This window comes from Parus major, chromosome 2 (genome assembly GCF_001522545.3).
Source record: "Parus major isolate Abel chromosome 2, Parus_major1.1, whole genome shotgun sequence".
In the NCBI taxonomy this organism is placed as follows: Eukaryota; Metazoa; Chordata; class Aves; order Passeriformes; family Paridae; genus Parus; species Parus major.
The window spans coordinates 91538118-91657840 of NC_031769.1; the positions used below are offsets into that span (position 1 = coordinate 91538118).

General features: G+C 42.1%; 2 protein-coding genes and 1 long non-coding RNA gene across 4 annotated transcripts; 1 reads left to right on the plus strand and 2 right to left on the minus strand.

Moving 5' to 3' along the window:
* Nucleotides 1-10595: 10595 nt before the first annotated feature.
* On the minus strand, nucleotides 10596-17684 carry BLOC1S4 (biogenesis of lysosomal organelles complex 1 subunit 4). The gene is made up of 5 exons (XM_015617103.3): nucleotides 17430-17684; nucleotides 17038-17109; nucleotides 15699-15800; nucleotides 14894-15028; nucleotides 10596-11565 (listed from the first exon to the last, which is right to left on the minus strand). The coding sequence occupies exons 1-5, from the start codon at nucleotides 17640-17642 to the stop codon at nucleotides 11467-11469; spliced, it is 621 nt and encodes a 206-aa protein (XP_015472589.1). The 5' UTR covers nucleotides 17643-17684; the 3' UTR covers nucleotides 10596-11466.
* A 271-nt stretch (nucleotides 17685-17955) lies between these two features.
* LOC107199712 lies at nucleotides 17956-28860 on the plus strand. 2 transcript variants are annotated; one of them, XR_001519282.2, is made up of 3 exons: nucleotides 17956-18256; nucleotides 27257-27330; nucleotides 28479-28860. It is a non-coding gene; the product is annotated as an uncharacterized LOC107199712 (long non-coding RNA). The 2 variants fall into 2 exon arrangements; XR_004496037.1 differs by lacking the exon at nucleotides 28479-28860 and adding an exon at nucleotides 27794-28059.
* PARD6G (par-6 family cell polarity regulator gamma) lies at nucleotides 18839-84201 on the minus strand. The gene is made up of 3 exons (XM_015617095.2): nucleotides 84059-84201; nucleotides 70938-71160; nucleotides 18839-21613 (listed from the first exon to the last, which is right to left on the minus strand). The coding sequence occupies exons 1-3, from the start codon at nucleotides 84128-84130 to the stop codon at nucleotides 20754-20756; spliced, it is 1155 nt and encodes a 384-aa protein (XP_015472581.1). The 5' UTR covers nucleotides 84131-84201; the 3' UTR covers nucleotides 18839-20753.
* Nucleotides 84202-119723: the final 35522 nt, after the last annotated feature.

Here is a 119723-nt window from a genome sequence, read left to right on the forward strand (position 1 = left end):
GGGTCCCTCCAGAAAGCAATTCAAGCAGCCCCTTCCCCAACTGGTTTGGGAAAAGATTTCCTTGGAGAAAAGTGGAAAAAACTGTTTATTTAACAAGCAAAGTATTCACAAGCATAAAAAATGAATAATATTAAACAATAAAACCTCTTTCTGTTTAAAGAGGTGGCAAATCCAGAAAAGTCTTTGCCATGGGGTGTAGCTCAACTCACTCAGTCCCTTATCAGTCCCTCCAGTGCTGGAAAGTGCCGAGGCCCAGGCCCTGGTGGGCCACAGGCGTGAGCTCCTCGTGTTTGCTGGGTTTTCAGTCCAGAGTAGGTTTGAACAGATCCAAGAAAAAAGAAAAAAACACGGTCTAGGAACTTGTCTGCCTCAGCTAGCTAAAAACTAACAAAGCAAAGGAGAGCTCTGTGCACAGTCTGGAGCAGCATGTGGGGCAGTGAGTGCCATTTCTGAAAACAAACTGTGTGCTTCTTCTTCCTCCCCTGCTTCACTCTCTGAACCAGTCTTAGAGATGTAGAACTTAACATCCAGCATAAACAGAACAGACAACTGGGGATACAATCATCATAAAGTCACCCCAGGACAATGTTTTCGATCTTTATAATGTTCAGTTGAATTATAGAGCAATATTCCTCCCAGACCTGGACCACTAGTAGGAAACAGCACCGAGCACTTTCAAAAGTGACCAGATACACCTGCATGCCATTGACATAACATCCTATGAAATCAAAGCTTGGAAGAGAGGGTTTCTCTGATCTGACAAAAATCCAGTGATACCTACAGGTAAGAAGAACTGTGCTTTTTCTGATCAGAAAACAAGGAAACAAAAATCAATGCTCTGGTCTGAAATACAGAAGTATCAGTACAAAGTAAGTGCAATGACTCATCAAAGACAGGAAAGCACTGTAAGCTGAGACATACAAAAGCAAAGAGGAAAGAGGGAGCTGGGCTTTTTTATTATTTTAACATCACCTGCTGGAAGTTGCACACTGAAGAATATTATCAGATGGAAATTTAGAGGAGGTATGTACACTAATAATTAAGAATGCAAACAATAATATTGAAAATAATAAGAGAATTAAATAAAAGCCACTACTAGTGATAATTTTCAAGCTGTAAGCCATTAATATCCTTTACCAGTTTCAGGCAGTATCAAACAAATGTGAATGGTAATAAACAAGATTTTCCATTTGCTTTATGATGTGTCAAAGCACCTCCAAAAGCATGATTCCTTTACACAGAGATGTCGTGGTTTTAAGCACTAGCTAAAAATCATCAGAATGTGGATGACATTGGTATTATCTAATAGTGGACACTAGAAACTAAATTACAGCTACAGAAATGCCTTGTGCAGTCAGAGGAGTTCAGTATTCTGCCTCCTATGGCCACACTGACTAAATGCTTCTGGATAAGGAGCAAAAAAATAGGTACAATGTGGACTGACTAATTTTTAATTGTTTCATCTTCCTGTGGAAAGCAGAACAAAAACAGCTGGCTAAGAAAAGTAACTTACCTAGTAAAAGCTGGTGTAATAAATATTCTTTCTGGAAATGGGTTATAAAGCTCATGAGAAGGAAAAATGGAATTTGAAAGGAAGTGCATGAATCATTACAATCAGGGAATTAGTGATAACTCATCTGCAGTAGAGCTCTTTCATCTGCATCCTGAAAATCTGTGGGTAAAATTTTAGTGTCAAACTGACTGGGTCATTCAGATGACAAAACATACCTCCTTCTATCCTAACAAAGCAAATTCATTTCACCTGCCCACATCAGCCACTTCTCTTTACTTTGATGTTACTGTCCCTAATGCATGCAGCCTCATAAACTCCTCTGGTGCCACCAGCCGCTTCCCTTCTTTGCGTTCCTGTCTCTTCTGGAAGCTTCCTGCACCTCTCTTTCTTTCTCCAGTGCCCCAGCCTACCCCTTGTGACCTGCTGCTTGCATTGTGACCAGGCCTGGGTAGCCACAGGCACTCCTGCAGCGTCTCACAGGTTGCCTCAGGGCTGTGGCCCTGGCAAGGCCAGTGGTGGAAGGGGCAGCGTGGATTTCTGAGCTCAGCTGGGATGCTGCTGCTGCTGCCTACTGTCTCATCCAGCTTGGTCTTCACAGCCACATGCCAACAGCCTTCCATATTACTCCAGGACCCTCCACCAGCCAGACATATATGGCTGAATCTACAGAAACTCAGGACTAAACAGATCTCTTTTTGATAGAGCAAGGAGCCCCAGGCAGATCCCAGGTTGCCTGTTGTCTTCCCAGAGGTCTGCCTGCACACAGCTAAATACCCTCTTCCATTTGGCAAGGGCACCCCCTAAGCAGGGCTCCCCAGCAGCCGTGTGCCTGTTGTGAGAGCCCTGGTAGCATCATGGATTTCAGCCTGCACATTTCTGTTTCAGCAGCAATGCAAGTAAGGAAGTACAGTCAGCCAGCTGCTGCCTGTGCAGATCCCCAGCTGCTGGGGAGGCAGGTTCAGACACATTTAAGAAAGCCTAAGATGAACCTTTTCATATGTGCTTGCTCTGATGGGTCCAGTTGATGCAAATGCCTGTCACCATTAATGTTTTGAGTCATTAATTAATTCCCTCAGTTGGCATCTATCAGGTGCAATTAGGTGTCTACACAGACTGGGACTGACATAAGACAACACTGGCAGGTGCAGGCCCTGCCAGGGAGGTCTAGATGCATCCCATCCTTCTTTTAAATACAACACTGAGCAGTTTCTCCACAATGCAGATGAAAAGTTTGTGAGCAATTCTAAATGTAACAAATCTGTTTTCTTCAGACACCCTTAACAAGCAACACTAAGGACCAACAGTACTTATATGACTATAAAAACATCACAAAGGAATAGTATCATGTGTAGTTACAAGAACAATGAGTCAATTGTAAAATTATGCACAAAGCTGTATCAGGCAACAAGAAAACTGCTTATTTTTAAAAATGTTAAAGGAGAATGGGGCAAAAAATCATGGTAGAATATTTGAGAATATCCCTCCTTTTACAGTTTTGCCAGGCTTTGCTTCTGGGCTCTATATTGGTATTGCACTTTCACCTGTGAATTAAGCCAGGTTGTGTAGCAGATCACAAAAAGTCAACTTGAACACAGCTGGAGATGTTAATTTTCCTTGCAATACAAGATCCTGCTTTTTAATTTGACCATAATGCTCAGTTGCTGAAGAAAATGAAAAGAACTGAGCTGAAAAGAGGAAGAGTGCAAAAGCATGGGTATACCTCTTTTCTCAGCACTGTGCTATCAGATGTGTTATCAGATGGCCACATCCACAAAACCCTCACAAAGAAAACAGCACACTGTGATTGCAGAATAGTCATTGACTTCAACTTCTTCCTACACACTGCAAGATAAAAGTAGCGCGTGATTAATCATCATCATAGAATTACAGAATGCTCTGGGTTGGAAGGGACCTTAAAGATTGTCTAGTTCCAATCCCCTGTCATGGTGGGGGTTGGAACCATCAAGAGTTTCAAGGACTGGGTTCCAAGCAAAGGTTTGGGAACAAAATGTGTGCATATTGTTGTCCAAAGGAGTGTAGCACAAGCACTGCCGTTCTCTCGAGAGGCCCAGCTGACAATTCCTCAGGATCATCTGAATGTCTGAGAGTAACAGTACACTAACCTCACCAGAGCAGGGCAGCGAAATGCCAGCTTCAGACTTGGGATGTTCCTTAATATGGCTCAAACTATGGGTCTCTCACTTCACAAAAGAATCAGAGTAAAACTCTCAGCACAATTTCTCTTAACTAGCTCAGTGCAGGAGCCTCCATGGGAAATGCCACTTCCCATCTGTCCAGATGCTCAGAGTGCTTCCCCTCAACCCTATCAAGGAGAACAGGAGCTCCATAAGATGCAGCTTGGTCTCAGGATACAGAGGAGTTAAGGGAAAGAGGGGGAGAAGAAGAAACCCTGGACAGATGTGTGACACAAAGAAGGATTTGGGAATACTGAAAAGAGAGTTTCTTTCATTTCCTCAAGGTGTTACCTGTCTCCTCCAAGGCTGCAGTGGGTTGAACAGTATGTGGAGCACATTTCCTGGGCTCTCTGCTTCAGCACAGTACCTCAGGACCTTTTTTCCAGGACCACTGCTCTGTAGCTATGATAAGAAAAGGTAAATGACAGCCCAGGTGAGCACAAATACACACAAAGAGGTCTGACAACTAGGCCAGTTGCTAACCTCCCGTAGTGGTGTATCCACACAAACACTGACAAATGCAGCGCTCGTGTATTGCCTTCTTCTGCATTGCCTCACAATCTACTACTTTTTATATCTGATCCACATAAGCTCTGTTTTAGCAAAACTTCATCCTACTGATTGGAAGTAGCTCCTGCTTAACAGCCACAGATTTAGCTACTACATTAAAATTTCTTTGTACATGAACCACATTATGAGTCAGAAAGTAAATTTGAGCAGTTACTCATAAATGAGATCACACAACTCTGATAGGTCCTGGAAACCATCAGTTTAAACATTCAGAACAAGACAAGAAAGCACATCTGATATAGGGAAATAACCAGAGAAGAAACAAGAAAAAGGCAGGTTGTGGTACTGTTTAAACCTCTGTCTTGCTTCTGTCTTAAATTACATAGGTAGTCCCAGTTTTCTGATCTCAAATAGGATACAGCAGAAGTGGGAAAGGATCAGAGAAAGGCAGTAAGGACATGGAAGCTTCATACACAAAATAACAGGGCTTTAAGCAAACTGTTCTAGAGGAAAGTATCCCTGACCATGGTGAGGGGTGGAACCAGATGATCTTTAAGGTCTCTTCAAGCCCAGGCCATTCTATGACACTTCAGCCAACGGAAGAGATCATGGAAAAGGAAATAACAGATGTTACTACAAGAGGATGAGCAACACAGATGGCTCATGACTGTTGATTGTGTCCTCCAATACAAGAATTAGAGGATATTAAAAGAATCTTGTGGGAAGAGGGTTCAAAAATATGAATGTGGGATGCAACAGAGAAGGTGCTTTGGCAAGGTTTTACTTTTGTACACACTGCCTCTTGTCCTACCAGCGGGCACTGCTGAGAAGTGCTTGTCACCCTCTCCTCCACTCCCTTCCTTCAGGTATTTATACAGATTGATAAAATCACCCCTGTGTCTTCTTCAGGATGAACCATCCCAGTTCTCTCAGACACTCCTCACAGGAGATGTTCCAGTCCCTTAATTGTCTTTGTGGACCTGAACTGAACGTACTCCAGTTAGAAGATCTATATCTATCCCTCCATCATCTCCTCTCCAGCAGCAGCTTCCCTACCTGACATTTATCAGGCTTTTCACAATTCCTGCAGTGTCCATATTCAAGCACCATCACATCTGTATTCATCACAGAGATCTGGTTCAATCTTTTTACCCCAGCAGAGTGATGCTTGCCACCCTGGGGCTATGACTGTCCTAGCAAGTACTTCAGCACAGTAGCTCAGGCAGATTTGTAGCTTAAGTTTTATCTTGGCCTGAAACTAGTGTGTGGCCAGCAGCATGGAATGAATACCCAAAAGCAGTTGCAGCAAGTCAGCTAAACTCCTGAGCAAGTCTCTGGCTGTATTCAATCCCAAAAGAATCCATTTTACACTCAGAGGCAGTCCCATAGTGCAAACTAATGAGACAGGATGCTATTCAAGATGGGCACTGGTATCTCATATAATCCTGCTTTCACTGACCTCTTTCTATTATTGACTCTGTGTCCTCATAATTTCATTCAAATCACTTAGCAGATCCTTGACTTATCTCACTGGTACATATAATGAGTTTGCACTGCTCATCTACCTTGTTAGCTAACAATATCATGCTTGATTTTCTTTAGGCAAGATTCCTCTGGCATTACTGCTTCATGTTGTCCTTCAACTACAGAAACACAACAAAATTCAGGAGAAGTCAAGCTAATAAATCCAGAGAGAAAACACTACTTTCGTTCCGTTATATTGTTTAGTATTTTTCCTCCCAAATATTTTTTTGCTTAAAAATACACTGGATTTTAGATACAACAGGCATACTTCCAAAAAAGTTCCCGGCAACTTCTGACACCAAGAATAATGGTATTACTTATCACTAGCAGATGAACCATTACATTTTAGTTGATAAAATATTGCTGGAAGCAAGCATCTGAGCAGGACACACAGACATCTCTGTAACAACAACAAGGTTATTCCCACTACCTGATTTCTTTCCTGTTCTTTCCCTCTGTGTTTCCAATCAAATTGCAAAGCCATCCCTGTAGAGAAAAGGCCTAATCAAAGAAACACGAAGGAAACAGATGTTAATTCCATAGCAGGCATCTCCCCAGCTGTACATGGGGAGACACTGTCAGGGTAGTGCTTTACCTTCTCAGGGGGATGGCTGGGAGTAGAGGAGTGTCACCCCTCACCCTTGTGTGAAGACATCAGAGCTGGGGCTGGACTTTTTGGCTTGGCAGGACTGATTTTTAGCCAGAACAGTCCAATGACCTGGCTAGCTACCTGTAAGTCCTACTGCTTTTGATAAAGAGCCAGTAACCAGAGGCAGTAACAGCAGCCTGGTGCAGACACACACTAGAACAGTTCTAGTACAGTTATAGCCCCTCCTAAAACTATGTACTTGGGAATAGTGCACACTGGAGGTAAAAAAAAGCCCAAAAAGCTCCTAAATTGTGAAAAAAATAACAACACATATATATGTCATGTCTATTGTGGATATCCATTCATACCTCCCACTTCAGGGACCTTGTCCTTGTCTGTTGATGGTGCTCACAGCTTTGCCACCACAAGTTCACACCTTGGAACCTGCCTTGGCTTATCTCCTGACTATGCTGTTTCCTGCCCTTCCATTCCTGCATAAGGCTCTTACCATTCCTTTTTTCTTTTTTATAAATCAATCAGAACCAGCTTTATTGCCAGTCTGCAGTTCTCAGGTGCTTCTGTTGTATTTAGTGCCAGCCCTTGGTTTTAATGTCTTGGGATTGTGGAAATTTCTGCTTTTGTTTTTTCTTAAAGGTTGCTTTCTAGACCTCTTGCTTGTAAAGAAACCCCTGGCAGTGGCACCTGTAAGGAACAGATGGCAATTAATTTATTTTTAAATAATGTAGGCATTGAGCTATTCTCATGAAACCTACAGCTTCTGAAACAGTGGGAGATGAAAAATTGGATACTTACCCTTCTTTTCTCAGTGAGTGCACTTCCCAGACAGGGAATTCTGTCCCTTTGTCTTTTCACTCAGAATCCTCTGATTAAATCCTTGCTAACATTCAGTTAATTTTCTTAGGTTGGCCAGCACATTTATATATCTGTATTTTCAAAATACTTTTAAAATATACTGTTAAGATCCCATATAGATAGCACATTTGAATGATTATTAGTGCAATTTTAATGTATTTTTTATTATTCGAATAGTCCACCAAAGAACATAAAGCCAATATTAAAGTTGACAAAAAAATATATAATTTTGAGTCTTCCATGTGGATTTTAGACAGGATATTTTGGTTTCCCTGCCATATCCTTTAGTCTGACACAAATCCAAAGGCATTATTTCAATTTTTCCTTTTCACACTCTGTCTGTAGGTGCATTCTGTCTCCCTGGCATTGTACTGTGCTGCCCACAAGCAACACCTTCTGTCCCCTTTTTTTCTCTTTTGCTTCTTCCTTAGCACTTTTAAGACATCATGCACCATTCACATACCCTCCTTGCAGCTTTTCAAAATCATAAAAAATTACCAGCATTGAAAGAGTTAGTGAGTAGATAACATCAAGCAAGAAAGTCAAGAAAACTCCCAAAACCTCAGATCAGCTGGAGTCTGTACTACCATCTTTAGGTTGTACTACCACCCATCGGCTTGAAGTAGAATCAACAAAAGCAGCTGAGTGGACAAAGCCTGTGCTCTGCCACAGCAGCTCAGCTCCTACAGGGATGTGAATCCCAGCAGCTGGAAACTCCTCATCCCTGATGGATTTAGCTGCAGTGGCTAGAAAGATACCAATGCCTGTTACAGTCCTCCTTGACCACAGGTAATATCTGACAGGGATTTTGGCTTTTCAAGGATTTTCTTGCTGGCTGGTCCAAGACTAGATTTCTTTTTTTTACAAAATATAAGGGAGTTTAAATAAGTAATTGGTTAAAAAACATTTTTAAACATTTTCTTTTTTTTTTTTTTTTCTTCTTTTTCTTCCCCCCCCCATTATTTTTTTTTTAATGGGAACATTATTTACCAATTTCAAATATAAAGTTCTTTTCACAGATGAAGATGCAAGCTATCTGCTCTTCTTTCTCATTCTGGGCGGGCTTTCACTCAGGATCATTCTTTACAGCTTAAGCTTGCTACTTAATTCTTAGTATTGTAAGGTAAAACTACTTAACCTTGAAGGTTATTATCAGCAAAAATAATGAAATGCCACAGGTTTTGATGCCAATGTAATCCAGTGCATCTTTAAGTACTTTATCTTATTTGATCAGGTAAACCATCAAACCTGATTCTTTTCATTTCAGTCATCTGCATCCTTCTGTAATTTCTCTAGGCTTTACTGCAGTTGCAGCAGAACTGCTTGACTGGAACAAAATCTGCTGGTCCAAAAATAATTAAATACAATCAATCTTTATGTGCCAATTCAGGCATAGTTTATCATATAACTAAATATCTATGTAAGACAGATCATGCTGATTTTTGTCCAGGAGCTATGAAAAGTGTAAACCTCTAACATTCAGTCCAACCCAACTGTTATATAACCTCACTGTGAATATATTGTGAATGCAGCTTCTGTGACATTGGCACACATTGTACAGCGAACAGGTAATTTTTAGAAAGCTGAAATTTCAATTAGCACTAGGCTGATGCTAATTAACATTAGCCTAAAATGTACATAACTGTAAGAATATAAAAACTTTTAGTATTACTTTTGCTCTGATTGCTTTAAAATGTTTGCTTAATGACATAGAATAAAAGATTGGTATGTAGATTCCTTTGTTGATATTAATATTAGCTCATTTTATGAACCTTTAGCAGCTCAGCACAGTAACAACATCTTACTTTACACCAGTTCTAGATGAAGAGTTCCTCATGCTAAAAACAGGTGATGTAGCCCTAGTTCCTGGTTTGTATCTTGGAACTCAGGCAAAAGGACAAACACTGCATAGGGAAAATGCAAGTACAGCCTTCTGGGACTGTCAATATTGGTTTCAGTGGATTTTGAGATTCAGATTTTGTTTACAGCTGGCAAACCCAGTAAATACTGAACCTAATTAATAATCTAGTTATTACTGGTTTTACACAAATACAAGGTAACAGCAGACAGAATAAAGGAATATTCTGAGTCTTTCTTCACTGAGTGTGAACACTTGGGATGTTTTTTATGCTATTCCTGCATGGTGAGACTGCCCATGAATAAGGAGACAGCCAAGGTGCAAACAAACCAACAGCAGACTGCATTCTGTCAGTACTATGAGAATGCCTTAATTTCATAACCATGAGCTTAATTTCTTAACAGATCAACTGTGACCTTGGTATTTCATACCATGTATTTTTAAAAGCCATAATTTATGTATTGTCTGCAATTTTATAGAATTTCCTTAAAAAAAATCCATATATTGTCCATTATTTTCACTAATAACAATAGTTTGGAAAATTTCCAACATAGATCAATACTAATTAAAGGAACTGACTGATTTTTGTTTGTGGTATGCCTTGAAGATACAGCTTTTTTTTTTTCCATACAACAGTTCAACAAAAATGGTCACTTCAGGATATATGAATTTTAACTCTTATTAATATAAACAATATTGTGTAAAAAATACTCAGCTGTATAAACTTGCTGAAATCTTTATTAATATTTCAAATATCTGTTTAAAAGAAACTGCATTTTAGCTCCCCATAGAAGAGAGCAAAGTTATTTGAGAAGGTGATTCATTTAATTAGAAAGTTGTTCTAAAGATAACTTTTATTTTTTCATATCAGTGTTAGTATGTTTAAGAGTATTTGACTGTAGCCTTATTTTGCTACACTAAGTATTCAATTTTATTAGATATCACTAAGGAGGGATAAACCTTCAAGCATTATTTATGTATATACTGAAAGGCACCACACCTTGCAGAAATGCAACTGTTGCTCCAGTGGAACATCTGAATAAGGAATTCTTTATGAAAACAAGGAGAATGGGAGGTCAGCCCTCCTTCAAAGTCATGTCTGTTTCTTTCTGCATGTTTATATGTGATTATTTTTCTAGAGTCTTGATGTTAAAATTCAGGTAAGTTTTACCTCAGAACTCCTTTGGAGACTACTAACTTTGACTTGAAAATCTTTAATTATTAATAAATGTTCTTCAGATACTGAAGGTGTTTAGAACCCAATCCCTGCTGGTCTTTGGAGATAGGATCCAGTATCTCCAATAATCTCTGCTCTGCAAGTCCCATACCTGTTTTGTGCGTGCAACATGAAATCTAAAGAAACATTGTTTCTCTAAAGCATTCCTCCCAGACTTGAATTTTGAGTATTTCTAAGAAGTTACATTGGCAATAGAGCAGCAGAGGTAAAACTTGTTTAGAGGAATACATCAATTTCTGATTAACATCTGCTAGGTGGGTCAATACTGTCCAGTGAAATGCAAGACCACAACAGGGGTTAGTCAGCTATTAGTTTATTGATAATATAAATTGCAATCAGCATGGGAAGCCTCAGTAACCACAGAGAGTTGTGCAATCTGCTCAGGTACCTGATTGAGGTTCAGTCTAAGGTCATCCCTCCCAACTTAGATACCTGTTCTTTTTGACAGCAGGTTTTATATATCTATATCTCTCTCTCTATACATACATCTATTTCATGACCCCCTGGTTACACATCAAACAATACAATGATGCAATAATTAGAATCCTAGGTCACTGTGACCTGAGGACCATCAGTGGGGGCAGGATGTCTGCTTTATGAACTGGGACTACATCACATGCATTGAACCATGTCCTTGATTCCTTGATGATCTTCCAGGTCCTGCCCCTGCAACAAGTATATCCCAATGTGCCACATTTTTCTGTACAAACTGCAGGGACCAGGCTTAAAACCTTGAAACAGATGATTTTATGCACAGTTTTTCTTTCACCTCAATCAGCACATTATGAAAAAAAGACAAACCTCCATCCTTGTGGTATAGCTATTTACACTTGCAGCAGCACAAATATTTACGTGTTAAAAAACTTATATACAATAGTATGTTTCCTATTATTTCCGTATTAAAAAAAATGTAATGCAAAAATATTCTTAAATTCCTTCCCCAAAAGAATCTGAAAACTTACATGGTGTTTTAGGATGGCTTTTAAAATAATGTGCACAAAGAAAGATTACCTGAAAATATTGCCTGAAGGAAGACAACGAGAATCAGAATGGCAATATGCCATCAATAGTGCTTAGAAAAGGCAGCCTTTCTGAGGTTGGTATTCCTTTTGTTCACTTAGCTCTCTCTATTCTGGCTGATTCATATCAATCCCAAAGCAAAAATCATCAATAAGGTGCTTCATTAAGACATGGAAAATAGTCTTCAGTCTTGAAGAGGACTGGAGGTTCATAGAGGGTCTGCTGTTGTCGTGAGGAAGACGATTTCTGCAAATTAGATAAGTTTATTTTTCACCTTTTTCATAAAGCATTTTAAAACAAAGCCTGCAGAGTTAAAATGTAAAACAAGATAAGTTTCTAAACTGTATCTCCTTAGTTGAATAAATTCTTAATCATAGCTCAGATGAGTCTGGCATATTCCTGATGTTAGTGAAGAAATGCAGCCTTTGACCCTTGCCATTCCAGCACCTGAACAGACCCAGTCCTAGAACACGTACAAAATGCCAGCATTGCAGGAGCCAAACTGTAGCATCCAGATGATGGCAGAGTCATTGTAACCTTCATCCTTTCCAAGCCATACATCTTTACCTTTTCTGCTCCAGCCTTAAATTTTCCTCAGCCACTTGTTTTTAGTCAACTCTGGGCCTGGGCTCTCATTTAGTTACTCAAAAAGTCTTCCTATGGAAACACACCTAGCAAATGATTCTTTCAAGAAAGTTGCTGCTGCTGAGCTTCTTCATATGGCACACTGTTAAAAATAATCTGGTAGTGGACTGGAAAAGAGCTGTTACACTGTTTTTCAGGAAAGTTTCTATTTATATAAGTATATATAAGTATATGTTTCTATTAACTATTACCTGTACATTGTTTTGCTATATCAAATGGCTCACTGAAAGAGACAACATCAAGGACCACTAGTGACTACTGTGTCAGCCTTGCTGCCTGTAAATAATACTGCAACTCAACACAGACACAGGGTATGTTTTCAATGCCTGACATTAAACAGAATGCTTGAAATCAAGATTTCATTCATTAAAAGGTCCTCTCAACTAATAAAAAGATTTTGATAAACTATTTAGTAGAGCTCTGTCAGTTTGAAATGAGGAAATTAGCCCGCACCTAACGAAGTTAAAAGTACACCAAATATCATTGGTAACTTGGAGTTTAGGTTTTACAGCACCAAAATGAAGATGTAAAATAACCACACCTATGAAACAAAGTGGAAGTTTCTCAATATTCAGTTGAGCTGTATACTTGTGCTCCATATGAAGTAAGTACATATTTTCGTGCTATATAGAAAATTGTGCCTTTAACTTTACAATACCATTAATTTCTCGAAGTTTGTTTTGCCATCCAAGTTGCAATGAAATTAAAAAATATAAGCAAATGTCTGATCTATAAACAATGTATACTATCAGTGTTCTTTGTATGACAAATTTTGCCAAATGTAAGAGCAACCTTCAAAATCCAAGTTCTGATTTTTAAAATCATTTCCTACCCTGTCCTATCAGAGAAACCGATGATGGGAAACTCGGGTCACAGGTTTTCTGCAGCTCCTGGCATGGATTTAAGAGGTGCTGTATTTGCCTCTGAGAAAAAAGGGGGTCATTTCAATCCAGTGAGGAAGATTTATAGGCAGGCACAGAACCCACAACTGCCTAAGCACACATTTATGATCAGTTATTTTTGCAGCTGCTTAGCAGACATTTTTACCTTTTGATAGTCTACATTCTTAGCAATATTAGAAGTCTTACAGTAGTGTTCTTTACACTGCCTGATATTCACAAGGGAAGAACTTTGGGCAAGATCTGAAAGGGAGATTTTAAATACACAGCTTGAGAAACAGAAAAAACAGCCTTTGTGAAAAGAAACAGATACATTTAAATGGAAAGAAAATGAGGGAACCTGAGTAATTTAAAACTAGCAGTAAAATGTGAACTACACCTACAGTGAAAATCATGATATCAGAATAACCTTCTTTTCCAAACCATGTGCTTCACCATTGATGTACTGAGCTACTTAAATATCAGGCATGTAGAGAAATCTCTATAGGCATTTTCATTCACATATGGTTGTGTTTACTACTGAAAGTAGTTATTTTACTATGCAATACCCAGAACCACCATGGAACAATAACCTGCCTTTTAGTAAATCAAGTAATGCCAGTAAGTTTTGGGTGTTATTTTATTGCTACCCATAATCATACTAAGAAACCACTGGAGATGCCAGGTTCACCTTCCTGACACTTTCAAAGATTTTCTACCTCTTAAATTGTGGAAAAAGTGCTAATTTCGAAAAGTGTTCCCATACAACATTAAAATAAACTACTTTCTTAAAACTATCAAACTTTTCAAGTGAAGATTGCAATTCCTTGGTTGATAACTGTTTCTAGAAAAAAATGGAAAATACTGTTGAATATTCTTCAAGGCAACTTGTGCTGTTTTTTGGTTTTGTAACTGGCCCAAAAAAGAACAGCTTTGTGTTGCTGTTTTTAGGGTTTTTTTAAAGAAAAAATGACAGAACTCTAAACTAAAACACCAAGGAAAATGAAGGAATGAGATGAGAAAATAACTAACCTATAGGCTTCACAGTAAACAGCAGAGAAGAACAAGTTCCTTGAACCAAGCCTTAACAAGACAACACATGTTCTTTTTATATGTATTTTTCTCTGTTGCCATATGTGATTGGAAGATGTAGGAACAAAAATGCTTCAAAGAGCCACAACCTTCTTCCTGTCCCCCTCCATAAAGCTATGTTTTTCATCACTCTTACCAGGAGACAGAAAAGATGAAAAGATGAAACAATCTTATGAAAAGATAAAACAATTTGTGAGCTGACAAGATGCAAAAGAGTAGAATTTACAAATGCTGTAGTTCACAGGTGATGTCAAGAAGCATCAGGTATTCAGATGATTTTGGGGTTTTTTTGTAACCAAAAGGTTATTTTAAACCCGAGGCAAAATGACAGTTCAGTGCTAGGTAAGGCATCTCTGAATATACCAGAGAGAGCACTTCAAGTCTTTTGTAAAGGAGCAGTCCACAAGGAAAGACAGAGAAAACTGCATCCTTAGAAAGTTTACCAAGGTGGTAACATGATTATCAAACTGTGTGGATTGAATATAAACATGACCATTATTTTAAAAATACTGTGCAGATTAGCTTTCATTTTCTTTTTTGGTAACATTTGTGCAGTGATGTTATCAATGCAGAAGAATCCTTTAGCAGTTGCTTGTAATGGGCTTTTCCTACTTGCTTTGTATACCAACAGAGATCAAGGGTGCTTTAGTATTGAGGCTTGTGCATTATGGGCTTGTTTGTGTCCTTCACATTAATTTCTCTGTGTGCTCAGCCAGTTTTGCAACATTACACAAATCCCTGTAAGAAATTAAATTTTTCTAAATTTTTAAGTTTGGTTGTTTCCTTTTATTTTTTTTTTCTTAAAGACACCTGAGAACTCTGTAAAAATCCTAATAAAGTATATAAAACAAGTACAGCTACATTCAGATACACTTGTAACAAACATATTATTATTTAAATCATCTGCTCTAGTAAGCAGAGCAACTGAGCTAGTCACATGGCAGCAGAACTTCACTTACATTAAGGAAGGATGGCATGCTGATTGTGTGCAAGATTTTCTTGAATGTGCTTGGAAAAGCTCCAAGGTCTGTTTCTGCCTTTATGACGCGTTCTTCCAGTCCAGCGACGCTATTCCCAATCATTTTCACAAAAGCCTAGTGTGGGAAAAAAGCCAAACAAACAAGAAAATAAATATGACATTTTCACTAACAAAATAAAACAGGATTATGCATTGCAAAACGATGATGAAAGATCCATTGCTTAAATGAGGAGTCAAAAACTTCATGCTCTATTTCCCTTCTGCCTACAAGTTCATTTTAATGCTGAAAATTACTTGAGATACTTATAAGACTGAAAACCAGGTTAAATCTAATAAAACCATCTTCCTTTTCCAATTTTCCTTTTAAATAACTACATTGGATATTTCAGAATCTAGACTTCTACCTGTCTTTGTACTACTGAAAGAAAAACCAAGGATCTGAACAATGGTTTTGAAGCTTTATTAGGGATCAAGTGAGCTCTCATTCTATTTGTTTCTGAAAATTTGAAAGCTAACACAAAAGACTGCCTTGCTTCAAACAGTCAATGAACAATTTTTATTTTTTTTTTAAAATATATGTCTGGAATTCCCACAGTCCCCAGAAATTCTTCATAAATGTAGTCCTCTTTATCAACCCTGAAGTACTGAACCCAGCATGGACATGGAGAGAACAACTCACCTGAGCTCACTCCACATGCCTGTACACACACACACACAAATATGCAGACGTTGATTTTTCCCTCCATCAGGAAACAAAATATATCTAGAAGACAGCAAATACATACCTCTAGTTTGTCAATCTTCCTATATATCTGCCTCATTTCTGTAGCTTTTGTGTAAATTTGAGGTATACTTTCATTGACAACTTGAGAGGAATCACTTCGAATCTAAAGACAATGCAAAGAAATAATACAAAAATCAATGAATGAAACAAAATTTTAGTAGATTTTACTCTGGAGCCTAGAACCGTGCTCCAATGAGCAGATAAAATTCAGAGTTTAAAAATACTGGAATAAATTAGTATAAAAACACTAAATTAAAATCAATACACTATAGCTTTTTAGTATAGTTTCCAAGTAACTTTGAAGAAAATGTATTTTGCAGAGACTAATATTCACCTTTATACTTATATTAAAAATAGGCTACATATATAATATACATTGTATATATACCATCTCTTCTGAACTGGATTGGAGCATTTTCTAAGACATACTAAGGAACTAAATATATTAAGCTAAAATTTTGTCTTAAGTTTTACTACCTGTACTTTTCCTCAGGTTTGTTAAAAAAGTCAGGCCACAAAAATCTTAGTTTACTGGTGTTAAAAAAACCCCTCCAAACCTACAGCAGAGTTTTGCAGGAGAACCATATGTGCTACACTTCAAAAGATAGCCTATCTACCAATGTCAGCTTACAGGAAGTTTCCATTCAGTCTCCCCATCTAACCCTATGAGAAAAGTGGAAACAAAGCTGCCTTTCTGAAAAGAGGGTCCCCTAAAGACAAATCTGGCCTTGGTGGCTTGGCAACTGATTAGGTATTTTCATTATAAAACCAACAAAGGATGTCTTTATGTATTTTAAAGGATAAGCAGAATATCATACTGTTCTTTTAAAACTGTCACTGCACTGTTCAAAATGGGATTCTGTACATATACACAGACAAGAATACAAATGCAACTACACAAATATGCAGTTAGGAAAAATTTCTTCACTGAAAGGGTTGTCAAGCGTTGAAGCAGGTTGCCCAGGGAAGTGGTATAGTCATCATCCCTGGAGGTATTTAGAAGATGTAGCACTTTGGGACACGGTTTAGGGGTAAATATGGCACTGCTGGGTTAATGGCTGGATTTGATGATCTTAGAGGTCTTTTCCTACCTAAGAAGTTCCATCTGATTCTATGATTCTATAGCTGGATAGACACATTTTGCTCTGATATGAAAGCTTGGTAGTTTTCATCCATGAGTTACCTGATTCCAAAATAACTCATCTAATTATTAAATATGTTTTCATACTGGAAGTTACCTAGACTAAAGGCTTCTTTCTCTCCGAGTCTTACTTACAAACACCGATTAAACTGTGTTTAATCTGACTTTGAAAACACAACCACATGCAAGTTATACGAACCATGTCCAACATTCCCACGAATTCATCCACTCTGGTCAATAAGTCTTCTAGACTCTTGTCTAAGCTTTCTATCTGCAAAACAGAGGTCACTTGAAGTGCTGAAAACACACACACACGCCCACCCACACTCTCACAATTCACAAAACCCCGGCCAGCCTCACAAACCGGACCACCGAGTATAGACACCGGTGAGACTACAGCCAGTCCCACGGGAATCCCACGGCTTCTCCTCTCTCGGCTTCGTTCAGCGCAAGGGACGCGACCCCCGGCACGTCCTGTGCTGCACAGCCCCAGCCCGGGAGCGTGTCCATCTCCAGAGGGCTGCGCTCCCATGACACCCCTTCCCTGTGCCCGGGAGCTGTCCGGGAGCCCCGGCCCGGCCCCTCGCCCACCTGCTCGCTGAAGAGGCTGCGGTCAGCGAGCAGGTACGCGGAGTAGGCGGCGGCGGTGGCGCTGAGCGACGCCTCCGAGGCGTCCTCATCCTCCGCTTCCCCGAGGCCGGAGGCTCTGCTTTGGCTCTGGGACACGTTCCCGCTGTCCGCGCCGGGACAGGCGTCCGGCAGCTCAGCTCCAGCCCGTTCGCCCGCACCGGCAGCCGCCGCCATCCCACGGCCCGCTCCCGCCGGGAGGCACCGCCCCTCACATGACCGGGCGGACCGGCGCAGCCGCGCTCCCGGCAGGCGGGGCGGGAGGGGCCCGGCCCAGGGAGCGGGTGAGCGGGACTGGCCCGGCCCAGGGAGCGGGACTGGCCCGGCCTAGGGAGCGGGCGGATCGGGAGCGGCCCGGCCCAGAGAGCGGGCGGGACGGGAGCGGGACTGGCCCGGCCCCGGGAGCGGGCGGGACGGAAGCGGCCCGGCCCAGGGAGCGGGCGGAGCGGGACTGGCCCGGCCCCGGGAGCGGGCGGAGCGGGAGCGGCCCGGCCCCGGGAGCGGGCGGAACGGGAGCGGCCCGGCCCTGGCTGAGGAAACAGCCTCCTCCGCCTCCGAGCAGCCCTTGACGAGCGCTGGGACAGGAACATGGCTCCGTCTGCGGGAGCGTTTGTGGAGGATGGCATTTAGCGAGGGCTGGCGTGCCGCTGCTCCCTCAGCCACCCTCAGAGCCCCCTTCGGCATTTAATCCCACATGGGAAGGGGCCCCGGCCTGTGAAACCCGAGCGGCTCAGCCGCGTTTCCACGCAGATTCCTCCCATCTCGGCCTGAGCTGGCAAGGGAAGCTCACTGTGAGTGGACAATTTACAACAAAGCTTCACTTACGGCTGTGGGGCACTCAAAATAGAAGCTGGGTTGTGTGTATTTTCCCCACGATGATGCCGCACAAAATGTTTGCAAGTCTTAAAAGTTATTTCATAAAGTGTTGGATCCAAGGCCACATCGACAGCTGGCTGTTCTCAGTTTGTAGTTTGTACATATGTGTGAAACAACTTATGCTTCCTCCCTCCTGTGATGAATGGGGTGGAAAAGTTGGGATAGATTGTACTAGAAGGCTTTCTATGGGCAGTGACAGCCAGCAGGCGCCGGGCAAAGGGGTGCAGTGCGGCCCTCAGAGCTATCCTGGCCTTTTTCCAAGGAGCCAGAATTACCCATCAAAGCCCGCAGGTCTGCAGCAGGAGGAGGGTAGGAAGCTACTTGGTGCCCATGGAAATTAGAATAACAGGAACCTTTAGTAAAAGCAGAAATGAGAAAAAACACTGCACTAAAATGCTTGCATAGTTGAAGAGCCACCCAAACTGGCTACTTTGTTTTCATAGGGAGGGAAGATGCTTCCACATAAATTGCTTGAGGCACTGAGAAAAAATACAGAGTAGAAGACAGACAGTGAACATTTTATTGCAGACAAGGTCACATTTTCATCAGTTAACTAAGGTAAAATGAGTAACTTCAGCCAGACAAATCCACTTATTCATAAAAGTAGTCTTATTTAAGGTGTAACAATTTTTTCTGGATAAGATGATCTGATTGACTGAAGCATATCCAGCTAATTCATTTTTTTTACTGCACCAATAATCTGATGATTTTTTTTTTTTAAATGAAAACCTTTGGTAAAGTACAAACACAGTTTTAAGATGAACAGGATCAATGTTCTATTCTTACTGTGCTGTGAAAAATACGTACAGCTCTATAGCTGCTTTGATACCTAGAAAAGTTTTAATTAGAGTAAGTGAAAGACTTTTAAAATAATCTCTTAAAGCAAATCTAAAAGAAATAAACTAAGTTCAATGTCCCAAAGATATTTAACCATGAGCAGAAGACTGGTTGTTCCACAGGTATTCTAAATTAGCAACAATGAATTAGTCCACACATCCTTTTTCCAGCCATTACAGATTCCAAAACGGAATGTAATTTTTCCAAACCAAGACTCCTGAATTTTCGTGTTCATAAAATATTTAAGAAATGTCTATTCCACCATATAAAAAAAGCTTTAATGTACTACAAAGTTAAAAACAAAGAGCAAATGACACAAGCTAAAAGTAGAAAAATACATTTAAAAACATTTATATTTTGTTCCTTACACTGATCAAGATATAACAAAATATTTTAGATTAGACCACTTTGATAAAACTCATGGTGTTTCCAGAAGCAGACAGGTACTGACTCAACAGTCACTGGTCACTCACTAGCCACCTGGCCACCCAGCAAAGGTGTCTGACCTTCCCAAATATCCAGTATATTTTAACTTTCCAGAAGTCCTGTGCAGACATAAAGCTTTATTACTGTAGGAGTCCAAAGGTAACAGAACTATTCTAAGTTAGGCCTGAGAGTCAGTCAGCATCCCTCCTCTCCACAGGGAAATCTCTTGTCAAGGAAAGACTTTGTGGATTGCCCCAAAGGTACAGCAAGGACCTGTGTCAGCTCTGAGGCTTGCATGCCTAAAAACTCACACGAACCATGATTCTGAACAAACAGAGATGATGCGGGGAGGGGTGAAAAAAACAAAAAAAGAAACAAACAAAAAAACCAAACAAACAAAACAAGGAGGTATTAACTAATAAATACGGTGAGAGAATACAGGGCGGCCGCGGCGCTGCCCCCGCCGGCCGGCAGGTGGGGCCCATGGCCCGGCAGCCGCGGCCACGGCGGGGAACACGCGGGTTTATACGGATAGAGATTTCTATCGTTTCCTTTGGAAAATGTGTCTGCAGCGTCTCCCGAGCGCTGTTACCGCCGGAATAGGAAACGGCTGCTTTTACAGAGCTCGTCTGGATTAGACATAACGCTGAGAAGACGGTGTAAACAAGTCGGCGGAAGGGCTGTATGGAACAGAAGACAACGGGATGGCTATTAAGAAGCACTCTGTCCTTAGCTGGTGTTAGAAGAAAACCATGTTCCACTTCAAATAGACATGTCTGTTACTATTTAAATCTAATTCATATACATGCATGTATAAATACATCTACCCATGCATTCAAACCCGAGTATATAACACTGCCATGGGTAGCCTGTAAGACTGCTTACGTTTATACCAACTAAAACAAATTTGTGTTCTCACTTCAGGGCCGGGACATAAACCAGGTTTTGCACTCTGGCTTTCTCCTGACAAATTTTGCAGTGCATAACAGTTTTATGTCTAACTCCAGATGCCACGTTTCCTAGAAAGCAACAATTTTCTGCACCCGTGAGGTCTGTGAGAATATCGGCTCCCTGTTTTGTGCACGTGTTGCACGAGTCGATTGTCCCAATTGGCACTTAAGACTGTAAGGAGAATTGCAGAAATTGCTACTAAAGTGTAATGACTGTTCCGTCCTCCTCAATACCTCCTCTGGGGATAACCAGACTGTGTCGGGGATCAGTTTTTAAGGAACTGAGTAATTTGTGGATGTTGCCATTGCTTTCTCGGCCAGAGTTGTTGTTGAGCACCAGGTCCCTTTGAAGTCTGTGGCTAAGGCTGCTGCCATTGATTCGAGAGAGGCTACTGGAAGTAAGGCTGTGCAGTTTAGGAATGTGTTGTGGCTCCAGACCACCCTCGATGACAATGTCAGCCTCTTCATCACTCTCCATTTCATCAGGGTGGAAGTTCTGCAGAACATGGGATGTAGGCAAGCTATGGTGACTCGCAGTGCTGTCTGTAGACTGACCAGAGCTACCAGACATCCTACTGCTCCGAATAATATTGTTCCTCTGGTTTGCTGGCTTGACTGTGATAATGAGATTATGGCTGTTGGCAATCATCATGTCTGTGACTTGGTCAAGAGTCTTTCCTGCTACTTCAATGCCATTGACTTCCAGGACTTCGTCATTCACAGCCAGCAAGCCTGTGCTCTCTGCCAAGCCACCAGGAACCATACGGGAGATGAAGATGCCGGGTACTTTTTCCAGTCCATGAGGAGTCACCCTTACACTGGTGCCATCACGAATGTAAAATCCCAAGGGTTTCTCACACCCGTGTCGATACAGCCTCACTCTCCTGTGTGTTTCGGGGAGAATGTCCACATCGATTATGGAAGACACTGGTCTAAAATCATGAGGCATGCTTATGTTGATGTGAGGACGCCGGCGGAGGTTGTCATTGCGCAGTGTCACCAGAGCCTTCTTCTTCCTCGACAGTGTATTGGTCCCAAAGTTGCTGTAGTCCACTTCATCTGAAAGAGAGACAGTACCAATGTATCAAACAGAATAATTCAAGCTGCAGGGCATTTTTCTCCCCCAATTGGTTCAGTGAAGGCACTAATCATATTATGGAAATAATAATAATATTTTAAAAAAATAATACTAATATGGGAAAAATGAAATTAATTCTTTCATTTACTCTAATCTTTGTTTCACTTTATGTCCACCAGCACAACACTCAGAATGAATTTATTGTTTACTATGACTCCCCATATTTCTTCCATGTTTTGGAGAAAAGAGACTTCTGATTCTCAACACTTGTTGTCAGCTGTGCAGAAGGCAATTCTTGCTGCAAGCCTGATACAACATCTTGGATGTGAGACTGTATTTTCAGAGCTAGATTGTATTTTACACAATTTTACTCTAGTGGGCAAGGAGCATATATGCATTTCTAACCTAAAAATCTAAACTGGGGAGTATTTCAATACCCAATACACTGCCTTAACCTTAGGTACAAAGATGTGCCTAAGATGAAAGCAAGAGTGCAGGAGAGTAGTTAGGTATGTTTTCAGCCTAGGCTTTTCTACTAAAGGAGCATTGTTAATGTGCACCTCTTGGTACATCACTTTTCACTCTGGAGTATTTTACTTCAGATCAGCTGAACTTGACAGCAATAAAAAGTGCCCGATAAAAAAAAGCTACTGTGTAAGCAAGCAGCCTGGCAGAAAGAGAAGCAGGTAGGAGGAAACTCCCCTGCTTAGTCTGTATGCTAGGGATCACGGAATGGACATGGATTCACACACATTCCGCCTTTGAGAGCAAGATTCACAGGAAAATGCCTTTCTGCAGTCTGCAGTTTAAGGAATTGTTTAAATATTTCAGTCTCTGTAGCAGTTATCTCAAGGGCATGGGGAAAGGGATCACCTTTAATTCATCCAAGTAAACCAAGTTATTCCATATAAGAAGTTCATGTTATGCTTTGCATAAAAAAAAACCCTTAAATCATTAAGTTGTTAGTGTACAAAATTGCGTCACTGCATCTCACAATAAAAATACTGTGCGTATTTTAAACATGAAACATGCACTAGGTGGAAAGTTATTTCACCAGGAGTTTAAGCATACTTTTCAGATAAATTAACAGACTTTCAGTTTATTCTCCTGTTGAAGAGGAGCAGTACCATACAAAGTGCAATTACAGAACTGCCACTAAGAAAATTGCTTCTCTGACAAATTAACCTTGCATAGCAATGTTTAAAAGAGTAAGACAATACCTCTACCTGATAAAAGTTGGAAGGGGAAAAAGGGTGTTAGTAAAAACAAGCTTATAATTGCAACTTTGTTTTGCAAGGTTTCATTTTCAAGCCCACTTTCAAGACGTGTTATTGACTGACTTAAATTAAGTGACATTAAGTTACTCTAATTAAAGGACACTAAAAAAAAGTGGTCAGTAGCAACCTGATCTAACTGAACCTCAGAGCAGGTTGTTAGATTAGCTGGACTCCAGAGGTGGTCCCTTCCAGTCTAAGTTATACAGTGATCCTACATAGCCCTTTGGGCTGGAAAAAAAATAATTAAAAAACTTCTGATTATTTCTGCATTCTCCTATAACTTATTTACACTGGCTATAGTAACCCTAAGGACATCACAAGGCAGCTGGAAGGTCATCCTAAAGAAAAAGTTTCTGTGAAATGAAGATATTCTTTGCACAAATCTGTTGTGTTTAACCTGACATTCACCTCTTCTCTCTCCTCCCAGGATGTTCAGAGCTGTACTAGCTGCACAGGCCCTGTTGTGTTATTTTAGACCGGTGAGGCACAGGATTGGAAGTCCTTAAAATCACCCAAACACAACAAGCTCCCAGGTGGTTTCTGGAGGGGTATTCACAGCCAAAACAGTGACTGTGATAGCACCTTCTTAACTCCACCTGGTGAAAAGTCAGTGCAGTGACTACTCTTTTGAGTACAGTAGCCAATTACTGCAGCCAAAGCCAGGTATGATTTGTCTTCTTACCAGGATCACCATCTACATTCAGCTACTTCGGATGGATTATTCCAAAGGTTCAGAACAAGTATTTTTCCTTGTAAAGTATGGGGGCACAAGAGAGATCATTCATCACCACAGTTTCCAACACTGTGCCCAGCTCACCCCTACAATTCACTGATAAATTTCTGTGACAGTTCTATGAAAACAACTTGGCACTTCAGATCTAGAATTCAAATTCTTCCTTACTTGAAATACAGTGCTGTAGAATAGTACTGCTGTGCCTTAAGGTCCAAGAGAACCTTTATCAGAAATTTTCAGTTTAAGATGCCACTTAAAATTACACATGGGTTTATGCATTTAAGACTGTCTCTAGGAGTACTGACAAAAAAAGCTTGAAACAAAACCTATGTTCCTTAAAGGCTCAGAAAATTAGCGGGTCAGTGCAGTTCATTGCAGTGTAGGTAAAATGAAACACGTCATGGCTAGCCATTAATCCCCTGGAAGTATACAGGTAGCTGTTACCTCCTTCTCTCTCTGCTAGTATATTAATACTTAATTACTTTAGGGCAAACTTGCAAAAGCTTTACCAAATAATTAATCTCTGAGTATTTGTTGACAAAACTGTTTTCTTTCCCTTAAATTAACAACCTAGAGAGTTAATTCTCACAAGATGCAGGTTTGTGATGATAAAGTAGCACAGTCACAGAAGTATGATGGCCCTCTTAACAGACATAAATAATTTCTGAAGCACCTCCCTTGAGCTGAACCAACAGCAGAGCACTGGCACAAAAGAAGTGGTTGTTTTGTGCCTGTGACCTCCTCACCCATGCTCAGCCCACTAACCAGTCTCCCCAGATGACTGCCAGCATTCCTAACCTCTGAACAGCTTCAAAACAACCACCTCCTTTAATAACAAAAAGCCCATCTCACCACAAAAATGCTAACTTTTTCCTCCAAACACAAACCAGGCGTGAGCAGGGATCGCATTACAAGTGATGCAGGTTACCTTCAGTGTGGGACCACTGACTGTTCTAGGGTTTAGTATTACAGGGCTGGACCATGTTAAAAAATTAAGTCCATGTCCTGCCGATGACTGGAGATTTTGCTTTAAAACAGTGCCAAGCAGTTTCCAACTCTAACTATAAATGGGATTCTGTACAAGAAAGATGAAATCTAATTGTAACAGGTAAAAACTTAAAAGCTATTACAGGTTGGAGAAATGAGAGCTAATTTGAAGAGTTTTTAAGAAAAAATACTAACTTTATTTTCTAGAAAAAATTTAAAGTTCAGAATACATGCTCTTTGACCATACAGGCATTATTACATTACTTGAATTCAAGGTAACCTGCTCTCTAGTGGTTACCTTCACTTGAGACATCACCTTAAAATAAAAAAAAGTAAAACAAAACAAAACCATCTTTTACAACGTAACAGCTACACTCACAATGTTATTTAGAACTACTACTCTTGCAGGAATCTCAACTGAAAGTATCTCAACTGAAGTTTAATATCAATTGTTGCTGTGGCAGCAGAAAGTCATCAATCCCCACACCAGAATGAAAATAAAATCTCCTTCTTCACAAGGGAACTGGGAGAAGTTAGCCACTCCTGAACATCATTCAATTTTATCAACTATGGTGTGGTCACACAATGGTGCACTACCCATTCCCAGTACTAAACTGCTCAGGTGGTATGTGTCAGACTGAAATGGAAACTGTATCAGTACATAATTTATGATGACACAATTTTAATGAAGGTCAGCAACTTGTTAGGTTTTGAGTTTCTCACCATACATGATTTCAAGCAGGAAGGCCATTTCAGCTGAAGAAATGGACTGTATTTGATGCCAGGTCTCAGGCAAGACCAGAATGTACCATATGGAACCAGACAGAGCTCATTTTTCATTTGTTGCAATATCAAATTCCCCTTTTGCAGAACAAAAGGGGTCTACAGAACTCTGCATGTATAGCATGAAGAGTGTCACCAAACAGCACATCTGAACAATGCTTAAAACACTGAATGTTACAGGGTGTCATATTTTCTTATGTCTCAAAGGAGGCCATGTTACGTACATACAGGTGACAGAGGGAGAATTAGTCTTTTAGGTCTTGACTATGTCTGTCATTTCTCAGAATATGCCAGATCGTATGGATCATTTTAATCTACAAGATGCAGTGTTTTCAGATAAAATGCACTATGAACTGGATGGATAATCTTGAATAACCACTAAACTTTAGAAGACTTGGACTGAATTTTACCTGTGCCCATAATTTGCTTCTGACTGAAAGTACTGTTCCTGTAAGAAGAGATGAAGAACATAATTTGCCACAGTTGGAGAAGAACTCCTGACCTTTTCAATTCTCTCTTCCTTGAATCTGCACCCCAAAACTACACAAAAAATACCTCAGACTCTTCTGTAGGCACTCAATATCCACTCTTTTCTCCAAAAGCTTCAGCTTTCAGTACATTTGAAGAAACATTTTCTCTATTATTGAGTTACACAAAATCTGAAATATTTTGGCTGAGTCTTTTCTATTATTATGTGTTTGGTTACTGGGGTGCTTTGGGGGTTTTTTTAATAGTATTGTGACTACCTGCTTACCCCTTTCTGTTAGACATCTCTTCATGCAGAGATGGAGACTCTGCTCAGTTTCTTGACAATGGTGATGGTGGTGGTTAAAAACATACCTGTAAAACTGATAACTTTGAGGTGTTCTTCTAACAGTTCTGTAGCTAGCCTACAGAACATTAATGTTCTGTAATGTGGCATTACAGAAAACCTTACACCTTCCTAGTGGGCATCACAAATCCTTATCATTAAGTCACACAGGACATATCAGCTGAGAATACTAAAAGGCTATTTATAAGGCTAAAAAAACTGCTTAGAGCCTTTGGTTGTAGCCAAGAGAGTATTGTATTTCTGTAATTTACATGAAACAAGAAATTATAGACCTTCTGAAAAAACCACCAGGAGCACCACTCCCACTGCTTGGACAGCTGCTTTTCATAGGAACTGCCTGCCAGATAAAATACCAAAGCTTCGCCAGATAAGATTGTATAAACAAGCTGAATTCCACAGAGAAGCAGACTGCCAGGCTCCTATAGGAACAGTTCATTTCAGACTCTACATTTTCAGTGTACATGCACTCATGGCTTATTATTTCCTCTGGGAACTGTGGAACATTAGTTGACAGCTCTGGAAAGTACTTCAAAGACAAAATTACTTCCACTAGGGAGAGCGGCACTTCAGGCAGCTTGGGAAGGAGGCCAATGAGTCATTAATAGTGAAGGGTAACCCCTCCATCCAACAGATCTCTATTACTGAGCATTCAAATTAGCAGCAGTCATAAAGCCACTTCAAGGGAACTTGTCATGTTTAACCCTTCTACCTTTCTGTGTCCCGGCTACGAAACACTGTCCATTTTTGACAGAAACTGAAATCACTTTCTATTTTCTCAGAAAGATCAACACCAGAAGCATTTGTGAAAGCAATCAGACAGCAAATAAGCTGGCAGTCTCTCATTTATGACCTGTAAGGCTGACTGCATGCAAAGGGACTTAAAGAGGAAACAGATACAAAATGAACTATGACCTGGGGGGAGGACCAGTGCCAATACTGCTCATCAAGGAGTATTTAATGGCGGGAAAAAGAAGATTATCTGAATGCTAACATTGCATTGTATGTGTTTTAGGAATATTTAAGAAAAAATTCAGCCATACTGCTGCCAGCAACCTCTGGGTGAACCAAACCAAAAAAAACCACACTGTAAGTAAAGTAGTTGTAGCTGTTATTCTGTCAAAAATCAAGTAATGTATCCCACATATGAATACTCACTCATCTCTCTCCCTTCATATCACTGTATCAGAAGAAACTGGACACAATCTCATCAACATTTAGAAGACCACCTAAATGTTATAGTTTATCATTAACATTCAACAGGACTTTTGAAGCAGGAACTATGTCAAATAAACTGCAGTTTTGCAAAAGACAACCTTCTTTCTCCAGTGATTTAGTCAGTACTAGAGAGATAAATTTGCCTTCCTACTTAAGAAGTGTTCATCAATAGGTTTAGGATTAAAATCTAACACAATCTATAATACATATATATTATATATATATCATATATATATAACATGTTGTTTCAAGACGGTAAATATTATTTTGTTCTTCAGTTTAGCATGTCACAGCAGCCAAAACTAGAACTGCATTAATCTCCGTTTCTTTACAGTGTTGGACATGAATAAAAAACATTTTTAAGCTGGCTGCCTTGAGGATGGAGACAATCAATTCCTTGGGACTTTAGCCTGAGCTGCTGGCAGGGCCTCCTGCACTTCTCACTGCTTGTCATCAGAGGCCACTGTTCCCTTGCTGAATCTCTTCCTTTCTCAGTTGGAGGCCCTCGTTTTTGACTCCCAGCCCCGCTCAATGGAGCAGAGGCACGACCTGAAAGTTCATCCCATGAAAGAAGTGAGGGCTTTGGAAGAGACAGGTGCACCCAGGCATGTATTCCCAAAGTTACCCTTGTCCTCAGAAACATCAAAACCCAGCTCTCCAAACTGTCCCATAAGGCAACTATTGGACTCCCAAATATTACAGTGGATGTGCAGATAGTGATTACTAGGATTGTCAGGGTTTTCTTCCTCTAAGTTTGATATGTAACTTCTCTTCTATCCTAAAACATGCCAGAAACACCAGCCTTTCCCCCCTTGCTGCTTTCCACAAACCACATTATGCCAAGATTACGTAATTGCAGCAGCAGAAAATTGTGGGCTTTAAGCTTTGGCTTCATTGCTGAGTTTTTTTAAAGTATTAGTTAATCTTTCCCACTTCCTGCAGGAGATCAGTCGGAAGTTGGGAGGAGTAATGTTTCTGCTGCACTTCTCAGATATTAATCATTATTATGTTCATCCCAGGTGACAGGTGCTGCCCAGGAGGTTTTGATGGTGAGATGGCTTCCCAGGACAGCCAGCAGCGAGGACACCCAGCAGCAATACCGGGTGCAGAGAGGAATAGCATCACCTGTAAACAGCTCTCCTGCTGGCCTGGCAAAAGAAGCCTATCACCATGTATCCAACAACTCCCAGCAACCATCAACAAGTGTATTCACTCAGCTGATGGTATCAAAATGGGAGGGCTACCAATCCTATTCAAAGATGTTTGGGGGGGACCAAAAAAAAAATAAATTCATCCTCAAAACCACCCTCTCCAACCGATAATTTCATACAATCTGTTCAGCAATTTATAACCTCTTATAAACTTTAAGATTTAAAGTTATTAAAAAGCTACCTTCAATTATTCTATTTCAACTACTCAATTTTTCACCTGCAAACAACATCCTATTCATTCGTGTCAGGCAATTGAGAGGAGCACCATTTGCTCCCTCAAACAGGCACTAAAGGAGTCACTTTTTCCCACAGAAAACGTGTGTTATGCAAAACAAAATGAGAGACAAAACTACCATAAGTCTGCCAGCACAGATACAATAAAAAGCTCATTAATGACACAAAAAGTGGTAAATTTTATCAAGTGAATATTGAATATAACAGTTTCCCAATTGGTAGTAGAAAAATATTACTTCTTACACAAGTCTAAAGTGTAGTATGCACAAAATGTTTACAGACTGAGCAAAAGAGCAAATTCAGGAGAATACAATTCTATTTTTCATTGCTGCAATATTTGGAAAAACCAAAAGTAATACAAAAAAATCACCTCAGGATCACATGAATTCAGAATATGAATTTTATACCTCTGAAAAGAAACAATTTTTTTATTTCATACTAGTCTCAGGAGAAGCTTCAAATGTAGCTTGGAAAGGCAGCGCAACATCAGGCAGCAGAAAATAAAGGTGGCATATTTTCATGATGAGATTATTTACACAGTCATAGGTGAAAGAAAATTATTTTTAAGGGCTGCAATACTGAACCTGATCAGAACCATCATCCTACAGATGAAAATAATAAAACACAGCCTTTTCCACTGTTCAGAGGTAACTTGATCAGCATCAAAGATCATTTCAACAGCCAACAGAGGTGAGCCATGCCAGGAAGGCAGGACCTCCATTATCAGCTAACACAGCTTGTGGCTCACCCGAGGGAACCCAAATCCAGTGTGGTACCTCACACTCCCTTCTGCTACTGTTTGCCACTTATGCACTCCTTCTCTGCCAGGTGCTCTCCTCCTCTCCAGTCTAGGGTGATCCTCTCTCCATAGCCAAAAGCAAAACTGATAAGGATCAAGATTCTTTTATTACCCCCTGCTCAGCTAACTGCTAATCATATTTCTGTAGCATGCAAGCAGTTTTTCTTCTTGGAAGGAAAAGATGTCTCAGAAGTGGGAGCACTTATTCAAAGGCAGCAATAGAGACATTCAACTGCAGAAAATGTTAAATCTGTGACATACTACTAAAGGAACTAAAAAGACTGTTTTCTGTTCTGAAGTAATTCTTTCTCACGCATTCTTTTGCTGAGTAACACCTTATTCATCCCAAGCTAGTTCAGACAGGCAAGCTAGGAAATGCCTTTTCACATATTCTTTTAAATTCCCAGTAAAAATAATTTAAAAAAATAAATCATCCAACTGTGGAGAAGTTCATATTTAATGAAAATATAAGTCTCAAAGAAATAAAGGCAATTTCTTCCACACTCTCTTTATCCTGGAGTGTTCTGAAGTTGCTACCAGATTTTCTCAGAGAAAGATGTGGGTTTATGCAGTTAAATTTTTTTCTAAGTTTGTGCTTTCTCTCTTCAAAAAGAAGGACACAATAATGTTTTCATAGCTTCACTGTTGTGGTGTGATAATACCACATGCATCCTGCAAAGGTGGGGGATGGAGAGAAAAACATTTGCAGTGCTTCACAAAGCACTTTTCTGGTTCCTGCCTCCAACCCAGCGGATTGTAAATGAAGTCCAGATTCTGCCTCTTATCATGGAATTAAAAAGGCTTCAAAACAAGCGTGGCATAAGAAATTAATTACAACACTTGTCTTTCAAGTCACGACCTCTGGGAGCCTCCCAAACTTTGCTGGCTGGAGTCAGGTTAGTCACAAGATAAACAGCGGTCGTGGCCAGCCCCGACAGCTGCACCCTCCTCTCATCAGCCCCACACAGCCGCTGCCCCGGATGCCCCGGGCCCTACGGCGCTGGCAGGCTCCTGCCTCCACCTGTGGCCTCCCGGATGCACCGGGATGCCCTCCTGGCCGGTGGGACTGTGGGAATCCCAGACAGCTTATCTCCTGCCTTCTGGTGGGGCAGGAACAGGCGGCACTGCCCCTGCAGAGACATGTTTTCCAGCCCCCTGTTCCCCAGGCTGGAGCAGGCCGCGGCAGGCAGGACCAAGCCCGCGGGCAGGAGGGGAAGGAGCGGCACGGAGCCCTGGCAGAAGCAGGTCTGAGCCAGTCACCATCCACGCTGAGGAGCCCGGCCAGCGCAACCCACGCGTCCCACACGGAGATGACGGCACTGAAAAGGAGCATCAGCAAGTGAAGCAAAATCGTGGGCTCCTCAGGTGGTGGGGGACAAGGGAGGAGCAGCTTCAAAGTGCTGCTGGTGCAAAGCAGAAAAGTTGCAAACACCTACCATATAAATATATTTAATGTTCGGTTTTCTAATGCAGAGGAGAAGCAAGGTCAAGAGCCCAGTCTACTACAATTCAAACTGCACCTGTAACACTTCCCCAAGTTGCTGGCACTCTTCCCCCTTCAGAGGACGTGGCTGCTCGTCTCACAAATGGAAATCATCATCTTCCCGGTTATGAACAAAGCAAAAGCCAGGAAGCCTTTTTTCCTTGAGGACAGGTTGCAAAGCAGTAAAGGCTGCCTGCAGAGCACAAAGTTAGAATTTTCCTGAATGACCATGAAGGCAGAAGCAAAGGAGACTTTTCTCTAGAGCTCAGTTGCTCCTGCAGAGGCCCAGCCATGTGCCAGGCAGTGCAGAGCCAATGTGCTTAACAGAGAGAGGCTGGGAAGAACTCCCCGCTTGGGAAACAAAATGTCAACCCCATCCCCACATGCTTCTCCCCGGCTGAACACTGCCACTGGTGTACCCCGAGCCCCTGCCCACAAGCTAAGGAAGGGATGAAGAAAAATCAGTCCAAGGAGGGCTGCCTGACTTTGCCTCATGTACAGCCTCCCTACAGAGCCAAGGACATGCTGCTCATCTTGGTAGAGGAAGAGGCCCCACAATACATATTTTCTTCTTTTTTTTTCCCTCCCATTACAACAGTAGATTTTTAAAGGAAAAAATAATAATCCATCTCACAGGTTCTCAGTGTGATATTTATCATAATCCCTGTGGTCTTCACACTGGTTTGCATATACGACACATTACTCTGTGGATCCCATAACCCCTGCTGCAATGGTGGCCCTTACCTGGGCTACAGTAGCACATCCCCCTCCTTTCCTTTGTTGCCTGAACACCATGAAGAAAGAGGGCTACAGCAATGTCCCCATCCCTCTTCTTCAAAACAGAAATTAAGCCTTGCCTAACTTACAAGAACCGTGGCTTCCACTGCTTAAAACAAAATCAGCTTGTTACTTTTAATGTTAGATTAGGAATAACCTTTCCTGGACATCATCAGAAAGTGAGAGGCCCTTAACTCACATCCCCAATTCTGTCAGTAAAAACTGCATGTTTTACTTAGAAGCTTACTTAAATCCTTACTTAAAGGATCATGGTGATTCAGGCAGAAGGATCAGCTGTGTCGAGTTACTGGTTAAGTGATTTCTGTAACATTTCTATAATGCTATATTCTTTTCTCCATCACTGGCTACGGCTCGATACCCAATTATGTACACAAAGTAATTAAAGGCTGCAGCTTGGACAAACTTTGCACCTGAGGAGAGTCCCCAAGACCTGCTGACACTCACAGCACCTGCATACTTGAGAGGCTTATGTCACAGATGACCACTAACTGGACCGTGAAGTTTCTCTTTTCCTAAAACATTAAGCACTGATCTGCAACACTGAAAAATAAAACAGGAGGGAAAAAAATCCCAACTACACTACCTATGTTTACACTGCTTAAAACCTGGCTTCTTTCTTCCAACTTTTGTGATGCTCCATCATTATGTGAGTGTGGTAAGCTTGTGGCTGGTGCACTTTTTCCTTTAGAGAAGTGCTTCTTCCTATGAGCACATGATACAAACAAGGGAGTGGCAGACAGGAAGCGATTATTCAGAAATTAAAGAATTAGATCGGGTTCCATATCAGAACAAAACATGACACGTGGCAAGTGAAGGTGACATTTACTGGCTCAAATGTAAGAAAACTTTATTTACTAAGTATAATTCAGACCTCACGCAAGCATTTTGCCTTCTTAACAAGTATCAGTGCTGGAAGCTGTGAGAATCACCGTATCTCCTGCTAGTACCACTTACTCCATGTATTTCACTAGAAAAGTTACACCAAACACAGAAATACAGACCTATAGCTTCTACTCAAACAAGTTTTTTTGAATGAAAGCATAACTCTGCCAGCAGCAGCAAGTGATGGCACTTCTGCTCACGGTTTGACTGGCATGGCTGTCCAGAGATGAGATCCTGAACACAGACACTGCTCAAGTTCAGCCCTCATCATCTCCTACCACAATGAACGGAGGTTCCCAATGCCACGGGTACACCCAGTATTCATGCCACTGGGAATTCCCTTAATGATCTCAGTTTTCCTGTTACACAAGAGATAACAACACTGAGTCATGACCACATTTGCCTGTTAATTGTTGGGGGGGTAGGGGCAGACAGAACATACAGCCTTCACAGCCTGATCCCTGCTCTAAGTGCACAAACTATGTAAGGACACGAATTTTACTGTAACTGGAAAATGAAGCTGTGGCCAGATTACTGCTGTGCATCTCCTTAGTGTGGAATTGCTCCTCCTGATTTACTACTATTTCAAGTTCCAGAAAAGACACCTTAAAGAAAAGCATCCCACATAAGAGAACTAATTACATAAAGTCCTTTTCATCTGCAAATCCTGAAGTGCTAAAAATAAAAGTTTACTGTTCACGGGAGACTAAGCTCCCATTAAAATGGTTAAACTAAAAACCTGGAGAATACATCAGAGGTTACGCAAAGCCCAGAAGCTTTAAAGGAAAGAGGAGGGATTTGCAGGGTTCAAAGGCAGGAAAGAACAGATGAGGTATGTTAGGGCTTATTTTCATTAAACTGCGTAGTTTGTTTCCAAGAATGCTTTCAACAGAAGCATCCTTTCCATACAAAAGGCAAGCGCTTGTTAAGCTGACAAGCTTTGACACAAGCTGTGTCCCAGCCCAGAGACAGTGAACTGCTAGCAGCAACCTTGGCTTACCACTTCTTGTGTCTGCTTCTGAGACCTTTCTCCACCTCCAGTCCCTCGGGGGACTACTGTGAGCAGCCAGATCACATCTTCACCTCTCGTATGAAACAATAATGAACTAAAAACACCTTCAGCTTTCTTTAGACAAAAGTCCAGTGTCCCTTTTCTGTCTTTCCCCACCTCACTTAAATCGCTAGACAGCATCAGGAACTGGCAAGATCTTTAATAATAAGATCAGGCAGTATTACTAAATCCATACTAAATTCCCACAATAGGAGCCAAATGGTGACCAAGACAAGAATTTTTATTCAATGATGTGTTACATCTTCAGAAGAAAAACGTTCCAAGGACATGAAAAGTGAAGACAAATAGCTATATAAAACAAAACAATGGCTCAGAGGTTAATGTGATTAAAATGCCTTCTTGCTAAGATGCTCTTGGGGGGGTGGGGATACAAACATTCAGCACTAACTTGTTCTGCATTTTAACATGTGCTCATTAACACACTACCTAATTGGAACATCTTATTTACAGTCTACCAGCTTGACAACGTTTTGTGGCTGCAGCATAGAGATCAACATTAAGAACCAACAACTCACTCTCAGGATTAAGGAAGATTTCTTTCTTCTGTGCTTATATTAAGTGTTATGGACATGCTTAAAGGTGGCCAAGTGACCAAAGTGCAGCACCTGTGCATCGTCAGTGCAGAGCACCTCCTGCAGAAACTGGGAAGATCCCAGAGCTTCCTCCCATGCTGAAGGACAGATACAGAACATCAAAAAGACAGGTTAAACAAGTTCCAAAGTTAACACCTGTCCTTAGCTTAGCAGCTAACACCACGTTAATTGAGGGAGCTGCAGTGAGAAAAAAATAAAATAAAGCAGAGAAGTAGGATTTTAATTTTTTTCCTGGGCTTCTTTTCCTTACCCAGGCAGATTATATTTATCTGCTCAGCCCCAGTTTTTCCTTCTGCATGGATGCAATTTAACAACCACATCACACTGAAACTCTACACAAGACAGCTCATCTTGCTGTTGTCTGTATCAGCTCATTTCACACAAGTCAGGCCTTCGACCACGGAAAATCAAATGATATGTTAGTTGAAAGGAATCCACTTGAACTCTTAGTCTCCACTTTTTAATACACAGATACAGTACTGAAAGTTTAAGAAAGAAAATTGGGGAAAGGGCTTGTCTGCAGAAAATAAAAATCTGGAAAATCCTGATACTAAGTCTATCTGAAGTATAGTGAGAGTGGCAAGGCATTCAAGACCAGTTAGGAATCACAGACATCAAAAAGCCAGTCAATAGAAGGGAGAATCTCATTTGTAACACATATTTCTCCTGGGAAAGCACCACTGTCCTGTTTGGTTTTATGCCTCTCATGTCAGATCAGTCAAAGGCCAGTGTAAAGTTAACATGCCAGATTTCACATCATCTGCTTGCCCAAACAGCTGGGAAAACTGTTTTAGCTGAGCTCTGCTCTTTTACTCGCTTCAGATTGTTGTGCTAATTAAAAAGTCTTGCTCTTGTATTACACACAAGCCCACAGGAAGTGAGGAGGAGATTCCTAACTTCATAATCACGTTAGCCAATAGCTCCCAGTGCTCTCCTCGCTGCTCCGCAGAGCACCAGCGCTGTGCTCTCAGGCTGGCAGGCTGTGGGAGGATGCTGCGTAGGAGACTTCTCACGTTATGCAGTGTCAGCCTGAGCTCCTTCACAATGGGAGCTTTCTGCCAAAGAGCAACATAAAATCCTCCCTAAAACTACAAGCCTGTCTGAGCAAATTTCCCAAACAGAAAGCCAGCCTCACAAAAATCCACCTGGTAAGCAAAAGGCAGTCGCTAGCTGGGGAGTTACTGGATATGGATGTGTCCCCTTTGGGCTCACCCCTAGCCTAACAAGTGAAAAATATTACTATTGTCACCTCCAAGCTTAGACTTTAGAATTTCCATCTTGGAAGCACTACAAGGAGTGAGTCACTCTATATACCTTGGCAGTGATTTGCAGGCCAACAGGGATTATCCAGAAGGAAATAATGTCACCAGTTGGTGAGGCAGCAGCTATGTTTACCAGCCTAAACAAGCTCGGTGTCTCGGTACTTTTAGTTAAGTGTGGCTAACAGCAAATCTCCAATTCACAGGTCATAAAACTTCCAGTTCAGAAGTAATTTACAGTTTAATATGTGTGAAAATTAGGGATCTTCAAAAGTTATCCCTATCTCTGAAGAAGAATACTAGATACTAGAATCACACCAGGTGATGAATTCTTTTAAATACCGTATTGTCCTTGATCTCTGCAAGGCCTTTAGCAGAGCAGGAGGTTTGGACACTGGAAATGCAGAAGGTCAGAGCAGCTGCCACCTTGTCCTATCTCTGGGAAGCAGGAGGAAGCCTTCACAAACAGGAGGCAGGCATGATAGCACAGGGCACCCACAGGACAACAGCACAGCAGCTCAGCACAGACAGGAGTGAGGTAGGGAGATGTCAACCTGATTGATTTTGACAGCCTGAGGAAGGGTTTAGGCATTTCAGCAGCTACAGTTGACCATCATCAAGAATTTGCAAGGTGTAACCAAGCTGGTTAGGACAAAACAAACACCACCCAAGCTATTTTGTACTGGTCAAACTGAGTTTTGAGGCAGATATCAAAAAACAAGGCACTGAATAACTAAGAGGACTGCTTATCTGTCAAATTAGATGGTTAATACTGTACAAGGTGGCACTTATTTAGTAGCTAAGGCTAAGAATAAACTGAGGAATTAAGGGCTCTCAACACATCTCAACACATAAGCTCTAGCAATTTAAAATCATGCTACCTGATGAGCAGTGCTAAAGACACTCAGCAGTGCACTTAAGGAAGTCTTTCATACTTCATGGAAAATACACTCTGCACATGACTTCTTCACATCCTGAGCTAAAGGTTTACTTTTAAAAAGGGCTAAAGGAGATGCATTGACTGCACCTTTGAAGCAGACAGTGAGGGAGAAGCACAGAGTCAAGTTTATGGCATGATAGGTAGGATGAATGTCACGCCACAGGCTGGCTAGGAAGCTGTGAGAATACCACTAAGCAGCCACTTGAGAGAAAATGTAGTAAAGAAGCAAGACCCTTAAGCTGGGTTTTGTCTACTTTTAAAAGATCTATTACCTTCAGAGGATTTCTTCTTTCCAAAGCATGCAAACTGCCTTCATTACAATAAACACTTTATAGAAAGCTGGACACTTGTATACACAAATATCACATGCAACAATTGCATGTTTTCAAAGTGGTCTGCAAAAAATGAGGATACAAACCCCTTCCACTACATTGATTCAGAAATCAGGAGATGTATCTTGTCACCTTTACCCCTCCCCAAGAAGTTTTAAAACTGTCTGACAATGGACTACATACACATCCTTTCAAGCCTTTGTATTTGTGTGTATTATTGAAAGTCTCTACAATGCTTTCCTTAAGGCCACAAATGGAAGACAGTGACCATGAGTACAAACTCTTCCCTATTCCTCTCTGGAATTTATAGATACCTTAAGGAAGACTTAAAGTAAGGCACAACAGTTTGACCAAAAAGCTTTGCAGGTTTTATCTCCTTCACTGTGTACACTCCATGACCCATCAGCTGCCAACAGGCAGAAACAAAGGCTTGTGATAAGCTTGTAACACTGTAACCCCAAACCCACAAAATAAAGCCTTGCAAAAGCCTCATTTTCTTTTAACAAAATACTAAATTTCAGCTGCCCACTTGTGAGGGCGCTTCAAGCGTTCTTACTTTCTAAGCCAACAGAAACTGTGTCTTAGCAAACTCAGGGAAGGCAGCCTTACAAGACACGTGATCATTTCTTCTTATGAGGAAAAAGTTTTCTGAAATTCACTTTCAGATTTCCATTTTTGAGGTATCAGCACATGGGGCAGCAACACACACAAAGTGTCCCTAACTGGCGTTTGCAGTTATTGCAGGTTGAATTAATTGTTCATGCAGACATTAATTATCAGCACACACTTATCACCAATCAAAATTATTTGCAGACTCTTCAAGCAAAAGCCTGCCTTTCTGTAATAGTGTTCTCACTACATCTATTTCAAGAAATTACTCACATTACAAAGGAGGTAAACAAATCAAAGTGACCATTTTGATAAAGCATTTACAATTGGAGTAACTTGTAAAGTTTGAGAACTTGGTTTAGGCAGAATGTTTGCACAGCAAGTTTTCTTTAGATGACTAAGCTGTCACTGAAACTGGCTGAAACTCTGAACCACAATTCCTCTCACAGGGGGCTTTGCCAGCTCTGCTGCCTACTGCCAGTTTTCATCAGCTTAGCAGCAGCCGGCACCACCACCTGACAAAACTGCTTCCAAGTTCAACTTCTGTATCAAGCCTTGCACTCTAGGGCCAAGGTAAGGCAGCCAAGGATGGCAAGAAAATTCAGACTTTCTTACATTGTGGAGCTTGACTCAGAATGAGGGAGAAGTTCTTTTTTGTTTCTAGGAATTTACACAAGATCATTTCTGATAAATTTCTCTCTATTGCTCTAGCAGGGAAAGTCACGTGAAAAAAAGACAGACTACTGTATCAGACTTCTTCCCTCCTCCAGCATTTTTAATTCCCCCTTCACATGTCAACAGCATGAAAGCTGTTGCTCTGTCCCCTCTGCTGTCTCTCTCTGCCAGCAATACAGCCAAGAGATTCTAGCTCTAAAATTTAAAGACTGTGTTATAACCAATCGGCACCTCTAATATTAAAAACATATGCCAGATCACATCCTTCAAACAATTTTCATCAGAAGGCATGCTGTCAGTGGGGTGCAGAAAGTGGAGGAATTCCTGTTTACTGTTAGACTTGAAAATTTGCTGGGGAAAGGACTTCCAATTACAAGCTAATACCTGAAACACCCACCAATTTGTGTGTCATTAGAACAGAAGTTTATCTGGAAGACCAACCTAAAGTTTGCGGATGAAGAATCATTGCAGAAGGGTGACCAGCGACTAACATGAGAGGAATGGGACATGCAGAAAAACATTGCTCAATGCCTGTTAGAGTAGGAACTGACAGCAGAGGAGAGACACGGCCCTGTCCTCTCAGAGGACAACTGTGCAAAATAAGGTGTACTCTGTGTCATGCTATTGTACTCCCAAATGTCATTGTCAGGGCTTAGACTGCTATATGGACTCTGACACTGAGCTGCCAGGCATGCACAGACTCCAGCTTCCAAAAGCTATGATCTGTCATTTCATTTTAGAACAGGCTTGACTGTGTGATGTTTTATGTTTTAGATGCTGTATTGCTTTTACAGGTCCCTTAAAAGTTAAGCCACGAGCTATTAGCTGGAGTTAGCTCGCTAAAAGGTACCTTAGACTTGAAACCCAAACCTTACCACAAAACGCTGGCAGAGTCACTAGCATCCAAGCATGAGAGTCAAATAAAGCTGGCAAAGCTGGGACTGCCACTGCAAGGAGAACATACCTAACATCTGCAGCATGCACAAGTGGATGCCACGTGCTCCAGCCAGGCCTGAGCACAGCTCTGTCCTACTCTTACTCAATTAATCGCTGAAAAATGGGGAGAGGGTAAGTAGACACACTGTGGGTCTTCTCATGAAAGCTCCCAACCCAAATAAAAGCCAGTGTTGGGAAAGAACACACCTGCTCAGGGTATCACCACATGTCTCCTGAGTAAGGGCAGCGAGGCCCTCGGAACAGGAGCTGGCTGATTACTGAGCTATAACACACAGCTAGATCTCATTTCTGCCTACTCACAGGTGGCTGATTCGAACCAACAGTGCAGCTCTGCCAAACCCACCCAACAGGCCCAGTCTGAAACCTCCAATGATGCCGGTTTCCCATGGACAAACTTGATCTTTGCTAACTAAACTCCACCCTCAGCTCTTTCATCCTGACAAGAGACTAGAAGAATCCAGGATGCTCCTGACTGATAAGCAAACTCCTTTTGATTACTGCTGGTTGTACTAATACAGGCAACACTCTAGCAGCTGGCTCTACACAACAGAAAGCTTGAGGAGACAAAAACCCAATCACCACATCAGAAAAAAACAGGGCCACTGACAGATGAACCACTTGGAGAAGCAAATAATTAAGTCAGCCATTGCCTGCTTCACTCTGCTCATACAGCAACTGTCTAGTCTCTCCTGGCAGACTTCTTTCAGGGCAGGGACTGGATCCACATTTTTGGTACACTGAGTCTTCGAATTCTAAATGGAATACAGAGATCACTGAAGCTTGTGGAAGAGAAAATGCAAGCAGAGAAAGCACTGGTTTGTAAACAATCTTCAGAATTTTCCTGTAAAAACAATGCAACATCTTTCATATGTATATATATATATATGAAAATTACGTTCATACATGCATATGAACAAGCATTTCACAATTTTCATTCACACATTTTCATTTGCTTTGGTCCACTGCTGTCTGGAAGACAGCTACACTGTATTGAACATTCCACAGTTTCCAAGTTTAGACAGAATAGGCCTGAAGATAATCTGGATTCAACCCAAAAAGCCTTTGCCTTTGCCTCAACTGAACTTTATTGGCAGTTCTGCTTGTGAAGAGGCAACCTAAGAGAAGAGAAGGCTCATGTCAGTGTTACATTCCATTTCAGTCACAGAGAGACTTTCAGTGTGAATGTTTTTCTCTGTTTACACCATGAAAAGTGAAAAAGCAATATGGAAAACACATTTAAGAGGCAGGAGGAAAGAAGTATCAATACTGTTAGGTTCTGAAGAATGGCTGTGAACAGACATGTCAGTAATGAGGACCACATCCAGCATGTTGGTAGCTTTGCAGAAAGGATGGATTCAATCCATTAGAAATTCCAGCATGCCTCCATGGTTCAATGCTACAAGCTTAGTTCTTAGACTGAGAATTTTAAATACCCACTGTACTCAAGCTTGAGTTTGGGTTGACTTCTTGCCTACACTTCCACCTAGCTTTTGTGGCTAATCCAATTTGTCCCTGCCTCTATCTTCTCAGGCTGCTATAAGCCGTGCCTTGGTATGACAGTAGCCTGATCTCAGGATTGCTACAGCTAAACCCACTGCTGTATCTTTCTCCACTTTCCCAGGACAGCGGATTTTGTGGCCAGGTAAGAGCGCTTCCTCCCTGACAGCCTCCGAGCCATCAGGAGGAAGTCACTGCTAGTTCCTGCAGATAACCAACTACGGCTTTTAGTCTCTCCCCATGGGAAACTAGAAGTTTGGGATTTATCAGGTTAAAGGAGTAGCAGTAATGCTGCCAGCAGTTTCACAGAGCAGTATTAACAGGATGATTTTTACTTTAACCTTTTCTTGACTGCGGGATATCTAGTGCATTAACTGTTTCTTCTGAGTCCTCCTAGCTAAACAATGAGACATTTCCAGGCCAAGTCAATTCACCCAGCTCTCTCCCAAAATTTCTGCCATAATGAAAAAGTTTTCACTTCATTGTCCTCTTGCTCCTTTCCTAAGAAGTTCCCAGGATGACCAAAAAAAAAAAAAGTTGCATACGTTTTCTGATTTTCTGGAAGTCAAAAATTTTTTAATGCAGCTACATGGTAGCTGCACTACAGCTTATGTGTAAATTTGTAGTAGAAGACTACCAATCCAGGATCAGTAAGTTATATCACACCTTGAAAACATCAGTCCTTAGAGATAAATGTTTCCTATATTGTCTTAGCTCAAAAGCCTAAACCTTGCCCGTTCCAAGTTTGATTTGCAGGCTTTGCTTTGGAAAGGATTCTTTTCAAGTCAAGAGAGGCCTGTTAAATAAACTCAAATACATGTGATAGCCCTGTATCAGCTATTTCTGGATGCCTTTATAGCAGTAATCAGCAATCTTATGCATATTATCACCTGACTATATAGACACCACCTCTGAAGCAGCTACTGAGGAAAGCAGGGAGGAAGTAAAGTCACGACTTCTGCTTTGGAGATAAGAGAAACACTTGAAGGACTATTAATAAAAAACACAAAGATAGCAAGCTAGTAACTGGCTGTTCATCTGTCCTGGCTTCACAATAAATCCTTGAAATTTGTCTACCAATCCTCAAGCAGCCAGGATCAAAAGAACAGTGAAGAACCTCTGCTCCTTCTGGAACAAAGATGTACACGCACACATACGCAGGAGCACAGATGATGATAAGCTTTGCAGAGCACTCCCTGAAGCTAGGCCATGTGGCCAACATCAGACGGGTAATAAACTCTGTGTGAATATATCTGCATAGAAAAGGCCTCTAAAGTCAGATTACTGACTGCAGGATGTGCTGCTCCTACTGCTACCCGCCAACAACTCGCTCCAAAAGGATGACTGCTGTCTGTATGGCTGCTCACTGCCTTGCAGTGCAAAATAGAAGCTGATCTGTGGATTTACCACTCAATGAATGTAACCCCAAGTTCCCAGCCACAGCGCTATAACCCAGATTCTGTTCTAAATGTCAGGCATCCTTCCAGTCCAATCTGCATTGAACTGACAACAAGTTACTTCAGTATGAGCAGAGGAATCTGGGGAAGGGAGAGTGCTATGGCTCACTTTGACAATCTGGTTAAATTCTGAAGGAATGTCTAAAGAAAGAAAATGTTTGCATCTGATGTTGAGCGAGATTTGGAGTAAGAGCAGATAAAAACCAGGGTTGTTTGTCCTAGGAGGTTCTGACAAGATCTTAAAGCAAAACTTAGGGTCTGGTCAGCATCACTAACAAAGGCCAGCAGAGCTATAGTGATATGCCAGCAGATGGAAAGCAGTGTTAAGTGCTACTGTGAAAGGAACAAAAAGCATCTGACCATCTGCTGAGCTCACTGAAACCGTGGCTACTTAAGTAAAAAAAAATTAACTTCCAGAAAAACAAAAGCAAGCACAACCTGTTCTTCAGACAGTCAACTTTATAGATATTCACTCTAAGAATCCAGATTTTACAGCAGATATACAAGGCAGTAGCCCAGTGTGCACACAGAGAGCCAAAGGCTGTCATGGACACTTAGTTACAGAGATATTTAGAGGAGCACAATGGAGGAAGAGAAATAATAAAAATTAACAGGAACAGAGGAGAGAGGAAGAAAAGGAGAGGGTGTGGAAGGGGTCAGTGCTGAGCCAATGCCCATTACAAGGAGCACGTATCATGGAAAAGAAGCACTGAGAGCATTTAGAAGAGTCAAAGTCTGTATAGTCCTAAAAGGCTGGCCACATGGAAAGAAGATAAGAAAACTAGAGGGTAAGGCCTCAGCTCATGAAATAGAACGAGCACTGTGGCCAGCACTGAGAAAAAATGAGATTCCTTATTTGGGAGAATATGGAACCACAACCAGTGCTAAAGACTGAAAGGATTTCTGTTAATAGACCTACATGCATTTCTTCAAACACCTCACTTCAGTCTGAGATATGCTCTTCTTAATGCAGATCTCAGGAGATACATCAAGAAAAAGTTTACAATCCAACCCACCTAGATACAAAGTGCTGATTTCTTTGTATCCTCTTTTCTTTCCACTGAAGACAGTATACAGGCAGAAAACATTGCTCCAAACTTACATCAAAATCTTTCATTTTCACCCCTAGAAAAGCTGTAGCTTTTATTGTCAAATGATATGTTAAGAACTCTACATTGTAAGGCCTCTGTGTGCTGTGACTAGATTTACAGGACTGCATCATCAGCTGTCATGTATCACTGTCATTCCACTGAAGTCAGTAGAGCTGCAGCTGGATCTCCTTTGTGAACTTCATTGTTTCAACATCAGCCTGATGTGCTGTCAAGTTGCAGGAAAAAAAAAAAAATACTATCTATCTTTCAGAAATTTATATCTTTTCTACCAAGACAGTGAATACTGACTTCTGTGTTTGGTCAAGTCTTCAAGGTCTGGGCCTAGTCTTCTGGAGGCCATCAAAGCAAGCGCCTGCCTCAGCTGTTCAGAACTTGGTACCAACATTTGCAGCCTAAGTGTTGAGATGTCCTCTGAAGACTTAGTCCTGGCAACATGCAGATAGGTGGATTGCACTATCCAATGTATACACAGATGTTCAATGAATAGTGTTTTCTAAGCTCTTTAGCTTCCAGTGATAGATCTATCACACCATCTCTTGGTGACTTCTCCATGAAGGCTAAGGTTAACTTGCAAGTGGGCAGGAGCCACACCATTCCACTTCAGTACTGCTGAAAGACAAGAGGATTGCCTAAAACCAGGAAAAGAACTATGGCATTTCCAACCCAGCAACACATCATGCAAAATAAATTTTGACGCTAGTCTTAAGTCATTTCATGCCTATTCCCCATGTTTTGCCTCTCAGATGCTGAAGCAATCGAGTTATATAGCTCCACTCCTACAGCAGAGCACAAAAACAGAACTAAGGGCAGAGGAGACATGAGTTTGAGGCAGCTGCTGCACTGCATTGAGCAGAGAATTCTTGTTCTCTCAATTGATGGGGCCACAGAGAAAAATCTCTCTCTCCCCCGACTCTGTTCTCTCGAGTAATGAATGCTAGAGGTGTTGGGAGGAGGGATAAGGGTGGTGGAGGTGGTGGTAAAAGATGATCTCACACATCTATCAAGAAAAACAGGAGAGAGGGAGAGGAAAGAAAGCACACCTGACAGACATGTTAAGAGATGTCTGAACAAGAACAGGGCTGGCCCAAAACCACACCAGTCTCTTGGGAGTTGTGGAAGTAAAAGCAGTTCTGCAACTTAAAGGTTTATCAATCACTTATGTGTGTATGCTCTACAGAACTCCTGAGGAATAAAAAATGGGAATTGAAGGATGACTCCAACAGGCTCTCAACAGGAATGGAAGAGCAGATATGGGAAAGGGGAGAGCATAGGAAGCAGCACAAACATTATGTTTGGGAAAAGCCAAGACATACAAAATGCCCCTGTGCCATATGCCTGGAACAATTCTTATCTCACATTTGAATAACCAGTATCAGATTGCTGACTTCCTTCATACTCCCACTTACATCAGACTCTCCCAAAACATCATTTCTTTTTCAGGAGTGGTGACTGCTATGCTGCAACCTATGAGACAAACAGCTGCTGAAGGAAGGATGCAGTGAGTTTTCGGTTGACTTACTAGTCATACAACTCTGTCAAAAGAGAATACTAATTCACAGAACCATTCTGTGGAACAGGATGATGGGAATTAGATACTGAACTGTCACCATTCATTTATTAGCACGCTTGTCCACAACTTTAGCAATCCAGAAGAGGTGGTCAGCTTGCTTCCTAGGGAAAAAAAATAAAGCAATCTGGATAACACCAGGTTAAAAGTCTTAATCCCACAAAACATGACACCGCCTTGCGAAAACATATTCCAGCCTAAGCTTGTTTAGGTAATTAAGACAAAAGATCTTCCACCCTACCTTTGCTATAATGTATTCCAGTACAATTGTACCTGACACTTAGCCTGAAAACATGCCCATTCAAGTTTGGATACTGGATTCAACCCACTTAAAAATTCTTCTGCATAACTTGAAAAACTGAGCATATACTTCCTTAACAGCTGGATGATTAGCGTTAATCAGCCATTTCACTCCTCTCTCACTGTCACTGTAGCCAAAAGCTGAAAGGATTCACTATAAAGGCCACTCAATTTATAAAGCTGTGTCACGTGATAAATATGAGCATAAATATGACTTAAGATTATCATCAAGCTGTTCCTGAGTAAGCACCACCAGACTGACCCATCTCCTGCAGTGAGTGTTTGCACAGTGCAGCCACATTACTCCAGGAGTACACACTCAACTTTTATTTCTGGCAAAATTGCTCCATCAGAGCAGGTTTTAATATGGATTTTAAGTTCAATGCATTGCAGGTATAGCTGTATGTCAGTATTCAGTGCTGCTGGAATACTGCATTGATTTGGTGTTTGTTATAGTTCGTTCCTGTTTGAATATGTAGTTTTGTAAGAACTCTCCAGACTAGCACAGCACACTCAGTAGCAGCACAAGCCTCCCTCATAATACAGCTCCTCCTCAACTCAGAAACAAGAGCTGAGTAAGGTAATAGTAAGCTTTCAGGTTTGGAGGAATTTCACAGAGCACATTTGTCCAATCCCTCACTACCACACTCAGTTTCACAGAGTGGTCTACTGAAGCCAGTTAGATGTTTTTTTTCATTTTGTGGCACGGGAAGGCTCTCTGAAATCACATGCTCCATTTGAGACCACTTTTTTTTTATTCTGATGCCAAAACAAGCCTTCAGCTTCTTCACCTCCTTTCCCTTTCCCAGTCTCACCCATCAGTGCTTAATATATTGATATCTGCAGAACAACTCCTTACGTGATTCTCTGGCCTGGAATAGTGACCTTTTGGTATAGCCAGGTCTTTGCCATCTAATGAGCTCACAGCTTCTATATTTCTATCTCTGAATGATCTGAGGGCATCTGCCTGCAAGGGCCTGGACTACAAGCAGAAGCATTTCAGAGCTGTTGCTCCATTATTTCACCTATGACAAACTCAGGAGTTTACAAGAACAGAATAGGAACAGGCATGTTATTTTTGACAAGCTGGGGCTTGAAAATAGGACAAGAGGGCATGTCAAGTAGGAAAAAAAAAAAAAAAGCACAATTCTTAGAGTTTTATAAGAAACTTATCGAGAAAACATTCATGGGTTTTGCCTATATTTAAATGTCACTCTTCACTGTCACTAGAGTTAACAGAAGATAATTAAGTCCTCTGTTTATTGCATTTGCTTATGTTACCCTTTTTTATTTTGGAGGAGAGGGGGTGGTGCGGAGGGGGTGGTGTATGATCCAGACTTCGGCATCTGTTTCTCTCCCCTTGGCTCCCCTGTATCACACTAGACCTGCTCATGAAAGACTCCAACAAACTGCTTGAGTATTTTCAAGTACGTCAAATCAGCATTACCACTCCTCATTCAATCTGCCCTCCCGCACGCCATGTAAGGCTACTCATTGTATAAGCACCACCTGCTGAAAGAGCAGACATCACACAACTGACATGTTTTCATAAAGTAGTGAGACACCTCCAGCCACCCATTTCCTGTGGATTCCCAGCAAGGATGGTCTGCCAAGGAAGAAGGATGGTCTGCTCCAGTAATGAAAGGAAAAACCAAACAAAAACAAAATAACCAAGTCACAGTTTCACGTCAGCAAAACACAGCGCTTCTTCTGCAGCAAGTAGTGTGGAGAAGACATTACCTGCTACTCGCCTCCTCCAGATTCCAAAAATTCAAATTTTTCCAGTCAGCAAAAGTCTGTTTATTCACAGGAGCAAGGGGATAGAAGTCAGCTGTGCCATACAGCCATGGTGCTGTGAGACTGCTGTGACAGTCAGCTTGAATCTTGCCAGCACAGACATATTTGTGAAGAAATTAAAGCAGCTTTAGCAACACAGTGCACGGCCACCTACGCATCTTGTGAAGTCACAGCTTGGCTCCATGTGCTGAGGAGACCTGTGGAATGCTGGCAAGCAGAAACAGTTGCCAAAAGCAGCAAACCAAAGTGGCATCAGCATCGGAGGGAAACTAGTGGTTAACACCTGCTGCTCTAAGTCAGACCTGCAAGCAAGCAAGTTCCCAGAGAAGAGTTTTTCAAAATCATATACGAGATTTAACCAACTCCTGCAGCACGGATAGAAAACCATTCATCTTGGATGTTTCAAGCACATAAACATGTTCATTTCTTCTCCCCGATCAGAAAGCAAAGGCATTTTCAGTGAAGCCAGAAATAGGATAAAACCAAAATATGAATTCTCCCTTCATACATACCAGGACAGGGGGAAAAGGGCATTTCTCATTCAGCAGAGACAGCTGCTGAAGGAAGGCAGAGGACAGAAGTAGCAGTATTGCCAAAATCAGCAAGACAAACATCAAAACAGCTTCATCATCTCATCCCCTGACTGCTGGCAAAGCAGATGCCCTTCTGCCTAGGCACAGGGGAAGGTCAGCCATCGTAGAAGTAATTGAAACAGAGATGAACACTGGGGATAGATTTCCTCGAAGAGTCTCATTAGCAGATCAACTAGAGCCTGATCTCCTCCCTCTTTACTATAAAAACATCAAAACATATTCTTTATTAAACTCCACTTGCAAGTGACTTCAGAGAGACTAAGAGAAGGGCACATTTAATAACAAAACATGACTGGAAGGGCTAGACCTGATTTAAAAAGTCAATAAAGCGTGTGTTTTCATTTAAGAAACAAAACTTAACTGTGGTTTTAATAAAAATCCAACCCTTATTTGTTTTGGAGGAGGAGAAGGGAGATCGGGGCTCCTCTTGCCTCCTCAATTCTGAATCCATCTCTATGCCCATGGCAACAACAAACAAAATTCAGCTCATGCCTACGAGAGGTCTGCTCCTAAATCAAGTGGAAAACTCAGGCATATGCTGGGGTGGATAGAGGAAAACCACTTGGAGAGTCTTGCTTTGCTTCAAAGATTGATCTAACATTTTAATTTTAGACCAGAAGCAGCATGGCAAGATAGGGATTTTGTTTTTAAAAGGCAATTAGAGCTTCCTCTTCCATTTGTTCTTTCTTTAGAAGAAATATCTCTATTGTCTTGACATTTTGGAAAGGAAAAGCCCCACTGTGATTGTTTCACAGCAGTTATGAAATGCAGCAGCCACACAATATGCAGCCCTAGGTTTGTGTTTTTGGCTCTCATTTAGGTGCCCAGTCAGGGTGGTGCAGGCATGAAATCATCTGCCTGACAGCTCAGCTACTGGTCACTTATCTAAGGAGAAAATCACTGATGACTGTAAACCAAGATAAACACCCAGTGTGCACAATGGAAGAACTCTGAAAAACAATATACTCTTTCAAAGAGAGATCACAAATTAATGACCCATTGCTTTTCCACATTAGCTACTACCTCTACCAGAATCATATCTTAGTGATCAGACTATTCAAACTGAGATATTAAAATATTTGGTTTACAGAGCACATACAGACTTAGGAACAACTTACCCTGAAAGACATCCTGCCCAATTTATAGTCTAAAAACATCAGGACAAACAACCATCTATTGAAATGGCATCTGAAGAGCCATCTTGAAAGTGCTTTAATCTCTTATCTCACGAAGACTGGCAGTACCAAATGAATCACAGTCATGTTGCCTGCTAGCTAAGGTCAAGAGTTCTGCAACACTGTGCTATACGATTGTATCAGGCATGAGAAATGCAGAGTTCCTCACATGTGCCAGCAGCCACCCCACAACACTTGGAGTGAGTGAATTTTCTCACTGTAAGCAGTTCCCTGGGGACATCTCAGATTCCTCAAAATTTTGCTGTTTCTGAGGTGCTTGCTTTTCACCCTTCAAGACTGCAACTTGGTTTCAAAGTCTGAAGGAGGAAATTTAGGGAAGCTTTCGTCAAGACACAGCAGGACAGAAACCCACCGCATAAAGGCCAGGTCCTTATTTATCCCATACAGCAGTCATCAAAAACAAAACCAAGAATTCCCAGGATTTTTGCCTCAGTTTAGGGCTGGAGGAGGTGGGGGGAAGTGTCTGATATTTGATTCCAGATTTCCCACAGTGATTAACGTATTTTAAAAAAAGATTCCCCAGTAAGACACAAGAGCTGTAGTGATCCAATCGATTTCACGCCATGACACTGGCAGTGAGACGCCTTCCTGCCAACAGCTGGCTCTTACTAATCCTCCCATTCAACCTGCTGGAACATGATTTTGCACCCAAGGCCACATGCAAAAGCTTCTGGCTCAGGAGCAGAAAAAGAGATGCTGTTAAGCAGGAGGAGTTCCACACCTTTCCTTTTTCTATCCCCACCATGAACACAAACAATGTTTGATGCCAGATCCCACAGGACCTGAGATGGAGGCTGCAGCCAGGAAATGCTTCTTTAGAAATGGGGGCAGAAGCATATGCTATATAAAATAGGTAGAGCCCAATGCAGATGGCCACAAGGTTGTAATGTAATGCAAACTTAATTATAGATTGAATTAATTCTGAGTCCAGAGGTTCACAGTACATCACTGAAGTCTTGCCTACTTACTAAATAGAAGAGACCAAGTAGTCAAGAGTCTGCTGTGAACTCCTTTCATCTTACAAATGCCAACTTATATAGGAAGATCAAGGAGGTGAACAGCAGCTTCCAACACATGTGAATTCCAGCAGAGACCATTTTGACAGAAACAGGGTTGGACAGTAAAAAGCCTAAACCTAAGCAGGTTCAAGGCACTCCAGCCCTTTCCTGCTATAACATGCCATGTTTAAATGGAATCAAGTTTTTATGCCTTGATCCAGGGAGGATTTCCTTTTCTTGGACAGAGAAGCATACCATTTCCTTCTCTCATATAAAAGCAACAAAACTAAGTCTTCTGAACTTAACTTGATTCAGCAATGCTAACTGATCAAACAACAAGGGAGAAATTATTTTAAAAAATATTAACATACTAGTTCACTCAGAAACTGCCTTTGCACTAAGACTCAGGAAATGGATGGCAGAAGTTTTAATATAACTAGAGGGGGAACATTTTTCTTTAATAACCTCCACAACTGAAGTTACTCAGGTGTGTCTCCAGCAGACCTAGTCTGAGACACATTGCATAGTCAAAAGATGAAGTCATCGTCAGGGTAAAAACCAGTCTAGCCACCAAAGAGAGAGGCTTTTCTCACAGTCAGCTACTTACAGCAAACATCTGGTGCACCTGAACATGCAGAGCATGGCCAAAAGTCACAGCAAGCAGCAAGCTCCTCAAGAAGAGGTAAGACATGGAGCACAAACTACAAATTCAATAATGGAGAGCCCTGTGAAAGGACAAGTTGCTAAGCTCTGGAACTGCTCTGTGTTACTAATGAGGGTCTAAGAACACTGACATATACCTGCCTTGGAGCTTCAAAACAAGACAACTGGAGAGCCTTTAATGCATCTCTCTCTCCTGTGTCAGGAGCATGTCCCAGCCATCCAGTCACAGGGCAATTAATGGTGGTTAATGTTAAGAATTGCTTCCTGAGCTGGCCAAATTTAAACATACAGCATAATGAGCTTATGCAAGGTGTGTGCCATTTAGGACACAGCATCCTTCATTCAGATTAGATTTCATTTATTTACTGTTTATGTCAGTCAATAATGTACCCTCCTCTTCCATCTTATGTATTTTCAAATGTTGGGGAGGAGAAGGAGAGGGAAAGAAGGAAGAGGAAGCAAAATCATAAAATCATAGAATGGCCTGGGTTGGAAGGGACTTCTATAGATTATCCAGTTCCAACACCCATGACATGGGCAGGGACACTTTCCACTAGACCAAGTTGCTCAGACCTCCATGCAACTTGGCCTGAAATACTTCCAGGGATGGGGTATCCCCATCTTCTCTGGTGATCTGTTCCTGTGTTTCACATGAGGAAAGATAGCACTTCACTTCTAGTGGTATCAATCTTTCTTATGTTACCTTTTACAAACTTTTTCTGGGGAAAAGCATGGCTTTACTACCGCCACTTTATGTTTGATTTTTGTCTTATTCACTCTCCTAACCTTCATTTTAATCTGGGTAAAATATGCTAAGACTGCAACAACATCGTATGCTTTTGGTGAAAGGCACACAGCGATCCCTAAATATCTCTGCAGGAGCACACAGCAGCCAAGGAAAACTCCTACCACATACCACCTGTTTGGTATGCAGGGACTGAGAAAGCTCCTCAAAGACCATTTACTGCAATTCTCTACAGCAAGACAAAAATCAGTTCTTTCCCTGTAAAAGAAAATAGCAAGATGACGAAAAAAGAAGCTTCTGACAACTTTTAAAAACAGCACGAAAAGCAGCTATAAAAAACAAAACCAAAATAACACAAAACAAAAAAAACAAACAAAAAAAAAAAACCCCACCCATCCAAAAATGTAAAACCATTGAAAGGGAGCACAAAAGTGTGCCACGCATTTCCTGGAACAAGGGGATCTGCAGCCACAGCAAGTCAACGTTCACTGTTTCCAGCCTCCCCTCTGGGCAGTCTGTCCTTATCACCACACCAGAGCTGCTTTTGCAGCTCCAAATTGCATGAAGCAATCTACAGAACAATGTTAGAAGGTCTCAACAGCCTGATTATTAAAGGTCTACAAGACTTAATTCAGACCAGGTCTCTTGCCACTGATCAAACACCTAGCACATCAGGCGAGCCAGGTGGGCTTTGAGAATGCAGCCTCTGGTTTTGTTTTAGGTAGAAGGAATCCAGCTTGTGTCTCCTGATGCCACTCAGCAATGCTAGCCAGCACACAGGGCAACACGGGGGGGGAAGTCAAGAGGTTCACTTCAGAAGTGCCTTCCTCATCCAAATCAAAATATAAAAGGCAGGCATAATACCAAACTCCCAATGCCTTCAACCCCATACCAGTGTTCTCTCACCATACACTTGTTCTCCCCACTCAGTTCATGTCTTCACTTTGGGAAACAAAGAGAAGGAAAAAAGTTTCCTACGCCTCTTTGCCTTCTTGCTGCATACCCTCTGGACCCTTCTTTCATAAGAAGAAGGGTTAATAGTAGAAAAGGGTGCAGCACATTAAATAGAGACTCCCCCTGAGCCAAATTGCTTCTCAGATGCCAGTGTGCTGATTGCATTTATCAATAAAACCTTTGCAGCATGTTTTTATGTCCCATTCCCTAGTCTGCCATTGACAATGCTGGATGAAACCACTGACTTAAAGAACAACTTTTACAACTGTTTTTGAAGAGCTCCCCCACCATTTGGAGCATTGCTTACAAAATGGCTCAAGGCTGGAAGCAGTGAGGGAGGAAGAAGACACTGCACTGACAAGTCCATTGCATGGGCCAGGCACTGGGCTGCTGCTGGAGCAGGGAGGGATGGGAAACAGCAGTCAGGACAAGGATCCTGATCCAGGTGAAAGCACCTACTGGGGGAGTGGGAGGGATATCAGCAGCCACTCTGTGAACTTGAAAGCTCCTCAGCTGAGGAACCTTCCCCAGAAAATGGGCATTACCACCAGTTGCACCAGGCTTATGGGCAATGCCGTGCATGGCCATGGGCCAAGAAAAGATGGATGCTTTCCTAGACTGCAGAGTCTGAAAGCATAACTTGGTCCTATGTAATAATCTCGCTTTTAAAGAGAGACTGTCACTTGGGGGAAGCTTTTGCAGACAAAGTAAATTACACACAAACACACACATCCTTACATGCCTTGAAGAGCTTCAAGCAAAACTCAAAACACTCCCAAGACTTCCAAGTTGCTGTCTCAGGTTTACTGCTCAACACAAGACCATACACTTTTCCCCCTTCTGACATGCATGTCTTCCCCAGGTTTCCAGAGATCCAGCATTGCCCACATGAAGACAGACAGGGGTTACAATTCAGGAAGCTAAAGGAACAAAGCTGCATGATCTACACAGCAGATCTGCAGCAACTTCTCACAGCACAAAGGAGTGCTTGAGATAGGGAAGAGGAAAGCACAAGGGGAGCAGTGTGCTTTTCTCCAGCTAGGAGATACCAAGTGGGAGTGTTTTTGTTTATTTCCAAGGGAAAAAAACCCAATAAATTCTTATTAGTATGCATAATATAATTCAAAGTCTTATGAGCTTCTGTGCAACAGCAATCTGAAAGACACTGCCAGGCCCAGAACTGCTGTATGGCAGAAAATTGAGTATGAGTGGAAAAACTGCATCAAGTAAGTTTTCCTCCTGTTCCAAAGAAGTTTTACATCAACACACTGGCATTTCATTTCCTCCCTCCATCACCGCAGTCACTGATGCTCTCAAGGCTGACAACACGTGTCTGCATCACTCTCCCCAGCTGGTTCAGAAAGCAACAACCAGGGTAACTCGGTGCATGCAAAGGGGGATTCAAATCAAGCTAGGAAACTGTGAGTAGCAAAGCCAGACCCCTATGCTTTCAAGAGGGTCTGCTTCTCTGCCCTCAAACAGCAGTCTCCTTCAGTCCCCCTCCTCTCTGAGGCCACCTTTCCTTCTAATCCTCATTGCTGTGAGTCACCATCAAAGGACTGAGGTTAGCCTCTGGAAACCACCAATTTTCCTCTTTCCTGGAATGCATGGTGACAGAGACCATACAAACTTTTCAGGAAAAATCTGCCCCCTGAGGGCTTGCATTTGTTCATTGTCACCCAGTGACCCTTTTGGCTCCACAGGTGCTTATTTTAATGCTGGTAAATAACTGTTCATACTACATATGCTACAAAAATTGAGGTGCAATAGAGAAAATATCTCTTTATAGTATAGTGAATAACTGGTGTGAGCCACACATTGTAAATGCCCCTCCTCCACTTCCTCACCCAAAAAGAGGGCACAGCAAAGTGCAAGTAAAACAAATATACATAATTCTGTTAATTCACCCACAAAGGACCAAGGCCAAGGGCATTGCCCTCCTGTCCACAGAGGATGGCTGCTCTCCCAGCCCACTCCAGACACCAGGCACAGGAGTATGAGCTTGGCACCACACTAACCCAGCTATGTGGCTTCTGGAGCAAAACCAGGTCATGTTCAGCCAAGAAAGGAGAGCAGCCAAAATGCAGCTGCCTGTGCCACTATGCCCTTAGATTCTCATACTGCTTGTGTTTTCAGGTCAAATTCTTTTTACCTTGGTAACGATGCAAAATAGCTTTCGGAAGTGTCTCAGAAGTTGACTCTAGAATGCAAAGGCTTCGCAAATAAAAACACCCTGCCCTGTCAGAACTAAATAAAGCAGCTGAAGTTTACCTAGCTAAGAGCACATTAATTGTAACATACTTTCTCAGAAGTCACCGTTTCATTCTTTGAAACTACAAGCAACAGCATGTGCTGCAGTGCTGCCTCCCTCCCCAGCCTGCACGGAGAATATACTCTGCTACTTCAATTTTCTACTCCTTGAATTTTTCCTTGGAAGTCTCCACCCCCTACACCACATTCCCATCTAGCCACCCCCAAGCACTTGGACTAAATTAAGCCAAAAAAAATCAAAGTCAGCTGATTATTTATTAAACAAACAGGACACATTTTGCTTTGGTAGAATGGGGCACTCCTGGTTAGCTGATGACTTTAAACTTGCTGTTGGGGGGGCAAACAGAAAGGAAGGAAGCAGTGCTTTAGGAGAGCACACCGAGAACTCATTATTTGACTTAAAAGCCATCTGCCTACAAAATGAAACTGCTCACATACCTAAGACTTAACAAGCTGTAAGCAAGCATCAATAGCAATCATTTCAGTGATAATAGCCAGCTTTGATCACATTTCTTTAGGATAACTCTCCCCTTCAAATAATTTTCAATTCTCTCAAGTCCTGTCAAGCCCATCTCCCACATTTGTTAATTAAAGGAAGAAGCATAAATTGGGGGGTGCATGGAGCAAGCCAGTGTGCTTTGTTTGTGTGTCAAAAACTTTACCAGCATGCAGAGGTCCCTGACAAACTGGGGCCAGCAGCATGTGCAAATGAAAAAAAGCCAGTTATCCAGTTATGTTCACGGAAAGGCATTCCTAAATTTTTCCAGACAAATTCTGAATACTTTGTTTCCTGTGAGAAAATAAGCAGTTGACAAGAGATCTCCTAATCAGGAAACAGACATGTCAGGTATTTCTAGAATGCTAATGAATGTACAGAACAGTGCAAGGATTATCTGCTGCCTGCCTCAGCTGACACCAGGGACTCCCAGTATCTGAACTCCCTCCTGTTTTTATTCAAGCCACAGTTTGCAGAAAGATCTTTTGCATGAAAAGAAAAACAATATGTGAAGTCAGTTCCCAAACGGATACACAGAGCTACATGTGGAGCTACAGGAAGACAGAGCTTAGAAGCCACTTGCATCAGGGATTGTTTTCTTCTTCTAGTTAGGGAAAGAAGAGAAAACATATCCAAGACAAGAATGTGCAATAAAATCAGATTAAGGAATGTTAGTCACTCCTGGCTTCCCCTCAAAACAGAAGTCAAAAAGTTTCCTCCATTTATTCACAAGATGTCTAAACAGTGAGTCTTGCTGAAAGACCAGGAAAAGAAAGAAAAACAAAAAAAGAAAAGTGAAAGGAAAGAAAGAAGGTTGCTCTTCTCAACCTGCTAATAAGGTCCTGAAGTATTCTTCCTTCATCCATGTACTAAAAGCCAAAGCAATCCCTGCAGAACTAGCAGGCACGGGGGTCAGTGCTGGGTCCCAGCCAGCCAAGAGTGCAAATACAGTATTAAATGTATTCAAACTTTCCCACTGAGACAAAGCCTGAATAGCCTAACAACTGCTCCATCCTCTGTGCTCCTTCTTCCCAGCTAAGCTCCTGATATTGCTCCTAAATACAGATGTCCCTGACTGTTTCCATCTATGTTTACACAAGGAAGAGGCTGAGGGTCACCGGGTGGAACAGCTGAGAAGAGCAGGCACATTGCTGCAAACGTGTCCACTCCTCTTCAGATTTGGCTCTGGTACTCAATGGCTTTGCTGTTGCTGTTTAACATCCATTTACACAAACATCAGTGTGGTTCTTGGAGAAAGGAGGATTGTAATTGAAACCACCAGAAATAACCATTGGCATACAACACTGGTTATTTAGCACAGACCCCCTTCAGCAGTTTTCATGATCATGATTCAGCAGACACAGTGGCAGCACTCCAAATTAAGGTCTCTTTCCCCTTTTTCTGCAAAAGAACCATGGAGCTGCACAAGCAGCCCAGGACCTCATGCCCCAAGCTTAACCAATTTACCACCACATTGCATTCTAGCCACAAGAGAAAACACAGACTAAATGCAGTTGCAGGCAGAGAACTGTGCTAAGCCTTCACAAAGCCTCTCCCGTGGAGCCCTGTTTCCCCACGAGCAAAATGGACCTGGGCTATTCCCAGTAGCTGATGAGTCAAATAACTTCATTATGAATCGCTTGCTTAAGACCAGAGCTGTTATTTAAGGAGCCAGTATCTCACCTGCCTCTCAGAGATAATACAGGCACAGGAGACAACACGCCTACAGCACAGCTCCTCCCTCTACCTACAGAGGTGATGTGCTCTGAAGCAGCTTTTGACTGCTTTAAATGTGTCACGCCAGCACAGGAGTTGTTTACCCAGCTTCTGCAGAGATAATAAAACTGGACATGTAACACCTCCCAGCAGTTGCAGAAGGCAGTCAAAGTACAAAATAAAAAACCAACCACTGCTAGGTTTGTTTGGTTTTTTAAAAAAAAATTGTGATTCTTCATTTCAAAGAGGGCCTGGCAGAAAAAGTTACTGAATGGATGCATGAAGCGATGTTTTTCCTCCAATTTTTGCCACACAAAGAGCACAGGGAGTAATACATGCCCAAGACTTCTTGTAAATATATTTCCATATGAAAAAGATTCTACCACACAGTTTCAAAACAGTTGAAATAAAACTCCCTTCCTTCTTTTAAATCTGTACTTAAACTACAGGCATAACATACCATATTTAGCATTTCCAGAGGAATGCACACACAGATGACCATGAGGAAAAGGACTGTGGTTGTAGACTTCCCTTTAAACTCCATCTTTTGCTCTGAAAACAAACATGCCACGTCTGAAGAGAAAAAGCTGTTTAACAGCTCCCAATTTACACATCTGCTGGGCGAGAGAGTTCCCACAGACATAAGAGTTTTTGTCTTGCATTGGTCACATCAGATCCTCCGAGCTGTCAGACACAACCATCTTCATACATGAGGAGTCAGAATCTTCTAACCCAATCTGGAAGAACAATTCTTCTCCTTGGTGTCTTTATGGGGCTTTAATTGAAGCTGGCCCATCAGCTTTGAACCTCACCATCCTCCAAAGGTCCTGGGCTGCAGCCTATTCAGATTTTTACTGGTCATTGCCCCCTTGGGAGGGCTGGGAACCAGAGCACAAATAAAGAGCAGCAGAGTGCAGCAGTGGTGTCATGCTGGTGTTTGGAGAGACATAGAGAAAATGACGGACAGGAAACAACTTTTTTTTAAATTGTGGAATGGTGCATTTGACAGGTTTTTCAATCAAAGTAAACCACTCAGAAATGTATGTGTGTTGTAAGCAGATTACTCGTCATAACCATTTTTAAACTATTAGCTGGCAATTATTTCCCAGCTGATGTGGATTCCCAGTTGAGGATGCACTAGACTACAGACCTAAACTCCTTCGTTTTTTTTCCCCTGCCATTAAAAACAACTAAGTGGCATGGGATCTAAGAGTCTTAAAGACACCTGATGATTGTTGTCCTCAATAAAATCTTATCAGACCAGTGGAAAAGCTCTTCACTCAGCTCCTACTGGGATGATAAAGATGTATACAACTTGCACATCACAAGAGGAAAAAAAGAAGCGTACCCTCCTCTGGCTGTTGAGAAAACAGGATTCTGCAAATTGCAAAAGCTCATGTGCTTTATCATGGAAATGATTACATTATTCAGGAGTGGCTGATGGTAGTGACTGTGCCACCACCCTGGCAGATGCACCACTTGTGTGAACTGGCAGCTTGGCAATCATCAGTCACCCACCCTCTGTTTCCAAAAGAAGCACCACTCTGAAGAGCAAAAAGAAAAGCCCTCTACAGAAGCTCTACACTGCAAGCAACTTCAGGGGCTGTGTTTCAGCAGCTCTACTCTTCCACCCCTTACAAAAGAACTTTATTTTACTGACATCCAAGCTGCCAAAGATTGAGTTGAGATTTAGATAAAAACAACAAGTGTTGACCAATATCACAACCACTCTGTTCCTTCCAAATGCCAATATTTTCAGTGCCATTGACATTGAAAAATGTTTGAACTGTATACTGTACTTTACTATCCAAATTCAACATCCAGTCTCCTTGTGATATCCTCCCTGATAGGGTTTCTCCAAAACCATTCTAGCCAGGTTGTGGGATATCAAGCTACCCAAGCCTCTCAAACTGCTGTTCAGAACAGCTATTGTTTCTGCACTTGTATTTTCAAGCCAATTGGTTGAGAATGCTAAGTGCTATACAGTTAAGCAGATTATTTGTTTTAAAATTATTCATGTTTTAACTACATCAAAAAAAAAAAAAAGTCTTTAGGCAAAAGATCTAGGAAACAAGGTTTTGCAGTTAAAATATGTGAATTTGGAACTGAAGTCTTTCTTTTTAAAACCAGTGAGGTTTTTTGCCTTTTTTTTCCCCCTCCAGTTTTTTCCCCCCCATCTTTCCTACAGATATTTCCTGTGCATTCTCTTCCCCTGCACTTTGAATTTTAAGGACTTTATGTTTGTGGGAGAGAGATTCTGGAGGAAAGCTCAGAGATATGAAGACAGCAATCTCAGAACCATCAGACCACCTGCAAGCTAATGAAGCGGCCAAATGCACAGTTAGGTGCCATGTGAGCCCAAAGAGACCCAGACTGCACCTGATTAGGGGCAAGATTTCCCCTTTGATCCTGAACTCTGCCCTGATGCTCTGCACCAAAGTGCACCAACCTCTGGAACAGCTCACAGAGCTCACCCACGTGTGCTGTAGCCAAACACTGTGTTCAACAGGACAGGGTTCACTGCATGCAATAACAAGCATTCTTGATTTATTTTAGGCTGCATGAAAGCTAATAACATAAGCAAATCTTATGTTTGCCTTGAAACAGTACAAACACTACAAGTCAGGGAACAATGTCTCAGCAAGACAGCAGGAACCAAATGTGAGTAATCACAAAAGAGTTTGGGTTGGAAGGTAGCTTTAAAGGTCCTAGTCTAGTCCAACCCCCCTGCAGTGAGCAGGGACAGAGGCCCCATAACTGCATGGCACAGAGCTGGCACAGCCCTACCATGCAGGAGGGATGCAAGGCCATGCCAGAGCCTCTGTGCGCCTTACAGACACAGGACAGTAGCAAGCCACCTTTTCAGACCTTTGGGTCTCAGCACAACCCCTGAAATACCTCCAGCAGCAATCCCTCCACAGTGATCCCTCCTGAGCAGGATGCAACTTCTGCTTGTTACTTCCACATGCAACCAGCTCTCCAGCAATTTATGTTATTGGCAGTGGTGTGCATGGTAGTGCCAGAGGGTCTTTAAGGCAGGGAGAGCTGGTTTGTTGGAATTGTTCAGTTCACACCAGTTGTGAGAGCCACTGTGGAAAGGTACATTCAGATGCTGGCAAGCAGCCTAGCTAACCTAGGTTATACTAGCAGGTTCTCTCATGGCTGCTGCTGATGCATATACATGAGCATCTTTGTCACACTTGACCTCTTTCAGCACGCTTGGGACATCAACATGGAACTGGTCTGAAACAGAGGCAATAACATTTCTGAAGACAGATGGTGCTAGGAAATCCGATTTTCTGAGATAAGCACACACCCATAAACCAGACCAACAAGACTCAGGAGAGTGCTACCCACACACTGTATGACACCCATCATGGTAGAAAGGCACCTGGACCACACTCTGCAGCTCCAGTATTTCCTCATGATGCAATACAGCTCAGGGATCTCAGGATGCAACTGGTGAGAGGAAGGGTGTGGGACATTGCCACCACTTACCAGCTGAACTGGGATCGAATGAGGTACAGTGCTAAAAAAATCCACCCAGGGAAATTATTATTCCAGGCAGGACAAACTAGCTGCAGGGATGCTCTGCACATGGTCTGGTGATCAACACTGGTGAATTCCACTGTAAGACAGGGCTTGGCACACACCTCCAACAATATCCTTTCTCTTACTCACCACCACTGTGCACTTGCCAGAGTTGATGCAGATGACACGTACCCTTGCTGAGGGGTCATCTGAGCAAAGGAAGATGAGTTTGTTGCAGCAAGCTGTTTCCTGTGATCTGCACCCCATGAGCTGGCTCCTGTGGCCAGCTGCTTCTGGGAATGTTTCAGAGACAGGAGATGGGTTCTGAGGTACTGCCAAGCCACTCTGCCCACAGCAGAACATGTTAAATCACAACATATATCCAGTCTGCAGCTTCTCCCAGAGCTCCCCCTCTCCTCTCCAGCCCTTCTAATGCCATGGCATGCCTGTGAGATGAGGTTAAAAACCTCCCTGCACCCCAGAGTGCCCAGCAGTGCCTGTACAACAGTGTATAGCAAAGAACAACCTCTAACACAGACCCTCTGTTACACACACAGGTACCACACCCCTTTGTTACTCAGCATGTCCCCTGCCAGGTGACTGGAAACTACATGTGGCAGGAGGAGGTATGCTATGGTATGGTAGCCAAGTACATCATGGACAGAGAAATTAAATCCCACTTTAAGCAAAATACAGCACAGGGAACTACTGTTCTTCTAGGGAACAGGCTGGGACCCTCAGGACAGCCTGTAGATAGCTATTCAATTCCTCTCTTTCAGGGCAAGAAATGTTAACTCTACACATGGGGGACAAAACTGACAGGTAATGCTGTCACATTGCCTTTGAAGGCAGCCAAAAAAACACAGGGAAGGGAAAATTCCACAATACTATCAACAGCACATTTGCATCCACAAGCAAAAGGCAAGAGACCTGAACAGAAGACTAAGTTAAATAAGTTTCCTGTTTTTCAGAGTCACAGCCCATTACAAGCACGGATACCTTGATGAGGTCAGAAAGGCACCAGCCACACAACTACTGAAATCAACTAAAAAAAAAAGTAATCTTATGTGCCTCTGAGCTTAGTCCATTTACACAAGAAGTGTTAGCCAGATCTAGCGAATATCATGACCAGTATTAGCATTTTCAGTCACCCATGCACATGTTAAGCTCACTAGCAGATCCTTGTCAGCACTGTTTGCCCTCAATGATTGTCTGTGCAGGGCAAATATTTGGGATGCTTTTGGGTACAAGCTGATAAATGGAGACATCATGTGGTTACCCATACAGAAAAGTAATTCCCTCATTAAGGAACCTCATGGATGAAGAAGCAACTTTTGAACCATAGCACTGTAAGACCCAAGTTCAGTTTAACACAGGAAATAAGGATCTCACATTTCGTAGCAGTACAGATAAATCCCGTACCAAGATTTGATGCACAAATGTTGACTCCCTCTCTAACATGCAGGGATTTTAAAATGCAATGAGTACATTGCACCAGTGTTCAGTTCTCTTTTAAGTGACTGAAGAATAATGCAGACAAACACTCTTGCTATTGATATTCTTTGTCTCAGCTAGAAATCATTCTGAAGCAAAATTTTTAGCATTTCTTGTTGCATACTGTACTCCAAATGTCTTATAATTTCCTCACTGCCAAAGGATAAGGCATGTTAGAATCACGCTGCTTCAATGAATGCAAGCTTGGAAACTCCATTTTTAATTTTTATTAGCCACAAAGGCACTACCCTAGGAGTTATTTATGGGCTCTATTATAAAGCATTCATTTATTCATTCAGAGTCAGAAAAAATTTCTTCCAAATGGCAAGAAACCTCATGGTTTTCTGATTAATACAATGTGTTTTGTTAATGCAACAGGTTTTCCTCCCCTTTACTCACATCCACTCACTCAATCCATCACTGCATTTCAAACTAGACCTTAGTAAGCACACAAAAGCAAAAATGTAGAGATTACATTATTTTGTGTACAAAATCACTGCATCATACTACTAAAACTACTAAATTGCTAGGCAGAATGAAAACAAAGTCATAATAAACCGGATTAATAAAGTGAACAAATGGGCTGCCACCAGTGTCCATCCTGAGGCCATAACTAACAGACCTCCTCTTAGGACACCTTCATGGCATCCAGGGATGAGGGAAATAGCTTTAGCCTTTTTCAAATCCCAGCTGGTAACTCGGCTTTTAAAAGAAGCAGTTTTGTTCACCTATAGCAGCTGAAGAGGCAGAAAGTTTGGCTCAGAGCTCGCCACTATCAGCAGCTGGGTAGCCTTGCAGTGCCCTTGCAGACAGAGCTTTTCCCCAGCTCCACTGAATTCCAGCCAATTTCAAAAGACACCAGACAGTACAGAATGTCTTATGTATATCTGAATTCCAGTTAAATAACCATTTGTCTTCAAAATTTACAGCTTAATTTTTTTTTTAGTTCTCAAGTAAATCTATGATTTCTGATGCAAAGGGACAATCAGAGAAGAAAACTAACTGGCCCAAGACTCACAGCAAAAGGCCAACTCTCCTCACCAAGTGTCACTTCCACACCTGCTCTGTCACTGCCGTCCAAGTCTTTTTCTAGTGCTGGGAGTAAAGCAACACCAGCCCTTGTGTGCTTTCACCTAACACATTCTCCTCCCAGGGAGCAATAGCACTGCAGAGCAATTAAAAAGCTGAGGCAAGGAGTAGAAAGCTGACAGCTGAGAGGAAGAAAAAGCATAACATGGGTGAAAAAGCAGAAGAGAAAAACTACAGGAAAATTGGGGGTGGCAGGGGAGATAAGTGGTGCGCAAGTTATTCATGTGGAGTTTTTAGAGGTTACTTAGTATCAGCATATGGCAGGGGCCTGAAGAGCAAGAATAACAGTGAAGTTTTCTAGGTTAATAGTTTCCTTAATATTCCCATTGGATTCTTTACTACTCTAAACATAGCTCAGAGGAAAAAATAAGATCCATGGAGATCATCATCAGGGGCAGGTTCAAGAAAGGGTTCTTTCCACCTCCCCCAAATTGCTTTTTCTCTTGGAGCTGAAAAATACCCAGAGTCCTTATGCAGCAGTAATACTGACCCATTTATGGAACACGCAATCCCAACAACACGGGCAGACTGAAGACAAGAGAGAAAGCTTCATTCATTTAAAAATATAGTTTGTGTGGAGTTATATTTGTTGAACTATATTTGCACTTAATTTTTCAATGCCTACTAGAAACACCTAGCAGAAATATCCTTCACTGCATGCTTGTTTTCAGTGCAAGAGCCTACCAATTAAGTTGTCCTAAGACCTTTAATGTACTTAAGGGTTTAGAATGCTTTAAAACTTCAGCAGAAAACCTATTCCTGAAGGCCTGAATCTTGAGTTAATGTTGGTATTTGCACTGTGCCATCTACCTTCATGTGCTATGTGAAAACTACTTCGAGGTAGTAGTTTTGTGAGACTTGTGAGGTCTTGTCAGGTAAAATCCAGCGTAAAATAAAGAGACTGTCCATTCTCATTATCTGCACATCATAATTGTTTCCATCACTCACAGAAGGGAAATGACAGCTCGGCCCAACAGGAAAAAACCTGAGCCATGAGCAGGAAACAGAATCTCTTGTTTTGACTACTAAGGTAAGAAAAGGTAAATAGTGGAAAATTCCCCTCATACAGGGACCATAACAGAGGTGGATCATTTGACAAGCCTTCCTCACCAAGCCCCTTGTCAGGCTATCTCCACTGTCTTAAAGAAAAAGGCATCAAACCAAGGAAAAAAACAAGAAATAACATTACTTGAGACTAATCTCTGAGTATATATAATTGGGAGGTTCTTGTATTTTGGTTTTTTAAAGTACTTTTAGGGAAGAAATCCACAACTATAAGACAACAAACAGAAGTTTGGAGGGACAGAAGAGTGTTTATTTGCTCGTTCTTACGTGGGTTAGGAACTGAAGCTAGGCATGGAGTTGAGGAGAGGCTCCTATTAAAGGCTGCACGAGTTCCCACTGTAAACAAGTTTCTTTAGCCTAAATTCAGCACAGTGTGTGGTGCTGGTACGAGCTTGATGCAATTTTTAAGACTGTGAAAGTCTATTTTTAATCTTAATATAGCTGGTTATGTGTATTTATTACTAAGTTATTAAACTTTGAAACTGAAAACAAATCCCATGTAGCTTTAACATGGAAGTGCAACAACTGTTTGCTGTTTTTGCCAAGCTTCTGTTCTGTGATTACTGTACACTGCAACTACAAATATTTATGCAGCACATATTTCTGCAACAGTTCCCATATCAGCTATCGACTGACCCCACAAAGCCTAGCTGTAGGCTATGCTACTTCCATCCCTCTTTTACTGAAATTCTTCCTTAGCAGCTGTTCCCATTGCAATTAAAAGTAACTGGTGATGAAAATCAAATATCCTCATACTTCAGAAATGGGAGTTTTCAAAGAGAAGGAAAGAAGAAGCCTCACACTGGCTCTGCTCAGCCACCAGGTATCACTAACCATGCAAGCAACAAAATCCAAGCCTGTTTTTTGTTTATGTCTGACAAGCCAGATTAAAAACTTTATGTTTTTAAAGTTGCTTAATAAACCAGTAGAAAGATAATGATTACCCAGTCTCATCATTTGCACATGAAAGGTGGAACAGAGAAGTTACAGTAATTTGTTGCCAGACTTCACTGGAACAAACAGCTGCATTTTTCTTATCTTCAAATATCAAAGGACTTGAGTGGGACAAAGATTACTTGGCTTGACAAGCTTTCAAAGACCCCTCCAGCTCAAAACCAGAAATGTTTCTGAAGAGTCATGAAAGGATTTAATATAAGCCTAGCAGCAATTCCTATATACTAGCATGAAATTTACCACCATCCTCTAATCTTGTCAAAGCTAAGACAAGATGCTTTGCTTCCTTTCCAAATCCAGTGGAATCGCACACTTCCAAAGGCTAGCAGACAAGTTCTTCCTCCCAGGAAGCACAGGCTCCATGGCAGTGTTAAGCTGCTTTAAATCTGCCTGACCCACGCTAGCTCCTCACTCAAGCAAGTTGTTTTCTGCCAAAGAGCTGGCTCGGAGCTCAGCCACTGGCTCACACTGGTGCCAGGGCAGAGGAGACAGGGAAGCAGCCTTGGGACACTGGCCAACAGCAGAGCCACATCCTCCAGTGCACCCATGAGCTACACCAAGTGTCAGCAGAGTTTCTTCTACACCCTCCCACCCTCCTTTGGAGCAGATAAACTGAGATCTCAAATCACCTCTGCACTTTAATAAAATTTATTTTTTTCCACCAGACTCCTAGAAGATCATTGTGAAAATCTGCTCAGCTCAAGCAAAAGGAGTTCAGTATTTTCTCTAAATATGTGCTGCAACCTTCTGTATTATTTAATACATCAAATACCTTTGACAAGAACAGTAAGATCACATTGCTCTTGTTTAGAAATACATTTTGAGAAAACAAAGTCAATGGCTGTGCTGCTAAACAAACAGGAGGGTTAATGAAGAACCAAAAAGAAGATGTGAAAGAATTTACCTCAAACTTTTGTAACTGCACCCACTCTAGAAGGCTGAGCAGAGAGTTAAGTTTTAGGTAGCTGGAAATAGCTGCTGCCTCAAAGCCAGTTTTTGTGTTTAACACATGTGGTTAGACAGCCAACAACCATTCCTGGGGATTATCTGCTCAGAGTATGAAAGACAATAAAACAACCCACCACTGGTTTTTCAGGCAGACCTGGGCATGATTCCCATTAGCACATTTTTATTTTAAAACTGAGTGTGATCGCTCTGATTTTATAATACAAGAAAGCTAAGCACAGATGTTGGTACTTAGAGCTGCACAAAACTTTGCCAGGTAAATAACAAATTGCACTGTTATGAATGGCTTCTGAACATGCACAAATATGTTGCATGGCACAGCAGTTTAACTATGTTAGTCACTGTATGCAGTTGAAGAAAAACATCATCTTCCCATCTTTACATTAAAACAAGCCAAGTCCAAAACCCAACCAGGTAAATGCACATTCTTTCCCTGTTGATTTTGGATCAAGCTTTAAGTAAGAACTGATGGTAGACAGCAGTTCTAACCACTCAAGGAGGAAAGTAATGACTGGTGTTCAGTACTAGTTTACTGTAACAATAATGGACTATTAAAAATATAACTATAAAAGAAAAGACACTAATACCAAGTTTCTGAAGGTGGTACTTCATAGCTTTTTACACACTATCAGTTCTCCAGACTGCAAAACACAGACACAGACATCAGAAGTCATCAGCCTTTTCTAATTTCCATCCATGTCAATTAACATCTGCAGTTAATTTGTGGTATTTACTAATTTATAAGGACCTGCTCCATTTTGCTGTGGAGTGTGGTTTAGCATGCAGCAGCAGAATGCTTCTTCTGCTTGTTCAGGTTTTTTTTGCCTTTCATGTTCCTGCAAGAAGTGTAATACTTGACAAAGTTAACCTGAAATAAATTTGTCACCTGACACTTCAGTGCTTCATCTGTCTCCTGCTTGCAGGACATTTATAATGAAACTATTTAAACCTTTAGAAAGCTTTAAAATTAACTTTACTCATGGAAAGGTTATGAATTTGATCTAGAGTTTGCTAAAGGATTGACAAAGTGCCCCCACATTCATTAATTTATTGTTATTCTTACAGAATCAGAACATACCTCTGTTGTGGACAAAACAGAAAGGCTTCTCAGGCGACTTCATCTGACCTCAGTCTGGCATCAGGATGAGACCAGACAGGCTGTGCACCACCTCTCCCACCTCCTTTGCAACTTGAGCTACAGCAGATTTTCTGTTAGTGCCTGTGCAAACATTACAGACCCTGCCCAGCCAGGTAGGAAGCCAAGGTCTGGCCATCATCAGCCTTCATGGGTTCTCCCAGTATCTCAGAATCATTAATCTGGATTTACAGTGGTGTGCTCAGTTAACCACACGCTGCCCACTTCGCTTGCTATACCTGGCCCTAGACGTACCACCTGGAAAAAAGAAATCTTGGAATAAAAGCACTGCACGGAGTACTTACAGGGTGATCAGCTTGTTCATTTTGCCACACTTCCTTGAGATCCTGAACTTTCTAGGTTGAACACACACCAGTAGGTAACAAGCAAAAGAGGAGAAATTCTCAAAACTCTTTTACTTGCTAGATCTCCACCTACCTCTCCTTATACCTTATACCCCTCCTGCAAAGTTCCAAGTGTCCTTTGAGGCAGGTTTACAATGAAGAACTCATTATAATTCTGCTATTTATTCCATTCTATTTAAGATGCTCCAATACAGATCAGTTTGAACACATGCTGTGCCTCTGTGATACAGGCATTAAAGCAAGATTTTACAATAATTTCATTCCATTTAATCATACAAGAAATAATGTACTGCGTTCACAGTACATAGTACTAACTCCTTTCAGTTTTTCTGATTTTTGCTTGAATTCATAGCTTACACTTAAATATTTTTGCAGTATACAAGAAATTGTTTCAAGTGCCATAGTTTAAGTCAGAGACAGACCAAACAGTCTTGAAAAACATGATCAGCATCATCAGATAAGCTCTTCCTTGATGCAGGTCTTGGCTAAAATGCAAAAGTTATTCAGGAGCAAGTCAAACACACCCTCAGGTTCCTGCATTGTTCTAAGGTCTTTGAGACATCTACCCCTTCCACAGCAGCAGGCACGTTCCATAGGGAGTTCTGTGTATGTCTGGTATCAGTTAGAGCTGAGTGAATAAATCCTCATGCTCAAAGAATCAGTTGATGAAAATCACTACTGTACTAACAATGCCAGAAGAGCCACATCAGTTTACAACACAGGACATGACCCATACTTGCAGCTTGGGAAAGCAAGTCAAAGGAAAACTGCTTTTCCTTTTCATAGCCTGGTTCTCTAATTAGGATTTGTGTCCACACTGTAATTTGGTACTGGAGAAGAAAGAGTACCATATACTTTAAGCAGACAAATCACAATGAGATACAAAAACTTGCTATAGCTGAATTTACTCAAACATAACTTGCAAATGTCCCAGATTCATCAAGACCCAAAAACTATGAACAGCAATTGTTGCAAGCACACTGGGAACACCAATTCTAGTCCTTATTAGAATGGCTGGCTAAGCAGTACTAACATCCCCTGTGTGGAACTACTGTGATCTTGAAAAATTTGGGGCTCAAGAGATTTGAACCCAAAAAAAAAAAAAAAAAAGAGAGAAAGGGGAATAAAACAGCCTTCCCATACCTGGACACACAAACCTGGCACAGAAGAGTCCAAGCAATGAGCACAATATTGGCCCCTGGGGACAAGTGAGAGAAAGGCTTTTGAACTGAAAAAGTGCAAGACTAAGCTCAGATGAAAAACACCTAGGCAAACAAAAACATCAAACTAGGAAATTGGTGTTTGATTATCGTGCAAAGACTAAATTGCCTATTTTGCCACTCTGAGAATGTTTTAAGTGTTTTAACATGACTGTGAAATTGACCTGACAAGAGAAAGGGTAAACTGGGAATACAGACAGGGTGACTAATCATGCAGTTGATAAACAGTTTGCTTTGCTAGAAAAAGAGACCTGACCTTCAACTATTCAGTCCTTCCATGCCTGCATACTTGTGCCCTGTTCCCTGAAACTCTCCCTGCTCCGCAACATCTTCTGGCAGCCAGCTCCCAGGACTACTCCCACTGAAAAGCAGTGATCCCTGATCCAACAGCCTAGAGAGCCCATGCTCCGCAGTCTCCTTCAAAGCCCCACGACAGCACTGCTCACATATTTTACTTGCATCCCTGTCACACTGATTTCCTGACTCTGAAGTCAGAATTTAGGGTGCAGGCACACCACTCTCCCCTGAATGATACAATGATTTCTTGGTGCTAGTCACCTTGTTCTCTTGTGTGGATCTCCAACAGAAGGACCAGCACTGCTCTATCACCCCAGCAGAGCAAAGGAAAACGAGATGAAGACTGCATCTTCATTCTTGAAGACAAACATTTCCAAAAGACTTTGTCCAAGCAAAGGAAATGAGCATGACTGTTAGGGACCATCCACATGTACAAATCTCAAATGTTAACCTCAGGAGTCCCTTATGAACATTGGCACTAAGCAAAGGGATGGGCCAGAATTTACTGTTCCCTTCAGCTTTATAGAAGGAGAAGGTGTGTTGGGAAAGATTTCAGGCTTTGCCACACGCAAGGAAGAACTGGCCTGTCTTCCTTCACTTGTCAGCATGATTCTTCTCACTGAGCAACAGGTAAAATGAAAGCTTTTTAAAAAGGAAACATTGCCCTTTCCCATTAAGGTTAAAAGTTAGAAACCTTAATAGCCAGCACACTTCCCCTAGAAGAAGAGGGAGATTTTTTCCTATACATAGACCACAGTTCTCTGATTTGCCTACTTTTGTGATCAGCATCTCAGTGGCAAACCCCTCCCAGTGCAGGGTTAAGTCACTGGCTTCAGTAGTCTGTCCAGAGCATGGGCAACTGTGTTCTGAATAGGACTGATCCAGAGATATGAATAAACTTAAAACTCAAGTAGGCATGACAAAGACTTGACCCACCATGAACATTCACAAGCCCCAACAGGTTTGCAAGAAGACCTAATCAGACTTGCAATCCACGTTTGCACTTTTTGCACAAGAAGTAGGAGCAAGTTTTCTCCCATAGACATTTCCATTCACCTAATAGACAGACCAACTAAACAAACTGCTCCAAACCCTCTTCTCAATTGGCTCCTTGAGCATCTAAAAATCACATCTAAAAGGTGGCAGACAATATGCTCTGAACAGACAGGAGCCACACAGCCCTGGATGTATTTGATGACACCAAATCAAACCACACACTACACCAGCTCACACCAATGAGCAGGTTGAAGCCTCTTGCTAAATCCTTATCAGTACACAGCAAGAGTCCAGGCCAAAAAAAGCTACATGACTGCTCCAAGTCTCAAGTCAAGTCTTGTTTCTGAATCTGTTGCTGACAAGATTTTAATTCCAAAAGCCTCTGCTATAAATCACTACATGGGTAAAAAAAAAACCTGTGGAGGAAGTGTTAACATAGAGTTAGGTTTCCCTGGGAATTAAGGAGCTCTGTGAGAAGACACCTTGTTATAAAAGCCAATCCTCTTCTGAAGTGACTGCCAAACACAGTTCTTGAAGAGAACAGCAGACAGGCCACTTTATCCTGATGTCATCTTGACATTCAGGCAATTCTACCCAAGGTTTGCTTGATGATTCAAAATGGGAAGAATCAGCATTCCTTAGTGTAAGGTCAGAGGGGGGAAAAACAAAAAATCATAATTTGCCCGTTTGCCAGGTTAGCATAGTCAAATTAGATGCCATTTGTGATTATTTTTCTTTCCCTTTGAACTACACATCTGTGTGCTTTCACACACAGGCATGAATAACTTGGGTATGACACAGACTATCAAGATGGATAGGTAAGATTTCTAAACATGAAGTAGTAGCACTAAGTTCCCCTCGGCATGCTCAGGTGATGACACAGTACCAGCAGCACAGGGTACATTCACCTCAGACAACAAAGGGGCTCATGATGATTTTCAGCACGGTATCCTTCAAACATCTTACAGGCAGCAATGCAGTCCCTCTACCTGCCATGAAGCCATGCCATTCCTCCCAACTGCAATGAAGTGCCTGTGAGGAAGAGCAAGATGGTCCCTAGATGCCTGTTACATAATTTCAGCCTTTAAATGGGTACCATAAATCCACTCTTCCCCTTGCCACAGCACACTTTGAGGCACTGAAATGAAACTGCATCTTACCTTGTCTTTGGATAAAAACCCTGAGCAGTGGATGAGCACTTGAAACGGCCTTGAAGAAGTTGTCATCATTATTAATAGGGAGAAGGTCTCCATGCACATCAGCATATCCGATCATCACTTCCAGGTTGGCTATGTGATGAATGTGAAGAATTAGTTTGTAGAAGTCTTCAAACTTTCCTGGCTTGTAGCGATCCAGAGAGAACCTTCTGAACTCTGCTCCAAACTGCAAGAGAAAGCAAACAGAGCGTCAGCAGATGTGTTACCACAGGCCAATGCTCCAGTCTGGCACCTGAATGTTGTAAACACCACCTCTCTTTTCATAGATTTAGAGAGCCACAGGATCAATCAGGTTGGAAAAGACTTCTGATATTATTGAGACAAGCTTCTACTATTCAAATCTATTCCTGGTGAATACAGTCACAAGTTGGTGCTTTCAAGTCTACTAACGGGTCCTCCCATCAGAACATAACCATGGCTACCAAGACACCACAGGTACACTCAAATGTTCCATCTTAAAAGAATTCACATTTTTTAAATATTAAGCTTTCATTAAATCCTCTAGAGGATAACTGCATTTGTAGGACTTAACTTTGAAGGTCCATCATTCATTATCATCATCTCAAGCATCCACAGAACCATTCTTGTCCAAAGCAGAAATATTCACTCTACAGCTTTCAAAAGAAGTTCCTCAGCTATTCAAACAACCTTTTAAAAATTCTCTGCACATTTCCCATCAATCCCACTGGGATCCCAACCACAAGACCTTTAAAGAAGCATGGTATGTGAGCACATGGCTTGTTATTAGAAAATACACTCGCTCTACATGACCCCTAAATTTCCTGGCAATCCATGCAGCAGAAGGAAAGTTAGTTTTCATGGCTTTAATTTTTCTGTCACTCCACTGGTTTTTATTTTAAAAGCTTTATAGCCCATTAAGTGATTGTCCAAAAAAAAAAATAAATAGCACAAGTAGGGGAGTGTGATTTGGCAGAAGACAATAGAAAATGTTATAAATCCATGAAGCTGTTTTAAGTAAGTCAAAGTGACTGAGAAGAAGATTACAATGGTCCTTATTTCTGATATTATGAACAAAATATGCTGTTAAGAACAGAAGAGAAAAATCTGATCCCCTATTTAAGGAAATTAAAATAATGAAAACAGGCATCTAGTTAGATGAAACAGCTTAAATCACCTTTCTGGTACATTTAATTTAATATTTCAGATTGTATAGTATGAGTAAACTACCGCTCATCAACCAAACTTCTAAAGTTACCTTAACTCTTGAGCACATGGAACCACAGCCACAAATCCAAGAACAAGCAAGACTAACTAGGACCTCATGGAAGTTCTTATCTGCAAAGTCAGCCAATACCAGGGCTAGAAACCAAAGACACAGAATGAACAAGCACACAAAAGAAATAAAAAGGGGGAGAATCTCCTCTAGACAAATTCTTCCTCAAAATGGAGAATGACTTGCTTAGAGGTTCTCAGCTGTTAAATCAAATATACATGCAAGCCACTCTTCTGCTGAGACTAACAGAAGTATGAATCATCACCGTAATCATCTTCAAGCAAAAAGGAAAAAAAGAAGCCAACATAACCCTACTGGCTTTGGGCACAAGCATGTTCTCAAATTACTTCCGCAGTTATGAAAATCCCACTCCTGAGCATCAAAGCCTAGTTGTGATCATCTGAAAGCTTGTTTAGTCAAATTATGTTGCTTGTTTGTAACATTAACTGCTAGTTCCAGTTTGGATTTCAGAGTGCCCATCCAAATGCACAAAAGGCGAGCAAACCACAGCTGGTTCCAATGGAGGAAAAAACAGTCCTCCTTTGTCCTCTACCCCCTGCTCCTCCCCAGAAAAATCCGAGTGCCAACTTACTTCTGTGGGCACATTTCGAACCAAAAAGAAAAAGCTAAAGTCTTTTTATTTAAAAAGTATCCAAAAGTTTTCTTTTTCTTAGATTCAAGCTAGAAAAAGCCATCTTCGAGTGTCAAGTTTAACATCTGTCTACATGATAAACTAATGGGACAGGAACAAGGTCTTTGTAGGTTTTGCTTAGAGCTGCATCTACTGCTCTGCACACCCGAAGGAGGAACCCGGGATTCCTTGTGATTCCCTTAGCCAAAATGCCAGGGCATTCAGACACCAATCCCAGTAACCATTTGTTTACTGGACAGCTCGTTCAAGACCATTAGCATGCTTGGTACTTTGGAGGAAGCAGCTGCTGTGCAGTCTTACCCCAGGCAGGACAACACCCCCCTACACAGCCCCCTTGGACCCACAGTCTGCTGAGGGAACCCATCCAACCTGCTCTGCCCAACACAGCCAGAACAGGGCTCAGGTCCTGTGCAGGGACATTGCACCCAGCAGGAAAGTGACACGGAAAAGGAAAGAAGAGAGAACTGAGGATGGTTACTTGCACTTGGCTGGTATGACCCAAAGCTCAGCTTGAGTTGCCACATGAGAAGACAGCTGGAAAAAGGGCCAAGCCTCCCAGTCTAGCCCCTGCAGGCACACTGGAAACTACAGGATCAGTGGAGCCTGACATGTGGGAATGCCATTGCAGGCTTGGGGCACCGAGGTCTGACAGGAATGCTGTACAGTCAAATTGACTTGTTCACATGTTCAGCCCTAGGAAAGCCCAAGAGTCAATTTCATTTGCCTGGGAATAGCACAATAGTAAACAAATGCAAAAGATTTCACTTGTGCTTTCTGCATGACCCAGCTTTTTGAGGCAAGTGAGCTAGAAGGTGACTCTGTAGAGGAGAAGGGAAGAGTCAAGAGATTTAAGCAGATAATGAGAATGACCTTCTTTTTATTTAAAGGTTAGTATTACTGTAGTAATAGTTCAGCTGATTTATTCACCCTGTGCACATACACTAGCAGCAACCATTGTCAGCAGGTCTTTTCAGAAGAGCGGAAAAAACTGCTTCAGCTCATTCATCATCCCTAATGAGGCTGATAGAGAGTATCACAGCAATAATGGGGGGTTTGCAGTACCACTCAGCTTGGAGACTGGGGGCTCTGCATTGTATTCAGACGGGATTTCAAGATAACATCCACCTTCTATCTTACAGAAACTACGAATTCTGATAGCCAAAATGACTGATCTGCTTGTCTAAGTCACAAAGTTCATCTTATCACATCCCCTCACAGAAAGATACACAAGGGCTGGTGTCTGCCAGCAGTCTCTGCCAGAACAATACTGTATTACACTGTTTGATAAACTAACAGTTTTAACAAGCAGATTAGTTTTCCATAATGAAGTAAATTACTCAGGCCTATTTAATTAGTGCAAATACTGCATCCAGTATTGCAGAAGTCAGAGGACAGGAGGAACGCAGAGAACTTAAAAAGAATTTAATCTGACTGAGCTCGTTATGACTGAAAAAAACAACTAAGAAAGAACTGTACATTTTGTTTCACAAAAGTAACCTCCCTCCCAAGATCCTCAATCAGCCAATCACTCTATTTGTTGTCTGCAGTTTGATGACAAAAAACTCACAACAAATGCAACACATCAGAAAGGAACACCGAACAAAAACAGATGCCCAGAAAAGTGTTCAGATAAAAGTTGTGTTAAAGAAGGAGGAAGACACAGCTAGCTGATCAAAACTTACACAGGCTGATCAAGAGCAACCAACTGCTTTCTTTGGCTTTTTTTCTGGCTAAAGGGTAAAAGAGGTCAGAGGAGATGAGGGAGCAGGATTTTGAGGTTTGTTTACTTAGAGAGCTGCTATTTTGTGAAATGAAGGAGTTATTTGCAAGCAAAAGAGAGCAACTTTTTTTTTTCTTTAAATTTTAAGTTTCAAGATGCTTACAGGGCCAAAAATGAAGCCCTATGTTTATGAGGTGTCATCCCTCTAGTTTATTGCTGGCTTTGAAATCAGGCTATTGTAATAAGAAGACATCAAAGAGCAACATTTAGCAATAAACATGAATTACATTAGCCACCTACTTCTCTTATGAAGTAAAAAAATCAAGAACAGAAAGAAATCTAAACACTTTAATCCTTGCAAAGACTGTAATTTCTTCTCTCATGTGAGATTTTCAAAACTGGCAAGAGCTAATCAGGGATGCTTTATCAGCGAGAATGAGCTGAGGGCAAGAAAGAGGAGGAGGGAAGATAATGTAAATGGTTTTGTGCTTGCTGACTTCACCTGGGACTTCAGAGCTCTGCTGTCACATTCATGTCTCTGTTTCTCTGTTCTCTTTTTCTCGCCCAGTTGCATCTTCCCCAGCTCACACAGCATTCTCTGGCTCTGCTCCCAGTCTCAGAGTGGTTGTCACTAGTGGCAAAAAGCCACCAAGTAAGCAGATGTTCTGTGCAACAAGTTCTCTCTTCAATGGCTTGTTCCAGAGCAGCTCTGCTTCACTAAAATGATCGAGCTGGTGGAAAGTGTGAGATTTCATGTTCTGCTCAGTCCCCTGCTCACATCTTGCTATTTCTTCTAAGAAAGTCACAAAAGCAAGACAGCCTCTCTCCTATTTGCCCTTCATAGAAATCCCATCAGGGACACAATTGCACTACCTTCTCCCACAGACTTTTTTCCCAATTGACATCATGCCATACTTCTACCCTTCTTCCTTCTAATCCCTCCTTCTACTCTCCCAGGAAAACACAGCCATGCTTTAGTATCTTAAATTCTTAAAATACTTTCCCTCACCAAAGAAAATCAGTGGCTCCCCTTCTTTTTCCTCTTCTTTGACACAATGTTTCATATCTCTGCTTTTTGTTACAAGAACAACCTTTCTAACTGTTTCAACCCTCTCCAGGGGTCTGTAAGGCTCAGTTCAGGACAGCACTTTCCTTTCTTCTGCATCTACTTACAAGAGAAATTCTTCTCTCTGTTCCCATCACTCCCAGATCACCTGCTCCTCATGAGATGCACCTCACATTCAGTTTCATAGATATCTCCTCACAGATGCTTGGCTGTCAGCTCAAGGTCAACTTAAAGCCAAGCTTACCCTTTCCCCTGCCTCACTTACCTTACTTCATGATTTTTGGGAACTAGACCACTAGGCTGCTTATTTTGCCTCACTGTAGAATGGCAGTCTGTGAAAACAGTTATTCTCAGAAACGAATTTATCAGCTTGTTTGTTTGGAACCATCATCCTCCTTCCTTTGCCAGCCTTGCTCCAGCAGTTCCACTCCTATCAGGTCACCCACGTAGCTACTGTCTCCCTACCAGCACACTGCCAGCCTTGCTCACTGCCTCACCTCCTGATGTTTAAAGCCTCAGTGTTGTTCTCCTTCAAGGAACAATCATTTGCAGGAAAGCAAAGCCTTTAAAATAAATCTGTGGTTTAAGTGCCGAGTCTACCTTTCCAAAAGCAAGTATCTTCCTTTTTTTATTCCAGTCCCCTGCATCTCTGGGAACAAACCAAAGTCTGTTTGCAAATGACGTGGACTGAGATGGTGCTGTATTTTTATGCAACACACCACAGATCCACTCTAACACACCACAGAGCTTAAGCACAAGTACACAACAGGATGCATAGATCCACGGCATGTCACCATCAGCACGAGGGATAAAAAGATTTGGCACCTTGCCACCCAGAGGGACAAAGCAATCAGGCCTGGTCGACACTGTGATAAGCCTGTGAGCCTTAGCTTCCTGCAGAAAGGCAGCATTGCCCTACTACAAGTCTCCAGCGAAAGCAAACCACTTTTGGAACATTTACTGAGAGATACCTACATGGATACAGGAAACCCGTAACCAGTAAGGGCTCTGGCTGGTTGCAAACTTATTTAAGACCCTTTTAGCAGCCGCCAGAGGTTTCCCCATGAGCTCAGCGCCAGCAACAGCTGCAGAGAAATAATTTGATGCAGATGCACGCACACCCCTGGCCAGACCTGAAGGGGGACTGGGAACAGCTGTGCAGGGCGGAAGCAGGAGGAATGGGCACAAGGCTGGGTGGCCCTGGGGCTGGTGCACCACACCCTTCCCCAGACATTTCTGCTTGAGTGAACTTCAGGCATTTCCAATGGGAACGCGAATACCTCTGCACCGGGAGATTTTGCCTTCACTTAGAGGGAGGCAATGTCTTCCGAGGTACATTTCATCTTTTAACTTCTGGCTTGCCGTTGTAAAGGTAATTAGAGGCAAGCAGTGAATCCTAGGAAAACCCTTCTCGGTTCCTAAAAGCTCAGATTAAGTGCACACAAAGTCTCTCGCAAAGGGAACGATAAGGGACTACAGAGGAAGGCACTATTAATTGCACCTCTGAAGAACTCCTTGGAGCTAGCAAGTCCTAGAGCCTGTTAGACAGAACCTCCACAGGTATTTTAACCTCATACGGGAGACATTCCTTTCTGACTTGGCTGTAAACAACATTTAAATTTCTGAGGTGCTCTTTAAAGTTGAAAGGTCCATTGTTCAGTGTCCTTTAGGATTGTTTCAGTGTGGTGAGACTAAATTTGAGAAGATTACTCACATAAAACAGACTGGCTGGACAAAGTTTTAAGCAGATCAGAAATTCCAAAGTTACTAGACTAAAAAGTATTACAAATAGGAGAGAGGCTGGAAGCAGGATCAAGAAAGCATGGGAATACTGGAACACAACATAGCAGCCTTCTGGTGCATGCCAACTATCCAGTTAGTACCGCTGGTACCCAAGCCCATAGCAAAACACTTGTTTCAGGCACACTGTTAGAGAACTAGCACCTTTCTGTGATATGACAAACCTGAGCACCAGAGCATATCCTCCACCACACCATGCTCTGTGACACCAGGTAGCTCAAATGTTCCAGCCTTCCCTGTAACTCCTAGAGGCAATACTGCTGCCACAGTGCCAGAGTACGGGTCAGAGAAGCAAGTTACATTGTGCTGCTGCTTATTGCAGCCATCACCTGAACAGAAGCATCACAAGATGACTTGTCTGTGCCACCCTTTTCAGCTGAAAGGTTTGACCTCCCATCTGTAAGGGCAGCAAGCATGCACAGGACACACTGCTGCTGTGGCTCAGCTGAAAGCTGTGGTCACTTTCTCTCATGTCACCTAGCAGACAGATTTAAGGTTATTAGGTATGACCACTTCAGAAAGCTATCCTACTATGAAAACAAAGATTTCTTCGTAATGAGAAAGGAACCAGGAGTTTAGTAGGTGCTATTTAGCACATCAGAATAAGCACAATACCTGCTGTGAGAAGCCCAGCAAACTGGGAGGGAAAGGAACAGAGGCAAAACTTCTTAAGAGATTAATGTTTACAGACTCTTTCTTTTGACATGTTTTGCAACAACCCAGACCGTCTCAAGTTGCTATTACTGTGGCACACTGTCTTCATTTGAGAGGGGGAAGCACTGCGGTTTTCTGAGTCCGTGCCACATTTGGTTTGCATATAATCGAATATGTTTTCAAGCTCAAAAACAGAAGTCAAATCAGATGGTTACAGGGCTTTTTACTGCACTTATTTTAGTTTAATGCCAGGTATGACAAGTATGACCTTAACTTGGAAAAATCTAAAGTACTGCTTAAAAACTTTAAGCAGACTTAAAGTCTGTTTTAACATTCCGTAGTTCTGTAGCGTTTAAAAAGAGTGCTGCTTTTTGATCTATTTTGAAGTGTGCTACACATGGAAAACTTTCCTTAAAACATCATAAGGCCTGTACAGCTTCAGGGTTAGAGTGAAATCAAAGTACAAAAGGCTGGAAAACACAATTTGTAGGCCTGTCTCAGTTAACACCAGACAGTGCAGAACCAGACCTTTAAAACCTCTTCAGAGAGGGCTGTTAAAAGTCAGCTTGCTCTTAGTGCTATTGCTGCACTTTTAACACTGCTTAAAATGTTACACTTTATCGATTTCAAATACACAATGTGTATAGCTATACTGCCATAGCTCAACAGCCATGTGGACATGCAATGCCAGCAACTTTGGAGGGAGGGGAAGATGCAAAAGGTTTAAACCATCCATCTTTACGTAACAGCACAGGCACACTTCTTCTAAGAAAGGGAGACAACATGTGAGCAGGACAAAGCACCCAGAAGCTGTTTGAATACTACATCTACCTGGCAGCTGGGCAGGCTTGCTAAAGCACTGACTGTGCCTCAGACCAGCCTCAGCTGCTAGTGACCTGCTAAGAGCACAGAGCACAGCTGATCCCGAACATGCTTTTTGTCTTTGAACAGCGTATTAGTATCCTGCCTACTCAGGGCATATCAGAAAATGATTGAAAATTTATTAATAATCCATCTGCGGCACCCGTCTAAACACCAATATTTAATGAGAGTCGAAACAGGATAGGAGAAGAGAGTATAAAAAATATGGTTATAATTAACTGGTTCTATTTATCTTAATGGGTTTGTTTATAGTAGTAGGATGTTAGTCACATTATTGTTAATTTGTAAATCAGTTTGCAATGCAAGAAAACATGACACTATTAATAAGGCAGAAATGTGACAGTCAGCATGTGAGTCAGGTAGCTGTGTTTTTACAATCCTCAGCCACTATCAAAAGTTCCATTGTCCAAGAGGCTTCATCAACAACAAAGGGTTCTTTTGCAAAGCTTTTATCAGGGAACGATGAGTACATTTAGGCATCTTTTAAACAATGAAAATTAATTCTTACTAGTACATAGAGTTCACAGGAATTCATATAGTGGTAACAGAAAAACAGTACTCTACTGCTTTTAAGCCAGAAACATGGACTTGTCAGTTTCAAAGTGGAAAAAAAACCCAACAAAACAACACACACTTTCACAAATAATTCAAAGTGCTGTCATTTAAAGGCCTGAGGCAATCTTATACTTCCACTATTCCAAAATACCTAAGAGATTGGAAAAGAAATGTACATTTGGGCAGACAGTTACCCTCCTGTTTGAAAAACTGCATATAATATTCAAGGGAACAAAAAATAAAACCTCCTTTCACTCAGAGCAAGACAAAAGAAGACTGGCTACATGGAGTTATAATTCAAGACAAGTTCCACCACTAATGTAGGAATTCTGATTTTAAAAGCATTTGTTCTTCTGTAGGCTTATGTTCACAGGCAAAGAAGCCTGTAACCTCTCTGTAAGCTACAGACAGAAAATGAAAAGTACGTTAAGAACTCTGCCTGTGGTCACAAGATCCCAAACAAAACAAACACAAAAAGCCCCACACATTGCAGGCACTGGAGCTCATGGTAAAAGGGGAAAAAAGGGGAGAGAAAGGGTCATCTGGAAACCTTTTTCAGAGATTAGAGGCAGTTTCTTGAGGTGGACAGATACTTCACTTGTCACCCAACAGAGGAAAGGAGCCGGTGAGTAGTAGACACATGAGAATACACAGTTCTTCTAAGCCAGCAAGATAATGTGTTTTCAGATCCTTTCTAAAAGGGATGAAACATTAATCCTGAGCTACAGAGACAACACCTAGATAAGAGCTGAGCTTCTAATTTATTTTGTCGTGAAAGACAGGAGAGAAGGGCTAGGGTGTAATTACAATTCAATTAATATTTTCTTATGACATGTGCCAACTTCTAAGCAGGTTTCTCTTTACCCTTCCTCTCTTCTATCCAGCAATAAGCTTTTAAGAGTTTTGATTTTAAGGCCAGCTCTGAGGATGAGGCAGAGCAAGAGAGAAAGCAGGAAGCCAGATAGAAGGGGACTTCTTAAAGCAGAAGACTGCAACAATTTCCACCACTGCCATGTCTGAAAACAGAGGTGTGCACAGACAGCAGAGGGTTTTTCCCTTCAGTATTTGCCGCAGCACAGAGATCCATGAAGCTTTTGTAGCCCCTTACAGTCACTCAGAGGAAAAGTGACTTGACATACACCAAAAGGTACAACACAGTGCCACAAAGCCCATCCTTCTGCAATGACATACCCAGAGAATACAACACTGCCCGTGTCACCACCATGTAGTCACACACATAAAAAATCCACGGACACAAGAATCATGAGCTGAAGCATACTTTGGGCCACGTTCCCAGCAGGGGTGATGGGTCAGGCTAGGTTCAGCAGAGGTACAGGCTGGTTCAGACCCGCTGAAATCCGATCATCCACAAACCTCACAGGTCCGCTGGACAAAAAAAGAGGAATACCGCCTGCAGCTTTTGGCCCTCTGGCACAAGAGGGATGTCAAAGACAGGAATGAGTTCAGCCATCAAGATGCTCCCTCCTCCTTTCCCCCTACCGCCCCCTTCCAACACACAGATACATACACACACACACACACACACACACATACGCTCTGCTTTTACCAACCCTCTGGCATGCATCGAGAACCTTATAACTTCAGGATACTTGGGGATTTCCAGAGAAGTGTCTTATCCAGTATGCAACTTAGTGCTGACAAACTCTCCCCTTCCAATAATCAAGGGCACAAACTGACGTTCAAGAACTTGTTTTTTGGAGAAAAGGGAAGAAATTCAGAAAATCCAGAAAAACCAGGTTTCACAGGAGCCGTTTCTGAATTGTGACTAATGTAAGACACCAGCAGGATGTTGGTTTATTCTTAAGTAGGAACCACCTGGTAATCAAAACAGAGGCAGGGACATCAAAGTTTGCAGATGCTGGGGTTATCTCCCATCCAACTCCTCAAAAACATTTTTCCCAGAGCTCCTTCTGCTCAAACTCAGTCTTCAGAGGAGAAAATCTATTTCACACCATTGTGTAAAAGCAGCACTCTCTCACACTCAGCTCCTCTGCTAAAAGGGATTCCACCTGCCCACGGACTGCCACTTCCCCAGCCTTTGAAAAGCCACCAAGAATCCCTTGATCCCCAGCCAGCAGCATGCCCCGGCGCAGAAGCTGAGCTGCACCCACCTCCACTCACCTGGCAGCCTGCGCTCTCAGGCGATAGCTGCAAAATCATGAGTTCTCAGACTCAACTTTCAAGTTCCCAGGCAAGCCCAGACAGGCCTCATACTTACAAAACACAGGCAACTAAGTGTTTAAAAGGTTGAACTACACAGGGCTACCAAAAGTAGCATTACTGAACCTTTTTGTTTTCCCAGCCTCAGACAGTCCATGCAAACAAAAAAATCTCAACACTGTATTTCTAGATGACCACAGCATAACAACACAGTGATCCACAAGGACAAGGCTGCCAGCATCACAACCCATCCTACAGGAGCACTGTGTTTTTAAGAGGTATAAGGTGTTTTTTTTATTCAGCACCTTACCAGGTACCATTGGCCAGAGCTTTTCACTGGACCTCCTTTGGATCACTGTCAGAGGGAACCTATGACCTTCACAGGCAAAATAAAACTATCTTGCAGTGTCAGCACCAATAGCCTGCTAAATCAACAGCCTAGCTGTTATTGTGCCCAAGTCATGCTAACAGTAAAACTCACCAGCACTAGGAAATTCAACAGCACAGCTTCCACTGACACACACTGCAGGTTCACAGATCATTGCTGTAGGCCCTAGATGGGGTATTTTGAATTTAGCCTCTACTTTAAGTTTTCTTCCAGTGCAGTTTCCATACTAATTTCGGGGCCATCAGCAGTGACAACCCTGAGCTACAGAAGGCCTTCAGTAAACCCATCCCACTCGTACAAGTTTATTTTCCTTCCCTCCAAAAATCCACAATCATTCCTAGGTTACAGTCTCCCTACACATCACTCTGTGTCTATATAGCCAGGTGGCATTCACTTGTAGAATTCCTGCAGCTATAAGAGAAGCTACAAGCTCTTTACTATAAGGTTGCTTTCTAATTGCTAATAGAACAAACTCAAGCTATGGCAATACTGAAGTAGAAGAGAGGAGGTGAACTTAAAAATTCTCTGTGTAGTTAGTAAAGGTTTCAGTTTAACACTCATAGAATGTAAGAGGTCTAATTCAGAAGATGGGATCTGGAGCATTTGGGAGCCACAAGGAATGTTGTGGGTGGGTTACATCTTAGAACCAGTACAAGCCGAACCAAAACTTTCCAGCTATGGAAGCAGAAAGAAAACTTTCTATGCCAGTTGAGCCCTTTCAAGTGGCAATAGGAAGTTAGGAAATAAGGGACTGAACCCACATTTCAGGTGCCCTGTTTAGAAATTATTAGAAGCTCCCTTGGACACAAGGTACTTCTCCCACTGAAGCCACCTCTGCTCTATGTGTTGCTCGAGGCCATTTGATCTGAATACAAATTTTAACAGCAGAAATGGACAAAAATGAGCAGCACCAAGCAGAAAGGCCCAAAGACACTACCTTCAACACCATCTCAGCAGGTGATCAGAGACTCCAGCAAAGGTTAACGCTATCCGTACTCTTTCCAACTTCCGCATTACCTACACCTTGCCTATTTTATGTGTATAAAACACGGGGTTTCGGGGAGATTTCTCAGTTTTGCTTAAATGCTACTTATTTTATCCCTCGGAGGCACAAGCAAGATTTTGATGTGCTGGTTCAACCGAGAGCGACCCAAGTCTTTCGACGAGAGCTCAGCGAGACCAACATCAGGCACAGTCACCCGACACCGTCCTTTGGGCCAGCTCCGGCAGCTTTGCCGATCTCGGCTCCTTCCCCAGCACCACCAGCGTGCACAAGCTGATGCCGGTGCCGGCATCCCGGCACAGCCGCCGCAGGAGGGGGAAGCTCTCCGCAGGTCTCCCTCTGGCTCCTGCGGCTCGGACCTACGGCAGGACCGCGGCGCCGTCAGCACCGGCGGGGGAACCCGGCCCTTCTCCCTCCCGCTCCTCCGCTCCGCTCCTCAGAAAGGGCCGAAGCACCCATCCCGCCCACCGGGAGCCGGCCGGAGCTCCGGGGGGCTGAAACGTCCCGGGGTGGGGCGAGAGCGGCGCCGCCGCCGCGCCTCCCGGTGCCCCCGGGCCGAGCCCCGGCCCGCCCGCCAGGCGAGGCCAGCGGCGCTTCCCGAGCCGCCCCACGAAGTTACGGCCGGAGTCCCCGCGGCGAAACAAAAGATGGAGCAGGAGCGGCGGGCGCCGCGCCGGGGGCGGGCGGGGAAGGGTCGCGCCGCCGCCTCCGGCCGGGCAGGGGCGGCTCGCCGGGAGCTGCGCCCGGAGCGCTGATCCCGCCTCCCCGCCAGCCCGTCACCGCTCTGCGGGCTGAGCCTGGGACACGGCTCCGGCCGCACCGGGCGGGGAGGGGAGACACGGGGGAAGGTGGGGGGGCTCCCCATTCATTTTCGAGAGCACCACCGGGCAGGGGCGCTCCCGGCCGAGGCCGCGCCGCGGTCTGCTCACCTTACTCTTCACTTCCACCGCGCTGCACTCCAGATACCGCAGAGTCTGAGATTTGTTGAAACTCCGGTTCATCTTCCCGGCCCAACTGCCTCCCCTTCCCGCGCCGCCGGCCCCGCTCGCGCCGCGCTCCGCTCCCGCGGCCACTTTGTTCCCGGCGCGCGCGCGCGCGCGCCAACGGCAGCGGCGGCGGCCGCAGGGATCCGCGCGGGGCTCGCGCTCCGGCTGGGCCGGCGGCGGGCGGGCGCCTTGGGCCGGCGGGACACGCCCCGGACACGCCCCGGACACGCCCCGGACACGCCCCGGACACGCCCCGGACACGCCCCGGACACGCCCCGGACACGCCCCTCGGCGGCCGCGGGGCTCGGGCGCTGCCGGCGGAGCTACGGAGCAGCAGGAATTGGTGCGGGAAGCGGCGTCTGGAGCGGCCGGCGGGCCCCGGTACCGCAGCGGCGCACGAAGCGCAGAGCGCACCCGCGGCACCGCCGGACGGTGGCTCCCCGGGTGCCCCCCAGCGCCCGGAGGTGCCCGCACAAACTTTTCCAGACAGCGCTGATTGTTCTTGAAAGAGGGTTGGGATCTGAAAAGTGCTGCGAGTCATTAATTTGAGACCACAGATCACCAGGTTTGGGAGGAGAGTTTCCACCACGCCCTCCTTGAAATAAATCGGTGGACTGCCTCCCTCTGCTAGCACCTCTTAGTAATTAGGTAGGTTATTAATTTGAGAATCTCGAATATAACTCGAAATAACTTCTTTACGTCTTCTGCCAAGGATCTTTTTAATTTTAACAGACCTTCCTTCAGTCAGCATCTTTTAGTCACTGAGAGCTTTTGAAAGCAGTATTTTTTTCCTATACAATCCTGCCCAAAACATCAAATCGTGATGTACAGAAGCTCAGGACACAGCACAGACCTGTGCAACCAGTTCTCTGCTGTTCGACATCTCCTAGGATCGTCTGCGTGTCTAAGCGAGGAGCACAAAGTCCTAACAGACTTTACAAGCCACCCATCTCTCCTCCAGGCTTTCTGGGCAGGTGTCAATGGCAGTGATGGGAATACCCACGAATTTCAGGGCAAAAAATAAGAACTGAGTTGACTTTTCATGTGACTCCAAGTAGGAGGATCAAAGCACATGTGCCAAAGACAAACAGCTCCATCTTATTGGAAAATGGACCTGAAATGGACATTCACTGCATGTTCTAGCCTTGAACTGTGTTTGGAAGGCTTGCTGCAAGTTAAACTGGAAAAATAAAGTCTAGAGAGCTGAGAAAGGAAATGTTTGTATGAACTTGATCTTTTCCTCTTTTCATCTTAGCATGAGCAATGCAGCAGCTTTGCTTTCCTGCTGTGATGTCCAAGGCTAAGCTGTGGAGATACATCCTCAGCTTGGCCTTGGCCATCACAGCAGGAAAGCACAGCATCCCTGGGGTGCTCAGAGGCTGAACAGCCCTTTTGGGATCTTTCAATGTAAAGATGGATCTTGAAATCCAGTAGCTGGACCTGTATGGCTTAGTGTTTCAACATCTGGAGCAATAAGGCCTGTTCACTGGCATGAAGTTAATCAGTAGCTGAAAGACTGGTCTTCAGTCCAGTTATTTTGAAATTTTTTGTTTCAATTTCTTTGGCCTGTTTTTGGTTTTGGGTTTTTTTTTAAGAAACAAAGTTCTCAATAGGAAGAAATGAGCAAGCAATTTTAGTCTTAATTTTAGTCTTTAAATTTGGTACTTGTATTTGTGATGCCCATTTGAGAAGTACAGATTAAACTTGATTGTCTTTTATTTTATGCCTACTTCAGGTAGTGCAAATGTTTCATTACCATCTCTTTTATATTAATAAAGACTCTTCAAACTAATAATGCCTACCAAGTTGTGTGTAACCACAATGAGAATTCTGTGAAAATGAATTTTAAAATTATATATATTTTTGGTTGAGATAAAAGCTGGTAAACTCTACTGAATTAATAAAGAATGAAGATATATGTTTGAAAGCATAAAACAGGGGTTTATTTACCAGCAGTACTAAAGGGATTTCCACTCTCCCTTCCCCAGCCATTGCAGATCCTGTTCATGTTTCCATTACCACATGAATAGGCAATCCTCTTTTTCTCATCTACCCTGTCTTTGAAGCTAACAGGTATATTGAGGACAAATATTACTTTATTTGAAGAGTGGAGCTAATATTTTTTCTACTTCTTATATCCTACAAGAATTTAGAACTAGTACATTACTGCCTCTCTTTTTTTAATTCACCTGTAAGAAAAGCTGCTTTTTGGCTGTTCCATTCCTTCCCAATTTTTCAGCCTCACATTAAACACTTACAGAAACAAGGTAAATACATTAATATGAGGAAATATGCTTTTTATACCTCCAAAGAGGCTACTGCTAGCACAGGTTCCTTTCAAATTGCATCAACAAAATCTGATTTCTGCTGTTTTTTCTCCATTTGAGTTAAATATCCATCCTTTTGTAGGTCAGTGTACACACCTTTAACCCACTCTGATCTGAGAAATGATCAGTTTCTGGATAGCTTATTAATTAAGCTAAAATAGGGGGTCACAGTATGAGAAACTGACTCTATTCTTTTGTTAGCAGAAAAATAGAATATTACATAAGTATTTATAAATTATGTATGATTTATCAATATTGTTTCTTAATAGCATTTAATAATTTATTAAAACTGAATGCTTCTCATTCAAGCTGTCCTGAAATCCAGTTCAGTCTATTCTTGCAAATTCTCTAAGATACACTTTTCTTTTCGTTATTTCCAAATTAGTTGCAGCTTTAGTCCCTTTCCTCCAGAGCAGAGCTGAGGCATGACTGGGGCAGCTTGAGAGAATTCCTTTTTCCTTTGCCTCCCCTTTCCTTGCCCGTGCTGTGCTGTACGGAGCAGTGACTTTGGCTCCACGCACCAGCAGGAACCAAAGCACTGGGGGTGCTCCCAGGCTGCCCCAGCCTGGGTTGTGCGAGGCTCTGCAGCCCCTGCCAGCTGTTTTCTTCCTCAGACTCGGTCACAAAGATGGTTTTAATTTAACTGCTTTTGCTCAGCCACCTTTCAGGATTATTTTTTTTTTTCTCATCGCTTGCCAAGGGCACAGCATTCCTTTGACAATTTCTATAAATCTTCATCTGTTTTAGTAATCTGTGGTTACTTTACCCTGCTTCTGACCTGCAGAGCTTTTAAATCACCATTTCTTCCCGAGTGCCAATCTCTCAGCCCTTTCTTGCAGCCTCGCTCCCAAGATGCATGTGGAAGTTGGGGGGCGGGGGGGGCACATTTGCTGTCAACAAGCTCCTTCCTGCATGCAGCACTTCACCAAATACACTTGTTTCTTGCCCTAAACTGGGTAGGGAAACCACAGGGTAGGGATCCCAACAGACCATTTAAAAAATATTCAGATTTTCCTGTTTTCACTGCTTTTTATTTACCAGATCAACAAAAAGTGCTGCAATACGTGCCAGACTCACATTCCTGTAATGCTGGTTTTCAGCTTCTAAGGGGCTTCCCTCTACTTGCTGCACTCCTCATCAGTATTAACAAGTCATCTACATGCTCTGAGAGGTAAAAAATACCCCAGACTCACATCCAAGGAATTATTTTTCTAACTCTACACCCTGCATTGAACTTGCAAGAGTTACAAATAGCACATGGGAAGTGCTTGGGGAAACTGCTGAAATGACAGGCTGGTTTTGGTTTCTTTAAATGTATACCAAAATAAGGCATAGCACGAAGAGGGGAAGAGGGAGGATGACAACTATTGTTTTGCTTGTAGCGAGCAATGTTCCTGCCACAGTGAAGATAGTTTCCACTTCATCAAACTCAGAGTACAATGCCAGGGAACATCCATTGCCCTAGTGCAGGAGCTACCTAGAAGGGAACAAGAAGAATAATGCCACCAGCCAGAGCAGTAATGGATGCTCCAGGACCAGAGACTGGTTGCTCCAATGGTTTTCCATTGTTTCATCCCTTGTGGCAGTGAAATATCTTCTTTTTCTTTCCTTTTAAGAGCTTTTGCCTTCAGGCCTACGAGAGATGTGTGTGCATTTAAGAGCAGAAAGAGCAGAGAGAGTGGAGGCTTGTTCTCAAGGCATGGGGAACTTGATGCTTCTTTTCTCTCAAGGATGATGAAGCATTTGAGGAAAGCTCTTGTATGACTTTACTACAAAACACTTGAAGAGGGGAGACCAGAGCAGTAGTTGAGGGAATGGCACCTGCTGAGCTGCATGCAGAGCTCAAAAGCAAGCATGAGGATGAGCACTTGCTGTTGCAGCTCCCAGTATTTATCCAGAGAGATGTTCTGGGGGAGTGGATGGAGGTCCCCAAGCTGTCTACACACAGGTACTCTGGCTTCAGCAGATAAACCAACATGCTCTTGTGTCAGCTGAAATTTTTCCCATTTGGCTTTACCAGTGAACATAATATAAACAAGTTACACTTGACACGTATCAGTGTGAAAAGAATTCAGGAGCCAAAGCTGCTGGGATACCACAACCCCAGCAGCTAAACTCTGAGCATCGCAAGAGAGGGAGTAAGGTGGGTTATGAGATCATTTGTTCTTTTTCCAAATTACACCTCAACTGGGATTAAAAGCAGCAGTGCTTTACAGGGATGAGAAAGATGAGTTTTGCTGCTAAAGATGAGTTTAGGATCGGAAGGAGGGAAGAGAGAGGATCATGCTCTTTATTCTGCATCCAAAGTATGCTTCAACTACATGACTTGCCAGGATTCAACATTTCCCATGAAATACAAAAATATTCAAACTTTATTTGTTCTGTACATAAATCTGCAGAATTTAATGATCTTTACCTCCCTTTCAATTGCTTTGATTCTTGGTTTTCTGCTCTTTACCAAGGAGAAAAACAAGTAAAGCAATAACGTTTACCAGATGTCATTCATTGCAGCAGAGCAATAGATATCATCCATTCACAGCGTCCAGAAGTAGGTCTTTCTACTTCCACACAGGTTAAAAACTTTGCTTACAATGTGCTGCTCTGCAGATAGCAGCTGCTCACAGTGTTAGAATGATTACTGCAAATACTTTTAAAATATTATTGATTTAAAGTACTGCTGATCACAGGCCTAGGGTGTGCAAGACTGCCTGGTAGTCTTCTACCTCTGTTTCTGGTCCTACTTCTCCAGGAAACTGAAACATGATTGGAAGCTGGCAAATGCAGCATACAGGTTCTAATTAGTCCAATGTTATCAAAAAGTTTTTTGCAGATGGCAAACACTTTTTCTGTGTGAAACTGAATATTGAAACACAATATGACACTGGACTAATTTTTCTGCAGTAGCTACCAAATTTTCTAATGGAGTTAAGTTGATTAGATCTGGAAATAAAATTGGTGTTGTTAATTTTCAAAGTTAATGTCTTTTGGAGAAAACTGCTGTCATGAAGATATAATCACTCCTTCCTTTGAAGTGCTTATCTAACTTGCTCAGTGAACAGAGAATCCTGCCTGTGGAACCTTTCTGCAATTCTCTTAAATCACGAACTGGCTTTAATCTCTTTGGGTAGCAATTTAACTCATCTGAATGCCATCTACCATCTTTGTTTTCTAGCAGCTGAAGTGTAGGATCTGGTAACAGGGTAAGAGAGTATGAATTTTGCCCAGACTGGCTCATTCCCTCACCAAAAGCACAGAGAGGTTTTTAGCTTTGCATGGAATGCGATTAACTGCAAGGAGCAACCAGAATTTTCGTGAGAACGTAATTTACTGACTATTTCCACTTAGGAAGTGACTAAATGTCACCTTTAATAAACAGTCCCAATATTCCTGAATTGCAGCTTTAGGTAATTTATAAGGCACTATGTCTAGCTGGTAAGTCAAGCCTTCTCACAAGTGGTGGTTTGTGGTCTTACCTGCTAATAAAGGATATAATAAAATAATATGTCCTAGCCATGCAAGTCATACAACAAACAAATCTTGTCTGCTTGCTTACTGACTTGAATTCCTAAAAAATGTAACACACTGCAGCTGAAAGCTTCTTAGCAAAAAAAGGATTAAAAATTGTCAGGTGACTTATTAAGTCTGCTCTTTGCAAAATTTCTTTGGCAGATCTGCTAGACCGGCGGCAGTGTTAAGATAGATTCAAAGATGTCATTCCCGATTAAAAATAATAATAAAAAAATATTAGAGGGAAAAGTCACATATTCACATAGCAAACTCCATCTGATGCTTACTACACATAGCTGTACCAGGCTGAAATCACCTTATCCTGTCAGAACTACTGAAGCAAACTCCTGTATAGAAGGCACTGTGAAGCTCTAATTGGCTGGGACTGGACATAATCTCTTCTTCACCCACCTGACTTGCAAAGAGATTTGCCAAGAAGCGGCTTATTACACTTGGAGATGTCCTTCAGCATGCCTTTGTGCCCTGCAAACACTGAAATTTAAATCATTTGTGCACAATCAATCCTTTCCAGAGCTTTCAGTGAAGGCAAACAGCCTGATGTGAGGTTTGAAGAAGTCCTTTGGAGCAGCTGTTTAGAAATGCATGAAGCATGAGGCACATTATATTCTCTTCCCACAGGCTGAGGGCCAGATGTTCAGTGGGTGTAAAGCAACAGAGCCTCACTGTGGCATTTTTGGGGGGCCACAATGATTTATACTGGTCTAGAATCTAGCCCTTTGTGTTTCAGCCAATTAACTTCCCCAACCAAGAGAATGGTTTTGTGAGGTGAGAAGGGATGGGAAGTGTTCAGGATTGCTGGCCAAGGGTGCTGAAAAGGGAAATCTCTCAGAAGATTTCTGACACCACTTCTCCAGGCCAGATTGCTGAAGTAAGCGCAGGCTTTTGGTTTTGATGGATTTACATATTTTCCTTCCCATGTTCCTGCTGCTAGCAATGTACACAGGCTCTTTATATCTGTATACTCCCAAAGCAAGTTCACTTTTCCATCCTCTTAAGATCAGGAAATGAGAATATTTCTAAGTAGAGGTGATGCTCCTGTATTTTTGTTTCCTTCATAACTTGCATTTTCCTGAAATTTGAATGAGAATTACTCATGGGAGTATGGATTTCAGAATGAGACCTTTTGGTCATTTTGACAGTGTCATGGGAGGAAAAAAATGCTTCCCAGAACCAAACAATTTTATTGCATTCCAGAATCATGTGCAAAACAGGGATCCCATCTGTTCAACAGCATTCCTACTAAGTACAGTTCTGCCTGTAGCTCACCAGAATAAGCAGCTCAATAAAGGAGCCCCAGTTTTCAATGATAATATTTTCTTCAAAATATGAGACAGCAGTAGAAAGGGCTTCATAATAATTTGCACATTTGCTAAGATGTATTTTCTTAAGTACTGTTTTGACTGCTAAGGGCATTGCAGAGTAGTAAAGCACTACAGCACTTACTCATAAATTAAGCTTTCTCTGTGATCAGTTTTGCCAATTCTTCCAAATCCACAATAAATGAATAAAAAATAATAAAAAAACCCATTAATCTCAGAACTGATGGATTAAAACTGGGCTGAAATAGACTTCTTTGTTTTTTTCCTTGACAGCTTGAAGAGTTTGAATAAAGGGTGCCTGATTGCAGCACTCTAGGTTTAGGCTAGTTTACTAGAACGATTCTGCAATAAAAAGACTATGAAATAAAAGAGAGAGGATTTAATTTATGAGATTCCACTAACTGAGGACTGGTGCCTGGGATTTTTATCATCACCATGAACATCAGCAAGTTTTGCTTAGCAAGTGCAATGAAGAGCTTATGAAAACCCTAAGTTAGAGTTTTATAGTTGCTTAATTCTGCATATCTCCATTTCTAAGTGTCTGCTTTGAGTTACTTCAAAGTCCTCTTAACAGTTGCTCCATCTGACTGAGATTCCCTTGACATCTCTACTTGTGCTTTCCCTTAGAGAATCTGAAAAATGAACTACAATTTCAGTGCCTGCCTGTGGAAAGGGATCGTTTACCCACATGCTTTTCCTGTGGGTAAAGAGTTATTCCCACCAAGCCCAGTTTGCCCCAACCTCCCTTGTTTTCAGGCTAGAAGAGCCTGGAAATATTTGTACCCAGCTCATAGATAGTAGCAAGAGGGCTGGAAAGGAAATGTCTTTCAAGACCAAAAGGCTGAAGTTGTTTTCTCCTTTCCTGTAAAAGTCCAAAGGGAGGACCTTTACACTTATTCCACCCTTTTTGCCCAAAGTCCACCTGAGTATGTCTGGTGTACAAGCAGGGTTCTGCAGCAGAGCCACCTGTAGTCCTCCTATACCCACAGCTCTGGGATGCATCACCAGAGGGTGCCAGCATCCTGATCTCCCAGGATGTTTCTCACAAGACACAGATATTACAGCTGCATCCCACTGCACAGGTTTTCATGCTGGCTGGGTTTGACCACAATGCAGGCAGATCAGAATGAGTGGATCGTACGGAGATCTGGCTTTCACTCCTTGGATTCAGCTGCTGTAGGTGCAGATGTCATGAGAGCCACATGGGAATGACAGAGAGGTACAACCCATGGACAATTAAGAGTCATCCCTTGCCTGCCTAATGATTCACATGGGTATGGATGTCTTCAGGAGTGCATCCATGGTAAGCTCCCAGGTTTTTGAAAGGGGGGAGGCACTTCCAGGGCAGTGATGTAGGGAGAATAACCAACATTGGAATTCTTCATGATTTTCAGCTCTGTAAGAAAACTTTGTTAGGATTTTGCAGGGACACTGGATGTAGTCTGTTAATTTTATCAACAACAGTCAAAACTTGTTGATAATCTGTCAGGTGGGAGTGCACCTAGTGGCTAAAGTGGAGAGGCCAGTAGGAGGTTTGGGGTTTAGGACTAAGTATGAGCTGGTCCCTCATCTTCTTAATTTCTAAATCAGAATGAAGAGAAATAGCTGTAACTCTGCAATACAGGCTTAGCATGAGCCTTAATTAACTTGTGTTTATGACACCCTGCCAAAAAGGTGCTAAGTTAATTAGAAATGTAATTCTTACATCCATTCAGGACTACTCCGCTGGGGCCACAACCCATGATTAAGATTTCTAGCAGATGTCACAATGCAAATGGCGATGACTTGTAAGTGGGAGTACAGTAACGAGGAGCACGAGCAGCTCTCCTCCCTCTGGGGACAGGTACACTCACGCCATGGCTCCTGCTGCCCACACACGCTCATGTTGGGTGAGGTCCCGTCAAGGGATCCAGCCCCACACCACTCATGCTCAGCTCCATGTCCAGGGGGAAAGGGAGTCTATGCTGAAAAATGGTGTTTTATGATAATCATGCAGCCTCTGCAAAGCAGATTAATCTGTTCCATGCCTTCTACCCTCACTGCAGGCAACTGCAAGAGAGAAGCACTTGCTATTGGAAAGTATGCTTTACTGACACTGTTAGGGAGCAGAGTGACATCACTTACATTTTTTGGAACAATGGCCTTTTTCCCACAATTGCCTTGGCTTTTGTTCCCTTTGCACTGGCGCCATGCAGCTGGCTAGGATCTGACATTATTCCCCTGGGTGCAAGGAGAAAGCTGTCCCTGGAGGGTGGGTGTTTGGGAGGAGTCAGCATAATGTTGATGAGCCTAGTTGCTTTTCAGGGGGAAGTGATGATAATTGGTTTCAGCCTGCTCCATGCTTCAAATTTGAAATTTGTTAGAGAAAATGCCTGTCTGCAGAGCAGAGATCCAGTCTGCAGGTACCTGTGGTGCCTAATATAGTGGCATACGTGGAGGGAGATGAAGGTTCCTATGCTAGGTAAGGGCTGAGAGCTCAACGGTCTGGATCCAGGTGGGAGAACAGGGGTAAAACAGGATTATGTAAATAGCAATTGCCCTCATTACTCTTCTCCTCTACAGAGCAAGTCAGTCCTTTGCATCAAGGTGAATCTTGGTCTCCCTGCTCTTACTCTATTGCTTCTTTAAAGTTCCCCTGCCTCTTTTGCTTCACTGCATTCCTTCTCCTTAGCTGGATGCTTTTTCTTCTGTTGCAGCCTGGAGCTGCTTCCTGCCAAGTCTGGGGTCCTTGCTGTTCACAGGACTGATGGGGCTTTTACCTCACTAGGGTGCCCCTGGCCTAGCATGACCTGCAGGAGCTGTGAGTGGCTAACCAGGAAAGGTCTTCTGGAAATTTAACCACTCCTATCTCTGAAAGTTGTTCAAACTAGACTCCTCACATGTTTGGAAGAAATTAGGCGCATGTCAGCGGCAATGCCATCAGTCTCCTGCTCAGTGTACTCAACAAAGCACTGCGTAAAAATGTAATCTGCATGAATACAATCTTTCTCTCAGATCCTGCTTAGTAATTTCCAAATGAAAGACCACACAATTTATTTCTTTTAAATATGGGTAAGAGGTACCTTCCCTACCCTCTTCCTTGGCAATGGTAGAGCTGTTTTGCCTGGGAGAAACAATACAAAATAATCACCAACAACCCCCTCCAAACCACAAAAATCCCAAACTGAAATCAACTCCCAACAAGACTTAACTAGCCTGAGGTAGGCACCCAGGGAAGATTTCAGCTTGCTCACTTTGGGCAGTGCCCTAAGGAAGCAAAGGTAGGATCTCATGCCAGGAAATGCCAGGCAACCTGAACCTGAGGCAGGCTGCTCCTCTTGCCTGCTGAGCTGGCCTGGAGACTTGGCACTCCATTCCAGGTGTGTTGGCTGTGTGTGGCAGGTAGCCTCTCCTATGAATTCCTGCTGGCAAGCCTGCACCTGAAAAGCAGTACAGCGACTTTTTTACTTAATGCAAAGCAGTTTGAGGCATGTGAAGTAGTAAGGACTATGTGAGGTGTTTGGGTAATCACCGTGCAGACACTTTGGTATCTGGTTTCTGAAACAACAATTTCCTGGGACATTGATTCAGTATTAGTGGAAAACACAAATAGATTATTGTGTTTATTAGGAGGAGAAAGGCAAAGCTTCAGCAATGTCATTACATAAACACACAGTGAATATCTCTCTTCATTATCTGGTGTCTGGTCCCAGCCCCACCTCTCAAAGGTGGCAGAATTTGAAAAGATGCATGAAGGGCCAACAAAGCTGGCCACAGGTGTGATACAGCTTCTCTAATACAAAAGATGAACTGAAGTTCTGCAGTCTGAGAAAAAAGAGGATTGAGAGGAGAAACTGGAGAGGTTATAAAATCTCTAAGTGAATGAATCACAGAATGCTTTGGGTTGGAAGAAACCTTAAAGATCATTAAGTTCCAACATCCTGCCATGGGCAGGGATACCCTTCACTGGACCAGCTTGTTCAGAGCTCCATCCATCCTGGCCTTGAACACTTCCAGGAATGGGACATCCACAACTTCTCTGGGAAACTTGTTCCTGTGCCTCATCACCCTCAGAGTAAAGAATTTTTTCCTAATAGATGATCTTAACCTACTCTCTGTTTCTGCTGTCATTACATGTTCTTGTAAACAGCACCTCTCCATCTTTCTTGTGGGATCCCTTCAGGTTACTGGAAGGACACAATTAGGACACCCCTAAGCCTTCACTTTTCCAGGCTAAACAAAACAAATTCTCTCAGCCTTTCTTCCTAGGAGAGTGTAGGTGCTAAATGCAAAAAGTAAGCAGGGAACAGAGCCTGTGTAAAAATAAGTCACACAGGCTTCTCATTCTGGCCTGAGAAAACATAAGAAAGAATCCAAACAGTCCTTGGTAAAGGACAACAATCTTTGCAGGTGGTGTTTAGGAAAACAGTCAGGGGTGGTGTTCCACTTAACTGATGCTGGTGATGTGTTGCTTTAATGACCAATGAGAGTTTTACCTCTCGGACCTTCTCAAACCTGTCTAGAAAAGAAGATGAAGAGTAATAAACTTTGCTCTCTTGGACAATGCAGATAAGAGAGTAGTGTTGTACTTCTCACTGTTCCTAATACAGGAGAGGTGCTCTATCTCTCCAATCACCTTGGTGGCCCTGGACTCACTTCAAGAGGTTGATGCCCTTCCTGTGCTGGGGACAGGAAGGTGAATAAGGAGTAGTTATTGGCGCTTGCTCGTAAGACAAAAATCAGGAACCTTCAGGTGGGAGCTTAAAGCAAAGAAGAGAAAATATATTGCCCCCATAACATTTCATTAAACAGCAGAATGCCATAGGATGCTGTGAAGGCTAAAAGATTCAATTAGCTCTAAAGCATTTAGACTTAAGGAAGACACACTGTCAGGGCTAATAAACACAGAGCTGCAGGTATGTTCTTTAGGTCTAGAAACTCCTGTCTATCAGCTGGTTGAAGCCAGAACAACACATCAGGAGGAACAGTACTGCATGCTGGTCCCAATCCCTAATTTTTTTTTAAATTTATTCCTTTGTATTCAATGCTAACATTTTTCTGAGGCTAAAAGTTGAGTGTCATTACACATAAGGTGGTTGTTTTACTTACAGTGCAACAATTGTGAAAATGCACCATCTCTTATTTGAGGCAACTGGGAAAACAACATGTCCAGGACAGGGTTCTCTGGGCTGGAAGTTCATTAACACCCCATCAGCAGAACTACATCAATTTGTACTGTTCATTTTCTACAAGTAGCTGCTTGGAGCATTAATCCCTTCCAGCTAGGTTTGGTGGGCTGTGCTTCATTAGGAAGGTTACAGTCTATAAAATAGCCATAAGCAAGACAAGTACAAAGAGTGTTTTGGATGGCTCCTGGTCTTCTCTCTTCATAAAAAGGATGAGATTGGACTAATGTGCAGCATGTTTTAAGTTACGTTGTGTAGTTGCCTCAAAACCATTTCTTACGGGAACAATAATTCTTGGGAGGAAGTGCCAGCTAAGAATTAATACTGATAAAACCTACATATTTCTTCCTGGGGATTCTCATGGGAAATGTCTAGCTTTGCTATTTAAAATGATTTTTTGAAAAATGTGCTACCAGTTAGGTGTTCTGGAAGTAGATTAAGTAAAGGACTGGGTGGCAGGCATAAACATAAAAAAATAATGGTGAACCCTCTGTCACTGAGCTTGTCATGTGCAATTTGGGTACTCCTGAGAAGATAAGCAGTACCTTGGAACTTGTGAGTTTTTAAGCCAGCCACCAGATTGCAAAAACAGGTCTTCCAATTTAAATCAGCTTCAAAGTGAATGACTGAAGAGTGATCCTGGAAAAAAAAAAATCTCCAGAGGTATCTTTTCCCTTTAATACCCTGCCAAGTGTTTTCTCTACAACAGGAAGAGTTAGTTCACAGGCACAGGGAAGCCAGGATTGGCCCTCAAACATAGTAGCAGGAAAGTTAAAATGTGAAATTATGCTGCTAATGAGCCTAAGACAGCTGGCACGTCATTATCTCCTGTTAGAGAAGCTGGAAAAGTGTGTGAGGAAGAGCCTGTGCTGCCTGCAAGACGATTTTTTCTGCTAATGAACCTATATGAGTGAAAGAACATCAAAACCAGCCCAGGAGTCCTTCTTGTTTGTTTATTTCTTCCTGTAGGAATTTGTCTGAAGCTCCTTAGGACCCTGCTGTCTGACGCCTTCAGGTTTCATGCAGATCATCCCACCTCTGAACAAAGGACCTCAAGACTATTGCTGATGGAAACAGGTAGCTTTAGACAACTGTGCCTTTCACATACCCCACATTTTACCTCCTCTGCTGTCCACCATCACTTTGTTGTGAGGCTGCTGATGGCACTGAAGTGACTGCTGTGGCTGGGCACAGTCTGACAAAGCCTGGAGCAGCTCCTTGCTTTTACCATGACATTCCCCACCACTGTTCTTCTCTGTATGAAAGCCTGGGAAATTTTGATTCACCTCCTTGTTTCCCCAGCTGAGGACAACCCAGTGGCTTTGTGATACCCGTAAGACTTCCTCCTCCTAGAAAAGAAAGCTGTGGGAAATGTTTTCTTCTGCCTTTTCAGTGTTAGATCATCAGACTGGACTGTATCCACCTCCTCAGGATTCAGAGTAAGCCTTTGATACCAGACCCCACATCATGATAAGATTCTCCTCCAGCACCACCACAAACTTATCATCCCTTCTTCATCCGCATTAACACATCACCTTGTCATTTCCCGATACAAGATTTTCTTTCCTTCAGCCATAGACCACTTACTGTCCAAATGCCTGGTCTTTATTTCACCAAGTCCTAATATTTTTTCCCATTTCCCTGCCTATTTGGGCAATGTGATAAAAACCATTCTCCATTCTGTTTCTAAGAGGAAGGCAAAGGTCTCCTGCAGGTAAAGCATTGACTCATTCTGGCACTTTTATGCTAACCTATGGTAGGTCTGCTGCAGAGCGATTGACTGTCACTCCAGCTTCCTTAACCTTTAGAAGATGAAGAAGTGGAGAACAGGAAAGACATTCAGGACTCCCAGTGAGGATGAGGGAGGTCTTGGTAGACAGTGAAGCCTGACCCAGAATTATTCTGGGTTGTGTATATATAACAGGATTCAAATTTTCACTGACCTTTGTCAGAGGTTTCACCATTGATATCACCCGTGACAGGACAAAGAAAGCACCCAAGAGATCAAACAATCGGTAATCAGTGTGTAGGGGAATAGCAGATTCAGCTTTGCTTCCTGATGGAAAAGCTCACATGGAATAGTTGTTTATTTCCAGTGACAGAGAGGGAAGAATAGCTCATTTCTCAGAGCCTAGGGGAAAAATGAAGCTGACAAGAAAGGGAAGAAATTATGGAGATGAAATAGTCAGATTAACTTATTCCCCACATATGCAGGCATAGTATATTTTTTCTTAAAAGAACCTGATATGAAAAATGTTATCATTGTTGGACTATGGGAAAGGAAACATTTTGCCTTCTCATCTTGGCTTGGCTTCAGGAGAGAGAGCTAAAGCTGCCTTGTGCAGCTCACAGAAAATGAATTTATCTTAAAACTTTTTAGCTGTAGCCCAGCTCCTCACCATATGAAGGCACCAATGAATCCAGAGAAGCAGAGCATCCACAAAGCTGTGATATTGACTCTACAGGAGTCAATTGAATTTTGGTTCCTGAGTTTCAGAAAAAGTTTTAAGTATTGCCTGGGAGTTGCATAAGCTCAGTAAATAGTAAAAAAGGTTCACACTTATTAAGGACATTCAAATTAGAGTCCCAAGTGATAGGCTGATTGTTTGGAAGACACAACATGGACGTGAAGTTCAGGCAGTTTGTGATGGCATCAAGTTTGTGCTGCTTGGCTGTGGATATTCAGTTCTGGGATGAAAGAGTACGAGGCTGGAACTTGGGGTGGGACCAAGTCAGGCTTTGCTGAGCAGCAGGAAGAGGACTCACATGCAAACATTAATTTAGTAGTCCAACAATAATGCCTGGGACCATTCCCAGGAGCCAGAACCTGTTAGTTCTGTTATTAAACAATTTTGTTCAAACTGTTGAACAATTGCAAAGTATTGTCAAATTGTTAGTACAGTTCCTGCCAAAGAGCATCTTCCAAAGATCTCCTGGCCCAAAAACTATTCCCAGAAGGCAGCTTAGGATAGGCACACTCTTTGGTGAGTAGCAGAGCTTAAACATATGGTACTGGGGCCCTTAGAGCCAGGGAGCGGAGCAGGGAACAACAAATTTACTTGTACAGATGTAGCTACAACTTGTACTGAGAAGGTAAGAGCTCAATTTGAGTGCTCCTGAACAACCTATTTGGGAACCAGCAATGATTTTAAAAGGGGTGTTTATCAAGACAAAACAAAGGCCTGCAACAATGCTCTGGATGGTACCAACTCATAAAGGGCTGCAGGCAGTCTTTGCTGCTGCTGTGTCCAAACCTCACACCAGTAAGACAGCAGCTATCAGCTGGGGGATGGCCAACCATGGAAGCAGTACTCACTCCATTCCAGGGACTTTGGATACCAAGGTCTGGTCTTGTAGAGGAGAAGGGAGTGCAGTCACACATTATAAACACTATTTTAATACAGATTTATTTTTTCCTATTTAATTTAAACATCCACACAGACAATCCTTTAGGGTTGTAAACACTTGCTGCTGGTAGATTAATTTGGTTGTTGCTGTATTTGTCATGCTGGTACTCGAGAAACTGAAAGCGGAAATGAGTAGAAAGAAAGGGAAACAGCTGAAGTCAGTCATCCTCTGAAGTAAGTAAATCAAAAGCAAATAAATAGCACAGATAATGTAATTGGTGATTATAATACTACATAGGATCCCTTCAAAACACAGAATTAAATGAGCTACTCTCTTGATCTGCCTGTTCCTTATGTAGTTTTTGTTTAAATGTCGTTGAAATAACAGTGTGCCAACAAATATAAACTGCTAACACAGCATTTTAATAAGCTCAAAGTGAAATAAAACAAGCCAGAGCAGATCTGTTGGCTCTTGCAGCTTTTTGTTTGCAAGATGGGGAGGTTGGAGGTGGGAGGCATGTAAGGGAGGGTATTATTCTTTGCACATGTTTGTCTGGTGCTGATTAAGAGGGACTATGTTAAAAACTTTCTGTGACATGTTACAGGCTATAATCTTCAAATTTAGGGCCTTGTATTGCTCCCAATCTAGTCACAGAATCCCCATTAAGGAGCATAGAGAGCCCTGAGGAGTTTGTATAATAGGTTTTACTAGCATCTAAGAAACAAAAATCTCCTCCTTAATTGTACCCACACCATGTTTTCTCACATTTAGCAGAAGGACCTTGGATACTGGTGTATTTGTCCTTCATCTAATCTGTTGTTCTTTAAGAGTTCTCCTCTAAACATGGACTTAAAATAGATCTAATTAACAGATCTAACCAGCTGCCTAGTCAGATATAACAGCCACTGTAGTGTGGAAAGGTTAATCCCAAGTGTCAAGAAAGCTACGTGGCATCCTCTCTTCCCCTCAAGAATTTGCCATACACCCATCATTTTCCCTGTCACATTCTCCACTGTTTGTTAGTGCCTTGGTTAACAACACCATCTCTCAACTCACACTGCTCAGTTTTGCTTCTGCTTTGCACAGCTAATATCCCTGTGAACTTCCAAGCTGAAGCTTCTGCTTCAAATCCCAAAATATCAAGTCTTTTTCAATGTGTAGGCAAATGGCTGTGGCTGTTCCCCTTTCTGAGCACGACCACCCTGTGCTGATGTTGCCAGAGGGGCCTGGTGGATGGAAGGAGGATGCTCATGGATGCTGCCAGAGAACTTCAGTCTGAGCGAAAACATAGCCAGACAAAGCTGGGCTTGGGGGGATTCAGAGGCCTGAGCTCTGCTCCTGGCATGGCATGGCAAGGCATCCCCCAGGACAATGCCACCCCAGCCCCCTGTTCTACAGCTACCTCTCTCCTTCCCTCTGAGCAAACTCCTGCCTGGTGCTTTAGAAAATTAATGCTAAGTAGAAAATGATGAAAGCATATTACCTGTAAATTACCCAACTAATCATATTCTCTCTCCTGGGACCTGTTATGCTTCCAAGCTTGTGATTTAATCATCCTTGCAGGCAAGCTCTCCTTGTTTCCCAGTTTTGTTCATCAGGTTCATCCAGAACATTTGCAAATTTCTTAGTTTTCCTCCAAGCTAGCTGTTCAGTCCTGCCAGGTGCTCAGCTCCCTGAACACCCTCCAGGAAATTAATTAATTAAGCACATGCTTGACTTTAAGCATGTGAAGCTGATGGCAATAAGGAAAATGGCAGGTTCTACAGCACTCTTTTTTGCTGGCAAATCCTTAGGTAGGTGGGATGAACTGTCCTCCAGAGACACTTGCCTCTCTCCATTGACTTTGGAGGAAATCCTGACAGCCTGTACACCAGTAAGAGCAGTTTGGATATACCAGCCAAGACATAGCATGTGTATCTCTTGAGCAGGGTATTTTGACTCACATGGAAGATAAGTCAAGCACTATTTTTAGCATCCTTTATTGATTCCTGTATAATTTCCTTTGCTCTTCCTGTGGAAGTTCCTTCCTTTCCAGTAACACCAGCATTTGAAGTAGCACATCAATCCCTATTATGTGTCAAATCTGACTTCTTTTCCCAAGCCTCGGCATGGTGCGGAAACTCTTAAACACAAAGTCTTCCTGTAATTTAAACACCCAACTGTACATGTAATTTGAATAAGATATGGTGACTACTAATGAAGTTAGCCCTAAGCTCTGCATATAGTACAACTTTCTGGATTATTTTTTAAGAAGGTTGGTATAGAGACACAAAAGACTTTATCTTGCCAATGGCTTTATGAAACCTAAACTCTAAAAAACTTTGGCTCTGCTAACATCCCTTTTGTGGTTCTGATTTATTCTTCCCATCTGAAAATTACATAAAATAGCAAAGTTATTCACAATTTCATTTTACTTGCTCTCAAGCAACCTGACTTTCAAAACCTCTCGGTGGAGTTGCTGCTTTAAAAACACTTTCATCACCGAAAAGAATTGATGTTTAATTCAAACCCCCCAAAAATGGAAGAAGTCAGGCCACTAGATCTGAAAGCCAGTTTTAGAGGTGAAAGCTAAGCATCCAGTGCTGATAGCTACTTGTGTCCTGATAAACAAAAACAGGCTGTGTGAGATGAAGAGTACACAAGTGTTTTCACCTCAACAGCAACGTATATTACATCAGATCATTTTCAATTAAGATGTGTTTATGACTATCCATAAAGCACAGAGTGAAGCAAGTGCAGTTTGCCCATTAACTATTTTTATCTCATATATTTACTATTGGTATGCCAGCCTTTGTTTCAGCATGTACCAAATGCTATTGTGCAGAATGACAGCAGACAGAAAGGGCCTTGAAAATTTTTTTCATTTTAAGGACAAATTGCTTCCACCAAAGGTATCAGAGCCACATTTTCAAGAAGCACCTAGCCCTGTAAAAATGCCAAGGCATACTCCATGGGACTAAAAAAAAAACCCTGAGATGGTTTCTCTGCTTTTGCTAAGTATGAAATACTTGTCCCTAATCTGTTAGAGCTACAGACAGTTTACATGGCAGAAAATGTGAGCAAAAGCATTGAACACAACCACATTGACCACAACTGCATTGAAGCACAGGGACCCACCACCTCCTCAAGGTTCACAATCCACCAGGCACGTGTGTACCAGGGGAAGACAGAGGAGTGAAGGAGGATTTAGCTATTTATGTTACATGTGTATGGCAAGAAAAGCCAGCTGCAGGGTGTGATTCTCTGAACTCATGACTCCTCCATACTGGGTGAAATCCTCCCATACACTGCTGTATTTGGGAAACGAAATAAATAGCAGTGACACTTGTGACCCAGCCATGCTTCCCAACCAATACTATTTTTTGATTGCCATCTGGGTAAGGGCACCCCAGGTCCATGCTGAGCTTCTCAGTAAAGCAAGGGATTTCTCTTGGCTTCCCACTGCCCACGTTTGGGGACACAAGTGTGAAGCCAGTGCACACCAAAGACAAGGACCTTTTTCCCCTCCTGAGGATATCGTGACAACAGCTAAGTGTGGGAAATCTTTTCATTAAAACAGCTTTCTGTCCAGCTCAAATGAGCCCTGGGTTGGTGTATAAATCCCAGAAGGCTTTGAAGGAGGCTGGAAGTCAATGGGGACAAACTGATACTCTCAATGTCACAGAAGACTTTTCTGTCCTTCTACCTGGGCAGCTAGTTTGGATTTTGAATGCCAAGACCACATGCCTAACAAACAATTCACAGGCTGCAATATTTCTATAATTTTCTTCTAAACTCTGAATAGCTTTAAACACTTCATGAAACGCAAGTAAAAGCTAGACTCAACAATGACCAAGCAACTTGCACAAAAATTTAGCTGTCTACCTTGCTCTGCAGTCCTGAAATGTTTTAGATATATGTTCTTGTGCAACACTAGCCCCGGCTTCCACGGTGTGCATTAGGACTGTAATAAATAAGTTGTGAGTTACATGGGCCTGACATGGTATTTATGAAAAGATCATATTTACTCCTTTGAAACAGCCACCCTGCAGAAAGTCTGGCACTTGTACAAAGGCATTTATTTGGTGCATCCCCTTTAAAGGTCAGGAAAGAAAACTAAGAAGATGGATAATTGCAAAACTGGTTCTGAAAATGTGCTCTTATCTGCTGGACAAGAGGGGAATGTCAAGAAGGCAGGGAGGTGAGCTAAAGCAGGCTCAGGGAAGATGCAAATTCCAGGACCCTCACGTAGGCAGATGTTGCGAAAGGAATTCCTCCTTCTTTTGCCATCTGAGGAGTGCTGTGCTGTCTTCAGCCAGCAGCAGAGGTATCCAAGGGAGGAAAACCATTTTCTTTTTACCCCACTTACCAATTTTTTTCAAGAGTAGGAACAGGGAGGAAGAAAATTCTATTCAACAAGGACTTCCCTGTTTTGCTATGGACCGTCCTTTTAAATCCCAAATCTACCTTCCTATTCAGACATTAATTTTGATCTGGAAGATATTTCAGTGACCAATCCTCTCTTCTGTTGACTTTGGCAGATTTAAGTAGATTTTTTTTTTACTAATGCTGCTGTTAATTTTAAATAGACATACATCCTATCTAGTAAATAGCAATTTTAAAAATAACCTAGTATTATTCTAGACCTGCTTTCTTAGAACTTGTTCCCTGAGACTGACATTATCCTTTTTTACTTCCTCTGATACTTTGTATCCACATTTTCACTGCTGCCTGTTTATGCCCATTAAACACTTGCTGCACTTTGTTACAAGAGAGTGAAGATTGGTATTTCACTACGTAATGTATGCAAGTCCGTGCCTTGACTTGGATTTCAGTCTCTGATGAGCAGAATTATTGCACACCTGGAGCACAAACCTTACTCCTTTCTCTTTGGCTGGACATACAGTGATATGTTGAAGGGCTCAGACTGGTCCATCCTCAAGTACAGTGCAAGCTTTTATACCAGGATTTCTGGGGCAACTTCAAATCAGGTATTATAGTGCAGGAAGGAAGGACAGGCAGGGCTGATCACCTTGCAAAGTGGAAAGTCCTTTACAGAGGAGCAGGTGTTCTTGTTGCAGGCAATGCTTGTTCCAGTAAGCACAAATTACCATTTCTGAGTTTCAAGCACTGGTAAATCTTATTGAGCAGACAGAGAGCCCAGCATGCAGGAGCAGAGGCACACCAGGTGTCACCTGGTTTCACCGAGATTCAAATGGAAGGTGTCCAAGAAACAGCCAAACTTCTCCATAAAGATCAGACGAGGATGTTCTTTTGAAATAACAAGATATGTAATTTCTCTATACACATCAGCTGTTTCTTCTGTTTTGTTCATCTAGAAATAACAAAATGCAATGTCAGAGCTTGTCTGGAGTTAAATGACAAATACCATGTGATGGAGGGCTACATTTCTTGACTGTAAAATGAGACAGGCAGTGTACCAGTGAGACCACAAAGCAAAGGAAAATAAGTAAGCATTTGTGATAGGAGTCTAAAACCCCCTCGGTTTTATGTCTGCCTTTTTTTTTACAGTATTGATGTGTTAGAACTGCTGCATGAATCTGAACCAGTCAAAGAAAGTAGAATTAAACCCCAAAGTTCTTGTTTCTGAACCAAGGTGGCCATGTCACAAAGAGCAGCATGTACCTACCCTGTGCTCTGGCCAGTGGGAGCAGTGCTGAGCTAGGGCAGAAGTGACTGAAGCCAAGTCCTGGAAGGGAGAGCCATAGGCTTGGCCACTGGCATTGCCCCAACTTTGCTGTGACATTGGGAAAACTCTTTGTCCCCACCACCATTACTTCTTTCATCACACTCATGAAGGTGTTAATTACTTCACAGTTGCAAGGGCTGCTCTTTTAGTAAGCTCTTTCATTGGCTTCATTCACTCAGCCAACTGGAAACAGTGGGTTTTGCTGGTGTTCCTGCCAATGCAGTGGAAGAAGACAGCCAGCCACAAATCAAGCAACAAAGCATGGTGTGGGGTGTGCAGACATCTCCTGCCAAGTGAAAGAAATATTAACATTCTGCTCCCCAGCCGAAGCCCACAAACACTAAGGTAAGAACAAAACATGAATTTAAAGCTTTGCACAACAGCCACCAGGCCAAAATAAAATTTATTCTGTGGTCTCCTAGATATTTTGGACTGATAAGCCCAGCAGCTCACAGCATGTGGTTTATGCATATCAGACTTAAGATAAGCATCTGGAAGCATCATTTATGGTGGATAAAGGTGAGCCACTATGTCTACAAACTGAGATTCTAGTCTAATCTAGATTAGTCTATTTTTCTGCCTTCCGGTGTCCTACCAAAAAGCACATACACATGATCAGATCTCTTCTTTGTCCTTGGAAAGGTTACAGTAGTTACTAAATTATGAACTTCCTCTCCTCTTTCTCTCCTGTTTTTAAACAAACACACAGGAAACACAATAGAATTAAGCATAAGGAAACCTAAATGCTGGGATGGCTACTTCAAAAATACTTTTGAAAAATGTTTATTTGTGGATGGAAAGCTGAGTACTCCTACTCATCCCTCTGCACCTGGCATAATAATGTGACCATCACTTTCAGCAACCATATGGATTTGAAAAGCAGAACTCTGAGTGAATTACCTGTTCCATCTAACAAACTGTGAATAACAAGTGGGAAATTTGGGCTGATGCATATGGAATCTGTTTTCCTACTTAACTCTGTATTTCTGCACAAGCACATGTTGGTGCTTCACCAGAGCACAAACCCCGTAATGTCATGACACCAGCAGTGGTGTGTCCATGCTGTTTCAAGCCAAATGCACAGATCTCAAGACACAGGTCTGAGCTCCACCAAGGGAGCACTAGCAACTGCTAGGATAGATTCTCACATCCTCCAGGCACTCACTTTCTTTTATGAGTAACACTCAATGGAGTAAGACAAGAACGAGCGAAGACATGCAGCTTGTGCTGCTCAGAGGAGTCTCCCCCACAGTAATTCCTGCAGTTCCTTGGGGAGTTATATGATAAGGAAGACCACCAGCACTCATCTGAGTACAGCTAGCAACTACCATTTTATTCTTTTAGGTTTTTAACTTACAAGAAGTGGACACCCACAGTTCTTTCTGCCCATCACTGAAGGTCTTCAAGGGTCCTGTCTGCGTCCAGAAACTGGATCCTTAATTTACTTATGAAGGGCTTTGAAAATGTCTGTTTTTGATGCTGTCAAGAAGTGGGATCTGTGGCAGAGATGCAAAAAAAGTAACATGAGCCTGGAGGAGAGCTTTAGGAGATTAGAGAAAGATGAATATTTAGATATGTGTGTGAGCTGAGCAAGATGATGTGCAGAAAATTTGCATGATTTAGATGCTGCCAGTGTCTGAGGATATGAAAAAAGAGCATCAGGTCAAAGGAACAGTCCATGGATAAGCTGTAGCTGTATGGGAGAAGCATAATGGCCATGGTGTCTGCAGCAAGCAAGAGAATCGATATCACACTTTGCTGAAGAGCACCTTTATTCAGAAACAATCGAATGAGAGTGCAGAGCAGCTGCCCCTTCTAGATTAGCTTGCTGTTTATAGAAACTGCTCACACACCTTTAAAATGTTCTCCTTTCACCCTTGCCATTCTCTTTAAAGACTATAATTGACTCGGTCACTGTTTCTCAAGGCCACAAACCTCAAGATAACATCACTGGGAAGCATAACCAAGAATCACTTGGAGGCTGACTAGGAGGACTATCTGAGGTTTGCATCACTCCTACTCTGAGGGAGCATCTAGTGAACCACACTAACACATCTGTGAAAGTCAGCCTTACTCAAGAAGGTGACAGGAGATTTAATTCAGAGGTTGCTTATGCCTGTGGTGTGAGCAGCTCCAGTGTCTCTGGACAGAAGGCTCTTTCTTTGCTTGTTCTTAGTGTCCACTGTAAAGTGCCTGCTAGTGTCTGTCTCTTGACTAGATTGCCTTTTCTACTGCATGCCCTTTGTAATATTTTTCAGGAAATAGATTCTGAGCACTATCCCCATGAGAATTTGGGGACTTTTATGTTTGATTTTGCTCTGGGAACAACCTTTCTGGCCATTGATGAACAAACAGGCTTACACAGAGTTAATGCAAACTCTTAGCACAAAGCAACAGGATCATTCTAGGAAAGACTCGACATACAGTTGACAGACAACCTAAGGAGACAGTATCAGCTGTCCTCTTTGGCTTAAATGCCTAGAATATTTAAAAACTGAAGTTTCTTTCTCTTAAAAGGTGCTGGACAGACAATGTCCCTTCATTTGTCAAAAGATGCTGAATATAGATCTATTAATCTACTCCAAATTTGAAAGTTCTGGCTGATGTTGTTGTTGTCTCACGGAGCTAGTTCCTGTTGGCCATGACTTAAACTGGGACATGAACCTCATTTCACTCCTGATGTGTCTGGTTCTATAGGCATGTGTAACAAAGAGCAGAATTTGCAGCACTGGGTGGTGAAGAGAAGTTAAGCCCGGTCCACAGGTGGTGTTTGTTCATAATGAGTGTCCCTGTGCATGCTCTAAGGTCAAGATAAATTTCAGGGGATTTGAGTTGATCAGCTAACTGTCTTTCATTGAAGGGTAATTCAATCAACCTTGGGCTAAAGCATGCACATGAGTAACTACCACAAATTACATGGAGCAATGACTACCTTGTGTACCTTGGATCCTCTCTTCTCCTCTAGTGTGTCACTGAAGTGCACCTCATGGACCAGGGCTGGATTCTGGCTCCACTGACACACTGGAGCAGCTCCAGTGGGAAAAGCAGTGAATCCAGCCCCATGAATAAGAATATTAGTCTTGTCCCCTACTAAGTACCTCTCACTGCTGCTGAGGTTTGTTTACACACTGAGATGTCTCATGATTTGTCATGCTGCACACTTTCAGGACAAGCTTTCTTTGCTCAGTCCCCTGTTAGATCTATTTGAAGTTTTCACCTTGCAGCCTTTTATTGGCTGAAATGATATTTCACTTAAGAATGTGCTAAATAAGGCAAATGAGCCTTATTTATCCCCTAATATGACTTTGATAGGAGTAACAGAAAGTCCAGCTCTGGTCTTAGACAACCCTAGGCTGCCTCAGCAGCCAGGACTTTGGTAGGAGCTGTGTGAAGTAAGACATTAATTTATATTCTACTGCAAATAAAACCCAACCAAACACCAAAACAACATCAGGACAGTTTTGTTTCATCTGTTTCTCCTTCCTATCACCACTGTAAGATGCTACTGAATCAGTCACAATCAGTATTCACTTCCTAAGAGGAAGAACTTTTGTGGCCAGGCAGGTTTATATTTAGAATGGGAGTGGTTTAACATGAGGGATGGGAGTTGCCTCCAAACATTGTCATTACTTCTTTAATGGAATATACAGCTTGCCTCCCTCTTTAAATAGCAGAACAGGCCTCTGTAACCAATTATTAGAGCTTGCAAGCCTTCCTCAGGCCCATAGATGGCACATTCCAACTATCTGTGTTCTGTGAAACCAGCAGTGGGCTGAAGAGCAGAACCTGAAAAGCAAGATTGAAACTGAAATGCTTCTACACAGGCAAAAGAGAATAGCAGGGTTTTTTATCCCTGGAATTCAAAGGCAGAGAAGTGAGGAGCTCAGAGAAGACTCAGTTAATGCTCACAATGGATTCTCAGCAGTATAATGGCACAAATTGTTTCTGTTTTGCTGAAAACAAAAGCAACTGGAAAAAGAGGCACTAAATGTAATGCAGATGGGAACTATGAAAAAAAGCACACCACCAATGAATTTGGGAAGAGCCACAGACTCTCTTCCATGCCTGCTGGATGTGATCTCAGCCCTGCAATAGTCCTTGTCACACTGGTGAAGCTGTTAAAAGCTGATCCAGTGTTAAACCAGTGAGTGGCCTTCCTAGACAAAAAAGGCAACACGAGGAGAAGACAAAGGACTCAAGTTTGTTCTCAGAGAGAGAAATCTGTTAAAAAGCCTGAAAAGGACAAAAGATGTGCAAATGAAGTAGGACCTAGTTTCTTTCTGGGCCTTTGGTTTTGAGCTTCCTATGCCAAAGTCACATCCAAGAGGTTGAGTAAAACTAAAATTGTATCTTCCTCTCCCATCTCAAATCTATGCAAATTATGCCTGCAGATTCTGTATAAATGCTTAGGTAGCTGGGGACAAATAGTGAAGTAATTTGGGAATTAGTTATGTGTGAATAAGTTGATTTGTGTGAAGAGAAGGAAAAGATGACCTCAAAGCATTTTACAAGCAGACCTAATTATTAGCCTGCTGTGACCATCAGTGCTGTGTTCTGGTACTAAGAGACTCACATGTAAACATGGGATAAACCAACCCAGCCTTCAGCAGGAGTAGCCTGGGGTAGAAGGGGTAGGGACAATGCCCAGAACAGTTCTTTTTACTCATATGCCCATCATAGAAGCCCAGTTCACTTGTAGCTCAGCCAAATTGATGCTCAGGTGTCATAGACAGGTAAAAGAATTATAAAAGAAAAGCCTTATGAAATCAGGTCTCACTCTGCTAAATTGCCAAAGCTACCCTGTCACTTCTTCTAAGTGCAGTTACAAGTTCCCATGTGAAACTATTTTGAGAGTGAGAGTTTGTTACCACAACAATCTATTCTGAGGGTGAAAAACAAATGCACCTGCAAAAACAAGGGGTTTGTCCCATGAGAACCAATAGAAAAATATATGTAAACTAACTAAAAATACAGAAGTTTGATAGATATGCAAAATACCATGTACCAATAAACTAGGTGTAAATGTATTGTCAACCAATCAAATATGATACAGTGCCTTCTGATAACCCTACAAAATACGATCTATACAGTAAAGATTCAGCTTTCTGCATGAAAAGAATGGAGACTTGGCTGATTTATTCCAACACTCAGGGATGTTGTGTACTTCACTGTGCAGTAAGAAGGAATAATGCTTTTTGTCATCACTGGTGGAGCATTTTTCAATGTCTTCAAATACCTCCCTGCAGCCACAACACCACCTATGGCAAGACATGAAATGCTTGTGTGGCCAGGCCAAGTGGCATAAAAAGGTCTTATATCCATGCTGCTCGTGGATAGCCACATGCAGGACAGCCTAGTTCCACCTGCCCTGCAAATTAAGTGGCCTGGTTCTACTCTGCCCAATGTGGCAACCCAAAAATTCCTTTGTTTTTCATTCCAGTGCATCTGACATGGATGTATTGCACTCAGAGTGGGGTTTTTAATTGCAGCAAAGTGAAGTTTGCACATTGCATGCACTAACTTGTGGCACAGGGAGCTGCCTGGGAGTACAAACTTGTGGTGGTGAGTGGGACTAAAGCCTATGCAGTTCAAATCCTGTCCTTTAGAACACTGATCATTTAATCCTTTAGAAACTGAGCTCCAGACATTGTCCTAAAGGAAATTGAACAACTTGTTAAAAAAGAACCCAAGAACCTCAGTATATCCAGTGTAGTGCAGATGGCTAAAATTTGCAGACCAGGCAACAAAGCTATCTGGCATTTTAAATTTACTCTGACCATTATTGGGTTACAGGTTAGTCAGGCCAGAGTCAAATAATCTTTTGGCCCTATCCTTGTGAGCCTGTACACTTCTTGGAACATATGAGGAACATTATCTGCTAGCAGAGAGCTCAGCAGCATCTCATTTCAGTAAATGTGTGCTTGTGTGCTATGGTGAGGAATCAACCTTTATTGAGGTTTGTCACACTCTCTTTTTTGTGTGTATGTGTATTTTGGCACCTCTGCACCATAAACAAAAGAAAAACTCATGCTTTACAGAGCAAAGTTTGCTGTTGCAGCGTTAAAGGTACCTTTGTAATCCAAACTGAAACCCATGTGCAGCAAAGCTCACCAAAACCTAATAAAATAAACAATGGATGGAAAAAGTTTATATTGGAAATTATATGAATAACAACATTAGAAAAGCAGGCCACATGCAAGACTGCTGAGAATTCATCAGAAATTGTTCTGATGATCCTCAAATAACAAAGGCTTATTCTTTTTTGTTTTTGTAAAACATGCTATGGTGAATTTTCCAGTGTCCTTGAAGTCTGCCAAGAATGGGGAAAAGCAAAAGAAAATCAAGTAAAGAGAGGGGAATGTACTGCAAATATGAGATGACAGAGGGCAGAAAAATGTGGAATGAACTTTGATGTGGAGCAGATGTACCCCTGCATTCCATAGGCAAAACCAGTGCCGAGGTCACCGAAGATAATGAGGAGAGAAACGTCTCCTGTCTCCACTTAGCTTTAACACTGAACCATTTCAAAGATGGGTAAAATAAATGTTTCTAACCTCCCCCCCCTTTTTTTCCCATGGAAGGAAATGAAGAAAAAGCAGGCAGAGGGAGAATTATACTCCACAGCAGTGCTACTCTGAATTATTTCTGGATTCAGACACTTTGCACTGTGCCCTATATTACCCTCAATCTGGGGATATTTGCTCTGTCTCCTGGAGATAAAGCTAGAAAGATAAATTCAATGTGTTGTATAAAAGTGTTCAATTGATAAAATATGCAAATACAGAAATGTGTCTTTATATCTTTATATTGCAGCAGTAGAGAATATAAGACAAATGCAATAATAAATATAAGCAACAGCAAATCACATTATTCAAATATTTTCTCTTTTACTAATAACATTAGAGATTATCCTTTCAAGCTGTTAACAGCACTCAGAAAGGGAGGGGGAAGGGGTTCTCACAGATCATTTGATATTCTCACTGAATCTAAACCCACATGGAAAGCTTGTGATGTTAACATTTCTGTTAACTTGGTCTAGGCAGAGATTGGAGTGCAGTACTGGCCCTACAAGAAATGATTGGCAGAAGCCACACTGACTACAACAGAACCATTGTTTAACCCTTTGCATCATTCTGCTTTATTAGAAACATCTGTCAAGGATACAAAGAGCTGTCAAGGAGATGAGAGGATTTTACTTGTGGTTTTGCTTTTAGAAATATATAGAAATACATATTTCTATGTGTTTTATAATAGATGGACTTACTGTGTATGAGTGTGTGTACATATCCACTTATATGCAAAGATATGATGTTTTGAGATGCCTTTTTCATGGGTCAGAATGAGTATATTTAAAACTTTCAAAAATTAGTAGTAAGATACAAAAAGCCCCATTGAATTAGATGATTCAAAAATCTAAATCCCAAACTATGCAGCATCAGTCATTTTTTTTCAAACAGAGGCGGCTTTTTCAGAGAATGAGTTCTGTATCATACGTTACTTTTTTTTTTGTTATTTATATAGTTGAAAGTTAGAAGTGGTCTTGTATACAAAAATACTCTTCCCTTTCTCCAACCCAGTCTGCTCAATGGGGACAAATGAAATGTTCCAGTAATACAGCAAATTTTTGTATGTTTCTAGCAAGATTTAATCATCTCTATCATGTGTTAAATAAGAGTCAAAATAAACATCAAAATATAAGAGAACAACAAGAATAAGAATTGTTACTGAAAGCATGTACAGGTGTCAAAAATGCTCCCTATATCTGGGGCTCCAGTGCAATGTGCCATTACCCTTCTCTGCCCTGCTGCTTAAGGAGTCACACAGGAATCACACAGGACAGAAGTTTTGCAAACAGGATATATTGTCTAGGCTGGACTCACACAAGAGGATGCTTGATGGATCAAGCAGCCAAGGATGAAGCGTCTTGTGAGAAGGGCCACAAGAACTCCTGTATTAGAAACAACACAAAGCACGCAGCACCTTCAGAATCTTCTTCTCTTGGGAACTGGCAGCATGTCCTTCACTTCCATCTGAAATCCCTGATAGTGCCTACTGCCAGGAAAAGAAGCATGGGACTTTGCACTGGATACACTGTGGTTGTGCCCTGGAGCCTCAGTCAAGCAGCTCAGAGGGCATGAGCGGTTGGTGGCACTTTTACCCTTGTCTTTTTTACTAGCATCAGCTCCTGGAGAACAGGAGAGAAGCTGTGGGTGACTCTGCACAGATGCAGCTGAAAAGGTCCCTGTATCAATGGGAGATATCATGCTGGGACAGTGGGCTGTAATGGGGAAGTTTGCAGCAGACCTGTGGAGGAGGTCCCCATGGAAGTCCTTGGAGCCACCTACTTAGAAGGAAGTATTAAGAAAACTGTGAATACAATCCTTTTTGGTTCTGAGCACATGGGTTTTGTTAGATGAGTGCACAGAGATCCACTAGGCCTTTGCAGCCTGCTCTGGACAATATTCCCTGCACAGGAGCACAGGAGGGGAAGCAAGATTAGGCCTGAGAACATCAGTTAAAGATTAAGCTGAAATAAAACCTGCCCTATGGCAGTAAGCAAAGTATGATGTTTTATTTTACACGTGCTGGGGTATGCACAAAAAGGGGCTCTTTGGAGTCCCCAGTGGCCAAATGGAATTGATTGAAATGCAAAAAAAAAGGAGAGTATAAAAAACTCCCTGAAAGCAACATAATTGCTTCCAGATGTTTTAAAATTGCCTTTAGAAATGAACAATCAAATCCTACATGAGCAAGACACAATAACAGAGGCAGGGAGAGTCAGGAATATTTATGAAGAACACCATAGAGGGCACCTCTTCTTTCAGCAGGGACATAAAAGACTTAGCAGCCAGCACCACCCAAAAGTCTGTGTTTTGGATGGTGGCCTGCTAGGGACTTTCACACTGGCAGCCAGTTAAGTGGAAGGGTTTGACATGCTAATTACAAATGAACACAGCCACAACAAGTGTTGTTGGCCACAAGTTTTTCAGGTCTTAATTAAATGTGATAAGACACACAAAGCCTTGGTTTATTGAACTGTCAGCATGAGGCTGCTGCCTGTCATTCATCTTTGTATGTGGTCTTATGACAAACAGGAAGGTGAACTTAGAGCCTTATTTCTGTTTTGATTGATTCAGTCCATGAACTATTGGGTCTCCTCTCACTTTACTTCAAAATTAAGATTTTTTTTTAAGAAAAATCCATCCACATACACATTTTTGCTAAACTCTAAAATGCCCCACATCTTCATTGTACTTTAAACTCTTACAGGTCATGGCAGAGACCTTGGTCTGATGCCTGCAAGCTGTCCTCTGCCTCCTGACCTTTGGAACAGATCCCAGGCTCAGGTACCAGAGCTCTCCACTTAGTCACACTTTAGTCACACACTCTCCTTTAGTCACACACTCAGTGTAAAGAACTGAATTGCCCAACAGTATGTATAAAAAAAAGCCCTAGAAGCAGTTCAATTTACTAAATAGGATTTTTGAGGAATAGTACCCCCACTCAGCATATTTGAGCCTGAACCAAGCCCCAGAGAGTACCGTCTTAACATCCACTGTCCAAATGCAAATTAAACAGAGCCGTTTTTCAAAAAAGCTGCACCCACTACAAATGAACAGTTTAAAACTTTAATCCATATCTGTACCAGCACGTACCACACTGACTTACATGCAGTATGTAAATAAATGAATGGAGTATTGAAGGAAATCAGAAAAAAGATATGGCTGCAGGAAAAATATCAAATATAGATTTTTTAAAATAACATTTACACAATCAGGTTTCTTGTGTTTGTTTGGTTTGGTTTGTTTGATTTTTTTTAATGAAGTGCTGTATTCTTCAGCTTAAAAGACAAGCAGCAAACAGAGGGCAGTATAGGTGAATGTGGTTTCTGTACAAGGATCAATGTGATTGAGCACAGCTAGCTCTTCCACTCTAAAACGGGGTTGGAGAGGTAATCTGTCCCCCTCTGGGGTAGATGTTTGTAATTAAGACACCATGCCTCATCAGCACACAGCTAAAAGAAAAGGTACTTTGTTCTCAGTGGTTCCAACAGGCAGCTAAGGAAAGGATTAAAGAGATTAAACCAAGCTGAACTGCCAGAGGAATTGTTTCTGAGGATGGAACCTGCACTTGCCCACCCTGGAACTCAGCAGCAGGTTCCTCTGCACAGTGGGGAACTCCCTGAGTGCACATGCAGAAGTGAGGGAACATTTCTTGCAGACACACAACATCTCCAAGCTCATGCTCTCTGTCTTCACTGAATTATTCCCCGTTAGCATCACCCCGAAGTTGGTGTGAGGCTGTTTCCTGGTACTGCACTCACATATTGGCACAGGGCAGCACAGCAGATCTGCAGAAAGGAAAACAGAGTGGAGGGGCTGTGCCAAGAATTCCTTTATTGCACTCACAGATCCAGGACTCTACCATTCATTAGGGTCATTACTTCTGACACAGGTTATGTACAAGATATTCTAGGTCTGGTTTTGTAGCATATTGCTTCTCTTAAAACAATGTGAATGACTATTGCAATTGATGAAGTTAAAATGTACAGCCTGGTCATGCCAGGCAGTTTTGTCCCTAAAGCTCAGAAAATGACTTGTCAATTCAGCCTTTGCTAAGAGTGGGGAAAAATAACTTAACATTGAAGTAACCTACATTTCTACAGAATATCTTAAGCAAAAGGAATTTTTTTTAAATGTCTTGATGACAAAGATACAATTTATTTTTAAGAAAAGATCATGGCCCAGCTTCTCTTTTAATGGCTATTAATTCATTAAGATAATGAATCTAAATTTGTTGATGTAGTCTGTATCATTTTGTAAAGGATCCTTACATTTGACATGCCAAGATGCATTCAGGACGTGTCCATCCACTAAATTCACAGCTACACTTTTGGTATCTGTCCGGTGATGAGTATGGTGCTCCTGACAAGACTGAAAGGTGACCAAGTTCGGCAGAAGTTGCTGCCATGGTTGGCTAATGATGCTTCTGGTGCTCTACAGAAGCCAAATCCTCCAGGGTAAGAGATTCCTGATTCCTAGAAGGTTGTTTTTCTGCATGGGAGAAAGTTGTAACCTGGGAGTAGCTTGGTCTGTGGCACTGTGTGTTCATGCTGAGGATAAGGTGCCTTTGTTTTGGGTAGCCCTAGCCCAATTGTCACCTAGAGAGTTACCCAGCATCTTGTTTTTGGCAGTCTGATGATGCTGGCATTACATCCCCTACTAAGTGAGGGGAGCAAAATCAGACATCAGTTTTCCCTTCTCATCTTTAAAGTTTCATGTCTTCCTGTCACCAGATTCCTCTCTTTACCTTTTCCTGACCAGAAAGACACAGGTTTCAGGCTCACAACTCACAGCTCACAGGTTGTCTCTGGCTCTCAGCTCCTCATTCAGCCCTCTACACCTGCTCCCCATCCCATCACAAAGCATAGAATGTACTTGCTTGGCTTGAGCATTTGTGGTCACTTGTGGTGGAGAGAAGGTCAGTGACTCAGCCCCTTTGTCCCAGGGAGGAAGACTTCTACTTTGGGGGGGAGGCTTATGCTGAATGGATAAGTAAAACCATCTTCTCTTCCACTGAGAGAAGCCCAGTGTATTACCTGATTTAGCAGAATAGCTGACATAAGTCAGAAACAAGAGGACCCCAAAATTTAACAGACACCATCTTACCTAGTGGAATTAAATCTGATTCCAGGTTTTTCCCCTATACCTCACCCTCTGCCAGTCTGTCAATACTCCTGAGATTAATCACAGCAGCTCCATCATGATCTGCTTTCAGACACACTCAGGAATACTGCAGTGGTCAACAGTGTCTACAGCTCTCTATTTTCCCCCACTTGTATTAACACAGCCTGTGACTGTCATGTGTTTTCCAGCTAGGTTTCTGTTATATCAAATAAATCATGCCAGAAGCAACCATTTCATTGGCCTTTGCCTCCCTGTTATGCTGCAGGCAAAGTGCCTGGGGTCCGTCCATCTGGAGCCAAAGGCTTTGACCTTCTCCCATCAGCAGCTGGCATTAAAGCAATTGTGTGTCTGCAGCAGTTGTGTAACAGGAAGAAAGGAGGACTGAAAGCACCCTGTAACTGAGCTTGCTCCTGCCTCTTTGATGAGTCATTTAAAATTTGTGATACAAATTCTCTCTCTCTCACAGAAAATGTTGCTGTTTTAAACAGCTCTTGCTACATTGTTAAAAGCAACATTTGAAAGCAGAGGCCATGGGTGCACAGCTGGACTGCCCCTTTAATTGTTCAGAGCTTATTTCATGGCTCATCTATGCTTGGACAGTCTCATGCCTTCAAAGGCACTTGGGAGAGCCAGGACTGATAGCAAGAGGAAGGGCAAAACTTAATATTGCTACAAAACACATAAACACTTCATTTTCCCTGTCTGAACAGCTCTCCTGATGTCAATGGGAATGAAATCTAGAGCACAGTCAAATACAATCTTATATGTTTGCAGGATTCAGACCTTAAGCAAGCAATGGTTGTTCCACCTAGAAGGAATTATTTGTGTTGGTCTTTCAGGGAAGGCAGGCAGAATTGAGCAATACAAGAGAAAGGCTTTGTGTTGTGAGATACAAGCCATTATCACCACAGAATTAACTAGGAAAGTGATAAAGATCACAGTGATTTTTCTAGAATTAAGATTGACTAAGTTTCTATGAATCCTGTACAACAACTATTTTGACAGATTAATTAGTGTGAAGATATCTGCACAAACCAGAGAATATTGATCAAATGCAGACATTCCCCATACAAGAAGTGAAATTCACTCTTTCTGCATAGAATAATTTCTCTGCCTCCCAGATGCAGAGCCCCCTGACAGCATCAGTCCTGTTAGTCCATCAGTTGTAATCTAATATTTTATTTTGCTCCCCAGATTTTTCTCTTCTACTCTCTGCAAAGAGTACAGTGTATAAGAGCAGAAAGAATTTCAACCAACTCCCTGGTTGATCAAAATGCATTTTCACCATAAACAGCATAAAAGAAGGACCATGGGGAAACATGCAAAAAGAAAAATAAAACAAACCCCCAAACCTCACTTAGATTTACTTTTCATAAGGGTACTTCCAGTGTTTAAAGATTAGCACAGACAACCACACGCAAACTGAATTTTTCAAGAAAATTCTATTCTAGACTATGGCCTAACGTTTCTATAAAATACCTTATTACACAGCGTAGAGAGAGTCTAAAAGGTGATAGAAGCATAAAATATATAATCCTCTGTTCTTTCAAATACCTGCTATTTACTCATGTGGATGGTCCCAGTTAGTTATCTGGGAGAGATGAGCAAGGGGAAAAGGTCTACCACCAAGGAAAGGGGAAAGGTCTGCCAGAAAATTCTTTTTCTTATTCCCACAATGAATGCACATAACACTAAGAAAATCCCCAAGGAATGGAGATTCTTTTACTTCTAAAGACAGCAAATAGTAACTCTGCAAAAAAACCCCAGGGAGACAAACAGCATGACTTAAAGTTGTTCAGTACCTTCACCAATCTTTGAGACAGTTGTAAAGACAGAAAAGCCTTTTTACAAGAAAGCAGAACAAGGTCACTTTGCTTTAACCTAAGAGAATTGCTGATCTCCTGATGACACTAAATGAAGAGCAGAAAGGAATAATTAGATGGGTCATTCCTGCAAGCTGTTTGTTTTAATGCTGTTTGCTATCACTGTCCAAATTTCTCATGTGATATAGCTGAGGACACCTGATGTCCTCCTGCTACTTTGAAGTCGACACCCTTTAATCAGCAGCTGCATCTGGATCAGTTCTGATGGTTAATCTCCAAACTCCCTGAGAGGTCCATGCTATCCAGTTAATCTGTTTCGTATTTCATCTCTTGCAGGTGAGTTGAAGCCTTGATTTTGTAGAAAAAGCTCTTATCTATAACCATTCCTTCCTTTTATGGATAGTTTTCCTGTCCCCCAGGTGCAGCCCTGGGTATGGCTCCTGCCAATCCTTTATTCTAGTCTAGTTTATTCTACTCTCCATATGCTCCTGTGGCACTGCATATTGATCAGCTGTTTCCTGGTAACAGCTGTATTTTTTTATTTACATCAGCTGTGCTTTGCAGTCTGAAATGCCTTGTTTTCAGTGTACACAACACGAGAAACAATAGCACAAATATAATGTTGTCAGCAGTTAGATTGTGGTATCCAAGGCATGATTAAAGGATACCCCTAGGCTAGAATATTGGTTGGCAAGGGCTGAGTTGTCAGCCTCAGCCTTAAA

Coding starts and splice junctions, on each gene's coding strand:
- PARD6G (XM_015617095.2), bottom strand. CDS start 84,130: ATGAACCGGAGTTTCAACAAATCTCAGACTCTGCGGTATCTGGAGTGC. Junction 71,161..84,058: donor CGGTGGAAGTGAAGAGTAAG/GTGAGCAGACCG, acceptor TTTCTCTTGCAG/TTTGGAGCAGAGTTCAGAAG. Junction 21,614..70,937: donor GGTTTTTATCCAAAGACAAG/GTAAGATGCAGT, acceptor TCTCTCTTTCAG/ATGAAGTGGACTACAGCAAC.
- BLOC1S4 (XM_015617103.3), bottom strand. CDS start 17,642: ATGGCGGCGGCTGCCGGTGCGGGCGAACGGGCTGGAGCTGAGCTGCCG. Junction 15,801..17,037: donor TCGTGGGAATGTTGGACATG/GTTCGTATAACT, acceptor CATTGTCTTTAG/ATTCGAAGTGATTCCTCTCA. Junction 15,029..15,698: donor GGAAGATTGACAAACTAGAG/GTATGTATTTGC, acceptor TTCCCACACTAG/GCTTTTGTGAAAATGATTGG.